At 36.4% G+C, this 144179-nt stretch overlaps 1 protein-coding gene and 2 non-coding genes across 3 annotated transcripts; all 3 read left to right on the forward strand.

Moving 5' to 3' along the window:
* Window positions 1-15701: 15701 nt before the first annotated feature.
* Window positions 15702-15773, forward strand: Trnad-guc. Its single transcript has one exon. It is a non-coding gene; the product is annotated as a tRNA-Asp (tRNA).
* A 16217-nt stretch (window positions 15774-31990) lies between these two features.
* Window positions 31991-109678, forward strand: LOC120633854 (homeobox protein Nkx-6.2). Its single transcript, XM_039904223.1, has 3 exons — window positions 31991-32297; window positions 59430-59623; window positions 109481-109678. The coding sequence occupies exons 1-3, from the start codon at window positions 31991-31993 to the stop codon at window positions 109676-109678; spliced, it is 699 nt and encodes a 232-aa protein (XP_039760157.1).
* On the forward strand, window positions 51636-51707 carry Trnaw-cca. Its single transcript has one exon. It is a non-coding gene; the product is annotated as a tRNA-Trp (tRNA).
* Window positions 109679-144179: the final 34501 nt, after the last annotated feature.

Below are 144179 nucleotides of genomic sequence, written 5' to 3' on the forward strand. Positions count from 1 at the left end.
GCCAATTAAAATGTAGAAAGTTATTGTATGTATGTAGTAAGTGTGATTTTCTTAGTAAGTTACTTAGTATTCCTTTTTATATAGTAGCAAGGAAAGTATGAATGAATGAATACACTTTTATTGTACACCAAAGAAAAAAAGAAGTTACAGAGATATAACAGAGATATAATTACATATCAATAAAGTACAATTTGGTGGCCTTATCGCTACATAGCGATTTCTTCCAGGCAACCAATGGCGCAAATAAATAAGATTTAAAATTATACAAATATATATATATATATATATATATATAATATATTACATATACATACAAATAAAATATAAACATACATGAAATTACCCATAATTAATGTAAACTACTAACAATCATATACAACATATATACATATTTAAATATATAACATAAATACCTTTATAAATATATAACACATAACATCCTCAATTTATATGAAATACATAATTAATTAAAATTACACACTTAAAATGATCCGCTTCAGCGATGTTCGGCTGATAGAGACAAATAATGGTCCTTCACTAGTTTCTTGAAGGTCCCATCTATTGTGCCTCACGGATATCAAACGGAAGGGTGTTCCATATTTTAATAGCCTGAACCGTAAATGATCCGTTTAAGAAGGAGGAATTGTGACCAGGCACCTTCAAGATTAACTTCCTCGTAGAACGTAGTTCGTCTGGGAGTCCTACAAATTGAAACCTCTCTTTCAGGTAAAGAGGAGTAGAAGGATGAAATAAAACACAGTACAAAATAGAAACAATGTACAAATTCCGGCGAAGTCTGATAGTTAACCACTTGAGACGAGACCGAAATTGAGAATAATGATCATATTTGCGCAACCCAAATATGAAACGAATGCTAGAATTCTGGAATCTCTCAAGTTTATTTAAGTGATCTTCAGTTAAGTTAACATAGCTTAGTCAAGCGTCAGCGTAGTCAAGAATGGGAAGGAGTAGGGTCTGTGCGAGCATAATTTGGGTAGGTATAGGAAGTAAATACCGAAGACGACGCAAAGAGCCTAGAGCTGCATATGTTTTTCTGATGATCACCAGTAATTATTTTTATTTACAGTGATAGTTGACGGACAAAGCAGATTGCCCACTTGATGGTTAGTGGAAAACCGTCGCCTATAAAACAAGGCGATACAAAAGTGTTGCCTTGTTTTCTACTTCTATTTTCAAGTTTCTGTTTTCTTGTATATATAGTTTACTTAATGTGCTGAGCCTGAGCCTGAGCCAGTTCTTGTCGCAAAAGCGAAGACGAAGGCAAAAGCGGGGAGGGGGCCATACCTTGGGCACAGTGTTGCCAAAGCCTGTCTCAAAGAAATGGATATGTGCTCATTTGAGACTGAAGCGGCCGCAGATAATGCATACGTCTCTACCCCCCTCAGACTAGGTCTAAAACTCGATCCCAGAGAGCGGAAAAGGAAGTCCGGGAGCGAAGCCCCATCATACTTGTTGTAGCAACCCCTGAAGCAGTAGATGAATACGCGCCGTCAAGAGATGAGCTCATCGATAGGGCCCGGAATGCAGTCTTCTCTATAACGAGTGTGGCCAAAAAGTCCAAAAACCTCAGAGGTGGCGTCAGGAGTGAAATAAGCCGAGCCACGACAGAGATCCAAAAGGCTATGGATACCCTGTAGGCCATGTCATCTGACGAAGAAGCTCGAAGGTTACATGCAGACAACAGGAGGATGCAAAAAGAGCTGGCGGGGGCGAGGCGAGGCGGCGAGGAGGGCTACGGTGGGCTTTTATTGCCCTGTCGTGAGTTAGTGATGGAAAAGCCACCATTTCGAGAGCCCATGTAATACCAGCACGTTATATACGTCAGAACGTGTACCTATCTATTTCGCACAAGTTCTCACGCACAAGTTTTTGTTACACGACAAGTGTAACACCCTCCACAATTCACTCCACTACTTATTTGAATAATATTGTGGTACAGTCGTCCACAACCTGGTAGGATATTCACTTTGCGTTTACAAACTGTGAAGGTTTGGCAACATCAAAATTAAGCTTAATTTGTTGGACTCCGCGAATAGCAGGAGAATCTGCATCATTTATAATATCTTCAATCTTTATATACCATACAAAACAGTTCTTCGGCAATATACTTACTGTCTAAGCACGTTTCGCTCCTTTAGCACGTTTCGCTCCGACACCGGAGCATCCTCAGGGATGTTGATTTTATAATGACAATAATTAATCATAGTAAAGTCAAGATTGAAGAAATTACAAGTTATACACCAACACACATTAAATAAATTATATTACCATATTTTATATATACCGTATGGTATATATAATTTCTTGCGTTCCCCATTGTGATTTGTTCCCTGACAACGTATTTTTTAAACATTGGCAAAAAGTGCGCCAGATTCCAAACAAGATATAATATAAAATAGTTGAATTTTAATTTTAATTACATTAATTCCAACTTTAATTTTAATTAAATTAATTCTAACTTTAATTTTTAATTTAAAGTTTGTTTTTAATTAATTATTGTTCTATTTTTTTTTAATCTGTGTCTTTTATATTTATCTCTCCGAGATATTTTATTTAAATATCCTTACTTCGTGATTTACAGAAAAGTCACTGAATAGAGCTGGCGTTGCGTCCACGACTGTACTCGGCTGAAACGGATGCCACTGATACAAGTTTGATGGCGCGATGGCCGACTTCAACCCGATCGTTTCACTCCCTCATTAAACCGCTACTTAAGTGTTACTTCAGTTTGTCAGCTTAAGTCGTCACTTAGTTTGGAATTAATAAGACCGTCTTTTGCTGTAGTTCCCAAATAGAGTTATAATGTATGAATTTGAATTTATTGCTCGCTCAAACGTTGGCTTTATTCGTCTAAAACTTTACAACGTGGCATGGCTTATACGTGACATGAAGTAGGTATGTTGATATGTACAAATGTGTAAAAGCCAATGCAAATATTATAAATATTATAAGCTAAGTAGATAATATTGTTAAAAAAACTAGATTGTGTGACCGGTTCCCATTCCCAGGGTTACCGAAATTATTAAATACAATTTCTACTGCAGCTAACACCGTTTTACAACCTTTATCGCCCGTTTACAGCCGTCACCCACCTCCACGTGAACCTAAACATCTATTACCCTGTTTGCACAACTATTAGGTTAAACTCAGATCAAACACGCGATAACATGGCGAAATGAATCGGAACACATTGTTCACCAACTTGTCTTCGCAACCCTTCATTTTCTCTCGGTTTATTAACTTTGGCACGTGGCTGGCACGCGGCACGCCCGCAAGTGGCACGCGGTCGGCACGCGGCGGAACCGCGGAGCGACGCCGTCGTCACAACAAACATAGTAATCACGTTACAAGAGGATTACAAGAGTGATCGATGTACACAAATTAACGTCTCGTTAAATGGTAATAGTGTGAAATGTTTGATGGCATAACAGCATGAGAACCATCTCCAATAGCCAAATGGGGTACTCAATATCTGGATTCTGCTTCCATGTTAAAGATGCATATAAATATTTTCGAGTTTCGAGTTCTAGGTAATATATCGAGCGCACGATAGACTTCAATTAAGTTTCCAATATTAGTGGCGCAAGTTTTACGAGCCATAACATGTACACGGGCGCGGGAGGAGAGTTAAAGGTAAATATTTTTGCGCGTTACAAACATTCGGGCCCGCTCGTATTATTCAAATGTGGCCCAATAACAGAGCATTTACGGCCACCCATAAAACTACAATCCAACCGAACGAATAAATATCCCGACCTCTGTAACTTATAACCTTTCATGCGATGATGCGTGGACGCTGGAAGAGGCTCCTCGATGCGAGCGTAACCCCGGCCCCGTAGCTCTTTGTAAGGCATGAGTGAATACCAGCTAACTTAGTCTGCGTAAATTTCTAACAGGACGCTAGATTTGTGGGCTTCATAATTTAATCTGTTTCTATCTAAGCTCACTGTGTTAGCATATAAAACATACAGTAGTGTTTGATGCCTGACCGTTCTCAGGTATATTAGGATAGGACACCAAGAGTTATCCTTTCGCCGTCTGAATCTAAATAAAAGATTGAAATGTATCGCAAATGTGTCCGTAATTAAACCAAAACACAACGTGTTTCATCAATCAAATATCATTTAAAAAGAATTATTAGCGTTTATTACGGTTTTTTGAAAATCCCGTGGGATTCGTTTGTTTTCCTGGGATAAAAAGTAGCCTATGTTACTTCACATCCTTTCATTTGACTACACAAAATTTGGTTGCTAAGTTAGGTCGTGAAGAAGGACCAACCAACTAACAAACTATCTGGCACATCAAGTTATAGTTAGCAAAAGTTTTATTGCATAATTGCATTGCAATTGACGGCCGATTGGCGCAGTGAGTAGCGACCCTGCTTTCTGTGTCCAAGGCCGTGGGTTCGGTTCCCAAGACTGGAAAATGTTTGTGTTAGTAAATGTTTTTCAGTGCTGGGTGTTATAAGTATTTATGAGTATTATATACATAAAAGTATTCATCAGCTATCTTAGTACCCATAACACAAGCTACGCTTACTTTAGGTCAAGATGGCGATGTGTGTATTGTCCTGGTATGTTTAATATTTAAAATTACTGCAAAGCTATGTAGGTATTTGACCTTGTTTAGTATTACACAATTTCGTAGACCCTAAGTGTCTACGAAATTGAATGAAGCCACTTCCCGGCTGCTGACATCCGTGTGCAGGTTATAATAATACAAGCTATAACGCCCGTGTTATTGGCGGGCCATAACCCGTAACCCGCCACTCCGAAACAACCGGACTGAGGTTAATTTTGCACCTGCACCGGTTCGCGCCGTTTTTATATCCACAACATATTCCAGCTCTCGATAGCAGCTACACCAGTCGCGCATTGCCATTACTCATTACCCAAGTAGTCGTAGACTTACGTCTACGAAGAGTCAACAACATGGTCTCTAACTAGTCAGTCAGATCTCCTTCTGAATTTTGTTTTATGAGTGGAAGTCCTGTGTTTAATCACCGGCAGAGTAAATTCGGGAATTTAAATTTTTGAAATTCCTCTGGTCTGGTCAGGTGGCTTTGGCCGTGTCTAGTCACCACATTACCGCTCGAAAAGAAACCTATTAGGTACATCTTCGTCGGTATGATCCTGGCGGGAAGTAGTTGCATGAAGCCTCCCACCAGATAAGAGAAACATGATAAGAAATTATAAATTAAAATATATCTGAAGATTGTATGAAAATGTACAAAACTATAGTTAAAGGGTTTTTGATGTATGCAAAATTGTCTGGATTAAATTCTTAAAAGTGTAGTTAGTCTATGTTATTGTAAGTTTTTTGAAATCCCAAGACCACATTATGGAGGATCGACATACCATAATCTGCATTTATTTGTCTTGGGTATTAGGGATCAACCCCCCTGTCCGCAGGTGCGATGCGTGTAAACTTTTATGATTTGATCTCGTTCACTTCAAATACTTTCATAGCTTTACCTTTCGCCTCCCATTACTTGGTTTCTAAACTATTTAAGGGTAGTTTCAAGCGTTATGATATGAACCAATATTTTATAAATAAGATTTTTTTTGTCGCGTTTTTTCCATTGCATAATTTTAAATTTACCTTGTGTATTTTTTATGAGATTCTTTGAGATAGAAGTTTGCATATTCGGCTGAGCATCCTAAGCTTGGATTCTGGGTTCAACTTCGGGCAATTGTTTATTTTTTTGATTGTTTACTTCCGCGTATCGTTGTTTTTTAATTTCTAAAATTAAATTTTCAATATTTATAACACCGGAAATTAATGATTAATCTAATCCAAAATCTTCAGATGTCAAATTGAATATTGTTATGTTATCCTTTTTTATAATTGTCCTTCTTGATAAGGATAGCACTAATAAATTTAATCTGAGATCTAAAGATTCTGGATTACTTTTATTATTTACTTTGAGCGTTATGCGATACAAAATCAATTTCATTAAGTGTTAATTTATAGTAAACGTATGACTTAAAAATAAAACGAGGTTTTGTGATTTTAAATGTACTTTTTTATTATTTGTAAAACATTATTAACATTAAAACAATGAAGAGTAGGTATATCCCTGTCTTCCGCAGTTTTTTAAGACTGTAAGTAGAGTAATTTAATTTAAGGCTCCGATTGACGGGTAGCGAGCGACCAGTAACGAGCAAACAGCCGGCCAAGAAGTAACAAAGAATAGTTGTTGGTCTAATAGTTACAAACATAGATCATTTGAAGAGGTAATCAGGCCCACCTCCGCCGCAGCAATATTATTTTTATTTGTTTTTATATTATTCCTTCTTTTTATAGCGCGCCGTGTTGCCATATTTAAATTTTATTGGCCTTAATGTTGCCACACACGCTACTCCTTGCAATCTCATAGCTGTAACGCTGCAAAATTGAGAAACAACCAATATCTCCTTAGCACAAGAGCATAGGGTACACTTTGGAAGGTCTTAGCGGCTTTTAAATTTGCTCGCTTTACAGATGTTAGGAAAATAGAAACGATTTGGAAGCTATGTTTTTATTTGGATCGAGGTCATTTTATTTTGCAAGGGGACGTTTGGTATTTTACCTGTGTTTTGATTCGATTGCTGCCATCGGCAAGTTTGAGCTTATTTTTGTAGGGTTCCCCGAATCAAAGGAAATGGTAGTTTTGTAAATAAAAGTGATTCCGAAGTTGCCTTTAGCTACAAACCTGAGTTTATTGGAATGGGTTTGATCCTCGATACATATTTATATTGTATTATTAAGACTTGATCTGCCCGCGGCTTCTATTCGCATAATTTTCCGTATCCCTATATATCTCATATGCAGTGGCGTGCACTTCATACAAGCACAAAAGCACTGCATACACTAAGATTTTTGTATGTCTCATAAAATAGAAGAGTTTTTCCATTTAATTACATCTTCCTTCTTTATGCATACCCTGGTCATAAACCCTGTGCACGCCACTGCTCACAAAGGGTTCCCTTATTTTGCATTATAATCTGTGGTAAGATTTTAAGATTGAAACGTGTCCTGTGTATTGTTTATTCTACGATCTTAAGATTGCCTGTTCAGCCATTTAAGCGTTATTAAAATTGCACTTTATATGTAAGATTTCATAGAAACCGTGCATTTCCGAGTAGGAAGAAGTAGGTGAGATAGATATGACACTCTCCCACACTGACACAACTATGCAAAAATCGCAATCCAATCCGTTGGGTGCACCCATATTTTGCAACTATAGTATTAAATTTTCACGACTTCGGTTTTTTTTAATGTTATTAATCTCGCAGAAACCGTCAGATTTCCCGGATAAAAAAGTATACTAGGTCCTTCCGCAGAATATTATCAGTGCTATACGCGTATCAGTTACTATAGGCTTCCCTGTTTAAGATGTGGCAGTAATATTAAACATATACCTCATATACAATCAGTTTATATGCGGCCACGTACCGTAACGTACAAAATAGGCCTACTTTATTTAGTTCCTAGAACAATTTTTAGAATGTACTTGTTAGATAGGTGTATATATTATATATATATATATATATATATATATATATATATATATATATATATATATATAATATGTACACCTATATATTTATAATCCATATTTATTTGTTTTCATTAGAGTAAAGATGCTACATTATAAATAGCAACAACAACATATTTTTAACCTAACCTCATTAACAAAATCATGAAACAGTTTATGAAAATTAAGCTTAATTTGCTATAGTCCACGAGAAGCAGGAGAATCTGCATGGTATTATTTATAATTTCTTAAATCCTAATACTCCGCACCATACAGGTTAAGTCAACAATTATTAATAACAATTAACAATTATTCATTAAACATCTGAGGATTTTTGAATTTAATTTGTGTAATTAGTGTTGAGTGGCATTTGAAGTCTACCAATCTGAAATGGCCAGTATGGTAGACACACTGAACCTGCACTGCCTGCCTGCCTGCATACTCACTCACTCTGAGTGGTTGTAACAGGTCAATACATTTCATTACATTTCAATAAGGATGATTATGATAAGACAATGGTGTCCTGTTCTAAATAACTTAGGCGATGCTGATGATGATGGTGACGTGGACTGTGTGAAAATAAATCTTTCTAAAAACGTTAGTTTAACGTTTAACGTAAACGTTAGTTAAACGTTTTCGAAAAAAGTTAACAAACTGGTAACACTGCCTCTCTAATTGTCCACGTCATTAAGATGACAGCGAGGTGTTAAGACGTGAATTTTTTTCACCCCTAATTAGGTGGGGGGGAGGGGAGTCGCCGCGTGCGGCTGGCGGGGTATAAATCATCCGCGCTTATTAAAACTACCCGACGAATCGAAAACCTTTAAGAAACCCACCTCTGAATACCGAACCCTATTAAAAAGAAACTCTAACAGCAAAAGATAAAGTTTATTTTACGCTGGACGGTGGAAAAAAAATTCATCTGTTTGCAATAAGATCACAGATATTGGAGAAAAACAGATAGAGTATCATTTTAACTTTCATAACAATTCAAAATCATTAAAGGGTCTGTACAACTGACTTCGGTCAACTGTCGAGGTTTACCTACTCGTCCAAGCTTTGTTTAAGTAATCTTACCATAAAGCCATGGCGGTTTGAAGTAACTACCATCGGTTTGCCGATGATTCAATGTCTGCATTGCATACCGATGGTAGTTATATTTGGTCTGCATTGCTGGTTTCTTGATTGGCTTTTGGAGCGATGGTTTTGTGGGCACTGTAACTAGATCTTCAAAGGTCGGTCTCTTATGGCGTCGCCAAAAATAATGCATGCGTTGAGATTAAAATGACGAGTCATAAATTCTGTATTGCATTATGTTTTGGTGTAAGTGAGTTGATTCTAGATCCTACCGAGGAACTCGATATCGAATTCATAAAAAACCCAGATATTTTAAAAACGACAACTTTTTTTTATTTATTCTTTTGACGACCATACGTCCATAGTGGAATTTATCAATTCCTAATTTCTAAATTTTCTCTGATCTGGTTTTGTGGGCTTCAGCCGTGGCTAGTTATCAATCTTTCAATAAGCGTTCCGGTACGATATAATAATTGATATTATAGGGAAGGGCTAACTTGTAGACTGTAGTGGAAAAAAAACTTCTGCCTTCGAGGGCTCTGTCTACCTTTTCCCCTAGTCAGTGCCCGCAATAAGATTGGAAAAGTAATTCTTTTTAATACAATCGGTAAGTGCTGTGAATGATTGTAGTTGGTGCGAATTTACGGCGCTTGGCTGCCGCGGCCAGATATTAACTTTCTTTGTAGTAGCTGGGTAATGAAAACCGGAGCTTGGGTTATGAAAATTGTGGAAGCAAAGACTAAATAACGATATTAGAACAGGTGCCATGATGTGAGGTGAGCCTCGTCCCACTGCTGAACACAGGCCTCCCCTCTCATAGGAGATGCGATTTTAGAGCAAAGACCCGTCAATAATATTAAATTAATAGAGCTCCGATGCGGGTTGATGGGCTGTAATGGCTTAATCAAGTTTATTAGATGACACGAACGTATTCGTGCTGCTGCCGCTTGGTCGTCTTTCGTGAGATTACATTTTTCTTGTGATAACCCACCGCAAACACGTGATACTTACCTATGTGTGAATTCTATAATCAACGTAAAATCATTTTAAAGGACAACCGCATAAATGGTAACTAACTATACCTACTTGCTTACTTGCAATTGTTGCAAATTAAATTAAATGTAATTTTTTTTTAATTCCTCTGTAAGTTAGTTCTTGCAATGGTAAGTGATAGTGCAGTCTAAGATAGTAGCGGGCTAACCTGTTAGGGAGTATGGTAGTCGTACACCTAATCGCTTTCTACGCGACATTGCACCGGAACACTAATTTATAAGGCAATTTTAAAGGTATTTTCATTTATATACCTAAATGCAATTATTATTGCTATTTTTTTAACGATAAATACGCCTTATTATTTTTGTTCGCGTATAACTAAACATTCACAGTCTGTGGCGCGATGTTTTGACGAATATCAGATTACCGTGTGTCAATTGTCAAATATCACTTATTTTGACCACTTACGGCATCTATCCTTACCCTGTTCATATCCCGCTACTTGGAAGAGGTTATATTTCTCAGAGCAGAGAGAATCTCAAAACAAAGCCCCTTTTAGAAACCCCCCTGTAGTTTGGGATCTTTGCTCCAATGTGCGTTTTTTATGACTTTAAGAATTACTATCATAAGTCTGTGAATACGATTGGAATTAAATCCGACTCAGAAATTATCAACAGAAAAATCCAATAATAATACAATTTTCGGGATATCGAAATATTGAATCGGGAATCGCCAACCACCATACCACCGATCATTTGTTTTTATATACTGCCCATCAAGTGAGTTCGTAGTAAAGGTTGCAGTCATTGCTTCTAATTGAAAAAAAAAGTATTTTAAGAATTACAAAAATGGAACGCGGAAAATACTAACACAAACAAAACAATAATTGTAGTAAATAACTGTAATTACAAGTCTTAAGCACTCGTAATGAGAGTGCCGGGGGCGGGGTACAACGGGGTCGCGGAAGGGGGCGGGGGTCACATTATTAGCCCCCGCTTGATCCCGTATAAATTACACCCACTGATCGGAAACGATTGCTGGACTCTACAGGGGGTTTCCATTTTTGGACATTAGCTAATTTGTAAATTTTTCTAAATCATAAATTTACGAAGGCTTGAGCATTAGCTTTTGTTAAGTGAATTACAGAATCTCCGGCATGGAATTCCCAAAAGTTACGCCCGCTTCTATGCAATATTTATTCAACATATGTTTTACCCTATGTTTATTCAATTCGATTTTAACAACACAGTTTCTCTTCTTATTTAAACTATAAGCGTTTATCTATAACATTACCTATTAATTTGTTTGTTGAAAAATAAAAAGAAACTTCTAATAACACCGCTCTTCCACACCGGAACACGGCAATACTGCTTGTCAGCAGAAATATGCATGACGGAGGTATTTACCCGGGCTTCGTCATCAAAAGCTCTACAACTACTAAATATAAACTAAAATATAATACCTCAGTCTTCGGATGGCGCATGTAGAATTTACTAATTATATCGCAAATAGTTAGTAGGTATAAGATTAGTCCTCTATGGGAAGAATACCAACTTAAAGTAGAACTGAAATTATTTTCCAATCGCCCTGTATAAGCCAATCGCCGGCCCCTTTCATTCGAGCATATTTTCATAAATGCAAACATTCAGAAAGAATTTCCTTCCAAAGCTCATAAATATTTCCCACTTTTACTGCTCCGGCTACGATTTACACAAATGAATTCAAACCTTATACTTTATGCGATAAAGTTGTAACTTTTTTTAAAAGTTGACTTATAAGCGCGTTTTAAAAAAGCGGCTCGGAAGGCGAATTAAAGATTAATCCGACTCTCCAATAAATATCCGAACGAATTCGTTCTGAAATTGGAATCGAAGAATTGAAACTTATTTGGGATCCATTTTGTAGATGAGGTGTTTTTTTCATTGTTGACTTATGGGAGGAGGGGGGTGATTTAGGGGCCACTTTCTGGCCGCTGTGTGTTGGATCTCGAAATATCAACTTTTTGGGAGTCGGGACTAATTGTCTAATTGCTAATGAATCTTTATTTTTTGTTTGTATGCGATGACGGAGAACCCTTTGGCGAAATTAGTTGGATTTTTCAATTATTTTTTAAGCAACTTAAAAGAAGTTTGAATTTATGTGTTATACTTAAGAGTTTATTTAATCATTATAAATAATAGCTGTAGTCGTGAATTTATCGTGTTATTTTTTGGTATTAAAAAATGCCGCGGGCATCGCGTGCCCGTCATCATAATACCTACTTGTAGAAAAAACTGAAAAGGCTTCTGTAGCGTTCTCCACATCGCTAAACTAGATGGCGCCACAAAGATCCTGCATCGCACTATCTAAGTGTAACGAACAAAAATTGACCACATATACAATTTCCAAAGATGAATGATCAGCCGCTCGGAGTAAGATCTTCCTATTGTTACGGTCGAGCGTATCCCGCTCCCGTACACTTTCTAAGACAGTTATTTAATTAGACGGATATAATATTTATCAAGTGAAGTTTTCCTATATCAATGCTGCAGATAATAAAACCTCTAACTAGAAACAAAAAAACGAGCGACGCGCGACAACGTGACGGAAAACACCATCTTCCTCGACCCGCATTTTACAAACAACTTCCACCGCACATGCATTTCGTTAATCAGGAAATATGCCTTTCAAAGAGCAATTTACAGTTTGCCAGCCACCGCAACCGGTAGTGCTGGCTGGCAACACTTAGCGCGTGCGGGATTGCGGATGGCGGCGGCGCCGTACAGACGTGCGGACCCATCGTAAATCGCAATTTGCAGCCTAGAAATTGACAACTACGCTCTGCTGCGTAGAGCTAACAATCCGAAGAATTCAATTAACATTAAACTGAAAACGGTGACATGACTATATTCGATTTCAGAAAAGTGCAAACTAAAACGCAATCTAAAATGTAGAGTTAAAGTCAAATATTTCTTTATTCAAATAGGCGCATAGATCGCGCACTTTTGATGCGTTCGTTACTTACAAATTGTATACATAGTAGTGAGTAGGGATAACAATAACTAAGTACATTTGTAAACTTAAAGCTTAAGCTACGAGGGTTCCAAACGCGGCCTGGTCTAAGAAGAACCCAGCAACAAACTTATTCTTTTTGTTAAAACCGAGATGGTTTTACATTGTCATCTGAAATTATTTAAGAAAATTTCATTCCACTTCATAATGCAATTTCTAGCTGCCTTAATCTATACTAATATTATAAATGTCAATGTAAGTTTGTTTGTTACGCTTTCACGCAAAAACTACTTAACCGATCCTCATGAAAATTTGTACACATATTCTTGGAAGTGTTAGAAGTAATATAAGATACTTTTTATCCCGACATTAAGCTCGGTTCCTTTTGTAGAGGGTGTTTGACGATTTTACATCATAACTCCGACAAATTATAACCGATTTAAATAATAATTTCTGTACTACAGAGGTTATTATATATGTTTAATTTTGCCCAATCGTTGTGTAGATCTGAACGTTTATGGAGATAGAGGACAGAACTCCTTAGCGGACAGCAGCAAACCCCTCATTTAAAATAGCGATACTGAATACTTAAATTTTTTTTAAAACTAGAACTAAATTGAATGCCACATCAAACGCAGACGAAGTCGCGGGCAACAGCTAGTATTATTATAAATGTTAGCTGCTTAAACGCAACCACATTCAGTTATCACTACATTCTATTCCAAAATTTAAAAAAATAACTAAAAAAGCCTTCGCCCATCCTGGGAATAAAAGTCGTTCGTTAGCATTTAAAAAAACTAAATAATTGCGGACAAAGTATTTAAAATGATTCCCGGTAGCTAGATTGTTAACTCTGTGGCATCGACGCTTACCACTTCCGTGCACTTAGGGTTGTCACGCTACAATATTGCTAATCGACGCGCCCCCTCTCACCACCCTGTTTCCAGAAGAACTGATTTTACCGTTAAAATGTGCTTTTAAAAAATCTCTAGCTCTTGAGTGTTTTTTGGCAATTTCGTATTTTAAAAAGTGTTGCCAAATTACCGTACTTACTTAACTATATTATTGGATATTTTGTAGCTCGCTAATGCAACTAAAACTATTAAGTTGGAAACATACTATGAAAACGCAACACAACTTTTTTATACTTAAAAAAATATGTATACATTTAGATGCACAAGTGATCGTAGATTTAAGATCTCGCCAAACTGGACAGCTAGTTTGATGACAAGACGCGCTCTTTTTTATTTTCATCGGGGGAAAATCTTAAAATATAACCGACCTCAGGGTAGACGTACGTTACGTACTAAACCCTCCTCGGTGGCCAACCTCGGCACATGTTTGGGAGGTTACGGGATCTTCTAAGAACGCAACGGTGCCTTCCTTGTGGGACGCATGTAGAGCTCGTCCCGGGAGGATCTCCGGGCGTTCCCATCCTATAACTAAACCTAATGCACCTAATTCATCATCATCACATAAGGCTACTGTTCACCACGCTGGCTCAGTGCGGATTGGTGGACACCACACACCTTTGAGAATATTATGTAGAACTCTCAGGCGCGATGGTTTCATTCACATACCTTAGAAAAGTTAGAGGTGCGTGTTGGGATTTGAACTGGCCTCCTCGAAAGTGAACCTCGTACCCAATCTATCACCGCTTGTTTATTACTAAAAAAAAAATATATTCAAACATTTTTACTAATATGAACCAAAAAAACGAAATGTGTGTAGAATGAAATTAAATTTTAATGCCATGTTGGTTGAATTGAACGGTGGTAGCATAGTGGTAACACTATTGCTTCTTTTCGGGAAAACTGAGTTCGATTCCCGTCACGCACCTTTATCGGAGTTATGTACGTTTTTGATTTAAGCAATTAAATATCACTTGCTTTACGATGAAGGAAGATATCGTGAGGATATTTGCATACCTGCACGGCTAGCTATTTTATATATAAAACGCAAGCTTACAAAATATCACAGTATAGTGCTAAAGGATTACTTAAACGATAAAAAAGCTTGGGTATGAATTGGTCTAACTTCGTAGTTTAATATTAATTGACTGTGATATGGTGATAACAAATAATTACTCGGCTAAGTTTGTTGTGGGCTCTTCAAGAACAGGGCGCGCTTGGAACATTGTTGGTAGCATTAGGATTAAGTAAGCGAACTTAGTTATCAACATACATATATTTACAATTATATAAACATATATGTATGAAAGCTTCATAAAGCTTCCGTACACGAATAAAGAATAAAGATTTTTTTAAATTTATTTATTAAAATATGTTGGTTATCATTGTTGATTTTCTGATGACTTAAAGATTAAATAATTTGTCTGTGAAATATTTGCGGATCCTAAGAACACAGTTGTCTACAGTACTGTGAGAAATGTAATAGCACCATGTTTTTGGCTTAACTATTTTTTGATGTTTTGATTTTTTGAGAAGATAGTATAATTACTAATAGGCAAAACTATTGTAAAGTTAATTGAATTGTTATAATTATGTTTTTGTTTCTGTTTTTAGTTTTTTTATTTACTTTTTCTTTTTTTTTTCTCGATTTAATCTGTATAATTAAACCTGCTATATATTTAATTAGTTTAATTGGTGTTAACCGTACTAATTGGATAAAGAATATATATATTATAACATCAAAAAAGGAATGTCAATCTAATGTATACATTTAAAATAGTATAACCCTGTGATTCCTGACTGAATACCTCACATTACACGATTCAGTTAAATTTACTGAAAAAAATTATAAAGATAACTTCAACGAAAATATTAAGTACGTCTTTCTTAGTTATTTATTAAAACTTTAGGATACAATAAAAACTATTAATATTACTGAGTGTTTTTTTTTTAATTTTATTTATTCAATCGGGTACTAATAAAATGTACACTATTACTTCTTCCAAATATATATACGAGTAGGTTAAAACGGATCGGTGTCCGTTTTACAGCTAAAGAAGTAAAACTATAGAATTTAATGAATGAAAAATCGACGTTTCTTAGTGATACATATTAAATCAATGTTGTATTGCTATTCATAATGACAATGCATCCAATATCGGTGCAGTTTTTGGCACTCGCTATCACAATCCTCGGTAGTATAGTGGTAAGTATCCCCGCCTGTCACGCGGGAGACCGGGGTTCGATTCCCCGCCGGGGAGACTTTTTACTATAAATATAATTTCTTTTATCGATAGTTTTTATTTTTTTGTTTTTTAGTGAGAAGTCGACGGAGCAAATGTTTTGAGCATTGCCCATACAAAAAATTGGATACTTTTAATTCTTTAAGTTAAATTGCAAAATTTCTAAATCGAGCAAAAAGAATAATTAACTAGTTAATAGCACTATTAAAGAATGCCATTCTCTTATCCAAATTGTGTCTGTTTGTTTGTACATTACATACACTCTGCTCAACTACAGCACTAATATTGATAAAAATTTGCACGGAGATATCTTGCCTTCTGGATACGGAAAAAGATTACTTTTTATTCACGGAAAACTCTCTCTCGGGATTACAAAAACGCAGACAAAGTCGCGAGAAATCGCTCGTTTGTAGGTAGTACTTAACAGTGTTAACTACTTATCTTGAACAACAAACAGTTGGCAATTGTCCGAAACAATTGAACAACATTTAGCAGTAACAGCGCGCAAACAAATAAACAGCGATAACTTGCGGCGGCGCGGCCGGTGGCGGTGACCACTGACCGTTGTTAATGATAATGACTTCTCTTCAGTTTGGAGCCACTGAATTACGAGGATAAACTCCTTATTTCTATGCTAATTGCTAAGAAATTGTAATTGGAACTGCTAATACGTAGACTTCAAAAACGCATAGACCATGTTCTCGTACGTAGGTAAATAATAGTAGATACTTATTTTAACTGTATCATAATTACCTCTGTATACTGTAAGATAGATTAAGAGACTCTTTCGTAAGATAGAGGGCTTAAGAGCATAGACCCACCCACCTAGCTCCTCCAACAAAGGTTGGTGGGTTTTAAGGATTATTGCCGCGTAACCGGATCAATGGCTTCAGGTGCTCGACGAGGCACAGCTTTTATTTTCCCATTCCGGGCACATTGTTATTAATTCTTGGCCCGATCCGGCAAACTAACCCGGGACTTCGCCATCCGTAGTTGAAAATGCTACTGAACGAGGTAGTTGAACAAGACAGGGTCTGAAAATAAAGCATCTTGTATAGGACTTTTGGCGACCGCCCTGGCGCAACGGTGAGAACTGTGAATTTAAGTAGGAGGTCACGGGTTTGATTCCCGGCAATTTGGGAATTTATTATTTGTGAGTTTTCTCCGGTCTGGTCTGGTGTTGGCCGGAGCTAGTTACCACCCGACAAAGACGTGCCGCTAAGTGACTAATCACGTCACGTCTTTGAAATAAATAAAATAAATAAATATGCTCTAGTTTTAAGTTTACGAATATGGTTATTGCCATCATCTCACTACCGTGTAATTCTCATGTAATGTACACACTAAAAGTGCCACCTATGGGCCTACTTGAATAAAGATATTTTAGTATTTCACTTTGAATAAATAATCGGAATGCAAGTATCCAATAAAGTATTGCCTATTTTTGCGATAGGAATAAAAATAATAATAACAACACATAAACTAATTTATTGAATGAAGTATTTATTATTCGTCAATAAATAATCGGGATTCGTAAAGTTTTTTAATCGCGCGCGTATTTTCCTGCCACCCCCGTACCCCGAACGGCGCGGAAATTTATTGTTTTTAATTTACCAATACCTGCTTATTGGGGCGATCATTCGCTTATGAAATGAAATGCTTAGCTCGAGCCGTGACGTGCGCTAGTGATGTGCACGGTACCGACAAAACAAACTTTAAAAAAAAAACGGTTGTCTGTAAAGTTGGTTTACTGATGATAGTTGAACGTGACAACAACGTTTCAAAAGAAAATTTGTTTTATAGAGATTTTTTTGTGGATATAGAGAAAGAGGTAAATGGAAATCACAATTTAATTGATCAAGTTACATTTATTTGTACGCATGAATACTATTATGTATTTTTTTTTTCTTTTTACTATGTATGAATATTCGATAATATATCACTGAACATATATTTTATATCGAAAGAATTAAAACCTTTATCGCCGCAATTATCGTTGCTATAAACAATTGACAGCAGTCACTTTTCACTGCACTTCTTACTTGTTGAAAACATGTAAATGTATTATTGGAGCAGTTGTCCACGCGGACGCATCGTTCACTCAAGTAGGAGAGAGACAGATGTCGAACGCTTCCGAACGCGAAGGCCGACCGTGCCTCTTTGTCGCTCGTTCCGTGCTCTCGCTTGCACTTCAAGCCTTAAATACAACGCCTCAGAGCGAGGTAACGCCGCATGAGTCAAGTTTTTTCGTGCGTGCAGCCGGCTCCATCGAATTATAAGACGTTGTCACGTCAAAAAACAATCCACTCGAATGAATCATGCGTTACACAGGGCAGTACATTGCATGATGTGTTCCTGGAAGTGCTGCTCTGTTAATAGGTAATTGATTTCTGAGTTAAAAGCCTGAAGTTATACTTCATTTGGCGCGTTAGGGAAAAATGATGAGAGTCAATTGTTACAATGCATGCGTACACAGTCACAAAAAACCGCCACCCTGTAGTTAGCTATAAGGTTTGAGTGTACACTTTCGATTGTCAAAGTCTGCGGGCTCATTCCGGTGATTTGATTGATTAAATTGTACAAAAATGTCAAATTTTAATGTTGAGTGAAACTTGGTTGTCCGATAATGAGTCTATTAGCATTCCAAATTTCATTATGTTTATTATGACCATTTCTTCAATTATGTAGAAATAGTTTTTTTGTCATATTTAAATACACTTTATTCAACTAGATAATGCGTTATAGTAAAACTTTCAATGAATTAAATACCTTTTTTCTATTGTTAGTGTCGACTTTTTTACAAACGATTCAATTTTTTAGAATAAGGCGAAAGATAAAATTATTAAAAAGAAAAGATTTTTATATGGTTACGCAGAAGAAGTATAATTTCTGACGCGTGTACATAAGTACACACACTTTTTTTTTTATAATAAGGAAAGTGGTAAGGAGCTTTATGCTAATTGGAAAACTATCACCTATAAACAGAGCAACACTTCGAAGGACCTGCAAGAAGACGTCCTACCACCCTGCGTCAGTCAACCTGAGGCGCAGGTTTTAAGCCTCATTTGCCTGTTAATTTAATTTGTGCTTCATTTTATGTTATTTTTAAAAACTGTTAAGTGCACACTATATGGGCTATGCCTGAAATAAAATTTTATTATTATTATTATTATTATTATTGCACCCGCTATAATGCCCTCTAGAATGGAACATAGCAATGCTGCTTTGCGGCAGAAATGGGCCTGGCTGTAGTACTTCCCCGGACGAGCTCTGTCACAGAAACTCTACTACTTCTAAACGTAGGTGGTCAGAATTGTATGACGAGTTGGCAAAGCGTGGTCAACTAGTCACCGACTTACTAAGGCTTTTTAAATGTATCTTCTATAAATTAGTGATATCTGCATATCGTCTGCGAAAGGTGCAGAACTCCTTTGTGGGGTTGAGTATACGCTTTTACAACATGATTCCTAAGGAAATTCTTGACCTACCAATGCATACATTTAAAAAATGTGTAAAAACGCATCTAGTACAGCGAGGTTACTATACATTTGATGAATTCCTCATTGACAAGGTAGATTAGAAGCAGCCAGCCTCGCTCTCATCTCCCGCAAGATAGCAAAATGATTGTAAATGTTGATGTTGGAAAAGAGCAACTACTGAGTTTCTTGCCGGCTCTTCTCGGTAGAGTCTGCTTTCCGAACCGGTGGTAGAGTCACTACAAACATACATACTTGACGTTTCAAAAGTGCTTATATTAGGCCTACTTGAAATAAATGAATTTTGAATTTTTAAGATAACTTACTTTTCCATAATAATTCGGTATTTTTCCATGTTTCATTGAGTAATATGAAATGCGAAGGCTTTAAATGCTATAGTTATAGGAATAATCTAGTATCGATAGTGGACCCGGCCGTGTCTAGTGGCCGGCAGTCCCCGAGGTCCGATTGTTAATTGCGCGAGTTGAAGTTCCGCAATCCGCACACCTGCTCCGCGCCATGTTTATTGTTTCCGCACCTTGCCTAGGCTTGCGTAATATGTCGCGGGAAATCAGCATAGCAATGTTTCTGTATCTAGCTATGTCAAAACCCTCGTAGCATCCATCCTTACTTTATGCGATTCGTCCGGTTCCGTCCGGCGTAATTTGGATATTATCGTCCAACAATGGCCGAAATCCACGGCTAGAAATATGCCTCTTTTAAGCTACGCCAACTCTTTCTACTCCCTTGCATTTTAGCCATATCATGAAATACGCGTAGTATCCATTACTCCATGCGATTCGTTCAGTTCCGTCCGGCGTATTTCGGATATAATCGTCAAGCGCTGGCCGCCATATTTGTTTATATAATCATCATCATCAGCCAATATTTTTGACAGCCGCGTGGCGCAGTGGGCTGCAATCCTGAGTCCAAGGCTTTGGGTTGGATTCCCACAGCAGCAAAATGGAAAAGCTCAGACCCGAGTGTGTTGTCTTTCAATTGGGTTCTTTTTTTTGCGTTATTGTTCATCATCATTGTTGTCAACCCATTACTGGCCCCCTCAGCACGGGCACGGGGCTCCTCTCAGAACGGGTTTAGGACGTAGTCCACTACGTTGGCCAATTGAGGATTGGAAGGGTTCACATGCCTTTTAGAACGTTATGGTAAAGCTCTTAGGCATGCAGGTTCAATAACGATGTTTCCTTCACCATTAAAGCAAGTGATATTTTAATTGCTCGAATTAAAAACGCACAAAACTCCGAAAAGCTGGAGGTGCGTGCCGGGATCGAACTCGGTGCCCCCGAAACGGAAGCAGAAGCCTTAATCACTAAGCTATCAATGCTTTATTGTAACTAATATAGCACTGGTTATAACTACACTTGTTAACTTAAAGCTGGTTAAATGGTAAGAGTGTTCCAAAACCATTTTTTTTTATAAATTACCTTCCGCGTGAAACGGGGCTGTGATATTCTGTAGGCACAAAGTCAGGAGAAACAGTTAGTATAATAAAATAACTCTCACTTAAATTCAAATGATAACTAAACGCATTAAAAAGTCACAACACGAAGCTTCCATCCAATTAAGTTTTAATCAAACTGCCGCTAGGTGGCGCTTCGCAGTTAATGCGAATAAACTAAACAAACTAAAATTAAATGGAGGGCCCTCGAGTCGGGGCCTTAATTGCATTAGCAGGGGCCCCGCGGTACAAAAAGGATAATGTCATTAAGTAATGTTGTCAAATGAAATCGTTTCGCTCGATTTAACTCTCGCCAACTGAGGGGGCATTGAGTTTTGATACTGATATTGAAAGAATTATATTACTTGCTTCATTCAATGTAAACCCGAATCGCAACAGCGTGGTTTATTTGCCTCTCCCATAACAGACGGGGAGCCGTTACTTCATCATTTTCCGCCCTTGTATCTTTTTTTCAAATTTTATATTCCACTACAAGTTAGCTCTTGACTGCAATCTCACCTGGTGGTAAGTGATGATGCAGTCTAAGATGGTAGCGGGCTAACCTGAAATGAAATGAAATGAAATTTTATTCGCTGAATATGAGCTTACATAGGGTCTTATTGTAATATAACATTCCTCCATATTCTACTATCAAGCAAGCGAAATGTAAACTGCACAACAAGAACAATCATTACACATGTCTGCATAATCTTGTTGAGCAAGCATTGAAAAGTTATTTATTAAATTATACAGGTAATATCAATGTTGTCATAATAATGTCAAAATAATATCATTTTTAATTCGAAGTCAGATACTCGGATATTGTATAGAAACATTTTGTACAAAGCCAATGCGCCAGATTTTTCTTAAAAAAACGCGTAGATTGATTTTTTAGACCTGCATCTAATTAAGGTGAAATGTAATTTATAAGATTGTTAATAAAGGCTATTATTATTATATTATAAAATGCGAAAATGTGTTTGTCTGTTTCATTGTCCTTCCTTCACGATCTAAACAATGAACTTGATTTTTGGAATAAAAATTTTGAAATTATTGAAGGTCGATTGGCGCAGTGGGCAGTGACCTTGCTTTCGGGTTCGATTCCCACAACTGGAAAATGTTTGTGTGACGAACATGAATGCTTGTCAGTGTCTGGGTGTTTATTTGTATATTATAAGTATTTATGTCTATTATTCATAAAAATATTCATCAGTCATCTTAGAACGTATAACATATATAAGCTACGCTTACTTTGGGGCAAGATGGCGATGTGTGTATTGTCGTAGTTATTTATTTATTTATATATTTGGAATAGAGTTAGTTGAAAGGACGATAAGTAGCAGAGGCTACTTTTTATTACAGAAAAACCAACGGTTTTAATGTGATTTGTAAATAGCGGACGTAGAACGCGGGCAATAGCTTTATTACTATGTATAAGATATAGATAGAAGATAGTTGTAATAAACCCATAGGTTTCTACGCGACTTGGTACCGGAATACTAAGTGTCTGTGTCTGTATGGTGGTCACTTACCATGGTCAACGGCTTTCACCAGACAGAAAATTATTAGTGGGTATTAATCGTACATAACGGCAAACCTAAAGAAAACAAAACGAATGTTGTCATTTCATAACTAACACAGTGTTAATTCTAGAGCTCTGTATCAAATAGTAAAAAAGTCTTATCATCAAATTCAAATTAATAATTTATTTATTCATGCAGGCCTATCACAGGCACTTATGAAGCGTTCATACATATATGTTTACATAATTGTGAGGGGATGGTGATAACTTCGTTCGCCAACTTAAACCTCAAGGGTACGAGGGTTCCAAACGCGCCCTGGTCTAAAAAGAGATCACAACCAACTTAGCCGGGTATTTTTTTTTGTTATCACCATCTTACAGTAAATTAATATTAACCTACGAAGTTAGTGCAGGTCATATCCAAGCTTTTTTATTGTTTGAATAATGTTTAACATTTTTTACATCCAATTTCATTAATAGCCTGTAACATGCCTGCAGTATTAGCACAGAGAATGATACTGCTCGTTGTATTCCCCTAGTCGCCTCGTACGACACCCGCGGTAAGAGGAGGTCTGGTGACAACTGATTCGATGGTCACCAGACGGCACTATTTATTCAGTATTGTGGTGTGGTAACGTAACCGTTAAGGAGACATATAGGTATGATAAAAAGTTCATTCAAATAAATATTCATTCATACATTCAGCATTAAGTCTACTCTCAGTATGTGAGAATCATCTGACAGACGATAAAAACATGTGGGCAACCCTATGAAAAAGGCGGGGATAATAAAAATTTCCACCAATCAAAAACCAGCTTTTTAAACCATCTTGCTCTCCCTTTGATATCTCCTTTTCTTATACGGAGATGTGACAGTCGGTTCATATCAGTTGCGAAGTTGTTTTTTCTTTATTGTACGAAACCAGTATCAAGTTTGGGAAATTCGCGAATATTGTATAGTTTAACTTAACATATTCCAAATTTTATTTTTGAATACGACAAAGTTTCTGATTGCGAGCATTCGGGAAATGTTTTAAAATTGGAAAATAAAATAGTGCATTTTATTGGTAGCTAGGTAGTGGTGGTCGTAATTTATTTTGTATATTCCCAACTGGTTGTAAAAGTGAAATTTGGACATGCCTTTTTTCGTATAAGATGACATGACAAGACATAGAACATAGACACACCAGACTGCTCCAATGCAGATTTTCGGCCCTTTTTTATACCACTACAAGTTAGCCCTTAACTGCAGTCTCAGATGGTAAGTGATGATGCAGTGGTATGGTAGTGGGCTAACATGTTTCCCTATTAACTCCTAATCGGTGTCTAGGCGACATCACACCGGGACGATAAATCGCTTGGCGGCACGTCTGTAAGTAGGATGGTAAATAGCCATGGCCTAAATGACTGACCAGACCGGAGAAAATTCAGAAACCCCTAAATTGCTCTTGCCGGGGTTCGAAACCTCATAAGACAGACAAGGGGATCATCAATAAAGTCAGTGTCTCTGATCTACAAAGGATAGGTAAAGTCTGAATTTGAACTTCGGAGATTTAGCTACTCAACTTGAGAACGATATGGGTAAGGTTTCTTAACCAGTAAAATCGATTACTTATTATGCGCTGTAGCTATTGGTTCCACCACCCGCTTTTCATTTATGCTTGCATTTTTGTAGGGCATTTATGGTACACTCTAAACGTCGATATAAATTTTTAGACTATCTCAAAAATGAGTATCTTTTGTAAATTTATAGAACGCCTTCTGCTTTTGTTACGAATATTTTCAGGTGTTAGTTAGCACAGCCAGCTTAACGTGTCTCTGGGAACAGGGGAAAGGTAAAGTCTAAATTTGGATTTCCGAGATTAGTTTCTTACCTTGTGAACGACATGGGTAACGTTGCTTAACCTCTTGCGCAATTAATTCTCTGATTTGCTTTCTTTACATTATAACATTTAGCTACGACCGAAGCCTCCAACCAAACCAGATCCGTTAAAATTCAGAAATTCTAAATTCCCAATTGCCATTGCCAGAAATCCAACCCATTAATTCTTGCCTAAGGGTTGGACAAATTCTCCAACAACAAGCGTTTTTGTTGTACAGGACCGAAGAGTAGTTTTAGAATTTTTGTATTCTAAAACTAATTATTATAATAAATAGTATATTGTGCAACAAGTGCGACATCGATTACCCACTCAAGCGAGTGACCGCACAAACAATCGACAACTTGTCGCACTGCACAATATACTATTATAGTTTTTACCTTCACATGAAAGCTAATGTTTATATCATCATCATCATCATCATGTCAACCGGTTGGCGCAGTGAGCAGCGGCCCTGCTTTCTGCGTCCAAGACTGTGGGTTCGATTCCCACAACTGGAGAAATGTTTGTGTGATGAACATAAATGTTTTTCAGTGTCTGGGTGTATCTGTGTATTATTAGTATTTATGTGTATTATATTCATAAAAATATTCATCAGCTATCTTGGTACCCATAGCACAAACTACGCTTACTTTCGGGCTAGATTGCGAGGTGTGTGTTGTCATAGTGTGTGTAGTACCTATTATATAATATGTTACTGCTGGACATAGGTCTTTTGTAGGGACCGATGCAAGGTCGCCATTCCAGCACCTTGGTATTCCAACGTCCATCGGTTCTCCGATCTATATGCCCCGCCCATTGCCACTTTAGCTTCGCGACTCTTTGAGCTACGAGTATCTAGGTAACTCTGGTTCTTCTACGGATCTCCTCATTCCTGATATGATCACGTAGCGATACTCCAAGCATAGCCCTCTGCATCGCCCGCTGAGTGACCCTGAGCCTTCTTATGAGGCTCATAGTTAGCGACCACGTTTCAGAGTCATAAGACATCAGTGACATCAAGCACTGTTCGAAGACATTGGTCTTCAGGCACTCAGGTGTTTCAGGCGAAAAGATGTCACAGAGTTTCCCGAAAGCTGCCCATCCGAGTTGGATTCGGCGAAAATTTTAATATGCAATTTAAAAATTTATAAACGTGGAGTAGGTTGCGAAGTTCTGACTTAGTAAGTTAATCTTTTACTCTGTGATGTGGGTATAAATATAAACCCATTTCACAAAGTGGATAATATAACTTCACATTCGCGATTTCTTTGTTAGAAATACGCGCCTATTCAATACGATGCTATAATTCAAGTGAACGTACGCGCTCACTATGTCTACCTAATTTGGGGGGCGAAGAGCTGTGTTAAGGTGTTGTCGGAATGGACACGGGATAAATGGGGTAGAAAGTTGGGGCGGCATATGTAGCGGGTTCATAAGCTGATTTATAAAGTTCCCTGATTGTATAAATGCGATTTATTCTAGTCAAGAGACGTAGGTAGATAATAGTTTTAAGAACGTAAAGCGCTTATAAGGTGGAGTAAGGGTAAGGGTTAAATTCAAACCTGCTCTTCCTCCTGGACAGTCACCCTTCCAGATAGTAGCTTGGACGCATTCTTCTAGAATATTTATCTATACTGAACTAAAAAAAATATGAAATCCGTATGGAAATAACAAAACTGGTAAATCGGTTGTAGGTACATGAATCTCTAAACTAAATTACTTATATCTGATATGCAAAAAGGAAAACATAATTTTTGCAAATTTTTTAAAGGGCAGGGAGGGAAATTTATTTCTAGCCATTTTCAGCTATTCTATCACAATAGTAATAAGACGAGAAACGATTAGTGATAATTTTCTCCTGGCCTACAGAGCGCGTTTGAAACGTACTTTTAAGTTTAGTTACCACCATAATCTCTCTTTAATGTAATGAATTGCAAGTGAAGTTTTGTTTTTCTCTGATATGATCGTAAGCTTTTTGTAAAGAAATAATTGAAGTTTTAAACAGATCTGAACCCCTCTACTGGTAAGTGGAATATCATCGCTCCTTGGCATAAATAATCATGGAGGTCGTAATTATACATCGAGCTGTGTCACAAAAAGCTCTACTACTACTAAAAATGCACTTTTACTAAAAACTACTAAGCATTTATACAAACATATATTAGTTCGCTTAGTAGTTTCTAGTTATAATAATAATAATAATAAAAGCTTTCGCTTGGTTGTTGGATCAAGGGTCGGATACAGAACGCAGTAATCCTTGAAACGGCGCGTATTGTGAGGAGGTCCTCACTCTGGAGCCCTGACCACCGGTTGCTTGGGCATTCAAAAGCCCCGCAAGCGGAGGGTGGATGTTTTTTTTTATAAATTTAAGTTAAGAATTAAAAAAATAATGAAAAAGAATAAATCATAGAAAATAAAATAATAATAATAATATTTATTTATTTGCCAAATTGTGGGTACATAACAAGAACACATTTCATTAAACATACCCTTCACAATCGATTGTCACATACAGTGGTTTATAGAAACAAAAAATAAAATATAATTATAGTGCATTTATGTAGTAGTAGAGCTTTTTGTGGCATAGCTGAGTCTCTAGCGTCGCTGGGCATTGCAATCGCTGTAACTGTGACCACACCTCTCGATTGGTTTCGGGTTTCACGCACAATGGCGCGTCCGGCCCGCGGACAATAGCGCGCCGCTCTTTGTGCGTATTGAGGCAATTAGCCCGAACGACGTGTTGCTCTTGACCGGTTGTTGTTCCGGATGAGACGGACACCGTCGACTCTGTTTCTTTATTTTGTTTTATTTTACTACAAATAAAGCCTTGTACTGAAATCTTCGTGGTAAGTTATGGTGCAGTCTAAGATGGAAGCAGGCAAACCTGTTAGGGAGTAGGTATGGCAGATATATTAAGCACATATTCGGTTTCTACGTGACGTCGTACCGGAACGCAAAATCGCTTAGCGGCACGTCTTTTTTGCCAAGGCGGTAACTAGGCACCGCGGAAGTCTCCCACCAAACCAGACTAGAGTAAATTCATAAATTATGAATTCAATCCAGCACCTTCAACTTTAAATCACAGCGAGGGATTTAACTTCTAATAATGAATTGTTGAGCCAAATATACCTTAAGGTTCCCTCTCGTATGCCGCGGTACCCTATTCCACTACAACTAATCTCGGCCACCACTCCTTAATACCTAGGCTAAGTAGATTTTGTAATGAATTTAGTGCTAAAAGTGAGTGTATTGATTTGTTAAACGATTCTTTAGGAAAATTTAAAACTAAAATTATTAAAATGTTTGGCACTTCGCTAGAAGGTGACTTACATTACCAATGTTAATATTCAAGGTTCTAAGTTCCTTAAATAATTAATATTATAATTTATAATTATTATTGTATTAACATTGGTAATGTAAGTTTCTATTTCTGTTTAAATTTTATTATTAAATATATACATATCTTTTAATAATGCTTGTATAAAATTGAGTTATCGTACATACCAACCAGTGCATGCTGTGACTACCTATAAGTGAAATTGTCCTTAGGAACCTAAGGCTAGCTTTATTCATAACTATAACACGTGTAATTTTATTGGTAGTCCTAATAAAAAAAAAAAAGGACCTACTACTGCACCGTTGGTATAGTGGTTAGCATGTGCAACTACGGACCATGAGTTCCTAGTTGTGAAAACCGGGACTCAAATATACCTACTATAGTATACCTACTATTACTTTAAACGTAAGCCATAAATCGTCTTAGATCTTTGCGTTAGGTACCTACTTAGGTTCCTACTTATTAGAAAGCGAGATTGAAATAACATTAGATTTATATACTTAGTAATTTATAGTTAATATAAACACATGCCGGATTTGATCTGCGTAAAGAGGTAGTTAGCTAGTCAGCACAATCCGTACTATTGAAGTATTCATAATTCTTAATGGTCGACGATGTAGCTTCATGTCCCATCGCGCCATTTTGTAAACTAATCTACTATAATAACAAACTGCGACGTCATCGTACGACATAACTATCGCCATTTTCGTCAATGCCTACAACTGTTATTATTTACTGATGATTAGCTAGTGCTGAATGTCTTAAAAAAACCCTTACTATTTGAAATATTTGATATTATTATTTGAAATGGCAAGTTTAGGTTAAACACTTAATTAATATATGACAGAAATGTAGACCTTTGATACTCAATTCTTTTATTTTGCAAATCTTTATTTACACAAATTCATTTATAATATACTAGCGTACCCAGCCCGCTTCGCCGGGCTAGATTTTGCTATCTAATCTTAGATCATTAAATTTTTAATTTAAGACTCATAATATATTAAATCATTTATTTCTCTCCATATTAATTTTTCTTCCTTTCTCTTCTCGAGCGGGTGAAGATCATTATCTACACCCATGTACACCCAGCAATAGAATATTATCATAGTAAATGAAAGCTGTATTTGACAATTTGACAGTTCAAAAATAGGAGTGCTCCGATCGTCACCAAACTTTACTCGCCAGGTCAATCCGGAGATTTTCTGAAAGTTTTATTGAAATCGGTCCAGCTGTTTCGGAGCCTATACGGAACATACCCACACACTTTCTCTTTTATATATAGGTATAGAAGATAGATAACTCGTCGTGGCGGAAATGCCGTCCCCAGTGGCGTGCACAAGGTTTTTGACTGGGGTAGGCACAAACTAGGTAGATGGCTTCAAATGGGTAAATCCTCCTATACGAGCTTTATAAATATTCCAGGGTAGGCAGTGCTTTTGTGTATGAAGTGCACGCCACTGGCCGTCCCATGGGACTATGAGAGTGAGGGAATATAGAATAAAACTTTTTTGTGTAACGCGTAGAGGAAAATCTAAAGATTCAAAATCGGCCAGGGAAACTGTTTTTTTTAATGTGAAAATTAATATTACTTATTACCATCTCCAAATTCTGTCACACCATATAAGTTAGAAAGTATTCACTAAACTGCCATTAAAGTATTATAATTTATAATTGCGCATTACATTTAATGGATACAATTACACGAAAGTATTTATTTATCCAATAAGGACGAGATTTCTGCTGTACAAAGCCCGACCGGTTTCCACATAATTTAATATTAAACATCCATTTTATAATCTACCTATTGTTGTTACCTTTATTTTTTGACGCCATTTTGTCATGGGGTTGTATATTATCATTTTAATATTGGTTAATGGCCGCCACCGGGGATTAAGAAGGGGTAAAAAATTGACTGCGTTTTTGTTGTCTGCATTTCTTTTGTCGCCCGCAGCCGGATGTGGATATAGTTTTTAATTGGGTAGGGGTACGTACACAATTATTAGTGGTATGTTTTTTACAAGAATATCAAAATCGCTATTTAATTATTATTTATTATTGACTTAACAAAGACTTTAGAAATGTATAAATATTATCACTAAAGTGAATTTGGTAAGTCTTGAATTTAAAAAAAGGTCGAGATTCAGATAGTTGGAACAACTCGTTGGTCTAGTGTAAAGCATATTTAAATAAGAATCACGAGGTTATAAGTTCTACGTAGGACTAAAAAAATATTTATTGTTACATTTTTGTATCAAGGTCTCAGTATTTACCAGCCCTAAAGTAAGGGAATCAGTTTGTGTAGGCCCGCGCCTGGGATAAAATGTCTATTGAGATTGCAACAATAATTATTGTTTAAAAACGACAAGTCGCGGTCTTTGCTATAATGCCCGTGAAAGAAAGTGAAATCTTTTCCAGAAATATTTTTTATCGGATTTTCATCCCATACATTTTCCTTATAATAGATCTGAAGAGTATGGTGGTCAACTGGGAAAGACAACCATTTTCACTCTATAACATTACGTTTAAAAACTCCTACATATTTATAGTCAACTTTACAATTTTTTCATTATGAAGTCATCTCCTGAGGGTTCTTCGCTATCGTCCATTACCTATTACATAAGCTAAAAATATCAAATATAAAATATACATTGTTAAAATTTTCTGGCTGTTGCGAATTATAGCAATCTAACTTTTTCCCCAGGAACGTAATACTTTGGCACTTTTACCGGGATATTAAGTTTCCGATGTCCATCTCGAGGACGCAAGCCATTTAAGTGTCAAATATCATCAAGGATGGTGCACTGGTTGAGAAAAACGGACGGACCCACTTTCGCACATATAATAATAAGAACGAAAAAAAATGAAAATAAATAAATGATAGAAAGTTGAAGGTAAAGATTATAAATATTAATGTTCATTGCGTATTGTGTTCTGTATTTTTTTTTTCCCATAGGGAAAAGGCAAAGGCATATAACCGTACAGCCATGTCTCCAGTTGTTGACGTTCATATTGAATTTGATTGTAAGGCATAAAAAGCCATGTCTTCACTATACGGGTAGGTATATGTGGACGGCCGATTAGCGCAGTGGGCAGCGACCCTACTTTCTGACTCCAAGGCCGTGTGTTCGAATTTTTCCGTGACTTTAGTATTTATAACACAAGCTACGCTTACTTTGGAGCTAGATGGCGATGTGTGTATTGTCGAAGTATATTTATTTATTTATACCTATTATGTTCTGTTAAATTACACCTACTTCTTGAAAGCGAAGTTGAGACAATTTCAGGCAAAGATTTCTTCACATTCATTCTACAATTTTAAAAGTATTATTCGTTATAATGATCTGCAGTGACTGCATCTTAAGCCCCAGCAGATGTCAGCTAATGGCCGGGGTGTTCCGCACCAATCGAGTGGCCGACGATTAATAGAATATTTGTCACATCAATAACATCCTTCCGGTGCTAGAATGAAGTCGGATGCTCTATTCAGCCGCGGAGTGTTCACCGCGAACAAAAGGGGGGTACGGAGATGATCAACGAATAAAGGCAATTTACTTAACAATATTAATAGTTTTATGCGTTTAATTTTTTTTTACTGCACTTCGGATAGAAGCAGGTGTTAAAATCAGCATGGATGTTTGTAAGAGTGTTCATCTGTAAATTATAAGTATTTATGTTTATTATAGCGGTGATAGCCCAGTGGGTAGGACGTCGACTTTCGGGGAGCCGAGTTCGAATCCCAGCACGCACCTCTAACTTTTCTGAGTTCTGTGCGTTTGAAGCAATTAAAATATGACTTGCTTCAACGGTGAAGGAAGTGATATTTTAATGATTACTTTAAAATTCATTGCCATACCCTTAACAGGTTAGCCCACCATACCATATTACTGCATCAATACTTACCACCAGATATAAGATTGCAGTCAAGGAAAAATAAATAGTAATTTTTTCCTCATTTGAAGATACGAGAGCAAATTATTGATCTTGCTTACAAACATAAATGGTTAAAATAATAACTCTTTCGCAGTTGGTTAAAATACATAACCCTCGGCAGTCTTGCCGTAGTCGAGTAATAAACCGCTCTATTCACTCCCGGACTATTCGGCGCACAATACTACAAAAGGGGGGCGGAGGGGGGACACGGCACCGCAAAAACTGCACCCGACTTAATTATAAAGAGACAAGAAGCGCCATTAAATAGCGATTCGTTAAATCTACGCTCTCGTGTTAACACTACCCATAGCCTTTCTCGCTCACGCATAAAAGGGTTAGAAGGAGAGAGCTATACATTTCGTGGTGGGTCTTCCAATGGGCGGCGACTCGGATATAAGGTTTAGATTGACTGGGCGTTCTCTATTCAACGTTTTTTTGTTTGCTACGGGTTCCGCCAGCTTTTCATTTGGTGTCGACCCGCGCGCGTGGATGCAAGCATTCCAAATTCAAATTCAAATTCGAATTCGAATTCGACTCGATCGTGATTATTATAGACTATAGTGCGTGATTATGTTCGATATTCAATTTTAAATATTTTAATAGACAATGTTGTAACTTTTTTTAAACGGCCAGTGTTGTGGACTTAAAAAATGTCGGAAATGCGTGGTTCTCCGCCTTTATCGAGAGCTTTGGAAGGTGGTTTTGGAGCGCCTTTGGCTGCGTTGAGTTCTTTGGCAGAGGCACCTCCTCCAGCGCCAAACCCACATGGAATCGACCATATCTTGTCAAGACCGACAATTGGTTCAAACGTTGGCGCTGGGCTACTAACGCCAAGGTTGTCTTTGGCGGCCGCGGCTGCAGGCATGGCGCATTATTTGCAACACAAACCGCTATATTGGCCTGGTTTCCAAGGGCTGGTTTCCAATCCTATGGCCTGGAGGGAGAGGTTACAGTCAAGTAAGTAAAATTAATTTATAATTTTGAAGGGTTTTATGTCATGTCGTTTTAAAATGTTATTGTTTTTGAAGTTCTTTAGTTTAACGCGAGAGGCTCTTTAGATGTAAGTTATTCAGTGACTAACGGAAATAAGTACATGCGAACTTAGATAGACTTTTAATTATAACCTAGTAGGTGTAGGTACTTAGATATTGACATTGATTGTATATATTGTCAATTAAATAGTATTCTTAGACAAGCACGTGTTTACTCTACGAGGTACTTCTACGTTTCTCGATACAAAAGACTTCAACGATAATCAATCTCAAATAACGATACATAAATGGATTAAAACGTTAGGAATTACATAGTCGAGTACAATTTTAACAAGTGGAATAAAGATTTGCCTTTACAATTGGTTGCTTAGGTTCATTGCGGGGAATTATGACATTTTGTTTTAAGCGACAATTTGTATGATGTAGGCTGGTACTATGACGACACGAACATAGTAACTTTAGTTTGTCATTTTATTAATAGTTTTTGACATCTTAATTGAAGTTATCAAAAACCATGAAGTTTATATTTTCTTCTTTTTTACATTTTAAACACTACTATTTCCGCTTTACCTACAGTTTTTTTATTAATTTCAATATTATATCTTAAATGTGTCTACATGTAAACAAAATATGGCTTTTTACCTAAGCTTCTTGAAAGCATTAAACTAAAATAAAATATATTTAATTATACAAAATTTATATATAAAATTAAATAAATTTAATTTATTATATATTATTTCTTATATATAAAATTAATTTATGAAGGCTTACCTTATAAACAGCTTTAAAACATTATTCTGTATGTTTGTAGGACAACTGCCTAAACAATAATATAAGTCAGTAAACGATTAAAAATATTGGGCGTAAATTGCTCTAGGTTTAGCTTTGAATTGGTTACAGGTGACTATTGTGAAATGGTGATAAGTGGTAATAAAACCCTCATAGCTCTAGTTTCAATTATACCAATATAACTTTCACAACTATTTTAAAACAATGAAAATTATATTTATGGACATGAAGAATAAATAATATAATTCCGATTTAAGAATCTCTTACTTATAATGTATGCATTATTTACATTATTGTTTACGGTAAAGTTTATTTTAAAAATAGAAAAAACCAAGCGTGTTGAAAGAATTAATATACATTTTTTTTTTAATTTAATTTGTAATCGTACCTAGTATGTTTTTTATTTTTTTTAAAAATGCTTTACATGAAAAAAAATAAGCAGAAGATCGTTTACCTAAGGTCCTTAGGACCTAGGTTAAAAGAATCACTATATTATATGTCTGAACGAACGAGTTTAGAGGAGATTACATAAATGTTAAAAAGGTACACAATAACAAAACGTTAGAATTACCATGGATTATTAATTTAAGTGTGTAGTGTGTATAGCGAAGTAATTTAACTCATTCAGTGCCAAAACTTAAATCCAAAGGCCCGAGTTGTTCTGTAATCATAATTAACTTATGTAAATTAATCTCGTTATGTACAATAAAATGTAAGCCGGTAATTATTATGCTAATCATTAATTGCAGAAATAAAACTTATAAGATGGTGTCAGTCGGAAGATTATAGATTATTGACTTCATTCATTATAATAGATCGTTAAGTTTTTGCGTAGGTTGACAGCATATTGCATTCCTTAAACTAAAGTACATTTCAGCCTGGGAACTTCCGGTTCATTAGCCAATCCTATAGCATATAAAGAATTGAATGAAATAAATTTTATGTACTAGGGCTGAGAACAAGAACTTCTTAAGGCACTCTACCATCAGTTCGGATGGCTGATTCTACCCAAAAGGAGCCGACAACAAACTAAGCTTTTTATCGATCTATTCTTACATAATTGTAGGGATGTATTATATATACCTACCAAATAAATAAATGAAAAATACATGCTTATAATTATACCTAATTACTATTTACGAAGCAAACATTTTAAAAAGCTCCACCCCATTTTTTGTAGTAAATCCATAAATCCATTGTTTATATGTTGTTTTTGTATATAAAGACTAATGTCATAGCAAAATGTTTATATTATAATATAGGAGCCTAAATTAGCTTTAAATTTTAGTCTAGTGTTTAGAACGTCCGTTTTTCTTTCGGGGGGCTGAGTTCGAATCCCAGCACGTACCTCTGACTTAACTAAGTTATGTGCGTTTTTTAAGCAATTAAAACATTAAATCACACATTGGTGAAGGAAAACATCGTGAAGAAACCTTCAAGTCCACCTATCCGCATTGGGTCAGCTTGGTGGCAGCCTGCGTCTTGTATTGGACCGGTAATGGGTTGATAAAATGTTGGTGATGATGAAATTAGCTTTACCTATAAGGAAAATAAAATTAAAAAGATACGGTGATTACGGTAAGATCGTATACGGTGTATCTAAGTACACAGATAATAAACCTACATATAGGTTTAAAAATTGGCCTTTTTTCAATGTCAACTATATGTCCATAAAAACCTTTAAATCGTAAACAAGTGAGAACAACTAACGAGAACATAAAGGTCGCAGAGGCTATAATTTGTCCGACGGACAGTCTCGTGTAACCGGAAGCGAGTTCGCTTACACACCTACTCACATGCCCGTCGGGTACGTTCGCACGTTTTAAGTTAAGTTAGTTAGATTATTAAGCCAGACTGTTAAATGTACCTTAAGGGTTATTTGCCAGAAAGCGCCCTGACTATGCAATTAATATTTTTGGCATAGAGTTAGTTCAAAGGACGGAGAGAAGCTATCTTTTATATCAGTAAAACAACAATAATGAATGTTGTGAAAACAATAAACGCGGACGAGGACCGCCGGCAACAGCTATTAAAATTGGCTTTATTCATATTAAGTTAATTTATATTTTTTTAACATGCAAAGATCCCCAAAATGTGTAGAAAACACATGCTCATTTATATCAGAGAGTATCATCAGGAGATTTTTGTTATTAAGTTGGATTTATATTACGAAATTTGTGGCATAAAATTAGTTTCATGACATTAATGTGATCAATTTCATAACGCATGTGAAATTGGAGGTTTACGCGTGAAAGTGTTTGAAATTTTCAAACTTTCCTTCTTGCAAAGAATTACTTTGTGGTAAACTGCTTCTTTGACGCCTGCTTTTATTCAATCAGGACCATGGGATTTATTTAATCTGACTGACTAACTCACTACTGAATAACTTACTGACGCGTTACATTCTTTCCAGGTTTTTTAATTAGGTACCTACCTATATATTGAGTTATAGTAACCAAATTTGAACTGTGGATGACCTTTTACAAGAATATTGCTTTTACCAAGGCAGGTTAGTTGTTAAGGAATTCTCCTGGTACTTCATCATTAGCTCGTTTGTTTGGATGGGCCTAAAATGCTTCGCCAGCAATCGAATCGAAATCCGTGCAATACTTATTAAAGCTCGTAGCTTTAGGTTTAAGTTGGCGAACGTAGTTATCACAATCCCCTTACAATTATGTAAACATATATGTATGAACGCTTTGTAAGTGCATGTGATAGGGCTACCTGAATGAAGAATTTTTGAATTTGAATTTAAAGTGACCTTTATCTTCCATTACAATTGATTGCATGGCAAAGAAAATGTGCATATTACTATATAAAAAACCCAAACCGCTATGAAGTTCCCATAATATTACAAAAGCTTGTCTTGTCTCGAAAACAATGGGACCAAAGAAGTATCATGATGATCAAGTCACAGAATGAGAAGGGCCGTAGTCAAGTCACATTGGTCCTCTGAAATGAAAGCCAAAGACTTCACCATTACTCTATCATCGTAAGAAGTGTCATTATCATCATCACATCAACCCATTACAGGCCCACCACAGAGCATCTCCTTCCACAGTGGGAAGGGGTTAAGGCCGTAGTCCATCATGCTGGCCCAGAGCGGATTGGTGGACTACACACACCTTTGAGAACATTATGTAGAACTCTCCGGCATGCACGTTCCTTAAAACGCACTTTGGAAAGTTAGAGGTGCGTGCTGGGATTCGAACGTTCGACGACGACGGAAGTAAACCGTTTCAATTTGACGGTCGAGTGGCGCAGTGGGCAGCGACCCTGCTTTCTGAGACCAAGGCCGTGGGTTCGATTCCCACAACTGGAGAGTGTTTGTGTGATGAACATGAATGTTTTTCAGTGTCTGGGTGTTTATCTGTATATTATAAGTATTTTTGTGTATTATATTCATAAAAAAATATTCATCAGCTATCTCAGTACCCATAACACAAGCTACGCTTACTTTGGAGCTAGATGGCGATGTGTGAATTGTCGTATTAAAAAAAAAAAACTAATACAAACCCTCTTTTGTTTGAAGTCGGTTAAACAGACGCTTGAAAAGGTAGGTGTGTTCAGAGCAATTTATTTTAACAGCTGTAATTAATATCGTTACAAGCGGTTGAGCATTCGAAGCGCACGCATTATCTGCGAACAAATAGATGTATCACGCTGTAAGACATCACGCAGCCTGTGTTACGCGATCTCTTCACCGATAACGTCGTTCTGTTCGCGTTAACACGTTCGTATTACCTACCAACATAATTATTAACCGTGCTTGTATTCATTTGCGTTTCACATCATTATTAAATTCTACGTTCATGTGTTTCAATTAGGCTTACGTTATAAGCTATTAGCTGTACACCATGAGAGTCTATTGGGTAAGGCCTCGGCTTCCGTTTCCAAGGTCCGAGTTCGATCCCACGCACCTCTAACTTTTCAGAGTTATTTGCGTTTTTAATTCGATGAAACCTGCATTATTATTATTATTTTTACTTTTAATTTTCACACCAGATCATTAATATATAAAAAAAAACCGAAACATGAAGAAAAAAGAAGAATATAAAATGGGGCCTTATCGCTTTATAGCGATCTCTGCCAGGCAACCTTAGTATTAGGAAAAAAGGAGAGAATAATAGACTAGTTATTCATAAACTAGTTTACAAAAATTTATCATACATTTTAATTTAATTAATATATATAAAAATAAACGTATAAATATAAAATAAGAACATCTTCATTTTAGGTACTATGCCTCCCTGCGGTGGTTTCGAGGACGTTTTAGATTTTTTTTAGTATTAAATAGTTTATTTTAGGTTATATTTATAAAACCATTATTTTAAAGAATAAATAATAATAAATATCACGTAGATTTTGAAATATTCTTATTTAACTTGCGATAATTTACAGTTTTAATAGATCACAAGTTTTTATAAAAACATATAAATATTTAAATACTTTAACATACAATTGATATTTAGGTACATTAAGAAACAGTTTTCAAAGGCGTGTGACGTCACCGGATCAGCACTTGTCCAGCGTGGTGGACTTAGGCCTACCTACCTTTCTCATTACGAGTGTTAAGTAACCTGTGTTCTATAAAAATTGTGGCCTGATAAAGGGTTGATAATGATGGTTATATCTTTAAAAACATTGATTTAATATTGATACTCTCCTATAAAAACATTTGAATGCTCTGAAATTAACTCTAAGGCTTCAGTCTGCCAAGTACCAGACTGAAGCCTTAGACTCGGGGGATCGCCGCACCAGAAGAATCATCGGCAACGAATCCCTTACTCAGGCGAAACTAGACAGCTTGCAGCACTGCCTAATAGTATTAATTAATTTGGTAGTGACTCTACCACCGGTTCGGAAGGCAGAGAGGTTCAGCCAGCAAAAACGGAAGTTACTAGTTTCGAAAAAAACATTTTACAATTTAACATTCATTGTTCTACGTTTGTCACAAAGAAATTCATCAATAGCATAATGGCCTCACTGTAATAAATGTATTTTAACGTATGTTGATAGAACCAAAATTACTTTAAGAATTATAACATAATTAATGTTAAAAAAATAAAAATTTACATGTATATCAATATTGCGATCAACGGCCAATATAATTTCATTATGCTGGGGATGATGATTTTAGACCATTGACGATTTTAGACCATTGACGATTTTAGACCATAGACGATTTTAGACCATTGACGATTTTAGACCATTGACGATTTTAGACCATTGACGATTTTAGACCATTGGCGATTTTAGACCATTGGCGATTTTAGACCATTGGCGATTTTAGACCATTGACGATTTTAGACCATTGACGATTTTAGACCATTGTCGATTTTAGACCATAGACGATTTTAGACCATTGACGATTTTAGACCATTGACGATTTTAGACCATAGACGATTTTAGACCATTGACGATTTTAGACCATTGACGATTTTAGACCATTGACGATTTTAGACCATTGGCGATTTTAGACCATTGGCGATTTTAGACCATTGGCGATTTTAGACCATTGACGATTTTAGACCATTGACGATTTTAGACCATTGTCGATTTTAGACCATTGACGATTTTAGACCCTTGACGATTTTAGACCATTGACGATTTTAGACCATTGACGATTTTAGACCATTGACGATTTTAGACCCTTGACGATTTTAGACCATTGATGATTTTAGAATAGAATTAGAATCAACAGTGGTTGACTTGCTGTGCCAGTTTAAGCGTTGTTTCTTAATATTCATTCTTTCCCCTTATTTCCTTTAAAAAATGGTTAGGCACCCAACCACTATTTCTTATCTTAAAACTTGCACAGGAGACTTTCTCTATTATTCTACAACGCTGATACATCCTAGACACTAATATTTTTTTAATTTTTAAGTGAACCAGTTGGTTCCTATTTAGAAAAATGAAATCGGGAAACTGGTGAGAACAGGCCATCGGGCGGAAACAGGTTCTATCCACCCTCTGTAGCTGCTAGAATACGCGTTTTCAAAAGACCTTATAAATTCCATTTAGTCATTTGTCTATGTTCATAACTGAATCAAATATAAAGGATCAGAAATAAACGGCATCTATAAAATGTCTGTGAAGCTAGTTTGGCCGAACTACAGAAAAACATAAAAACAATAGCTAAATATGTTTTTGATACACAAAATGCCCGGATAAAAACGATCGAGAGTCCCACTGGACGGACGCCAACATAAAATAACAATAATTTCGTTATTAATATCGTAAATGTATATCGCGTGATGCTATCCTACAAAATTCTAGACATTGGGAAGAAAATAACCAGATTTTTTGTTGCAGTGTATTTTATAATCTATTTTATTTAAACTATTTTTTTTTTTAATTAGTACATCATCATCACGTCAATCATTACTGGCCCACTACAGGGCACGGGTCTCCTCCCACAATGAGAAGGAAATAAGGCCGTAGTGCACCACGCTGGCCCAGTGCGGATTGGTGGACTCACACCTTTTAGAACATTGCGTAGAACTCTGAGGCGTGCAGGTTTCCTCACGATGTTTTCCTTCGCCGATGAAGCAAGTGATATTTTAATTACTTAAAACGCACATAACTTGGAAAAGTTAGATTTGCGTTATGGGATTCGAACTCGTACAATAAAACCCATAAGTTTCAATGCTTATTTTTAGGAATTTACCGACAATTAAAGATTTTAAAGTAAGATTTTCGTGGTAAATCAACATTTCTTAAATATAGTTCAACGGGTTCGTACCATGATAATATTTTTGGATTAGTCGATATTCCGACCGAGTTGCATGGATCGTGCTCCAAGTCGCTACGTCGTAAAATATTATCGTGGTATGTACCCGTTGAACTATATTTAAGAAATTTACCGATAATCGCCTACTGATGATACAGTTAATATAATCCCCCTAAACAAATTAGGATAGCAGCAGCCCACACTACGTACAATAATCTCCATTGCTGATATCACGTAATTGTGATGCCGGCGTCGTATCACCTTATCATATCGATATGTCGCGATACTGCCGTGTAATAAAACTAATTAAAAGCGCTGAACCGCGATCGCTCCTCATTTGCCGTTTGGGTATTGCTGACGTACCTAATTCTGCCATCTCGAAGTCCTAGGTCGGATGCCAAGGTCGGGTCAAAAAAAGTTACATTATTGCTTTGAAGGAGCATTAATGTATAATAAATTACCTAACCTGCCATCATCCAGACTTTGAAATAGAAAAAAAATTCAATATTTTTAAGAAAATACTTAAAACCTTTGTAATTGACAAATCCGAGTGCGGTCCTATGTATGACAGTATGAAGTATTTGTAAATTTACCCTCAAGTTTATTTATAAAATTTCTGATTGTTTTGTCCGTACCGTTGCTTGTAGTTTTAATATTACCTACATAAAAATAAGTTGTAAATATTCTCATTGAGTGAAATTGTAATTTCTTATGAGAAAATAAACTTCTTTAACCATGAGGTCACCAATAATTTTTTATGACCTTCCTGGCGTAGCGGTGATCGCTGAGGTTTTAAATGGGACGTCCCGGATTCGACAACTGTCAATTTGGGAATTTGTAATTTCAGAATTTTCTCTGGTTTGGTCTGGTGGGAGTATTCGGCCGTGGCTACCGTACCGTTGTTACCGAAAAGATGTTCAACTAAGCGATTTAGCGTTCTGGTACGATGTTGCGAGGACACCGATTAGGGAAATGGAGATAACTGCCAAGCCCTTAACAGGTTACCCCACTACCATCCAAAGTGAGATTACTGACACAGGCTAACTTGTAGTGGAACACAAAAAAACTATTAAACTGCAAAATAAATTAATATGCGTCGACTGAAACACATGTTGTAATGTACAAACAACTGTTATACTGACATCTGGTCTTGCATAGCTGATACTGATCGTCAATCAGAAGCGGTATCAATCAAAACATCGCCGCGATATTGTTGTGTCAGGTTGTCGGTATCGCAGAACAAACAGACAAACATAACACCTGTGCTCAAACGCGCGGGGTCGAATTGATAATCATTATTTATCTACTGCGACTTCGTCCGCATATAATTTCTAACACGTTAAACTTTCTTACACAACATTTATTATGACTCTACATCTAGAGTTATTTTATTCAAAACTATGAACATCAATTTACAAACAATCTTCTAAACCAGTTTTATCTATTTAGGAGTAGATTATTGAGATTTTTTTTGCAGATAACAACACTCTTATAGGCCTAGTTTCTGAATTGAACTCCTTTACATTACAATTTAAATTCAAATTTCATTAATTTCAATTAGGCTTAATATAAGGTGATAGCCTAGTGGCTAGAACTTTGTTTTCTCTTTCAGGGAGACAGACTTCAATCCCCAGCTCGCACCTTAAGGACCTTTATTCGTTTTAAATTTAAGGAAAATATCACTTGCTTTAAGCGGTAATACATAATGAGAAAACCTGTATGCCTGAGGGTTCCCCATAATGTTCTCAAAGATATTTGAAGTCTACCAATTCGCATGATGCGATGTAACATCAGCTCAGATACGACCGGAAAGACAATACTTTGTTACATTTGCCCGACCCGGGGATCGAACCCAGGACCTCGTGACGTGCCATCGAATATGCTAACCACTAGACTAGGTAGTTACACTTACTACAGTTAACCATATACAATATATTAGTGTATATATGCGCGTACATGTACACAGGCCGCTGTACTACGCATCGCTGTCACGTTACGCAAAGCCAGGCCTACCAAGAATTGCTCAGCGCAGCTAAATAAGTTTTGACAATTAAAAAAGGTACCCTTAAATTGGGGTCAAGTACTTGCACCTTTCGAGAAGCAATTATGACATGGTAAATGCTAGCAGCATAATTGCAAAGCTGTGTTCCGTCTGAAAGGCGTGATTACCGGTGTAATTAGATACTGGATAGAAGCAGGCGTTACTTTGCGGAATTCCATGATATGTATGTACGTATGAAAATTAAGCTTAATTTGCTATACTGTTAAGATTAAAAAAAAAAAAAATTTTATTGTAAAATCAACATCTCCTAAGGATGCCGAGGATCTGTTTGGTGTGGAGTATAAAGATTGAAGAAATGACACCATACAGACTCTCCTGCTTTTGATGGAGTATAGAAAATTAAGCTTAATTTTCATAATATGGTGCAATTAAAATTGCCTATTATATACTGTAACAATAAAATTACATACATACATATACATATACTACGACAATACACACATCGCCATCTAGCCTCAAAGTAAGCGTTGCTTGTGTTATGGGTACTGAGATGCCTGATGAATATTTTTATGAATTATATACTTAGAAAATACATACCCAGACACTTAAAAACATTCATGCTCATCACACAAACATTTTCCAGTAGTGGGAATCGAACCCACGGCCTTGGGCTCAGAAAGCAGGGTCGCTGCAAACTGCGCCAATCAGCCGTCATTTTAATAATTCAATTAAAGTAACTTCTATATTATACCGCGGGAATAACTGGGCACCCACTTTTTATCATTATCATTTTATTAAGCAGCGCCGTAATTAGCGTGAAGGGTTATCGAAGTGGGAGATTACGTAGATTACAGCGTATTACGGCTGTAATATTGTGATATTGACGATGGCCTCTATCGATATGGGTATCAATAGACTTTCATTACTGAAATGATTATAATATATAGGTATTTTAATATGTACTGAGATAATGGGATATAGTAGACGCAAAATTAATAAATTACCTAGTAAACTGCTGTGGGTTTGTCGTTCGAGAAACTACAAAAGCATCGTCTTGTTCATTTTATTAGCATACCTTTTAATTTCTTACTAAAAATCATTCAAATTGAAATTCATTTATTTGCTTAAAACATGACAAAATATCATACATGTTTAGTCGCAGTCTACGACCAGCAAATCTTAAAGTATCCAAATAGGTATATCAATTTATTATAACATCATAAAAAATCATTAAAAATAAAATTAAATATAATCGCAAAAAATATAAACAAGTTTTTGGTCAAACACACGTATTCAAATTACATTCGAATAAAGTACTGCGTTCCGGACTGGAGGGTGTAGGAGCCGGTGTAATTACAGGCACATTTGGATTAACACCTACGCCACAAGTCGATGGACACAACGGTGAAGGTGGAGCCCTTTATGCAGATGATATAAAATGAAGAAAATCTCCAATACGAGTTATAAAAACTTAATTGGCACTGTAAGAGTTTTAAAAAGCTTACACTCTATATCATACATTTTATATCATATGCATACCCTGTGCATACCCCCTATACACGCCACTGACAATTATCCTTCTTATATTTTCCGAGGGAAAATTGAAAGTTGTTTTCTAGCTAAGACAGCTTTAAAATTGCAAATATTCTATGCAAAAGGATATGTCCTTTCGATACCGATGTCTCAAATAGTTCCTGTGGTAGAATTAAAAATTGATAACGAGGGAAGTTTTAGACCCAATTCTGAAGTCCACGAAGAAAAAGTCGTGGGCAGAAGCTGTTATTCCTATATACATAACTCATCACCTTAAATATTCACAGTATCAGCCACCGCTCAGCGGAGCGTGTGTCAAAGACAGCAAAAACAAATAATCCGCGCGGCTCTGCGCAATGGATGCAACACTTGATGTTTATTAAAATCGCAAAACCTTCGCAGACCGTTTCATTTGTACCGACCGTTTGGTGCTTAACGCCGCCGTACACCAACCAATACTATGCTATAGATATACTTTACATGTGTAAACCGAATGCTTTTTTTTATTGATAAGTTCACTAATAATTATGTAACTATAATTCTATTAAACAAGGTGAATTTTGTTAAACAATTAATATAAAAACAAAATCATTTTAGATTTCATCTCAAGGAATATAACAGAGAGCGGGCAGCAGCGTCCTGTGTCCACTGCGATCACCAACCCTTCTACCCAGCTTGGTTATTTTGTGTAAAGCCTCCCGTTTGGTGAGGCCTTTACTCAGTATTGGATATATAAGATTCTATAAAGACAGCCAAAAAGGGTAGGAATCCCAAGAAATTTTATACGAGTTATTGGAAAGTGTAAAATCTTTGTACATCTAGGCAATGATGAGGGTGCAATTAGATTTAGGTGTGACATAAGTTCTCCTGAATTACTGATGCAGCTAAATTAATATTTTAATGCTTGACAAAAAACATGTTATATATATATATATAAGTAAACCTAAACAGCTTCTACAATATAATCACACAGAGTGCAAGATTTGATAGGTACTTAGATAAGTAAGTACTTAGTTTTTATACACCTGTTTATTCGCGTATTAAGACAGTAAAATAAAACTGACTCTGCCTTTTATCGACTATTTGAAAACCGCAATTTAATTAACAAACTGCATCTTCGGGACGATAACACGAGTTCATGCACTTTTTCATATTGCGATCTTTAGAATACCACAAGAAACAATGGTGTCGATATGCTATTTGTTCTCTAATCCCATTCAATGAACCTTAATATCATCTTATTAACCCATTACCGGTCACGGTTCTCCTCTTTTTTTAATTCAAATTCAAAATTCATTTAAGTTCAAAATTTCAAATTCAAAATTTCTTTTTTCATGTAGGCCTATCACAGGCACTTATGAAGCGTTCATACATATTTGTTTACATAATTGTAACGGGATGGTGATAACTTCGTTCGCCAACTTAAATCTAAAGCTACGAGGGTTCCAAACGCGCCCTGGTCTAAGAAGAGCCCACAACAAACTTAGCCGGGTAAATTTATTTTTTTGTTATCACCATCTTCCGGTAAATTTAAATTAAGCTATGAAGCTAGAGCAATTCACACCCAAGCTTTTTTATCGTTTAAATAATCCTTAATATTATAATAGGATTTTTCTGTAAGCTTACGTTTTATATAAACTTTGAACTTATTGAGAGACATCTCAAAGATTTCATTTGGTAATTTGTTATAAAATATTATTATATTAATTAAAATATTTATTTCAAGTAGGTAGTAGGTAATATAAGCACTTTTGAAACGTAAAGTCTGTCTGTTTGCAGTGACTCTACCACCGGTTCGGAAGGCATATTCTATCGAGAAGAATCCGGCATGAAACGGCTATTACCGCTTTCTATAGCGCAGCACAAACTGCGCGATGCCCTTAGGTCAAACTCGGATATTATTAATTAGTGGAGGGCGGGGGTTGCGGTCTCACTGGGCGCGCTATGAAGTGGGACACATTTTTTTAATTACCCAAATACCCTCCCCCGGGGTGAGGGGGGGCGGGGAGTGCGCGGCATATGTCGGCGGATTAAAATTGAAGTCTCCTCGAATGCAGTTTGAATTCGTATGCTCTTTTGGTGAAGCGTATTTTTTTATTGTACTTTTTTCTGTGGCGGTTTCATATTTGACTTTACTGAGGCAAGTTTTTGTACGACCCAATCAATTTTGATGCAATTAATATAGCCAGCTTCATTCAAGTAAATAATGAAATTAACTGCATATTTAGTATTGTTCACCCAATTAGTGGAATTAAAGGTTTTATTTAAGGTACTGCTTTCTTTTTTGCCTTTTCTACAGTTTTTGTACAATAAAAAAATGCAATTATAAAAGCCTTGAAGCGTTCTCTTGATTTTATGACATAAATTTTGCATTACCTACTTATAAAAAATTTAGGTACTTATAATATACTTTATAATAAATAAGTTATATGTTTCATTGTAAAAAATATAAGATTATTTAAAAACAAAACTATAATGCGACATTACAAATTTTTTTCTTTTTGAGATGTTTGTATGTATATGTATTTTTCCAGTGTCTTATTAACACAGTAACTGCATATGCTGTTTAGCGTAGAAGTGAAATTATATGTTGTGTGTAGAATATAGAATCTACCGTGAAATTTTGTACAAAAGCGCCGTACGATCTCTATCTTTGGACATTCTCTAATGGGCTCTAAAACGTTTATCACGAATTCATTCATGTATCCCGAAATTTTTAATTTCTACAGTGCTATAACTAGCCACATTTAATAACAAAAAATATCTTATCTCGTCTTAATTCTATAGTCAAACTAGTAAAACCGAGACTGTGCGAACGGAGGCACTGTGAGAATATAAAGTAATGATTTGGAGGGTTAGTTTATTAGCACTATTAGGATATTACAAGCTTGCTTACAGTCTGTATAAACCCTTAACTACAATCTCGGCGGTCCAATAAAGTGAGCGGAATAACATAATTCGGTACAAAGCCGCATTCCCACCCCCCACCCTTACCCTCCGAGCCCTTAATGTTACGTGCTAATAGTCGTTTGTATTTAAAAGCGGCGTCCCATAATTTGTTGTGACTGAATAAATTTTTAAATTCGGTATAGCGTTGTCTAAATTGTATTATATTTCATCATATCGTTATTATCATTATCATCAAAGCTGTTTTTTTAAAAAGATTAATTGATGAGTTCTTTTACAATAACACAAAATTAAATTAAAAATACACAAAAAAAAACAGAAATTAAAAAAAATTGGTGACCATTTTGTGATGTCGCCTATCTTGGATTTGTTGTAGTGTATCGTATTCTACTAGTCGAGCCCTTTTTTAATACCTATACATATTTAGGGAGTTTTGTAAAAATATGCTATCTGCAATTTTGATGCGACGGCCATCTTGGACAGATTTTCTTCATAAATCGACAAATTACCCTTTAGAACAAAAAAAAGGAAAATGGTTATCGGTCCATCCATTCGGGAAATACGATGCACACACACAAACACACACAGACACGTTAACATACGCTCAAACTTACAGCACAGCACACAAATGTACCGAACACTCAGACCACAGCTTTGAAGGTCTACCGAAATAGATGGAAAGGAGTAGCAAACATATAGACGGTATATATAACCGCTCGCGCCCCATCGAACACCGGCGACAGTAGCCTTCTCGTTATGTTCCGCGCAATGGGGTGTCTGATTGCGATAAATATTTTAATGAAATCAACCCTCCACCTCTCCCCGCCGCCGCCGCAAGCCTTATCCCGAGGGGTAGCTCTATAGCTCACTTATAGCCGTACCTACCGATAGGTAAGTTCATTACTGTGAGTTACCTAGTTCTAATCCATTTTTTCTTACTTTAGTAATAGTGTTAACATTGTGTCAAATAATAAAAAGTACACTATGAAAACCGTTTTAGTAGAAAGTGTTTTATTTGTTGCGAAATCTTTCGACCTTTTAGATATACGCGTGGTGACGCGTGCGCGTATTACCTCAGGTATATTATAATTAATATGTTTATCATATGTACATCAAAAACATACGTATCTAGCCAGACCAAGCGATATTGTTTATAATCTTGTAACTCTGTTATCGCGTTTAATATTGACGTGATATGATGGCCGACATAGTCCGCCGTCATTAATTAAATGCACCGCATGGCGGTGACGTAAGGGCACCGCTCAGACGGACGGCAAAAAACTTAGGGTCAAGGCATACTAGCGCAAACTACAATGTCAAATGCTCATATCCTTCTTCAAAATATTGCTTAAAGATTTTAAATTAAGATTTTCGTGGTTAATCAACATTTCTTGAATATTGTTCAACGGGTATATATCACGATAATATTTTTGGATTTGTCGATATTTCGACCCAGTTGCATGGACCTACGCAGTCGTGACCACGATCCATGCTACTGGGTCGAAATACCGACAAATCCAAAAATATTATCGTTGTATTTACCTACCCTTTGAACTATATTTAAGAAAAAATATTGCTGTTCCCGAAGCCGCGGCGTTAATGCTTCAGGAATTCTCCCTAAACTTCATCATCAGCTCTTTTATTGTAACGAGCATAAATTGCTTAGGTACCAACTATATACCATAATCGAAGCGCAACCAGTGTAACACTTATTATTGTGTAGTTCCGGTGGTCAGCCGTAGTCTTCATCATCAGTTTCACTTGACCAAATGGAGCTTTTCGATAGCAGTTACTTTTAAAAAAGACTAATCGTACCTATATGTGTGCCTATAATATTTGAAGTTTTCCCTCAATTTCCCCAGAATCCCTTCAATAGATCTTGACCTGATGAAAAGGGACGACATGGGAAGCATACCGTCTCAAAAAAAAATGACGATGGACAAATCGATAAATGACAGAGTTTTGAGCTAACAAACAAAAAAAAAATACAATCGAATTGAGAGCCTCCTCCATTTTGCAAAGCCGGCTAATAATCTAAAGATATAATCTCTATGAGTGTATGTTTTCATTTTTCACTATAAAGACACTACACAATAAAGAAAATTAGGAAAAATAGATTGGAATATTGTAATTTTAGAGACTTATTATAATCTGAACGACGATCGTCGCCGGTCCACGAGTCGCTTTATATTTGATGTCGCAGGTGTCGCTGCGAACACCGCGTCATTACAAGATCGACACGGTGTTCCTAAGGCTGTTATTACTGGGTACATTAACTAGCTAATCTTTAACTTATTGGACAGAGTAACAATCTTCATCATGACCTCGGCTTTTATTCAGTAGATGAGCTTTTCGTGATACATCGTGACGAAACCTGCGTACCTGAGAGTTCTCCATAATGTTCTTAAAGGCGTGTTGTGTCCACCTACCCGCACTATGCCAGCGAGGTGGACTTTGGCCAAAACTCTTCTAATTGTGGGAGGAACCCCGTGCCCTGTAGTGGGCTGCTAATGTGTTAATATGATGAAGATGATGATAATAACAAGCAATAACTAACAGAACGTATGTTATCTTATACTAATCAACCTCAAGAGCTTGTTTGTTAGTTTACTTGAACGCGATGATCTCAGGAAGTGCTGGTACTGGTCCAATTAAAAAAAAAAACAGTGTTGGATAGCCCATTTATCGAGGTAGGTTAAACGCTATATATAATCACGCTAAGATAAATAAGAGCATAGAACCAATTAAGAATGTTTCAAAATCAGGGATTTTTTCCTTTTGAGAGCTTCCTCTGCGTGCGCTGCGTAAACGTTTTAACCGTTCGTTTCGGTAAAATCATGTAAGACAAAGTTGTTCTGTAAAAGTCTAAAAAAACGTACGCGACAGCATATGACTTATATAACTTAGATCCCGCGAATCTCTCCGTGAAAAATTAAAAAAAATATGTATACTTACAGTAGCTTCGCGATATAATTGTAACTATTTAATCTTTTTAAGAAAAAACATTAATCTACATCAAAAAGGGATATAAACAATCTACTTACTAGAAAGGGTCATAAATTTGTGATATCAGCATATCGTCTTAGGAAAGTACAGAAAACCTGAGAAGGATATGTATCTGTAACATGATACCGATAGTAATATTAGATTTGCCATTACATAAGTTTAAAGAATGTATAAAAACAAATTTAATACAGCGAGATTACTATTGATGAATTTCTTAATGCCAAGGTTGCCTGGAAGCAAACCGCTCTGCTTTCATCTCACACAAGATAGAACAAAAATTGTTAAATTGTAAACGATGTTGAAAAAGAGCAACTGTTGAGTTTCTTGCCGGCTTCTTCTTTGTAGAATCTGCCTTCTGCGTAGAGTCACTACAAACAGACATACTTGACGTTTCAAAAGTGCTTATATAGGCCTTGAAATAAATTGATTTTAAATTGGAATTTGAGTTTATGTCTATCGTTTAAGGTTACAAGCTGACAAAGTGGCGTAACGACTGCTGATAACAATATATAATAAGTCATAACAATTATTAACAATGAGCTATATAAAGCCACACAAGCGAACAGTTGGCATGCGGAAATCAACAAGCAGACTCCCATTGTCGACAAGGAAACACGCGTTCCGCACCAAATCTGCGCTCCATCATGTATAAATAAATCCTCCCCTTCCCGTTGTCCGCCGCCCACTCCCGGCACCTCCTCGCCCCCTCCGGAGTCGCTCCCTCCGCGGTCTCAAGAATTCCAACTTGTTCCAAATAATCGTAAAGGGTTGTTCCACAAAGTAAGTACAAACAATTTTAATTGTGCCACGCTTCTGGCGGTTGGGTTTAGTACTGCGCCGCTGGTTTGGTATTGTCACAAGTTTATTGTGTTGATAATAAAATAAACTTTGCCCGTTTGTGCCGTACTTCATTTATATTGATATGGGGATGTGTATACTACGCCTGTATATATAGATAGCTTTTATCCCTGACTTCATCCACGTGGATCATTTTCAACCGACTTAGGTAAAAAGGACGTTCTCTGTTCGACTGTACCTCTGTTTTTTTGAACTCCTCAACCCTTAAATCAGTTGACTTTTGACTATCATAACTAAGATAATTTCAAATGTACTAACAAAAATAAAAAAAACCGTCTTTTTTAAACAATTAAAAAGGTTAAAGTTTAATTTATAAGTGCATTTTCTACATTTTACTTGCCACCAACTTAAAATATTTGTAGATAATATTTATTTCTTGCTTTTTACTTGTTTAACAAAGTCGCTTTTTTTTATTGGTGGACACCACACTATGTGAACTCTCAGGCATGTTGGTGTTTTCCTTCAACGTTGAAGCAAAAGATATTTTAATTCCTTAAAACGCACATAACTTAGAAAAGTTAGAGGTGCGTGCTGGGATTCGAACTCGACCCCCTGAAAGTAAAGTCGAGCTTCTCTCTCGTCCGAACTTTATTAGATTTGATAGATTCAAGGAGTCGCTGATGCAAGACTATATAAATATCAGCTGCATTTGTATGTTGGTATTAGTTAAAAAACTCTCCATGAACAACTCAACAGCGCACGCAAAAAAAAATAAACCTCATACGTTATTACAATACACCACACATTTCATAGAGCCCACGTACCACGCCTCCCCTACGCGTTAACGTCTGAGCCTTCCCGTTGTCTCCTCGTTAGCTACAAATTGCCCCAGCCTCCCCCGGGCACGCACAGATTCGGGATAATCGTCCGGGGCATAATGTCCCGGGCACGATCGGGCCGGGTATAATTGTCCCGGTTATAATTGTTATTGGCCACTTCGGGACGTTGGGAGCTCGTCAAGATTTGCCTTCTTTGATTATCTGAAGGGTTAAGTATTGTGTGTAAACGGTTTGTACGACCTCGATGGTGTAGTGGTGTGTGCTGGTACCTTAAATATGATATGTAGGTCGATTCCCCTTTTAATTTTGAACTACACATTTAGGAATTAGTTTTTTTTAACTCAGCGATCTTTGTAACCCTGCGCAGCTGAAACCTGGGAGGTTTTGGGCGCTTTTTCTTAACAAACCTAAGTTTTTTTTTTAATAGTAACCTTGCTGTTAATAAAATGTGTTTTAACAAATTCTTTAAACTTATGCATTGATAGGTCCATAATAACGTTAAGTTCATGTTATAAAAACGTATAGTTAAATCCCACAAATGACTTCTGTACCTTTCGCAGACGATATGCGATGTCACTAATTTAATATGTAAAAAATATGTACTTATGCGCAATGTTAAACATATATTTTAATGTATGCTATGTGTTACGTCATTCAATGCAGCTACCGTATATTAATTTGGGCATTTAAGATATCGACTCCGTGGCGCAACGGTAGCGCGTCTGACTCCAGATCAGAAGGTTGCGTGTTCAAATCACGTCGGGGTCAAACAGATTTTTTATTTTTATATTTGAAACACATTTTTAATCGACATCAAAAAAGGGTCACTTCAATTTGTCGCGTTTTTATTTTTTAAGTAAAACTTATTTTAGTAGTTTATGAAAATCAAATGGAAGTGAATTTCGCTTTATGAAACGCGAATAGCTAACATTATTAATTATTTATAAAAGATTATTTTAATTAAATAAGTAATGCTAAAACGGCCCGGTTGGTTATTATGCTCAGCTCTACGGATTAAGAGATCCTGGATTCGATTACCGAGTCGGGGCAAGAATTGTCGTTTCTCTATTAAACATCTTAGTAGGTATACGCCCGGAGTTTGGAAAAATAGTGATGCATATCTCCGTGCTTTGAAGAGCACGTTAAGTCGTCGGCCCCTTTCTCTCTCTAAGATTTAATATAAGTCGTTAAAGCCCACTAATCTGCATTGATGATGGTAATGAAAGGTGTGTTCATCAGAAGGAAACGTACTAAACCTTGATTCAGTTTAATAATACATCACTGCTGGCGCTGTGGTTTTATAAGTGAGAGGTTCTAGGTTCGATTCCTGACAGATACGGGAATTAATAATTTTGTGATTTGTCAGATGGAAGACGAGGTATAGCTTATTGTCACTCTACTGACAGACTTACCGCTAGGCAATTCAGCGTTCCTATGCGATGTCGCGTTAAGACCGAATATGGTAGGGTAGGTACCTTACCTATGGTATAATATAACTGCCAGACTTTTTACAGGTTAGCCAGACTTCAGTTTCGGGGGGACGAGTTCAAATCCCAGCGCGCACTTTTTACTTTTCTAAGTTATGTACGTTTTAGCGTATGTGAGGAACCCTGCACGCCAGAGAGTACCTACTTCATAATGTTCTCAAAGGTGGGTGGAACCCATCAATACGCACTGGGCCAACTTGGTGGACTAATGCCTTTAACTTTTCTCATTGTGGGAGGTGTCCCGTGCCCTGTAGTGGGCCGGTCATAAGTATGCAGTCAAGCGCTAACTTGTAGATATATAAAAAAAATATAATTATTAATATTATATCACCGAATCACACAATAGCATGCAGTCGAGAATCCCAATATGGCTGCGGAAAAAGCGCAAAAATGCAACGGGGCGTCGCGCCGCGTGCAAACATTTCGCAGTTTAGTATTCAGGCAGGCACGAGGGAGTTTGACTGGGGTCTGGGAGGAATACATCTCAGTGGATTCCATAGAGACAAAAAGGCATTGTCCACACAATGGTATAACATAACTTTCTTTAAAAAATACCTTCAAATTAAAACTAGGTACCTACTTGCTACACTGAGATCGTTAGAAATCAAGTTTTTTTAAACAAAAAAAAGTTCTTTATTTTTGAATAAGTAAGCATAGTTTTAATTACTTCTAAAAGACTGCCCCGTAACAAAATAAGTTTATCATTATCAATCGCCTATCAGCTCACTAAGGGGCACTGGTCTTCACCCAGAATGGGAAGGGTTTAAAGTCATCGTACAACAATCAACCCATTATCGCTAATCGGTTCACTAAGGGGCACTGGTCTTCTCTCAGAATGAGAAGCGTTAAGGCTGTATTCCACCACGCTGGCCAAGTGCTAGATTTTACACGCCATTGCAAACTTTATCGATAACTCTCAGGTATTCTAGTTTTCTGACGATATTGTATAACCTACATACCAAACTTTGTCTATGTAACAAATGCAACACAGACCAACCTTTGTGAGTTCAGTCAGAGTACAACAAAACAGATCCGCTCTCTCAGCTATGTCGTTGATGATGCCTCGAACACCACGTTTTACGACGACGGGACGAGGCAAGCATTTGATGACGTTTCATACATTTTGCATACAGCAATGCATTTTAAACAGTGCTTGATCTTTGCCCAGTCCGATCCCGTGTGACGCTCAGCTATCCCACCTTTGTTGCACGGTTTTGTTACGTTTCTTTTAAACATTAATAATTTATGGACCAGGCATATAGGAAGTGGAAAAACAACGCCTATGAACAGAGCAACTCTTCACCGGGCATGCAAGGAGCAAGTCCCGCAACATGCCGCCCTGTGTCTATCAATTTCAGGGGTAGGTATATCCTCTTGTTCTTGTAATTATAGTGGCTACTACGCTCTTCAGACTGGACCACAGCATAACAACAATGCAGTGTAGTGACAGAAATGAGCATGGCGATAATACTTCCCCGGGCGAGCTCTGTCACTAAAAGCTCTACTACAATTACTACTACTACATCATACTATGAACACTCTTCTACTGTGTCTGGGTACTTTGCTACGCTTACGACATGAGTAGCACTCTGTTTAATATGATCATACAACCTAGCTCTGATACATCCTGGAAACGAATGACATCCCTCCTCCCCTACGCAAACAAGTAACGTCTACAGACAGAGTTAAAAAATTCTTTAAATTATTGTACAAAAAATCTCAATAACCACTATTAAATAAAAAAAAAAAAAAGTAAATTATTACTTTTCACACCTTTTAGTACTTTTATATAATTTTTTACTTTCTTTTACATTAAAGACAATACATTTAATTTTTGATTTTAGATTTTTAGATTTTTTTTTTTTTAGTTTTTCATGTTTATGAATTTTATAATTTTTGATTTTGTGTATTATTTACCTCTGATGATTTTGTATTTCTCGATGCAAATAAGCTTGTTTTAATGAAAAAATATCTTTTGTTTGTTTATATATTATATTCTATGTTATTGTCCTTTTTTATGATTATTTTGTTATTGTTTAGTCGCGAGGATTCAGTGACGACGAAGGTAATGGGGCTGGCTGAAAACCAGTGCTGTGCATTTTAGTTTGCAGCTATACTGAGCCAGTACCTTTGTCACACATTTTTTTTTTTTTATACTTTAACATTTATTTTATTACACAAATGTAACATTTTACACAAATGTGTGACAATAAATACGATTTTTCTTTCTTTCTTTCAAAAAACGTCTCGGTCTATTAATCAGTACTCAATCACAATCTGTTACGTAAAAATTTATAGCACATACGTTCCAAAAATTGCGTTACAAAAAGCATGACGTGTTATACGTTATCAATGCTCAGAATAGGGGGCCTCTTCTGAGAAGAAGCATACACGCATAGTTTGACTTTTTCTCTTTAAAACAAACACAGTGCAGTGTGCAAACGTCCTACGCCATCATGTACGATATTTACTGAACGAAACCAACTCACACCAAAAGTCACTGCACAATTAACTCGGACGATATCAAACCTTATCTGTCAACAATACAGTTCAAAGTTACTTGCCCATTGGAGCCCCACACTCGTTGGCTGTCAAATTAATTACAACCATAAGTTTTGCGGGACAGAGTTGATATTTGGTTGTGAATTGAACAGAGCTTTGGGTAAATCGATGGCGTTCGTGTATATAGAGCAAATGAAACAGGGAAATGGGTGTATTCCCGTTTCTGAACTTTTATATACCTACCTAGGCGTCCAGAGCGTTATGTGACGTAGCTATACACATTGTTTCTACGCTTATGGTAATACTTCCTCGGACGAGCTCTGTCACAAAAAGCTCTCATAATACTATCTATCTATCTTGTAATGAGGCCCGCTTCAGCGGATGCACTTCGAGCCTCCAGGATCTTTTGTGCTCTATCATAACACTGTACAATTATTCCTACAAAATAAAAGCCGCCAGGACCTTAAATATTTACGGTATCGGCATCTTATACTAATATATAAATATACAAAGCTGAAAAGTTTGTTTGTTTACTTGAACGCGATGATCACAGAAACTACCGGTCCGATTTGAAAAACTCTGACCTTAAGTTTTGGATAGCCCGTTTGACGAGCGAGGCTATAAGCTATACATAGCACCAATGAAGAATGTTTCAAAATTGGGTTTTTTTCTTTTTGAAAGCTTCCGCTGCGTGCGCTGCGTAAACGGTTAAAGTTTCGAAAAAATTATTTACGACAAGGTTGTTACCCTAAAAAGTTATAAAAAAAAATCTTTTAAGGTAGACTTGTACGCTGACGTAGTCGCGAGGGACTGACGATAAAAAAATAATTTCATTTTCAATTTTGGTTCGATACATACTGCGTAGAGGCAATAAAGTTGTAACCGTCTATCAGCATGACCTTAAACTAGACCAAAGCAATTCAGATACACCATTGAGCATAAACCATAACATAAATCAGCCCATAACTCACAAGGCGATACATAAACAACGCCTACGTTGTGTGGTCCAGTACTCCGCATAATCAAACTACCTCCGCTTCAGAGTTACATTAATATTAATGCAGCGTCCATTACGATGTTGCGAATTAATATTTATTTATTTTCATTTTATTTCTTCGCTGCTACGAAAGAGTTGAACAAAGGGGAGAAGGTAAAAAATGCGGATAATGGATTACTTTGGATTTATTTATGCGATGGTGGTTCAGTAGTAGTAGATTTTTTGTAACAAACAAGTCGGGGGAAGTCAAGCCATGCTTACTGCCGCCAAGCAGCATTACAGTGTTCCGGTCTGAAGGATGTGGTTGCCGGTGCTGTTACAGGCAAAAGAGTTTATGGGAACAGTAAGAGATTATGTTTTTAAGTATTATAATAGCACCCTACATCCAAAGCTACGTACGCTAAGTAACTAAAACCTAAGTAAGCTAAGCGAAAATCTATGTAAGCTAAGCACCTAAAAGTAAGTAAGCTTAAAACTATGTAGCAATGGTGTTTGATAAAGTAATCACGTTTTATTTAATATATTATTAAATATTCATTTAAATCAAATTTCCCAATATAAACTTTCATTACGTACATAGTCGGTCTCCATAATTAATCTGTCCAACTTTATTCTAAATATAGAAGTAGGTACAATCTGTCAACCCTCAATTCAACTTCTGATCTCATGATACCTGAATAAAAGTAGCCCACGATATAGGCTATACAATCCTTCCACTCCCAAAAATTTGACGTTTATTTTAAAAACGTAAACTTAATGGTTTATGCTATAGTTCAAAGATTAGTATGACTGTTACACAGAATTCAGCTGAAGTCTGTGGACTGTTATATTGAAGCGAAAATATTCCTAAAACGTATCCATTCCTTTAATATCTTGACATTTAATTCATCGTCCGTTTGTTATACTCGTATCATCGGGACGTGTCATAAAAAGACAGTAAAAACCTCCGGAGGGCGAAACAAAAAGCGCATAACATTCAATTGTGATATTTTTTCATTCGTATAAATGTTTTGATGAAGCGACCGCCCAGGAGGGCTCCCCTGGGAGGTTATAGGGGTTGGGAGGGAGAGAAAAATGAAAACAATGATAAAAACGTCCTCACCACTGAGGGAGGTCACACTCTTCACTCCATAGTCTACGCTCTACATTGGTATAATAAACGGGTACTTAGAATTGTTTATTTCTAAATTCAAATTTTAAGATTCTAATTGTTTTTTAAGGAACATGTCACTTAACAATAAAATACTGGTGTATTGCTCCATTCTTAAAAACCCATCTGGGTCTATGGTATTCAGGTATGGAGTACTACCTGCAAATCCAACATTATGTCCATCCAAAGAGCCCAGAATAGAATCCTCAGAACGATTGCTAATGTTCCATGGTTTACACACAACACTGAGATATATCATTGCTTAGTGTGCCAACAGTAATCGATGAAATTAATTAATAGATAACACCCCAATACACTGGCACACAGTTTACTGACTGTGGAAAGAATCAAGCGTCTGAAGCGGACAGAAGTGTTTGTTTCTGTACAGACTTGAGAAAACTGGCCTTCATACCTGCAAAGTCAATACGAACTAAAAAAAAAATACTTATAGTCTATCGACCGATTGTAGATGTCAATAATGAAAAAAAAGGAATATTTCGTTTAATTGTGACCTTGCAAATCAATCAACGTTGACCCAAGTCGATGAAATGAGAATACGACCTGGCGTGATTAGGAAAACTTTCAGACGTGCAGTTCGCTTCACCATTGAAGCAAGTAATATTTTAATTACTTAAAAAACGCACATGGCTTAGAGAATTGGCTAACCACTGGGCTATCACTGTTCGGACATACCTTATTAGTAGTTAAACAGCAGTTTACCTCTCGTCTGGGGTAATTAGCGCTAGTGGCAGTAATTACTGTTTGATCAATAACGGCGATGATTCGCTCACCGCTGATATATCGCGCGTAATTATTATTGCACTACGTAATGTCGCTTTATTTGCTCCGCGATTGGCTTCGCCGAACAGTTTACAATAAATACCGGGCCCCGGATTCTCAGTGACACAGAATTCTCGTGCTCTTTACGACGTTTTTTTACGGTATTTTTATTTGTTAAGTTCATTGACAATAAACATATTTGAAACGAAATGTTGCCTGTGTCCATGTTTTTTTCCGAATCAGAATCTGCTCAAATGCTTAAGCGCCGTAAATACTCCATTATTTGTAATGAATACGTTTGTGTCTATGTTGATTTAATAAGAAGTGTCCTGTTTAGTCTTTAAAAAAGACTAAACAGGACACTTCTTATTAAAAGATCAATATAAATAAAAAAATGCAAAAATACCATAACCTCGGTCAGTTTTTTTTTAATATCAAATTCAATTTTTTTATAGTCACGTTCTCAGGCACTTTGTTTGCGCATACATAAACAATAGATTGTAGTGAGTTCATAGTGATTATTTTCCCTATTTATTAGCTTATGCCTAAAGCTAAGAGGGTTTCAAATGCGGCCTATCTATGAAGCCTACTACAAAAACTTAAAATGTCTTAGTTTATTTAGTTTATTTTATTTATTCTATATATGTATTGTTTTCGATATTATTTATGAAAATACATAAAATTGATATAATGATAGGAATATATATTCTTAGTACACGGTTTTTTTTTTTTTAGCACACCGCTGTTTCAATTTATAAGTGCGGCCGTTTTGTAAAATGGTTGCCTGGAAAAATCACTATAATTATTATATTTCACCTTTATTATTTTATCTTTTAATAGTTGACTCGAACTCCGTACCGCGCTAGGATGGTGATAGATTGACTTATAAACTTTTTTATGGAAAAATGAATTTGTCGTTTTCAGTATTTTTCCCGCAATTTTTTCATATTTTCTTATCGTTTAAACCTTCCCCGAAATTCCACGAATATTTCAAGACTTAATCAGCCATATCTTTTCAGCCGGTTTCGTTTATATACAACGTGTAAATGAAAACCGAAATAATATTTCAGAGGCTTTAGAGGTTAATTATTTACTGTCTCTGAAACTTATCTGTGAAACCGAAACGCTAACAGTTATTGAGTAAGCCATTGCCATTTGAGTAAACCATTTTTACTGAAGAAATCAGATACAGCCCTAACCTCACATGCAAAAGTAAAATCAAGTGACTCCTGTCTCTTTATTAAGTACGCGTCGCGTAGCGTAGGTACTATGCACTTGTCAGTCTTTTATCTTCAATAGGGTTGTCATAAGTAAACACTTAGAATGTTACTAATGTTTTTTTGATTTAATATTTTTACACATTATGAAATAAACTTATGCACCCTTTAACAGTATTTCGTAATTCCGTTACACTTTGTATATAGAATTCTATTTGGTTTTTGTGTGCTTTAAAGTATTTTTTATTTGATTTGATGAACTTGTGGTGGAATGGAATTAACTATATGTTTAAATTTATGTTTGCCTAGCCGTGTGTGCTATGCCAGAGCTGATGTCCAACGTGGCCATGCTTGCAGTGAGCAACGGCGGGTTCAGCGCGTGCGCGGGCGGCGCCATGGACAAAGACGGCAAGAAGAAGCACACGCGGCCCACGTTCAGCGGGCAACAGATCTTCGCGCTGGAGAAGACCTTCGAGCAAACCAAGTACCTGGCGGGGCCCGAGCGCGCAAAGCTGGCCTACGCGCTCGGCATGACTGAGTCGCAAGTCAAGGTATGTGATCTCACCTTTATTTTTGCATCAAATTTAAAACGGCTTGCGGTAGGAGTTAACTAATTCAATCGTCACGTAAGGAAATTGCGTTATCCTTTATCCATGCGAGTCGTTCGGTAGTAGGTATACAGCGTAGATCGGATGTAAACATAAAGCGCGAGCCACATAACTTGTTTAAATACAGTTTGTTTTCCAACTTCTTAAAAAAAAAAGAGGAGGTTATCAAATCGGACTTTTATTTTATGTATGTTCGGGCAAAACTTGTCATTTTTATATTCGAACAAATAAATAATTTTCAAAATTATTTCACTCTAGACCCCTGTTTAAAAATTCATAAAATCAAAATTCATTTATTTAGAGTAGGCCTTCTTAAAAAGCACTTTTGAAACGTGAAGTCAGGCTATTTGTAGTGACTTTACCACGGGCTATCTCTCTCTATCTATATCGATCAGAAATAGAGATAGTTGCTCTTTTCCAACATCAACATTAGTAACATTTCTATCTTGCGGGAGATGGAGCGGTGCTGGCTGCTTCCAAGATACTTTTTTCATTAAGAAATTCATCAATAATATAGTAAGTAACCTTGTCGTAAAAATAAATGCGTTTTAAAACACTGTTTACTCATTTTTATATTTACACACTAGACTATGCAAGTCTCAGATTAACGTAAACGACTGACTTACTACAAAAGATAAGTTTGTACGCAGGCTCGTTTATCGCTAAGTCGGTCAGTATTTAGCATCTTAGACTACGGATCACGAAGTTCACAAAGTTTTAGGACATTGGTTTTGATTGTAAAAAAACATACAAATGAATATTCCATCGAGGTACTCGTAAGTACGAATTTACCTCATTAGTTATAACAGAACACAGGTTCCAACTTCGTCTTAACTTGGATGTGTCCCCAATTATTTAAACTATCGTTTTAAACGATCGCCAAACACAGAGAGCATTAAACACAATAAACTTTAAAGATTAACTAATGTCCACTCTAATAGGGTAACGCCGCCTGTTTACGGCCTTCACCCCAGCACTTAACTGAACAACTTTTACGCCATATGTCAAAAGCATTCATACCATTACCCACCGAAGGTGAAAGTGATAAGGTTGGAAATCGCTTGGGGTATTTTGTGCTACAATTAGCTGTATTGTAGTCCGTTCGTAATCGGATTAGGGAGATTGAAAAGTCAATCACTTAGTCGCGGCGCAATCAAACGATTCGCTCTATTACTCGGATTAGAAGTCAGAACATCGACATGTGCAGTTAGTGAGCTCTTTGTTTCGTGGGCATACATTATATGCCATTTGATTTATATTCAATCTAAATAATACTATGAAACATAACTTTATATATTTTAAATAAATAATAACTCTAATAATCACTCTTTATTGACAGACTTAATATACTAAAAATTATAATAGTTATAAATTGCATTAGTGTTATAGCTACTGTTAGTAGTGTTAGTAACAATAGGGTAACTTATAAGCTATGTTAATAAATTATTTGGCATACCTTTCATGTACAGAGCACTGAAAATACACTTGCATGCATTTTCTTGCTTTTCTGAAAGCTGCAGCTTACGCGCAAATACTATAGATAACCTTAACGTATCTATCGTATTTTCGTATATTAGATCTATGATGTATATATATAACATATTTGGTTCTTAGTAGGAACTTAACTAGACCACTGGTACTAAAACATACAAAGAAATCATATTATTTAGTTCATAGTCTATCTACTAGATAGGCCACCACTGGCAAACGATCGATTGATTGGCAAAAACTATATTTAAAACTAACGCATATGCCGTCACGCATTTCGCATTTTCACTTATTTTTATACTCTGTAATTAAAGATAAAAAAAGGTGCAGGTTAGGTCATCATCATACAGCAATAAGTATACAGTTACTATCGCTGTCAACTCATGTGATTTGTATTAATGCCAGTTAGCAACTTGTTTAAAAAGTTACTGAATCGGGCACCAATTTCATGTCGCAAAATATGTGAATACCTTTAGTGGTGGGGCAATAACAGTAGGTTGCCAAGTGGAGCGTGCGCGCCACAGAACTGTGGTTGAACGCGGCGGTGGGGTGCTAATGAAACGTCACTGTTGTTTCTGAATCGTTTTTATTCTATGTGCCGCTATAACCGGGAAATTTTCCACAAGAGACTTAACATATTTTCTAAAGCATTAGTGTTAGTAACATAATAAATAAATAGGAGAGTGCCAGTTTTCTGATTCTAAACAATCTAATACCTCGAACTTCACTTCTCGTGATCGATATTCTAACTTCCTCGCCACTACCAACGAAGCCGCCGAGTTTTCTTTTATATAGTTACTAGCGGTCTCTCGCGATTTCGTCCGCGTAAAAGTCAATCTTAATAGGTTGCGGATTTTTTTAAAGTATTTTTAAAGGGCAACGTTGTTACACATGAGATTTGCGAAACTTTAAGAGTATACGCAGCGCACGCAGCGGTAGCTCTCAAAAGGAATAAAACCCGATTTTAAAACATTCTTCATTGTTGCTATGTTCTTATTGATCTTAACGTATATAGATTTTAGCCTTTTTCGTTAAATGGGCTATCCAATACTGAAATAATTTTTCAAATCGGATCAGTAGTTCCTGAGATCATCGCGTTCAAAGTCAAGTAAACAAAGAAACTCTTCATGTTTACTTGTGAGTATAAGATTTAATGTCAAGTGAAGCGATGAAAAGCTTCGGATCATCTAGCTTCTCCAACATTTATTTACTAGCGAATCTTATTTTATTATTATTCCTGTGCCTATACTACTCGATAAAAACAATCATTTTTTATGTTTGCATATTCGTTTAAGAAGTTTCGCGTCATAAATAACATCCAGAGTATTGATGACAATCCCCATTCCCCTATTTACCCCCGCGTCTAAACTCAAGCGTATCATCGCAGTTAGCGTTTAATTCCGAGGGGTAACGGGGGTAACTCGTGTTATACTAAGTGGAACGATCCATTTAGGGGTACTAAAGACTACTGAGATATTATATTATTATTGAATACAGTTTGTCTTTTAGTTGATTTTTGTTGACTTCATAATATTATGTGCTGTTTTTCGTTCAAAATGAAAAGTATTAATAATATACGTAAACGATGAAATAAACCCTTTTATAGTAAATTAGACACATATAAAATTATTTATCAAAACAAAATCAAAAGACGTTCAACTTTCTGCTTGTAACCTAAAAATAGATCGAAGAACTTTTGAGGTCACACGCATCCTAGTCATCCAAGTAATTATTTACGAAAACGTTAACATAAAACAGATACAATTGCAGCATCCCGCTGCGATCTATAAACGCTATTAATATCTAATAACCTGTATAACACTGAAGCAATGCAAGAAAACTGCATTAAAATCCGGAAAGTTTTTAGGGATAGCAGTAACAAGCCCAGAAACTCCAATCGCAAATTGTAATAACGTCTTCGATCGGTAGTGGTTATAATATTTATGATATTTAATCACACATCCAGTACCAGTGAGAGTGAGGCAGCGTAGTGAAATGAACCGAAAGTAACAAGATTAATGTATCGAATACGGACGGCTGTGCTCACTGCTCGCTATTTGCGATTCTGTTGCGTCATATTCAATTATTTGCTTTCGTGAATGCGATATGAGCTTATATTTTTTGGTACAAGAAATAAATTTGGTTGTTATCTATCAAATAATAAAGTGTAGCAAAATTATTATATTTATTCATAATCTTCAGCCTATTAACGTCCTACGGCTGGGCACAGGCCTCGTCTCTTACAGGACAGGCGGTTTTAGAGCATAGACCCTCCATTCTGTTTCTGTGCTGGTTGGTGGGCATATTTATTTACTGGTAATTTCATGACTACATTGTGATTAGGGAACACCGTGTAGTGACTGTGAATCCGAATACATTTGTCACCTCTCTTTTTCGGCAGCAGCGTCCTCTATGCTACTACTATTATATACTGCGATCATCCAGTCACCAAGCCTTCTGCCCAACGTGGTGATTATTGGCAAACCGTCCTGTTGGGATAGGCCTTTTGTCCAGCAGTGGACTGTTTTAGGCTTTTGATGATGATTACTTTACTCATATATAAATCTAGTGTTTACAGTTGACATACATATAACTTGGTATCATAGAGATATGATGACGATGATGGTAAACATTTTTGAACTAAACTACGATGTCAGCTAATAAGTCATGCTTCAACACTACTCACAAGTCACAATGTTCTTCTTGGCTAAGTATACTTTTAGATACGTCATTTTATTCTTCCAGCGCCTTTTTTTTTAAATTACTAACCAAAATTGCTGCTAAAATGAAACTGTTCAGTTTTAAAGTTCTTTAAACTAGTGAGTCAAGGACTAGAAAAGATTCTTGAGAAATCCATCTTTTGGATGTGAAAGCTATTATTTACGTATCAGTAACAATAACTTATTAATTTAAAGTAGTAGTAGTTATTCTTTTCTCCGTCACCGATCTTCATCAGATTTTCCCCAAATTTAATTGGGAGTAATTAACAGAACGCCCCAACAAATGAAAATAAGAATTATTATTTTCACACATTACATTTAGATTCGATGGACATATGAACTATCAATGCAAATTTTCCAATTGTAACTCCCTTCTTGTAAGTCAGTTGTAAGTAGCTCATATAAAGAAAAAACCCATTCGATCCAACAAAGAACGGCCCATAATTCTCTGTTACACTAAATACGTGCAATACGATCTCTCACTCGCAAATTGCGCTCAAAAGCCAATCCACCATTAGGTGCATTTACCCTACCAAAAAGGTATACTGCTGTATTAATTAAAAATAAACTTTATTCCTTTGTGAAACGGTCGAGTGTAAGTGAATTAAAAGTTTGGTTTATTTGTTTCCCCTAAACGATTGTCACCAGGGCCGCAACTAGGGTCGTTTAGGGCACTTACCCTTAGGCATAGATTCGACGCGCGATAATAGTTTGAAGAGATTTTAGTATTGCACGTTTTATAATCAACATTTCATCATTTCATCAATCAACATTCCTTTCGCTTTTGATTTTTCGTAGTACATTCTACATATACAATAGGTACCTAAATTTAACTTTTGGCAATTCGAACCTACACAAAAAATCGTTGCAGTGAGATGATGATAAATAAGTAGTCGTACATTTGGTAATTTTAAAACTGAAGCTCTAAGACAAAACCCACAATAACAAAAATATAGGCGTGCTTAAAACATTTCAAGTACCTACCGCAGCCGCTCGCTAGTTTCACTTTATTGAGCTATGCACCCATCACATACGTGAATCCTGCCCTGGTAGCCCACGACCCCCAACGACACTGAGTGTCACAGCTCATTTGGCATTCCATGAAATTAATCCGAAGGGCAGCAGGGAGCGGGCGGGGCGCGGGCGGGCAGGGGGCGAGGGCGATCCGCGTGTTTACACATGTGACACCGCGCGTCGGTGCATAATGCAATTAATTGTTTCACTTCGCAGTTTGTTTGATATTAGAATGTTTGGGGCGATCCGGGCGGAGTGGGGTATGAGTATTGATTACAGTTATTGGAGTTAAGCACCGCGTGTGGACTTTCTTTTTGGCACAATTGGACGTTATTAATGAGTAAACCCTATCAAATTTAGTTTAGATTTACAATGCACATTAAGCTTAGTTTGCAATAAGCCGCGTAAACCAGGAAAATTATAGTTTCTTTAATCTGTTTAGGGTAGCTGGTTACCACGCTCCCGACAAAGACGTTTCGTTAAGCGTTCCGGTACGATGTCGCGTAGAAACCGATAAGGGTTAATATAACCGCACATGATGTTTTTAAATTTATTCTATGTGTTAATTACAATCAATGGCTTGTAATATGTGCAAGCCGGCGGCTAATGGCAATACACTGTGACTTTCTAATTGATATATAAATGACATCTATGTATTATGCAAATAAATATCTATCTATCTATCTATCAATCTAATTCCTCCTACACAGTGCCCATGATCCTCAGGCGCGGGTGTTTTGCCTCATCGCATTTTTTGTGTTTGAGATAAGAGCTGGCCAAATTAATCAAAAGACATTTAATACTTCCTATAAGTATACGTGAAAATTATACTATTGTGTAGAAAATCATAAAACACGTGTCCTAAAGCGCCGCGCACACTGGCGTGGGAATTCCTCATTACCGTGTCAGAGATGACCCACGACTAATTCTCGGCGGATTTACGAGTACAGCCGCAATAAAAGGAGCGACGATGCACTGCGATTTGCATTTTGAGTGAAGGAGTTATATGACCATTATGCCGGTAAATCAGTCCGTTGTAAAGTTTTAGGGCTAGTTGTGCGACTGAAATGAGCTTGTTGAGGCTAGGGTTGGCAATTGGCAAAATTAAAAAAAAAAAAGTGTTGAGCTACGACCTTGAGTAATTTTGTTTATTTTGTCATTAGTAGTTGGTCTGGTGGGAGGCTAAGGCCGTGGCTAGTGACCTTCCTACCGACAAATAAGTGCCGCCATGCGATTTAGCATGCCACGTAGAAACTGATGAGGACAAAAACTTTACCAGATCTAATATAATTGCCATCTTGGACTGCATCATCACCTATCACTAGGTGAGATTGTGAGGCTAACTTGTAGTAAACTAATAAAAAGTTACAGTACACAAACTAATTTGGAACCTGAAATCTCTAGAATTTTCCCGATAAACTGCATTGGAGTGGAGAGCGCCGAGGTGGCTCTAAGCTGTTTTTGTCTAGGCCCTACGAGAAAAGAGATGATGATGATGATGAGTGTAGAATCCAATTTTTTTTAACGTTGGGTGAATCCAACTTTTTATTAGTTGCCTCTCAATAAAGGGATTTCTACAATAGCTAATTTCTCAGTTCAATACATTTTATATTATTAAAATACAGCATTTTGAAACAATTTAAATAACTACTTCACTATTATTTTTCATTTTTGAAGCTATAATCGCATAGTATTAAAGCAAAATCACCATTGGCGTGCACAGGATCTTGGACCAGGGTAAGCATAAAGAAGTAAAATCGCTTAAAATGGGATAATCCTCCTCCGATGCCGGTTTCATTAAAATTTTAAAGTAGGCAGTGCTTTTGAGCATATATGAAGTGCACGCCACTGAGAATTACAGATTTCAATAAAAAATACGCAGTGGAAGTTTTTTATGTTAATTTTAATTTATGACAACCCTAGTGTAACAATGCACTACACGAAATGACTGTAGTTTACGAAATTGATATTAACAATTTGAATGGGTGTATTTCGTTTCCGTACAATGCAAGGCGAAATATTATAATCTAGTTTCAGAAGATATAACTTTATTTAACTCATAATTTGTTTTATGCAATATTGATCAATAACATGCTTTTAACAGGATCTTTAAGAGTAATATAAGGATGTGTTTAGGATTACCTTTATACATTAGGCATAGAGCATTATTCAAAATGCATTTATTTCAAGTGGGCCTAATATAAGCACTATTAAAACGTCAACTCTGTCTGTTTGTTGTTATTCTACCACCGGTTCGGAAGGCAGATTCTACCGAGAAGAAGCCGGCAAAAAACTCTAAAGACTAAACCTGACAATTTAAGCAGGGTTTAATTTTGTTACCAACATGCCATACAATATTCCCATCATTTTACTTAGTTTAACAAGTAAAACGGTGAGAAATGTAACTATCTCAATTGCAAATCAACAATTGGTTAAACACGCAATATTTAACGACCATTTCGATGGATAAAATTTAAATAATCATTTTCATCACAAAAGAATTGCACGCGGAGAGACGCTCCAGTTTCGCCACACCATAATATTTTAAACTGCACGCATCCCTTAATGATAGGAGATAAGATAAACGACACTTTAAACCCGTGTAGATCACTATTGATAGCGGCGAGGGGAGGCATATTAAATTATACTGATGGATCGCACTATAATTCAATTCTAATGTGTTTTCATAAAATAACACTTTATGAATAATATCGTAACGGTTTAATGGCGTCTATTTTTTTCTTTATTATTTTTAATCTTAATCGAGATTTAATTTGGCGTTGCGATGCGTTTTTTTTTGTAATCAGTATTTAATTTAATTTGATCGCACATTACGATTTGATTGATCGAACGATTGAGTTTAATTTAATCATTTTAAATATGGATGGTCGAATTTTATTAATAGTTTTTATTATGTTTTGTAAGTCGTAATGTAATCTCTTAAACTTTTAATGACAACCCTCTCAAAATGAATCAATTTTAGAACGAAATTGTAATAGTGGCAAATAAATTTTAGTCAACCAGAATTTGACAGGTGGAAAGTTTATTTATTATACGAACAACAGCTGATGAAGCTGGAAGTGTTTGAGGCTCACCGTTAATATCATATATGTATGTAGAGCAAATAAAATTTTGCGTTACTAGTCGATATTAATTATTTAGTTTTTCAATTTTGCTTGCTTTATTATTTTTGGTTGGTTGTTTTCAGCACCAAATACCTTAGTAGTTATAAAAATGCCAAAAAAGTTAATTTGCCTCGTTCCAAATAATATTATAAATACAATAGTGTGTCTGTTTGTGTTTTTGTTAGTTTGTTATACTTTGTTCGTGCACAACTAGTTACTGGACTAATCTTGACAAAATAGAGCACATAATATCTCCTAGACGGACATGGGATCCGGGAATTATAACGGTTCCCGCGAGATTTTAGAAAAACCAATAATATTGGAATTCTGGGACAACAGCTAGTTTGCTATAATCTGCGGCGACCCGGAAAGTTTGTGCGGTGTAATTTATATTTATATATGTATGTACAAGTAATTAAATTCACATGTTCCTTGTATCATGGACTGTCGCAAAGTAACGAATGCTTCCACCAAATATACACACAGTTGGATTACAAGCTGTATGAAATCAACAAAAACTTGAAATTAGTATCTGTAGTCAATACATACGAGTATGATATCACATATGGAGTCAGAACTACCGATTGTTTTCCCAGGCACCAGCGCTCATTAGTAAACCCTATCTCAATCATCCGCTCCCATACATTCAGCGTCATTCACATAATACTGCCTGACGTGTCTAAATTCACGCCTAAATCTATCCGACAGATTATACACCCTGTATTATAAACCCCAATAACAAAATAAAATTACACCTTTATTCTTAGGGTATAGAGTTGATTTTCACTTGGTAACATTTGGCAATCAATCCATGTTATTTAACCGGTGAACACAATTAAATATGAACATTATACTTAAGGCATAGAGTTGGTTTTTGGTTGGTAGCATTTAGCAATCAATCGATTGCTTCGATGACAGGCGAGAGCGTACGTTAATTGACGGTCATTAATCGAATGCGAGAGTGAATGGATCGGTCGCGAATGTAATTCTACTGATGATGAGTGGTAAATGAATCAATGTAGGAATGGAAATAAATCAGTGGCAACCCTAATTTGTTAAAAAATGCTCGCGGTAATTAGTGATGTAAAGGCATGTGGAGATTAAATTAGGAACGAGTAGCAGGTTTTTTTTTTGTTTTAACATTTGTTACGTAGTTATCCAACATGTCAGTTTGCCATACTCGCAGCCCTCCTTCACCTCACTTAGTAGGGAACTGTCACCATTTCTACCATCTTTCCTACAATGGAAAGATGAATCTTTAAATGGAAACCAATATTGAATATATAGACATATACATGCAACAAAAGGAGATCATTATATTATAATGCCTCGCTTTGGAACAACACAAAATATAACTCATCTTTATTGGCAAAAATACGCTGCATACAATTAAATATACAACATACAAAAGGCGACCTTATCAACAAAAATAATCTCGTCAAGGCTACAGGCCTTTTCTTACAAGATTACAACACTTTTTAAACGTCTAATTTCATAAGATTACTTAAATATTAATATGGTAACGTTTTATGTGTTAAGTGCGTATAGGTGGATTACTCAAATTCTATTGAATAAAGAACAATAATTGATGGGTTAATGGAAACTATAAAGAAACAAATCACAAATGGTAATGCAATAAAGGTTCGACTGATTTCCTTAATCACCCAGAGGTTATTCCCATAAATCAGGTATTTAAGTCATCTAAGCCATTTTTACCAATTCCCTGGCACCTGAGGGGTTCAACATCTGCCACAGCTTTCGCGCTCTAGCTACCGCTAGGTTACATGTGGCAAATTCTCTGGAAAACAGATAAATATCGAAGAAACTAACCGCTAATATCTTAGGCTGAGAGATTACATTCAAATGCTACAGAAATCTTCAGTAACTCTCTATTAAGCAACGAGTGTGCACCTGTCTTAATAGTGTTTTGAGCATTCTGTTTCGATTGATCGCTGTAATTAAATTTTTCTCCTTGTGCATGGTTAAACGGTCTCGTTAACGACGGAGATGCAGCGAGATTTGTCGGAGTGAAAGCATCATAATTTAACTTGTCGACACGTACGAAATATTTAAACGATGAATTCTCATCAAAACCGCCAACGTCCACTTCTGGATTTAGGTGTATTAAAAGGAATTCTAAATTCCATGGTCTTGCGCCGCTTGCGTCCAGCGACTGTCTGCGACTCTTTGCGATTCGTTTGCCCTAGAAGGCTTCAGTCGGGAATTTACCAACGCTGTGTTTACCGATGCACGTTGGGACCCAAACTTCCATCGGCTCTGAGCTATGGCCGGCCGTTACCAGTCGCTTCTGCTTCACTACTCGTTGATCTTTGTCGGTAGATCACACAGAGATACTCCGAATTTAGCTCACTCCATTGCCCGCTGAGATAATCTGAGCCTTTTTATGAGACCCATAGTTGTAATCCATTTTTAGGAGCTAAATTACGTTTTCTAAATAACTTCAGCTTATCAATGTTTCGCTGCGTTATGCATACTTCTCTCTCATAGGAAAGAGAGGTTTGCAAGTTTTACCCGCCAGTTGCTTTTTAATTGCGAAATTCTTTGCAATCTCAACATATTTTGCCGCGCACAAAACCAGCGTAAATCGAACCCTAGCCGTCATGATTCGTAATCAAACATAGTTAATATTAAAAAAAATATATGTTATAAATATGCCGTGTCAATAAATCGGTTCCAATGGATTAAAGTCTCGCAAAAAAATGCCGCCAGAAGGCCTGGAAAGCATATAATTATGATATTGACATTGCTTTCGTCGTAAACCCTTTTTTTGAATTAATTGACGGTAGGTATAGAGAAGAAGAAGAAGAAGCCAAGATATAAGTCAAATCGCAAAAATTGCAGTCATCCCAAAGTTTATTACAGTCAAAGTTCCTAAATAAAACCTAAACCTCTTAAATGCAAGTCACTTTAAATTTAATATTTTACTTTTAAATGTTTATACATGAGGATATCGCTGGTAATGGTTTTATAAAATATTGGTGGTATATAATAAGCCCATGTTCATCAGATGTAGAAACAAAAAATTGGGAAAAGTTTTGCTGAAGCCTAAAAAATCCAATCCGTCGCCGGTTTAAAAGATAGATTAGCAATAGTGAACACACAATGACAACAGCGATGAAGCGATTACCACACAATACACAAACTAAACATTTTTGACACGTTATTAATAAAGTGGCCATGTGCGGAGGCGTGTCGAACGCACCGTCGCTACCACCGCGGCGATATTAACTACAACTGTGGTCACATTACCATCACAATGCCCGCGTGTGCACGCGGCAGATGGTGCCCCAAGAATATGTTGCTAATCACTGTTTTATTGGTGATCGATTGGTTTTGTAAATAAACGAAAAAAATAATTGCAGCTTAATAAAGCGGGGATGAAGTCTAGTAATGTTTCAACCTCCATTTCAAACTCGGTCCGAGTTTGATCCCCGGCACGCGCCTGGAACTTTTCGGAGCTATGTGCGTTTTTAATTCAAGCAATAAAATATCCTTTGCTGTAACGATGAAGGAAAGCATCGTTAGGAAATCTGTATGCCTGAGAGTTTTCCATAATGTTCTCAAGGGCGTGTGAAGTCCACCAATCTGCACTTGGCCAGCGTGGTGGGCTACGGCCTAAACCCTACTCAGGAAGACCCGTGTCCTGTAGTATGCCGGTATTGGGTTAATGATGATATATAAAATGTACCACATTGGTCAAGAAGTCAGTATGTTCGACTACGGATCGGTACCGGGTTAGAGTCTCTTCACACGGAATCTCGTTTTTCCCGATAATATTTTGGTGTCTTGCTAGTGTTAGTTCCTATTTTTTTGTCAAGAAATTAAAGTTACTCATCAGCCTCATCATCATATAAACCATTTACTATAAACCACTAAAGGTGACGGGTTTCCTCCCACAGTGAGAAGGGTCGTAGTCCAACACGCTGGCCTAGTGCGGATTGGTGGACTCCACCTTTGAGAGCATTATGTAGAACTCTCCTGCATGCGGGTTTTCTCACGATGTTTTGCTTCACCGTTGAAGCAAATTATATTTTAATTACTCAAAAACACATAACTTAAAGAAAGAAGAAAAAGAAAAGTTAGAGTTGCGTGCTAGGATTCGAGCATGGCCCCCCGAAAGCAAAGTCGAGCTTCTACCCATTTTTCTTCTTTCTTTAAGTTATGTGCTATCACCGCTTAAGGATACGCATTTTACGACTTTAATAAAAAGTCTTTTACATATAAGTATTTTATAAGTCGTACCGGAGATTTTTTTTCTACTTTATATCATCTGCCCGCTTTGTGCGTACCGAGTATAACCGCTCCTGATTCCAAAAACAGGCTACAGTGTTACATAGTGGTTCCGTGTAGTTAAAAGTCTACGAATCTTTAAATAAGTAAAATCTTATATTATTTATATATAATATTTAACCACGTTATTCAATTCATTCGTTCTTCAATTGAACGTAGCGTCTGAGAAGCTTTGTGGTTTTTAGGGTTGCCATTCTTTACGTAATATCCATTCCAATTACTATTGTTGTATTTTTCGTCTTTATCTAATCGTTTGCCCCCGTTCTTCGTCCGCCTTAAAAATTTGCCTATTTTACTCTCCGTGAGCGGTGATAGCGCATCGGGTAGGAGATTGACTTCACATTTGGATGGCTGAGTTCGAATCCCTGCTCACGCTTTACGCTTTCGAAACTCTAGCTTTTCTAACCTATGTGCCAATTAAAATATAACTTGCTCCAACGGTGAAGAAAAACATCGCGAAGAAACCTGCATGTCTGAGAGCTTTCCATAATTTTCTCAAAGGCGTGTCAAGTCCACGAATCCACAAGTCCACCAATCCGCACTGTGCCAGCGTGGTGGACAACAGAATTAACCGTTTTTCATTGTGGAAAGAGATCCGTGCTTTGTAGTTGGCCGGTAATGAGTCGGTTCGATTCTGACTCTCCGTGATTTCAACTAACTCTAAGCCAATAATCAAGTGTCGGTTGGTTGCTTAGTTAAGGCGTAAAGTAAGGACAAATAAACACACACTTTCGCATTTATAATATAAGTATGGATTACCCCCCACGAATTGATAGATTACATTGTATGAATGGATGTTCTATTCTATTTATATCATAAAATATGTATTTTAATCAAATGTATACAAAAACGTTAATAAATGTATGATCGTTGAAAGCTGATTTTAAGTTATGTTAACGCTTGTTTCAGTGCTATTGTAAAATAAATTATACCCTAAATGCTTTCGTTTGACATAGGTTTTTACACTATCCAGGTCAGCATTGGAAAATGGTTGATACATTAATTTTGCTCTTACCTTTCACCCGGTAAGTCATAAGAACTACAAAGCCTTGCAACTCCATAATTTATTGGATAGAAACAAACGTTAATTGTCTATAGTAAATATCATAGTTCCCCTTGGTACAGCGGTGCGCTGCGGTTTTAAATGGGAGGTCCCAGGTTCTATCATTGGCAGGGGCAATTTGGGTATTTAAAGTTTCTGAATTTTATCAGGTGTGGTCTGGAGGGAGGCTTTGGCCCTACCGATAATGACGTGCCGACAAGCGATTTAGCGTTCCGGTACGATGGCGCATAGCAAACGATTAGGTGAATGGGTTTATAATAACTGCCACACCGCAACACGTTAGCCCGTTGTCAAATTAGACTGCATCATTACTAAGTCGAGATTTCAGTCAAATACTGACTTGTAGAGAATTTAAAAGAAAAAATTTCTCTCGCATACTGAAGCTTGCTGACTTTATAACGTAGAATTGTAAACAAATCAAAAATATCACACAGATTTTTCTGGCTGTCGCGGTGCATAGAAAGAAGGATGTCAAAGTCCTCGCGACAGCCCTGTGTTTACCAAGGCTGGGGCGGGCGGGAAGGCGTCGCCATAAAAATGCAAATGGCGGTGTCGACGAGGGATTCCTCTCTTGTATCAATCACGCGCCTCTCCTCTGCTTATTATTGCGGGATTTGTTGCCGGATTCCTCGTTTATTGTTTTTGAGTGGGATCTCCTTGGACTTATGTGGATTTGGCTTTATTTTTTTGCGAGTGGCAACTTATGTTTTGTTGTTGGAGTATGGTATACCTAAGTATAAGTTGCATTACTTGGTATAAATGACTGAATACACAAATAAGTTAATGAATTAGTCAATGAGCGAGTAATTGAATAAGAGAATAGATAAGTAAATAATTGAGCGACTGCACGAGTGAATGAATAAATGAATAATAAATAGGTTGTAATTTTTATAAACAACTAACTTTCCGGATAACATTTCTATCCTTTTGTATATCTTGTTTTGTTTGTATATTCCCTTTATTATAATTTATTTAGTTAATTTAATTTAAGTAAAAAGTAAAAAGTAAAAGTAAGTATTTAAATTTAAATGGAAGAGCTGAGTCTTCTGACACAGAACTTTTTCTTAAAAGAAGACTTATAGATACCACTTTGTTTCCTACCGAAATAAACTTTTTTTTTTTTAATTATTTGATGAATGAATATACTTTTATTGTACATCACAAAAAGTGCATAAAACAGAAAAGCAAGAACCAGAGCATATAATTTGGCGGCCTTATGGTACGTGGGATATATAATGCATTACTATTCTGTACGAGCTTATCGTTATAATGTAGTGGTACAGTGGTTTGAAGCTAATAATTTTGTTCTTAACGGAAAAAAAACCAAGTGTATAAAATTCACTTTACCTAATGTTAAACACGTGAAAACCACTGTACTACTTAATAATGAGGAACTGAAACTGGAGCATACGACAGTTTTTCTAGGAATAACGTTAGATTCTAAACTTCAATGGGGCCCTCATGTAAATAATTTATCGAACAGGCTTAGTTCTGCTGCCTATGCGGTAAAGAAGATACGCCATATGTCCGACGTAGAAACTGCTAGACTGGTATATTTTAGTTACTTTCACAGCATTATGTCATATGGAATTTTACTTTGGGGTAATGCTGCTGATATTAGCACTATTTTCGTGCTGCAGAAGAGGGCTGTTCGTTCTATCTACAAAATGGGTCCGAGAGAGTAATTGAGAGATAAATTTAAAGATTTTAAAATAATGACAGTGTATAGTCAGTACATATTTGAAAATTTAATGTACGTCCATAAAAACATTTCTAAATTTAAGAAAAAATGTGACTGCAATAATTTAAACATTAGAAGTAAGAATAAACTTACAGTGCAATATACTAGGTTACATAAAATTCATAATTCGTTTAAAGGAAATTGCATACAATTTTACAATAAACTACCAATTGACATCTTGGAGATGTCTCTTAAAAAGTTCATCGTTTGTATTAAACGTAAGCTTATAGAAAAGTCCTATTATAGTATAAAGGACTACGTTAACGATAAAAAAGCTTGGGTGTAAATTATTGCTCTAACCAGGTTGCTCTTCTAATAATTTAAAATGACATTGTGAGATGGCGATAACAAAAAAAAAAAAAAAAAACACCCGGCTAAGTTTGTTGTGGGCTTCTTCTTAGACCGGGACGCGTTTGGAACCCTCGTAGCTTTAGTTTTAAGTTTACGAATGTGGTTATCGCCATCATCTCACTACCGTGTAATTCTTATGTACGCATCAAAAGTGCCACCTGTGGGCCTACTTGAATAAAGATATTTTTGACTTTGACTTAACAAAGTCGAAGTCAAAACATTCATTATTCCAATAAAACTATAGAAGTAACTTTTGATGCGTAGATAAATATAATAAGTCTTTCTTTTGTAGTGAGATGTTAAAGATAACTTAAAACTAAATAAAATAAAATAAAACTTAAAACTACTTAAGTAAAAAAATAGTTTTGAGTGTTAATTAAATTGCTCCAAATCAATCCAATCCAATCCAAAGGCCACAACAAACTAAAACCAAAAAGAATCTAAGTGACTAAAGTCTTCTAGAAAGCGTTATCTTATTATTTTGTTAAATGCCTTTTCTTAGTGCCAAACAGCACAATATATTTGCCAGAGTTGGATACGCCTTTAGCCTCTGTTTTGAGTAACTTGTCATCTTCATATAAAAATTTCGGTACCTATTTATCTTCTAAAAATTAAGCTTTTATTATGATGACGCCTGATTGGCAACCAGTGGCATTAATCTATTCTAAGATTACTTAAAAAAAATTAAAATAACTTTTTTGATTACCCATTAACTAAAAATGCGTTATAAAAATTTAAATCGATAAAAATAAGCTTAAATATAATGTCCCACGCGCATCACAATCGTCGGACACTGGGACAATTTAACGGTAGATTTAATAAGCGGCCCGACTCGACTCAACTCGATACAATCGAATGCTAAGTCGATTAAAGATCGATTTAATAAAGCGAAGCAGGAAATGTCACTCGGTCGCTGACAGAGTTAATTAAATTATGTCTTTTGATATGTATTGATGTCTCTCTGTGAGGATTATGGAGATTCGGTACAGTAGTGGGTTTGGTGTTCGGCCATAGAAATCTTAAAAACAGTGTCTCCATACTTCTATAGATTCTGTACTCCAAACCGAAATAAAACCGGTACACACGTAGTTTGTGAACCTCTTAATGTCCTTGTTTCTGTTTGTTTAAAAAAATACCGAAATCGTATGTTTCTTAAAACTAAAATCTATCATACAGAACACCGAAATTTTTCAGAAATATTTTTTTATTTTTCATTATTTAAAAAATATTGTTCAATTGTAAAAATGCGTAATCATAGAAGATATTTTTCAATAGGTATATACGAGTATGTTACCGACTTCTTCTCGGCTACATCTGCCTTTCTGACCGGTGGTATTAAACTGACACTGTGAAACTGTGTGGCAGAATGTCTAATAGGGCAGTTCCGGTCTGAATGGCGTGGTTTCCGGTTTCATTACAAGTAAATGAGGCTTAACGGGTACGCCTCAGGTTGATGGACGCACGTCAGTAGGGGTTTTTTGCATGTCCTATGAAGTGTTGTTCTGTTTATAGCCGACTGTATTCACTTATCGTCTAACGTTGGTCCATCAATTATTACTATAAAAAGGTTCTCACCAAATAAGGGTATGTTGAGGGAATCCCATGGAAACTCTTATGTGTCCTTGGCCTCTATCAAATAAAATCAAATTTGTTAAAAGAAATTATGCACGCTTAGATACGTACAATAATACGACGCTGATCTTCAACAGAGACCCGCACTTCTATCTAAATAAAAGATTTAAGATGAGAAAGTACATAAAATCATGTAGATTGTGCAAAATACGCAGCTTTCTGGCTATCAAGTTTTCGACCAATTGAACTAACCAGCCAAGAAAAATTTTAAACCATTGTATTAAAAATTTCTTTAAATATGTATCTTCATTAATATAGCTTTTCATAATATATATTAGTTTATTATTTTTATATTTATTTTATATATATATATATATATATATACATATTTTATTTTATGTTTTTATTTGTGTATATTTTGATTATGTATTCGTATGTAGTTATTTGAATGTAGGTTTATAATAATTTTACACCACCTATTTGTTCTCTCTTGTTGTCTCTTAAACCTAAAGTTGCCTGGCAGAGATCGCTTTTAAGCGATAAGGCCGCCTTTTGTATTCTACTCCAGTTTTTGTGTTTCTCTCTATTCGTCCTTTATTTTCCTAACTGTGTAGTGGAGTACAAATAAAGAGTTTAAATAAAAAAATAAACAAATCTTCTGCCCAAAGCCTAGAAGTCATCATCATCATCATCATATAAACACGGGCACGGGCCTCCCACGATGAGAAGGGGTTAAGGCCGTAGTCCAACACGCTGGCCCAGTGCGGCTTGGTGGACTTCACACCTTTGAGAACATTATGGAGAACTCTCAGGTATGCAGGTTTCCTCACGATGTTTTTCCTACACCGTTAAGCATATACATATATAAACTTTGAAGTTAGTCACTATAACGTCGTGTTTGTAGGATGCCGCTTATCCTAAACGACGCTTGTTATCCGAGATTACCTCGTACAAATAAAGCCATTGTTCCAAAGATGACGGCAGCGAAACGACGACACTCTAGTTTTACGCAAACAATTATTTATTGCACCGAAAACAACCGAACACCCTATACATATCCCGACCAAGACAAGGACAACCAACTCTATTTATTTAATAATAGAGTTGTGAATCGTTTGACACAAGAAAACGTTTGCCCGAGCAAGATTAATAGGGCATAAAACGTAAGATAATACAATATACAAGAAGACACGTTGTTAACCGTCCTATTTGACGTCCACACTGAGACGAAGCACCCATCTCGCTCGCTCTCTAGAATGGTGTATCCATCTATCTTGCCCGCACAGTTTCAATTATCTGCCTAATCCCTCAATTACGCCGACAGATGTCGCCTGCGTCTTCGAGCTTATGTGCGACTTTAAAGTACCGTCCGCAAAAGCAATTACCGCTGATCGATGAGAACTGTTTGAGATGCCGAGCGAATAAATTGAAAACGATATGATTTTATATCGAGCATTACTTCTCGATATGGATTGCTCGATAAATCTCGATGTTCTCGATATGAAAACGGGATACCTTTTACTTTAATTTATTGCAGTTAGTAGGTCCGATTGGCGCGTCTCGGTGATTTTAAGTTCCGTTTGCTAAGTTATGGACAAACTTATTTCTAGTTACGATTCGGGAAAGGCGCTTTCATTTGACAAATCATTTTGAAGTTTTAAGTTTTGACTTTCGACAATCATTTCTAGATGAATAGTCAATTTAAACATACTAGTGTGACTGTAAGCCAAAACATTGAGATATCTATGTATTTGCAAAACATACATGAGCTTTTTATTGAGCCATTTATGCTCGAAAATAATAATCAAATCCAAAATCCTTAGATGGCGGATTGAGTTTATCCTTTTTCTACACTTCCCTGTAGATAAGGACAGCATTTCTGCCATCTGAAGATTTCGCATTAGATTGATTAATTATTATTAACATCGAAAGCTAAATAATCTATATTGTTGTTAATTAGACCTACTTCCAAACATAATTAAGATTATACAACCAATGCTTATTTTTTTATCCAGTGCTTGCTTCAGGAGGAATAATAATTGGTAGTGTTAGAGAAAGTTTGGCGGATTTTCTTTATCTGCTGGGCACAGGCTATTCTCTCATAGGAGACGCGATTTTAGAGCACTGCCTAAATAGGCTTTACAAGTTACAAGTTAGTGATAATAACCGGGACCGACTGCTGAACGTGTTATTACTTTGGTAGCACACGAATGATAATGTAGTACGTACCAATTAAAAATAAATAAATAAATATTTTCAAATAGGTTCTAAGTAAAATAAAATATTAATTTATTGCTTTTCAGTAAGCATTGCAATTATATAGGAAGTAAAATTTTCTATCTTAATTTTTTTGAAATTGTAATAAATATTCGATCATTCAATCACTCATTCGCCACTTAAATTATTTGTGCTGAAACAATTTGTTTGCTGCCACTCCCAACCCTTAAGGGCCCGGCGGGGTTGAGTTAGCTAATAATTAATATTATAATGAATGTTGTAATAACGCCACCGCACCGCTCCATTTTGTCGCGTCGTAGCCTTTGAACAACCTTCTAATAATGTCTTATTTTAATTAATATTACTTGATTTGAGTTTTATTGTTTGCTTTATCTGCTATGAATTTTGAATAGAAGTATTAGCTTAAAATAGAAATGTAGTAAAGTGATTTAAAAATATGATAAAACGACTTCACACCTTCTGTTGCTCAATACCATGAAGTCATGTCATGTTACTACATTTTGTATTTGAATATCCACTTCCGGTCCGCTTTGTCAAATCTTTATTGCATTCAATAGCTCTTGAAGATGACTATTTACCACACACTACGACTCGAACGAATAGCTCAGGCGGGGCTGTCACGTGAGTCGGGGTATATTCTATAGAATAGTGAAAGTTTGTGCGGGAAAATTTGCACACAAACGCTAGAGCTATTACTAAAACCGGCTCATTTTCTTAAACCAATAAAAAAATACTCGACAACACAAAATACACGTTTAGAAAGCAATTAAATCAAGACATCGGCTTACCACCGCTCCGACACCGACAGCGCTCTCACGAGCCTCGAAGCCTTCAAAACGTCATTAGCCGCTAATGTCATTAATGCAATCGTCGGCCGCTACCGTGCCGTAATACGCCTATTATGACATTCATCGACGGGCGCAATGTGCACGCGCCTTAAGCAATTTAACTAAACTTAACACCAATGCAATTTCAACCTTAAGTGTTACTATTTATAGTCTATTTTAATTTAAAACAGGTTGGGATTTGGGTGGTTTTGATGTGGGCCACTACGAAATTATTTGTCGGCGCTAAGAGAAGGCGTTATATAAAAATATTAAGTTGATAATCAATTTTCAAAGTAATTTCAACTTTACAATAAGTTTGGTTAAGATTTAATGTCGGTGTGTTTGATAAAATGCTGCTTAAGGTGAATTGTAACAATAACCAAAAATTTTAAATTTTATTACCTAATGTTAAAAAATATAGATACTAAAAAGTCCTATTTGGTATGAAATGAAACAATGTTTTACACAATTTTAAGAAATAAGTATGTATAATTACGCGCCATAAATTAAAAAAAATACAATATTCTATTCTGAAAATAAAATATAATAAAACAAAAACAAACCTTCTTGATCTTGACCTTTATATTATCTAACTCGACAAATGGCAATAACATAAATATTTTTCATCATACTTGCTCGTAACGTGGTCCTTATTGCAGCGATGTAATAATCCAAGATATTAGACCCACGTGTTTTATTTAAAATTTCCGTTCTTGTGCTTTATATATGATGACTAGATTCAGTTTAGTTTCTACCTCCCTGCAAGTTATATGTATGGAGATGGAGTATTTTTTATTTATCCGGGTCAAACAGATATGCAATTAAACTCCACGATTATAGAGATTATCTCTCTTACTAATTATAAGACTCGTTATCTTTTTTTTTTATTACTAGAAAAATACAAAAATAAAAGGTATAAAACTCTTAAGAGTTTTACCGTTACACCCTGCGCGGTCGACAATCATTGGTCGTGAATGCAACACGCTAAGTTCTAAAATTACATTTAGAAGAAGAAGAACAAAAAGTCTTTATTGCACATACAATTAGAGTACATTTAGGTTTGCTAAACTAAACTCACTAATGATATATAAAATAATAGATTTCACCACCGTGAGATTGCAAGGTCAAAAGATAAGTAGTAGTGGAATACAAAAGAATATTTAACCTCACAAGTTGAGAGCGTTCGCCTTAACCGCAGATAATTATCAGCCGTATTTAATATCTCAAACGGCCGGAGTGCTTCATTAGCCGCGGCTCCAGAGGACAGCTTACCGATGTTGTGCCTGCGCGAGTGATGTATTGAACCTAGATGATATTAAGATAAAGAAGCTGCCAAGTGCGGGGCGGACAACGCCGCTGATAGGGTTCTGTGGCTTTTTAACCACTAACTTTTAGTGATAGTTTTTTCAAGAGTATGCAAATCGCAAAATCGCATACTACATGCAAATTTAATCCCTAAAAACTATGTCTTTACAATGCTCATTCAATTAAATTCTTATCAAGTATTTAAATCAAATAATAATTACAATAAACAACAAATCCAGTCATAAATATATATCAAAGTTCTATAAAATGTCACATTAATATTCTTTAATAGCATAATACCGCTTTTTAAGTAAGAACTTCTTTAATTTTATGCTTTTAAATGATATAACATTTAGGTTTTTGTCCGCCACAACAAGAGAACTGGGTCTTTCAGGATCTTATATTTCTTATGTTTTCACTAACGAGAAACAATGCCTAAGTAAGTAACTCTTAATCATAAAAGATTCTTAGGCATAAATTTACCTTTCACCAATCGATTTTCACTAGGCAACTAATATAACCTAACTTTTCTATGGTTCTTGCTACAAGCACAGAAAACCACACTATTTTGTGATTGTATTATTATGTTTTTCATAATTTTAAAAAACCCACGATCCACGGAATCAGTCTCGTAACATGGCGCCTAAACATCGTTAGTTAAGAGTAAGACAACATAAGAGTTCGTGAAACGTTTTTTTTTTGAGGAACCACCGAAATCCCTAGGCGTCTGATTAAAACTTTGCCTAGATTAGAAGTATAAGCAACATAAAGATAGTTACTAGTTATTTTATCATATCATCCTAACCTAACATATTTCTATAACAATTTCTCTAAACAAAAAATGCCCAAGTTTCGTGTAAGTAAGTTTTACTTAGCTTTTTTTAGAATTTATGAAATATGGATGAAATAAAAAAAAAACACTTTGTATGTAACTGATGTTTGTTATGTTCAATTTTATAAAGACAAAAAAAAATCAAGAAAATGAATGAAATGAAAATGAAAATTTTCACGGAGCGTCACATTTGTAACATTCTGGAATCGATGGCGGCCCTGTAAGGATCTTAAAAAACGGTAAAAAAAAAATATGTTTTCAAAGCGCGAGTTATACTTGTGTAGAGAAGCAGAGTTCAGATTTAATTAGAATATATTTATGCAGATAAACTATATATAGATTTCATAATATTGTTTTCATTATATTTAACAAGCTGTCAGTCGTACTTACTTTAAAAGTTTAAGTCCCGGTGTTCAGTTATAAAAACTACGTAGGTACTGAAACGCATTTGTACACATGAGATCACATTAAGATGAAAAAAAGCTTGTCGATTTGGAGATTGGAATAAGGATACATTTTTATTGCATTTTTTTTAATTACTTATATACTTTCATATTTATTTCTGGATTAAATTTAACTTTCTGCGTTGCAGGTAAAGCTAGTTCTATCACCCGTTTTAATAACAATAATCACATAACAATTAGTTAACTTACTCAGAACCCTCCTTTGTTACACAAATTTAAATTACTTGTACCTTTGTTCTTCTTTATTTCTGTTTTGTTCTTGTATGCAATAAAGTATTTTTGATTGATTGGTAAGAAGTATGTCAACGGAACCCTAAAAGGCGTGTATTGTAGGCTCGTAGGGCAGTTAATTTAACCGTGTGCTCGCTTACGGAGTTGTCGCATTAATTGATTTTTCGAGTAACGTGCCGGTTCTTGATTGATGCTGTAATTGGAATTCTTCCGATTGATATCTCACATCTTATACAGCATCTATACAACTGATCGTATGTTCGACGGATTAAAATGTTCTAATGTGGCCAGTGTGAGTCACTGAGTATTTCTAAATTAGTTATCTCATATTAAGTTTAACTTTTTTTAAATATATATTTTTTAAAGTTATCAAGCAGATGACCCACCTGATGGTAAGTGGAAACCCATCGCCTATAAACAGAGCAACACTTGCAGGATACGAGAGAGACACGTTCTGCAATATAATATAATAATAATTAATATACAGGTGCCTATAATTACCACCAACCTATAAATATAACCTAACTGTAGTGTAAATAATATGTAGTTCATAGTGTCAAATTCAAAATTCAAAATTAATTTATTTCAAGTAGGCCTAATATAAGCACTTTTGAAACGTCAAGTCTGTCTGTGTGTAGTGACTCTACCACCGGTTCGGAAGGCAGATTCTGCCGAGAAGAAGCCGGCAAGAAACTCAGCAGTTGCTCTTTTCCAATATCAACAATTTACATTTTAGATTTTAAAATTCATTCTTCAATCTTGATACTCCATACCAAACAGTTCTCCCGCAACGTAGGTACTCTCTACGCTCCGACACCGCAACCTCAGGAAATGATGAATTTACATCCTCATTTCTTAAATATACTCCAGCGGGTAAATGCCACGATAATATTTTGGATTTGTCGATATTTCGACCCAGTTGCATGGATCGTGGTCACGACGGGACTGAGTGAGTGTGAGTCCCGTCGTGACCACGATCCCGTTCACGTGTACCCGGTTGCACTATATTTAAGAAATGTTGATTAACCACGAAAATCTTAGTTTAAAATCTTTAATTACATCCTCATCTCCTGCTTTGCGCGGAGTATACTAACTGAATCTTAATATTCCTTGAAACATTGTAATAAACGTAACGTAATGGAAGTTCAATGCGTACGAAGTCTGGAGGAATACTTAGCTATAATAAACGTAAAGACAAAGTTCCAACACACCTACTTAAGTGATGTTAAACTCAAATCGCATGTAAACTTGTATCCAGTACCCGGCGACAGGCCTCGGCACACGACGAGCCAATCCTAAACGCATTATCCTATCGATTTCGACCGCTACATGTGTCTAGCGCGACTACATCTTCCCCCAACTGCCCCCCATAGCCCCCTTCCAGTGGGAGGAACCCCCTAAACATCCAGATAGACAACGCAAAGTCAATATGTGGAAATAATAATAAAGGTTTGCGCGCATTGCATACGAAGCGGCGCATTATCGCAGTATTATTGTTGTAACATGGGCAACGACTGGCTAGAGTCGCTAGTGTTTGGTTATTGCTTACTCGGGCCGGATTTATTGGGTAGCGGTACGATCGAATTGTGTTTTGTTGGCTTATGGCCACTTTGGGACAGTTATCATTACGTTCAGTTAGTAGATTAACTCCGTATTCTCACTGTTAAGACTTGAATGAATGAATGAATGAATACACTTTTATTGTACACCAAAGAAACAAAAAGTAGTAACAAATATATAAATACAAATCAAGAGAGTACAATTTGGTGGCCTTATCGCTACATAGCGATTTCTTCCAGGCAACGAATGGCGTAAAAGGAAAAAACATGGAAAAGAGGTAGGTGGTGCAATAAATAAGATTTAAAAATTATACAAATATATAAATATAAATAAAATATATATATGTATATAAATATAACTATAATATATATATATATATATATATATATAAATATATTATATATAAATACACAACTTGAAAAACTTGCAATGTTTCCTGTACACAGAAATCAGCAAATAAATATAACCTCATACTTTTTACCTAAAGGTAGGCGTAGGCACCTGTAAAGAGACTTATATCTCATAAGACAATCCTAATCCTTATTTCCTAACTTATATTGTAAATGGGAAAGAGTGTTAGTTTGTTTTTTTGTTTGCCATTCCTCGCCAACGCCCTATCTATGCAACAAATCGACTTGATTTTTGGCATAGAGTTATTTGGAAGGACAGAGAATAATATAATAATAATAATAAAGTTTTTATTTAAAGGCATATAAACCCATATATCAGCTTTTATATACAAAGAAATCTATAATTAAATGTATACTTTAAAACTTACATCTAACTGAAATAGTTAATAAACTTATTTCAGATGTCATAGGTTCTTATTTTATATATATATACCTAGATTACTTTTGATTTTGGAAAAAAATCCAATTCCCAATGGTGATTAACATAAGTTACTCGCTTACTTAATTTACAACATTAATATTTAATGATATAATTTTTTACTAACACACTAACAACGTATGACTAATGTAATAAATTTGATTATAAAAAAAAAAATTGGTTGCCTGTAAAGTCGGTATACGGGCGAAAGTTTTACGTGACAACGACTTTGAGTGGTAAAATAATTTTAATGTGAATATTCATTCGTATAGTAGGAAGCAGGATGAAATAATAGTAACAATTTAAAACATTTTTTTATACAAAGAATTATATTTAAAACATTAATTTATACAAAGAATCTCGCACTGAATTTCATATTAACAAAATTTTATTTTTACCTTTACACATACATACGTATTTATATACAAATATACATACAATAACTTGCAATACATTTGCGTACAATGAAACAGCGTTTACTACAAAGGGACGCGTGCCTTTCACTTTTTATGTCTGTCTCTCTCGCTCTTAGGCGGGCTAACCATGCCCGAGTGGAAGGGACGCGTGCCTCTCACTCGCTCTCATTGTGAGCGCATAACGTGAGCGGAGCGTAACGCAGTTTCTTGAAGTGTCACCCGGCAAACCAATTTATAAGACGTTGTCACGTCAAAAGGTTTTTATTTTATTTTATATTTATTTGAGTTTTGCTTTCAAAGCGTATGCAGTTGTACCTATGTATTTATTTTATGTCAACGTGTTCCTCTTTTTTCTCAATTCTCGTGATTCCAAAGCTAAAACGCACGACATGTTATTCATCAGAAATATATCTTTAATTTTAACGGTTATTGAATTTTTAGTGGCTAGTGTCTAGCTTTTTTGTGACGTCACCAATTGTTATTTTTTCTGGGGTTCATAGTTGTAATAATAGACTACATACACACCATAAAATATAATTTTTACCGTCTTAATTTATAATGAGTTAACGAAAACATTACTAGCTTTTTTGAGAACTTGTGCGTTTATGAAATCAGAAACTTATTAGATCCGTAAATGTAAGCGGGCTGTGAAACTGGAAGCAAGTAGCTCAGAGAACAGATCCAAAATATGATTTATAAATTGTGGACCACGCGACTACTACTTGACAGACATTATATTCAAACGAGAATAATAAGGATGTAATTTTGTTTATTAGAAATACCAATGAAATTATTATTTACATTAAGTATAAGAATGATTGTTATTTTCACTAAAAGTTATTCCTTGTCTGCAATCTTACCTGATAGCTATAAGGGGCTAGGGGCATGACAGTTATAAGGCATATGCCTGATCGGTTTCTATGCGAAATCGTACCGGAACGCTGAATCGCTTGCCGGCACGTTTTTGGCGGTGGGATGGTACCTACTCGTAACTAGTTAAACGAAGCTTTGCACTTTTCAAATTTTTATTAATTTATTTCCAAACTTTTAATTATAATTAAGTTCATTGCCATGCTCTATTATTTTGTTAGATATAGTAACAAAAAAAAGTAATACCTACAGTATTAGGTAACATAACGTTTGGCCGCAAACTCATAACGTTATGCTGTACATTGGCAACAATGCTCAGCACAAATTTTCAGTTTGCTCCAACTGAACTGACTACCGCGCCGCCCGCTACGCTTTTCAGTGCTAATTGCATAAGTTGTATCATACAATAAGATATGGTCTAAAAAAAAGATTAGGCTAGCCTCTCCCCAGACAAACACGATCGATTGTGACGTTTTACGGCTTCTAGCATTCTGACCCACATCTACAAGACAGAATAAATAATCGTACATACAATGATATGAATCCATTAACAAAACAATAAGAGAGAATCGGATATCGAAAAAACAATCATGATGTAATCGATTATTCGCAATATATATTCATGGGTCGAGGCGTATCCCGCGCTCGTTACTACCGAATAATAGCGCATCAAATTTCATGTTCATATCATAGCGACTGTTCTACATGTGATATGCTTTCTTGTTAGAGGATAGACTGATGTGCGACTGTTTAGTTTTAGCATCGCCATCACCTCATTCGAAGGATGCTCACTGATGGACACAGGTTATTTAAAGGTATTTCGCCACGTTACGGTTTTGTGCTGCTTGTATCCAGTAACTCCTCATGGAACTTAGGGTTTTAGAAGCTTGATTTGTACTACAACGTTGATTGGTTCAGAGCTATGTGCTTCATTCTTATTATCAGCTTTCGCATCTTATTGAGCTAGACCTTTAAATCTAGTTCTTTTACAGACCAGAAAAATTAGGACACCCGGGTAATTTTATTATGGGCTGCCTAAAAAATTTTGACGGCCGATCGGCGCAGTTTGCAACGACCCTGCTTTCTGAGTCCAAGGCCGTCGGTTCAATTCCCTCTACTCGAAAAACATAAAAACATTTCTGTGATGAACATGAATGTTTTTCAATGTCTGGGTGTTTATATATTCTAAGTATTTATGTATATTATTCATAAAAACTTTTTTACATTTATGTACTTATATTTCAGGGTAGTCTATATATATATATAAATGGCAAAGGTAACTGACTAACTTATCTTTTAACGCACAACTCTAACCGATGGTTATTACAACGTAGGCATCCGCTAATAAAGGATTTTTGAAGATTCCAACCCTAAGAGGGTTAAATGGGGAATGAAAGTTTGTATAAAACATTTTATTTTTCAAGTTATATCCAAACTTTGATTTGATTTTCGATTAAAAATAGAGACATACGTGTTTCACAAATTTCAAATTTAAAAAAAAAAGAAATTACATGTTTTTTTACATTCTAAATATAAAATTGTTATCTAACGTACTCGTATCTACGTTATTGCAATGAATCCATTGTGACATCGATATTTGTTGGTAATATCATAAGAAAGAGAAGTCTCCCACTACGGAATGTCGGTAAAAAGAGGGTATATAATAGCCTCACTATTCACATAGAGGATACCAATAACTTGTAAATGTCCGCGCTCACTGCAGGCGGGAATACACTGCAGGACAAAAATATGGCTCATTTTATTTATCAATTTCTTTTGAGTTAAGAAACCAGTCAATCATTGAACATTATTTAAATTTATACTGAAATATATCTGTAATTTATTTATTCCTAAATATACAATTTTTTTATGGTTTAATTAATTGGTTTTTTGCTGTAAGAACGCCTTAAAAGCTATGTAAAAATATGAAAATTATCCTGAAAAACAAAACTTTGCCTCCAAATATACCTCTTTGTTTCTAAAAGTATAGTTTAGCTATTTTCATTGTAATAATAAATCAATTTAATCATTGTCTCACAAAAATAATTATATTTTGTCATTACTGGATACCAGCTGTACTTACGAAAATAAAGACGCATTTAAATGTTATATTTGCCTCTTTTAGTATTAAATAATCTTAGATTCATTGTACAGCAATAAATGGAACAAAATTGAGTGTGGGTAAAATATAACATACTCTTTTTCTACTAGAGAACAGTTTACCAAATACTATTGCTAAATGTGCAAATAGGAAAAACTGAATACATTTAATAACTTTAAAGTTCGTCTGTGTAAATGGCCGGCGGTGTAGAGGCGTGTCGTGTTCGGCGTGACGGCTTGTTATTGGCAAAGTTTTCGCTCGCCGTGTACCGCATCCCTCTCCTTTAATACTACCTTATTTTGCACTCTTTTACTCCCCCATACTACTCGTATGATGTAATAAAACTAACAGAATGTGGGTATAGGTTTTGATTAGATTGCTTGAAAGCTTGTTTAAGTGTACCTAGATCTACAACAGAGTTGTTATGTAGGTACAATTGTTATGGAAATTGCTAGATTATATCGTATGGGACTCCATAATAGAATATAATAGAAAAAACTTTATTGCAACAAAACACTGAAAGGAAAGACACATTGAGAACAGTAATAGTACTTAGTGCTAGAGTGCAAAGGCGGCCTTATGCTTATCACTAATAGTGATATTTTAAAGCCAACCCGAGCATACGAAGCCGATATAAAAGTGATAAGTGGTGTATTATAGTGTTTTTTTCAACTAGTTGGCTCTTAACTATAATCTGAACTGGAGGGAACCGATGATGCAGTCTGAGATGGTAGGCGGGCTAACGTATTAGGTTTGTTGTTGCTCATACACAATGGCAATTCCTGGCCGGACCAATTTGAGCCCTGACCTAATAATTCAGTTAAAATTCTAAAATTCTCCTGCCGGGGATTGAACCTGGGTCCTCCCACTTAAATCCAAAGCGTTCAACACTGCGCAAGAGATCGTCAAAACCTTTCTGTGTTAAACAAACAACAAACACCTTGCCAATGGCTTCCAATTCACAACAATACACGAGTCAGCTGCCAGGTTTATGATAGCACGCCTTACTTATCCCTTACCCCCTCACCCCCTCTCCCTCCACATACCCTTATCTAGGGTTGCCGCCAACACTTTTTAATAAAGTATCGTATTTTGGTTAAATCTACTTGTCTTCAACTGACGCAATTTCTTCCGAAAGTAGTTTTTAAACTATAATGTACAAAAGTATTCTTTTGTTCTTATATATTCTAAGTAGGTTTATTTTGACGCTTACTTGTTTCAAATGTAGTTTTTGAACTATGATATACATTTAATAGTACAATAATTGATTCTACGAGTAAGTATGTAAGTATTTTGGAAAACGTTGGTGGAGTTACTCTTTTTGCTTGGAAATTTAAACAAATAAAAAGCCATTTATTCTACTACCAATAAATAAAGAAATACATATTACATTCATTCACATAATTAAACTACATAACATAATTAAATTTATACATATTTTAACAAATTACATATTTTATTTCATTAAATTTATTTAATAGCTAGTCCTAAATTCTTATTTGTTGTTACTTGTGGTAGAAGTCTCCTCTCTGGCGTAGGCCTCCCCCAGCTCTCTCCATTCCCTTCTTTTCTTAGCGTTTCTCATCCACAAAGGTCCACTTACTCGAGTAAAAACGTCCGCCCAGCGTTTCCTTGGTCTTCCTCTTTTCCTTCCGTGGCAGCCACTCTGTCAATATTTTCGTCCATGAAATGGTATTTGCTCTGCAAACATGACCTGCCCATTTCCATTTTAGCAATATAACTTGCCTCAGGGCGTCGCTAGCACCCGTTCTTTTCCTGAGTTTTTGGTTATTTAGCTTGTCTGACAACTTTGGAAATTTGAACAAGGTATCTATAATTGCAGTTTTTTTTATTGTCTGCATATAACTTTGTTAAGATTGGCCAGAATATTTTCTATTTCAGTTACGTAAATTAGAAATGAAATTCTTTTGTTCTGATACCACCTTTATTATCATTATCTTAAGGTCGCCATAAGCGTTTTCTCTTGGAGAGAGAGAGAGATGCATTATGTAATGATAAAATCCACCACGCTGCTCCAATATTCGCTGCATGATTCATTCTAGCAGAGAAAGGCTATTGAATCTCGAATATTTTTATTATGGTTCAATTTTACTACTTTGTTCTATGTTAAAAAAGTGGCAACCCTAGCTCTGAACTGTGCCCCCCCCCCCTCCCCGACTTCTACTGACGTGCTTACTACGCGATTCCGATATTATTGTGTTTTATAGACTTGTTTTAGGACAGATATCTTTTATATTCGCCCGTAATGCTTGTATCGTACCTTTACAAAGGTGCCGAGTAGAGAAACAAAATGTGCAAACGTGTGCATTATTTCTTAAAAGGTCTTATCTTACCTTACGACGATGACGTGCCACGACTTAAGTACCTACATACTACTTCCTATCTGTCACACTTCTGAAATTAAAATCTTTTGGAAATAATAGTTTTGTTTTAAAATTTGTTTTAAAAATTTGTAACTTATGATGTTACGTAAGAAATAATAACATTTCACAATCCCAGTTCGTGGCAATTTGTGGAGCTTTAGGAAGCTGTAATGAGGTAGCATAAACATGCAATGACTAATAAAGCGCTTAAGAAACCTGTTAAAACAACGAAAAAAAGCTTGCTTATAAAAAAAAAAAGTAAGGTTCACAAACAAAAATAATATGTGACCTTAATATTCAAGAGGATGGACTAAGGAGGATACAGAAGATATATATTTTTCACAAAAATTACAACCCATTCAATATAAAAAGTAACTATGCGAGTGTGAGTGTGTCTGTGTGTGTGTTTTTGTGTGTTCCTGTGTGAGTGTGTGTGTTTATGTGTGTGTGGGTGTGTCTATAAGGGATAAAAAGGATACTAAAAAGGCGACTTATGCTAGAGAATGACATTGTTGCAATTGTGTTGACACCATATGTACCTATATATGTAAACGTGGTCACTTTTATGGCAAATGGGCACGCTAAAGCTATGTGACCTATATTAGAGTTCCTTAATATGCCTTATCTATTAAACTAGTGTTATCATCTGTGTCTGTGGATTGTCGTTGACAACTCACTCATAAAAACCACCCAAGTACGGGCCGTATTAATTCAGACTATTAAATATACAACCCTTTTCTAGCTTCACTGTAGTCGGCAAGAAAACACATCGATACCTTAAGATAAAGCCGCCCAGTAAACCCCGCAGAACGGATCGCACCCCACACGGGAGCCGATAACGCAATCGCGCAACAAATTGAAAACCGCCATAAAACCACAGATACGCACTGTTTTATTATTTATCAAGCCCATAATCCCGCCGCCATAAATCTGTGGCGACAGGGCAGCCAACATGGCGGAGTTTTTTGGCGCGAAAAAGAATCGGCCGTGGAAAGCGGGAATGAGCGGCAGATTAGGCCGGGAATCGGGATAAACCCAGGTTATTAATGGAGCACAGATACAAAATGGATAACAAATGGGTGTTTTTTGCGAATTTGTTTATGGTCCCCGGTTTAGGATTTTCGAATCGGGTTTATCAAATTTTATGGTCAGTTTATTTAAATTCAATATACTTATCTATTAAATAAAACATAAGACGCTTTTGTAATCATTAAAGCTCATGATCATATTTTAAGTGATTTCTTTTGACTTCAATTAAATGATTCATGAGCACTGAAATATGGTATACCTGGGATAGTTTTATTTTTCACATGTCACTTGAATTTAGATTAAGATTGTGTTTTGCATAATAAACTTATTATATTAGGTACACGCTGCTCCATTGCAGGTTGGTGCGTTACAAACACCCATAGCAAGTGCTATAAAAAAAATTGCAACGAGAAAATAAAACAAAATCTCAATGGTAGTAGACATTAAAAGTATAATACATTGGTGTGATTATATTCAATGTTTTTTTACAGTCTTCAGTCAGTTCAATATTCATTTCGTGCCTCTCAATAACTGAAGGTTAGTTTCAGCTTAGCGAACTAGGACATTATGCAACCAGGATTTCTTTATTTGTCCAACGCGTCATTTGCCGTATATTTTGTTTATCATTGTGAGTTAGAAAAACTAAGGACATGGCCCAGATATTCGACTTTTCTCTTTTTGAACTCCCGGCTTCCGGTGAAGCGCTGGACTACACTTACGTACAAAAATCTCTGTGTCCAGCTAGAGCGGTGAATTCTGGAGTAGAACCACATCTAACTATCCGAAGGGATATCTAATTTATTCGATAATGTTATAATCTTATAAATATCGCACACGAACAACGCGGAAACCAGCTAGTTATTAAAATTTACAATATCAATTCGCTTATATCGACGGTAAGACTTCGTTACTATTTTTACGATAAGTAAGATTGGTTATTCAACAGTAACAGCGGGTTTCCCTAAAGCATAGGCGGGTGTCGCGGCTTAGTGGACATTTAAATTTAAATTGCGTCATTAGGTTGTTTTGACTGCAGTGAGTAGTCGCCGCGCCGGGTCGTCTTATCGCGGTGGGCTGAGGGTGCCGCGCGAGGGTACGCTTGCAGTGTTGCGTGGAAACAAAGGATCATCATGACGCATGAAGCATTAGGGATTGTGTAAGTAATAAGAATTTTGTTTCGTGGCTGCAATGGATTCTAAGATGGTAACCGGCTAACCTGGGATTCGGCAGTTATAATATTTAACTTCCATCTAGAATACGATAGTAATATATTAAATCCACGGCCAGAAGTGCCTCATAGTTATTTAAACTGGATTCTTATTATTTTCGGACCCAGCACGTTCGCGCCTAAGTTAAAAATATACATTAATTTTCAGTGTAGTCATAGTAGGTATATACCTATATCATATTGGCTTTCTGAATAATTTATTTTTATAAAAAAATTGATAAAAGCGACTAAGGTAGACTAAGATAAAGTTAACTACATAAAATTGGAAATAATGTGGAAAACATGCGATTTATAAAGAAGTACATTATTTTTACAACAAAAGTGTCCCTAATATCATTGAAACTGGATAGAAAGGCATGGCATGGTGGCATAAAAGGTCTATGTATTGCATTATAGTAATAAACTAGTCCCTCTAATCGAGGCGTTCAAGTACGATATCGATACGCGATATCGTACTTGAACGCCGTCTTTGTCAAAAGCCACTGCCGAGTCCCACCAGTCCAGACCAGAGATAATTCAGAAATTATAAATCCCCGAATCGCTCCTGCCTCGAATCGAACGCGAGACTTCCGCTTTTAAGACTACAGCGCTTATTACTGCACCAATGAGGTGGTCAAAAAGAAAAATGATGACACGAAACTTAAAAAATAGCTTAAGACTATCTTGTAGTTTCTTATTTATTTTATTTTATTAATTTAACGTTATTGTTTTAAAATAACCATTATCATATTATCAAACCATTACCGACAGGGCACGGGTCCCTTTCGACAGTGACTAGGATTGAGCCGTAGTCCACCACGCTGTCCCAGTGCGGATTGATGGACTCCACATCTCTTTGAGAATTTTGTGGAGAACCGTGAGGAAACCGTGATGCCTGAGACATGACGGTTTCCTCACGATGTTTTCCTTCACCGTTGAAACAAGAGATATTTTATTACTTAAAACGCACACAGCTTCGAAAGGTTAGAGGTAGTGCCGGGACTCGACCTCAGTCCCCTGACAGTGAAGCTTCAAACTAGTACTTACACATAGTTTCTCGCCTTATTAATGAAGTACCCACTGATAAGACAATATTAATCATCGTAATATTAGGAAAAACTAAAATCCTTCTTTTTAAGTCACTTATGATCATTTTTTTACACAACATGGTAAACTGGCAATAATGTTCTGTAGTTAACGTACCTAGACTTAATTCTCCTGGGTGGTTTTCTGATGCTAGCTATATGTATTTTTTTGTAAACTTTATGTAAATAAATAAATAAAAATAAATAACATTGCCGGTTTTTTTCTGGACCTGGTGGTCCAGAAAAAAACTGGCAATACAATGGTACACTATCCGGACCCCAAGTTAAACTACTTGCCAACCCTAGTTATCATCTCTCAACGTAACTGAGCTTAATGTAAAGCAACACGCCCACGGGCGAGCGAATGTGTAAGTGCGCGTCTAAACAAGTTGCTTAATCCCTAATTTAAATTTAAATGACAGCTAAGCCCCGGCGGTCGCCGCGACTTACTTGTGGAAATGTGGCGTCATTGTTGTCGGTAATTACACGTTCTTTTATACTTTCCTATTAAAATAAAGCTTAGCGAATGTAAATTTTAATTAAAGTAACAGTTATATTTTGTTATCGCTCGTTTATGTAGTATTTTTCTGAGCCAAATTAAAGACAAGCGTGCCAACATTTTTTCAAGAATTAAGATGGGTTTATATTCACCTATTTAAAAGTCTAGTATTTCTTTGTAAGTTGTAGTTTGTAATCATCGTCATCATCATTTCAATTGACGTCTACTGCTGGACATAGATCTTTTGTAGGGAGTTCCACGGTCCTGGGCCTGGCTTTGCGTCCAGCGGCTCCCAGCGACTCGCCTGATGTCATATCTTTGTATGGATGGAGAAAAGAAAGTTTGTAATAGTCAAGTCAGTTGCAATTTTGAAGTGCATAGTCAGTACATATATGAAAATTTAATTTATGTCCATAAAAATATATCAAAATTTAAAAAGAAAATGGACTGTAATATTATAAATATTAGAACCAAAAATAAACTCGTTGTGCAGTTTACTAGGCTACACAAAATTGCAAATTCATTCAAGGGCAATTGTATATTATTTTATAACAAATTACCAAATGAAATCTTTGAGATGTCTCTCAATAATTTTAAAGTTTATATAAAACGTAAGCTTACAGAAAAATCCGATTATATTATAATCGGATTTTTCTGTAAGCTTACGTTTTATATAATTCTTAAGGATTACTTAAACGATAAAAAAGCTTGGGTGTGAATTGCTCATAGCTTAATATAAATTTACTGGAAGATGGTGATAACAAAAAAAAATTTACCCGGCTAAGTTTGTTGTGGGCTCTTCTTAGACCAGGCCGCGTTTGGAACCCTCGTAGCTTTAGATTTAAGTTGGCGAACGAAGTTATCTTACAATTATGTAAACATGTATGTATGAACGCTTCATAAGTGCCTGTGATAGGCCTATATGAATAAAGAAATTTTGAATTTGAATTTGAAGTGCTGATAGTAGTAGTAGTGAAGCGGTGATAAGGTCGTTGCGTCGGGGGTTAAAAAATTGTATGAATGCATCAAAATCGCTGCCAGTCTATAATCGGAGTGTTTTTTTTTGGAAACTATTTTATTAACTTTATTTCTACCATAGATCCACGCCGGCCGTCAATGATAGACAGTGAAAAAGTCGTATAATATATTTACAAAAAGTCGAACATGATACCAATTCCAAATACACAAATCTCTGAAATAAACTAAATTAGCATGTCTTACACTTAACGTGAGTTTTTTCACAAAGCATATAATTGAAAGAACGGCACTTGTAGTTTAGTTTCGTGCAACAGAATTGACACCAGTAACTAGCAGAAATCAAGTGACGAAATCTACAACTTAATTGTCTCTCGAGCTCTCGGACTACGAAAAAGTCTGTTTTAAATCGTTCAAAAACTGCCCATCGTGATGAGAGCTTTAACAAGATAAGGGCGGGATTACACGCGCCTGCGGAACCCTCGTATTAAAATTCCCGATCTAATAGATAGCAAGATTACGGGCTGTTCGTGGATCGGTATCGCTTTGCATTACAATGTAATCGCATCGCGTGTACGCACGCCTTATTAGTCGTACTATGCTTTTAAAATTAAAATAATGGAGTCACTTTTTTTTAATGGCGTAGTAAGATGTATTTTTATTGCAGCTTTTTAAATGCTATTTTTCATAACAGAAACATCGTTTAAAATCTTCTACCAACTTAATGGTTTAATTTTTTTTGTTATAAAAATCTACAAGTTACATTCATCTTCAATGGGATGTTTGACATTATTTTACAATAAAAAAGGCAAAGTACGTGATAAGGTATAGAAAGGTGATAGTTTGAAATTTGAACGTGATAAGGTGCATAATTTGTTTCTTTCTGTATAATTTTAGTCGCAGTAAAGCTTTTTGTTATAGACCACCACGTAGCACTGGCAGCATTGTATGTCACACGAAATGTCACCGGTGATTTGCGTCACCTGTCTTTGAATCCCTTGCCACGCTTAGGATTTTATTAGTGGATTCTTAATAGTAAACTATACATATTCAAAATTAACTTTTCATTAGTTTCACCGATCAATCTCCTTCGAGCCTTCTTCATCTACAAGACATTGGCGAAGTACCTTGTGCCCAGTTGGCACAGACAAAAGCCATAAACAAGAATTGAATTGATTGAATAGTAAACTAGCTGCTAACTGCAATCTCAGTTTAACCCTGAAACTATGTACTGCTTTTCTGCTACTGTAATTAGAAAAGAATCAAATATTCCAAATTCAAATTAATAAAGAAAAGTAAAACGTAAATTAATCAAAAGTTTTGAAGTAAAACAAAAAAAAATTAAAAATGGCAGGCTGCGCTATCAAAAATCTCTGCCGTTTCATTAACTCTTGGGAAAGAAAAAAATAATGTCAACGCAAAAAAAGAAGCGCACAGATTAAATTTTAGAGGTACTTTTTTAAATTAATTAATAAGGGAAGGTGACGGCGGGGAAAAAATGAAATGTCAAAATTACAACAAGATTTGCTTTAATTATGTCCGTGGGGGTTGTCCGGGGCGGAAGGGAGGGGGTGTTACTAATTACATTTTCTTAATTTGCAAAGTTTCGCTGTTTTTCCCGCTGTCCGGTTTTGTACGTGGCCATGATTTGTATTGGAGAGATGTTTTAGCTAATTTTGTGTTGGGAATCAACTTTGGTTATAATGAAATTGTGAATACTGTGCGATTTGAAATTGTATAATAAGTCACGACCGACGACGAGCACAGACCTGGTCTCTATCCCTAACATGTGACGATAAATGTTAAAACCCGCCAAACCATATTAAAGCAGCGTGACGGTAAGCATTTTGTTAACTAGGTGCCTACCTCTGTCTTTGTTTTTTAAGTCATAACATCGTTAAGTATTTCTCATCAACATTTTTATAACGACATTAAAAAAATGCAAAGAAAGGGGTGTCCTACCCCCCTCGGAGGGGCAAATTGAAGATAATTAAGTTTATCGCTTTAATATCTTCTTGTCTTTCCAAATTTGCAAATGAGTTTTTTTAATAACGGCGAATTTGTACGCGCCGCCTAATCCTTTTATGATTTATGAGGTTTAAATGCAGATGCTGAGTTTTCTGGTTGTTTCTGTTATCCTACTTTTAAAAGGGATATTGTGTTACGAGTGTAAGTGTATTATGTTTATTAATTAGAGATTTAATTTCATAAAAAAACCTCACACACATTTTTTTAAATATTTATTTGTAAACCTAAATTGTACGCACTTAATTAAGAATATACAGAATCCGCATTCAGCTATTATTGTACGCAGTGACTTGTGTCTAAATACAGTGAAAAGCTCTGCGCACGGCTCAATTTACACCCGCGGAATGTTGCCAGGTCACAATTGTTTTCCTATTTTCCCATTTTACGGTGAACGCTTAGAAAATTTGAGGTAAAATAATTACTGCCAACTGCTCAATAGCATGAAGTGACCATCCAACGTGGAAACCAATCTAAAGTGGAGTGGTTTTTGATGCTTCAATTAACAGTGGCGTGCAGAGCTATGCACAGGATAAACAGATGGTATAAAATGATGAAAATCTCCAGGACGAGTTATAAAAACTTAAGGATAAGCATTGGAAGAGTTATTAAAATTCTACTCTTAAGTATTTATAACTCGTACTGGAGATTTTATTAATTTTATATCATCTGCCACTGCTTCAATATTAGACGTGCACTCGGTTTCTGTATGTTGTTAATTCTGTGATAGAACCATTATTATATTTCCATTTCCCATTTCGTCCTCTTAGGTTTGGATTTTAGACAAAAAATTAAGAACTACTGATATTTCATTATTTAAAAAAATATTACGCTTTCGGTTGGAGTTCAAACTAATTAATGGCACGAATCGTCCGATCTATTCGTTATTAAATTATCAAAGTTAACTGAGAAGCGCGTGCTAAAAAAAATATAGAAATGAGAGGCCAAGATATTCACTTCAATACCCACAATGTTCAGGATGGCACTTAAATCTTTCATTAATTAACAGTATTATTGAAGCAACTGTAAAATACCTAGTTTCTTAGCAGTAATTATTTATTCTCATGACTATTATTCTTCCTTCCTATTAAAGTATTCATTTTATAAAAGACATCATTAAAGCCCACCAACCTGCTTTATAGCAGTGTTGTGGGTCTGTACTCTATAAACCTAACTTCCCAAGGAGTGAAATAAAACAACTGGACTGACTCTAATACTGTATATTAAGCTTCTCTATAATTCATATTACTTGTTACCTTCAAATGACTCTACTACCAGTTCGGAATGCTGTCTTCGGCAGAGAAGACCACTGGCAAGAAACTCTACCGTTGCTCTTTTATTCAATCAATTAAAACAACTTATATACACGATTACAACATTGTCATATGTAATAACGCTAGGCCCTTTGATACAAGACATATTTTAAGACAGGTCAAACATAACTACTATTATCACTTATAACATCAGGACTTTTGGAACAAATTGTTTTTATATAGCAACCTCTGCCACATAAGCTATCTGTATAAAATAATGCTAGGGCTCCATTTGTGATACCTAAATAACCCAAAGGATATAAGAGATATACTTATCTGATGCAACATCAGGTACAACCATAGTACCAACAACTTTTAACAACTTATCTCAACTCCATCACCAGTATATACGACTCTTGTTCCGCCACAACAATATTTCGTTACGTTTATCGTTTCCATTATAAATCACCTATTCACAATTTGTAACGTTCTATCCACAATACTTTACTTAATCTGCTTTTCTCATTTCATTACTTTAAATCCGTGCTAACTTTCAATTCCCGCCAATCTATCTTGTCAAACTCGCGTCTCCCGCCATAGATCCTATATTTTACTTTGACAGTCTACTAAAGTCCATTATTCTATTTTCAATACGCTATCAATGAGTATACAAACTATGATTTGTTGATATATTTAATATAATCATCGGGTTTATCATAGATAAAGTGCTATAATTCCCTATTTCCTAACACGCGTATGGAACCCTCGTAGCTTTAGATTTAAGTTTACGAATGTAGTTACCGCCATCACTACTCACTGCTATGTACACATTTTGTATGTCATCAACGCATCAAAATCTTTGTGCCTATTTGAATAAAGAAATATTGACTTTGACTTCTTTGAGAAAAATCTGGTTATTTAGTTCTTACGAATTAGAATAGTTCAGGAATAGATGATTTATAATATTTGCCTTTTGTGAACAACCGCTACGAGATTATGACCGCTACATTTGCCTTCTTCGTAGCTGGTTCGTAACACAACGGTCGGCTCGAAGTATGCATGGTCGTAAGGCCAGGACAAAGAGTCGCAACAAACAGACAGGCTTGACTTTTATTTCTTAACTTACGAAAAGTGCTTAAAGGTAAGCCTACTTGAATGAATTTAAATGAATAATTTTGAAGTTATGTGAAAAAAGTGGAAATACAAAAGTTTAAGATCTTTTTATTACCTACAACGTTGCCATTTGGCTTTTTTCGATAGGACTTTTAGTTTTGCCGGAAATTGAGAAAAACCGTTTTTTACCCTTAAAAACTCACCCCACCCCTTCCCGACCTCAGTTCGGTCCTGCAATTACTACCATAAAAAAATATAAAACAAATCTGCATTTTTTTAAATAGTTCCTTTTAGGTATCATACACGTAATATTATGAGTCATAGTAACCTTATACGGTTATACTTACTTATTTAATAATATTATTGTACTCCCGACTGTAGGTATACTGTTTTAAATGCTTTTCTAGGCCTTGTAAACTGTGAGCAATCAAATTCTATGCTGTTCTATTTTATTTTATTATGTAAAAAGCTCATACAATTGTTCCCTATAACTAAGACCACTGGCACCATGATAATAAAACCACCAGACAATAAAACGAAATCTATATTAAAATCTCAATTTTACTGCACATTCGTTAAAAAAAACCGATCGCATCGAATTGAATATCAACACGGTAAATAATACAGATTAAAAAAGTATAAAAAAGACAAAAAAAAAAGTAGCGACACGACACGCGCCGCGCAATTTATTTTTTCCTCCGTATCAGCAGTCGGGCAGTCGTTTTGAAGAATTTGTGGCCGATAGGTAAATTGGAATTGTGTTTTTGATCGATGGCGTGCACTAATGGACGCTGGTGAAAAAAAAATGGAACACCGAACGTGTACGATGCATTTTATTCGCTGTGCATGCATGGATGCATGGATGCATGCACGCGAAGGATGCGAAATGGCGCTTTTGATTGATGACACGATCTATTGTTTGGACGTGGATAGCGGATGGAGTGTACTCGGATAATGGATGCACTTTGTACGGTTTATTCCGATGCAACTCGATTGATATTAATTTTTGTCATCTGTGGAATGGATTAGTAGGTTTGCTGCACAATCGCGGGTGGTCGTAGTGAAATTAAATGGCATAATCTATTAATTAATAGTGTTTTAGTAGTTATATTCATATTTATTTAGTTGCCAAATTTTGGGTACTTAACAAATAAACATTTAACAAAACAGTTCACCTTCACAATCGACTGTCACAAAAATAAAAATAAAAATTTCTCTTAAAGATTTAAAAAATAAAAATGCAATAATAAGAAATAAGTAAAAATGTCATTTTAAATTAATTAGGCAAATAATACAATAACAAATGTTTGTCATATTAGTATTAAATAACAAAAATGAAACTATAAATAACGTGCACCGCCAAACTGACGTTAGGTTGGTAATATATACATCAGATTTTTGTTTTATTAGAGACAGAAAATGTTTAATTTGCGTAATCGGAAACGCCGGATATTATCATAGCAATTTTACTAATAAGTAGAGATCGTACACTCGGATGCATACTGTTGATAATTAGTTCAAAGTCAAAGTCAAATATTTCTCAAAGTTAAGTAAGGATTATTCATAAGTGAACCAACAGTGACAACGTATAATGGTTAACCTCGGCTGTTCCTACCTATGTATCTCGCGGTCTATATATTGCCGTCGGGCCAAAAATGATAATGATAATGTTACCTTTTCTGGGTTAAGAAGTAGCCTTTGTTACGTTTCGCTCTTTCACCTAACTCTACGCCAAAAATGAAGTTTAAGCTAGCTAAGCAATCAGCTTAGCTAGCTTACAGGAAGAACAGAAAACAAATACACTTTTGCTTTTATCACATTAGTAAGTATTTGATGTTAATAATTCTCAGTAGGTACAAGGATGAAGTTAATAATTTGGTGCTGTCCGACCCGTGTCGGAGATAATAACCGTTTGGAAGTAGCGTGGTGGATCCATGCTCTAAACGCTTCACTTCTCTCTTATTCGACTTCACTAACATATAGTCAGGGTTTCCTTTGTCCTATTACTTACGTAACAATATTTTCATTACTTTTTATTGTAAATATGTTTTAAAAATATTAAAAAGAATATATATATTCTTTCATAAAGTAATTGTCTTTTAATTTTATTGATTATAAATTTCATGCTATTTTATATTTTTATTGTATGTACATACCTTCCAATACAAAGGGAATAAAAATGAAGGAAAACATCGTGACGAAACCTGCATGCCTGAGAGTTCTCCATAATGTCTTCAAAGGTGTGTGGAGTCCACCAATCCACACTGGGCCAGCGTGTTGGACTGCGGTCTTAACACCTTCTCATTGTGGGAGGAGACCCGTGCTCTGTAGTGGGCCGGTTAGAGGTTAATATGAGATGGTAATTAATGAGAATCTGTTGAGTAAGTCCAAAACCTAACAAACTTTGGCCTGACCAGTGCAGACTTTCGAGGCAATTTGAGTGCAGCTAGTTCGGATTGAGCCCGTCCGTCTGTCACACAGCTCGGCGTCCGGAGCCAGCTGTAAAGCCGAACATCATTAGGCGGGTCGTTTGTCACGCCTTATCGCGACAGTCGCCAGTCGCGATTTGCCCGCCCGCGCTAATGTTGTGTGCTCACTAAAGCTTAGCATTCACTCTACTAACAATTCACTATTTAAGAATGTAATATAACGACCCCCCTGGCGCAGTTAGCGCTGTGAAATTAAGTAGGAGGTCCCTGGTTCGATTCCAGGCAGGGATTTTTCGGTGGTCTAGTCTGCTTGTGACAAGTTACCACCCTACCGACAAAGACGTGCCGTTAAGCGATTAAGTGTTCCGGTGCGATGTCGCGTAAAAACCGATTTGGAGTATGCCTACCATACTCTTAACAGGTTAACCCACTACCATCTTAGACTGCATGATCTCTTACCACCAGGTGAGATTGTGTCAAGGGTTAACTTGTAGCGGAATAAAAAAAAGTTTTCTTTTTTCACTACAAGTAATGACCCTAGATAGCAATCTCACCATTTGATAAACGATGATGCAGTTTAACATGGTAGCGGGCTTACTTGTAGGGTTAAACCAGTTATATAGTAAGAATAAACTTACAGTGCAATATACTAGGTTACATAAAATTCATAATTCGTTTAAAGGAAATTGCATACAATTCTACAATAAACTACCAATTGTCATCTTGGAGATGTCTCTTAAAAAGTTCAAAGTTTGTATTAAACGTTAGCTTATAGAAAAGTCCTATTATAGTATAAAGGACTACGTAAACGATAAAAAAGCTTGGGTGTAAATTATTGCTCTAACCAGGTTGCTCTTCTAATAATTTAAAATGACATTGTGAGATGGTGATAACAAAAAAAAAACACCCGGCTAAGTTTGTTGTGGGCTTTTTAGACCAGGACGCGTTTGGAACCCTCGTAGCTTTAGTTTTAAGTTTACGAATGTGGTTATCGCCATCATCTCACTACCGTGTGGTTCTTATGTACGCATCAAAAGTGCCACCTGTGGGCCGGGCCTACTTGAATAAAGATATTTTTGACTTTCACTTTGACTTTGACTTTATATTAAACGCATATTCACCCACACTTTTTCGGTAGGGTGGTAATTAACTAAGGCCAAAGCCTTTAGCGGACCAGACAGAACAGAAAAATCTGAAATTTCAAATTACCCCTGCCACTGGCAACCGAATCTAGGATTTCCAACAGAAGACTCAACGCTGCGCTAAGGAGGTCAACAGTTAACTGTTAAATAGAGTTTGCCATTGTGCCAGCGTAGTGTGACCTCTGCCAGGGATTTAGCATATCGGAAGAATATAAACCTCAGGGCACCTCCTCCAACCCTCATTTCGTACATCCACGAGACCACAAGTCACAGAATGGGAGAGACGATGTGAGATATCAAGAGTATCAAGTGGCGTTCGACCAAGCCTTCATCTTCCAGATCTGTCTAGAACTTAATTATCAATAGAATACAACTGTATAAAGAAGTACATAATTGTTGTGGTACAAGAAATAGTTGTGAAAAGTACTTTCATAGATTAGAATACAAAACAAAATAGAAGCGTCGAAAATAATGTTTGGAATGTACCGATAATTTTCTATAATTTACAGTCATCAAAACTAGTTTAGCGAACTTACCATATCAAAAAATATAAGTAGGTATAGAATTAAATAGTACTATGAACTTTTACCCAGACAAATTTCATAAATACGTCTTAAGCTCCTTTGATATCTAATTGTGAAATGATACGCAATAATTATATTAAGGCAACATAATTCGATTATACATCTTCCATATAATACTATATTAACATACTAAAATCGAATCGCCTCAATGCAACAGTTATAAAGGCCCGAGGCATTCAACGTCTCATTCGAAATAATTACACGACTAAGATATGGATTTAGGTATAGGTGAGGCAGAGCGGATAATGGTAGCGCTTAAGTATCGATTCAAGTCAATGGCGGATTAAGTCCGTCAGAGACTGGGGGTGGTAAAACTAAACGAATTTAATGTATTATCGCACTAATAATTATTTTTCAAAACAATATCGAATTCAAAAGTAAAAAAAAAACTAATTATTCTTGCCTGTATTATGAAGTTGGATGGACATTTAACACCATAGAATGGATTATGGCCATTGAAATCTATGTAATTGAGTACCTGCCTTTATCGGTGCTTTACAAGCAACCGACTTCCGTCTATACACACGAACAAATACGACAAACGACACAGGTGTTCCATATTATTTTATTAACATGGGTAGGTGTGACGTCTTATATGAAGCAACATCGAGAAAAAAACCTTTTTTTGAAGACGGTTTCTAGAAAATCCACTGTTATGTACCTTCGTGGTATTATGAGTAAAAGTTGCTATGTGGTTTCTTCTTGAGCAATTGAATTTCACATTTCTGTCCTATCTGTCAGTAAAACTAATTTATACATCCCTGTAACAAACGGAAAAACATGGCGGACTGTAAGCTAAGACGTTTTTACCTCTATAGAGCCATTACCGCTGTTAAAAAATAATAGATATTCACATAATTATCCTTCTACCGCGACCCACCCCGCGAGAACGAGCGCGCATTATTTTAATCGCCGCGTAAGAGCGAGTTAGCTATATTTCCCGCGGTTCGTCGTTTAGCACTTAAGTAATTGAATACAGGGGGTGAGCCGGGAATGAAAGGAACAGTGGGATATAATAATAAATGTAATAACACTCTTGTGCGAACTTGTTTAGTTCGCTCGTAAATATAATAATAAACATACGTCAGCGAGTTTGATGGCGCACGGGAAGTTTGCTGTTTTGTGACAGCAACGATCACAATATCAAAACAGTGTCGCTTATGTTTCCCTACTTTCCGCTTGCGACTTCGTCCGCGTAGAGTTTCCATTTACCCGAGGAACCAAATTCCTGTGATAAAACTATTTTATCTGTTATTTATTTCTAGATTATCAAAACTAGGTCATTATTATCTTTTTAGTCAGATATATCAACGTTATCAGCCCATAGCCTGCCTACTACGGGGCTCGGGTCTCCTCAGCATGAGAAGGGTTTAGGCCGGAGTCCACCACGCTTGCCAAGAGTGGTGTGGTCACACGCCTTTGAGTAAATTTAAGAGAACTCTCAGGCATGCAGGCTGCAGCTTTATACAGGTTGTTTTTCTTCTAATAAAACAAATGATATTTTCATTTCATTTGAATCCAAAAAGTTAGTGTTGCGTGCCGGGAATTAAACTCGATCCCCAAAAAGAGGCCGTAGCCGCAACCACTAGACCATCACCTCAAACTAGATTATATACCAAAACTAAATGTCGCCCACGATTTTGTTTGCGCATTTAAAAACCCTTTTTTTTATCACTTCTTAAAATATTACAATCAGCGTTGCGTTTCGTCATAAAACTGCAGGTTTCGCTAAAAGTGATTACCAAAATAATAAGACCGCTTAATTATATTTCAAAATATGCTAATGCTGTAGATATTTTTATAGCGCTTAAGTGAAAGAGGAAACGCGTCTGTTTCATTAAACGGCTATTAAGTCTTTGAAATTTAAAGTTTCTTTATTCAGAAAAATATGATCAAGATAGAGTTAGAGTTAGTCACGGTTCTCTGGGCTTGTCTCCGTACTTGGTCGGCCGGAACCTTCCGTTGTACGTAGTGTCACTGGTACGTCTCCCCGCTGGGTCACTCCAGCCAGCCGAGCTCACTCCAGAAGCTGAGCAGGCCGCCCAGGTCACCAAGTGCTTCAGGGAGTGATGCTGGGGAGCCAAGGTCCGTGAGAACTTAAGATGTGCCAAATAAATAATATTGTCTTCTTCAAACGCTATGTATAAACTCTAGTGATAACGGTTATGAACTATTGCAAGAAATTTAGAAGTTGGGCTTTCTGAAAAGTACTGTCAGCCCAGACCACTATACCAGAGAAAATTCACTTTCATTCAATTCTTAACAATTATTCATTGTAAAGTCAACAACTTCTGAGGATGCTCGCGTTTCGGAACGAAACGTGCGTAGAGGGTACATTGCCGAAGATCTGTTTGGTGTGGTCTGTGAAGTATAACGATTGAAGAAATTATAAATTACTCCATACAGATTCTCCTGCTTTTCGCGGACTATAGCAAATTAAGCTTAATTTTCATAATATATCATGTAGCGCCTGCTTCTACCGAATATCTATCCAACAGAGAAAATTCAATTTCAAACTGTTTCGGTTGTTAGTTTTGATGGCTAAAGACCAAGGTCGCACAGTGCGTGCTGGCGAGTGATAATTTGCGGCTCTGAAACGTGGTCGCTTACTTTGGGCCTCAAAATAAGGCTCAGAGTCACTCAGCGGGCGATGGAAAGAGCTATCCTGAGAATATCTCTACGTGATCAAATCAGAGGGTTACCGACATAGTTGAAAAAGTCGCGAAGCTAATTTGGCAATGGGCACGTAGCTCAGAGTTGACGGACGTTGGGATCCCAAGGTGCTGGAATTGGAACCCCACACCGGTAAACTTGCGTTCGAATCGAAGTACTAATAGTAGGAATCACTAAAAACTTGTAACTACGCCAGAAACGCACTTCCTGCCAAAAAAAATAACATCAATTAATCTTTACAGGGCTATTAAACCGAACGCTGGAGTCGAACATTTAATAGATATTGTAGGAGCCATTGAAAATGAGTCGTTTTTAATACTCCTCGAGATTACGACGCGAATAAAAACAAAGTGCCGAATAACAAAGAACATAAACGGTAACGACCTCACTGAATGCAGATTGCTTCAAGGAGCTTCGCGTTCATACAAGATGAGAGATGGTGACTGTCAGTGTCGCTGTCACACAGCGACTGGCGTATAAAAAAAAACGTGTGTGTACTTATGTACGCGAGTTACAAGTTATACCTAATTCTGTGGCGTAACAAGATAAAAATCTTTTTAAAATTTTTATCGTACGCCTTATTCTACGTTTGTAGAGAAAACGACACTAACAATAGAAAAAGGTATTTAATACATTGAAAGTTTTATTATAATGCATTATCCAGTTACCTAATTACCGGACCACCAAGTATCACTGAACATTAAAAGTTGAGATTTTTGTACAATTGAATCGATTAAATCACCGGAATGAGCCCGTAGACTTTGACAATTGAAAGTGTACATAGTCAAACATTTTTTTGAAAAATTTTAATGTCGACTATAGCTAGCTACAGTAAGCTGGCGGACGATGTATTCTCCTCTCACTCGGTTTAGCAACTACCTTCATCTTGTCAAAATCGTTTAATCATGTAGCGCGCATTTCGTTACATCGTATAATTTCACTCCCATTATTTTTTCCTAACGCCGCTAAAGAATTATAACTTCAAAAGTTAATGATATAAATGATAGAAAAGTATAAAGATACCTGAAGGGTCTAGCTCGATTCTGTCTAAAGTCAATACGGTTTGGTTCTGTGTGAGTAGACCTTTAGTGAACGTACCGGTACGCGACCGAAGCCCGAACCAAGGATCGACGCGAGCTCTAATCATGAAAATGTATTTATGACCTAATTAAACTCCTGTCTGCCGCTCGGAGCCCGTGCGATAAGGACACCCGATACACAATAGCTAGCGAGGGAGTGGGACAGAAAACTCCCCGGCCCAGTGATTAATGAGTGTTATATGGCTGGTTAAGTACCGTGTAATTTGCAAAACGACCCTTAATTACCGTAGAACATGGCTACTACCGTTGTCTTTATCGTCCCCGACAAGATTTTATGCGAAAGAAAGAGACGCAACAACTCCCCGTTGCGACTTAAAAGGCGGTATTTAATGAGGCATTATGATGTCGGCCGTACAGATTAGGTTCACATGGCGCGGGAATGTTGACCCGCTCTTTATATTTGGCTTTCAGGAAAACAAACATGGAGTTTAGTGGCTCGTTTCCAAATGTAAAATGTCGCCCGCCGCTGCGCTGCGAGCACATTTTGTTTGAGTTTAGGCCAAATTATGGCTAGATAATTCTGAAATTTCCGCCAGCGACCTCATTTTAAACTTGGTACAGCAAATAATCTGAAAGTTGCGAGCTCGGATTATGTTGCGTAATGACTGCAACTTAGAACTTGACAATTACGAGTACAGCCAAGTTGATAATGTAACTTTGATGGTTAACAGAAAAATTTAGTTTACTTAGCAAATACAAAAATAATATATCTATATGTACCTAATGATGTTAAAAATAAAGATTTTTCTTAGCAGTATTGATAGGTTAATTACCTATTTGATTTTTGCTTAATGTTCTCGTAGTAAGAGAGTGTTTTTTTCTCTTGACTTTTAGCTTACCTATGTGTCAAACCCACCGTTACACACTATATTAATCCTAAATACAAATAAATCTAAACAATTTGGGAGAATCACACAATCACCAACATATCTTTCACTGCCGAAACGCTCAAAGGTTCGCTAATAAAAGAGTTTAAAAATACCATTATTTATAAAATTTATAGTCAAGTCTTTAAGTGTGTCCTGAAAACTTTGGTTGTTTCACTTACGCTGTGTTGTTAGCTGAGCGACGTTATGTTATTATAAAGAACATAAGAAACATTCTTGTTTTAAAAAAGCCAAGTGTCAAGTTTCTGATTGCAAAATCCGTTCCACCATTACCTATAATGCAATCGAGTAACAAACATCCAACATATAAAAATGTCCGAGATATAATAAAATTTAATAAACTCTCTGTCTTCTCCAGGTATGGTTCCAAAACAGAAGAACAAAATGGCGGAAAAAGCACGCCGCAGAAATGGCGACCGCTAAACGCAAACAAGAGGAACTAGGCGAAGAATGCGATGAACAAGAAACACACGACGCTGATGGCTGCAGCGACGAGGAGGAAGCCAAACGGCCCCGTCTAGACTTACACCTACACATGCCGCACCATCGACAGTGATCCGATCACGGCGTGGATCCGTCTGCGCCCGATCCGATGGAGCGGACCCGACTGGACCGTTCCGATCCGTTCCAAACCGAAACAGACGGTCCCGTCTACGCGAGTGCCAAAAACAGTGACCGCTACGAAGACTTTTATTACAATTACGATTACAAAAAAGATAATTACAATAATTATAGGGAAACTAATGACACGCCATTCGACCTGTCCAACTGGCAGGTTAGGGACGAGACGGGTCGCGAAACTAAAACCAGTGAGTCAGTTGACAGTGATGACGTGAATGTGAACGAAACTGGTGATGACAATCAGCCTATTAACTTTGCGTATTACCACTTTTAAACTTTAAACTAATCCAAATACAAAACACTATTTAAAATACATAAATCATATAAATGCGTTACTTTAAAATACATTGGAAGCTGCCAAAAGTTTAGCCGGCTTTTCGGAATAAAATTTATATTTGTTTGGTTACTTTTTAGCATGAAATCTGATCACTTTCGGATTTGGGAAAGGTCAATATAATGTTTGGAATGATAAACATCCCCGTTGATAGACTTTTGATTCAGTATACAGATTAAGAAAATAACTACAATGACAATGTTGACACTTAGATAATATCTCAAGCAGCCATGTAAAGAACCGATATATTAAAAGATATGCATAAGATTCAAAGTATTCCAATATTTTCAATTAAAAATAATAGTTGCTTCAGCGTCGTCTATCAAAAAATGAATCGAACGCTTTGTATAAAATGTAGTAAAAAATTAAGTATAGGAGTTGTAAATAAATTATGCTATGTGATACCTAAGTAATTTATTGTAAGCTGTAACTAGATTTTACAAAAAGCATTTTGTGACGTAGATACCTATGTACCTAGAGTTAAGTGATTCTGTAAATTTCGGTTTAAATATTCTTGGTGCCAACTCTTATTAAATTAGTCGACTCAATAGATTTCTCGCTACACTTTTGGTTAATCGAAAAAGATAAGTTAGTCAACAAAAAATTAAAAGATAATATGGATTTTTTATCAGACTAAAAAGTTTTAAATCATAGGGTGGTTCCATTTTTTTGCAAGAAATAAAATAATATTCATGTTTGTAAAAAAAAACCATTAAATTATTTTTGAACCAAGTACAATCTTGCTTAGTATTTTAAGTTAAGAAGGGATAGGCGAAATGCACCAACGATAAAAAAGAAACAGCATTTTTGGGGTGTAGTTCAAGTAATCGATGTTACCAGTATTAAAAAAATAAAAGTAAAATCTTTATTAATAGGCAAAAAACGAGTTTTTACTTCGTGTAAGATATTATAACTTAAAATAGCGCATCACCTATTTTCCATACTTTTTTAAATGGATACCCTTTTAATTTGTAATAACTAATAACTTTGTAAATATACTCTAAAAGTTAAGCAAAGTCTGTAAGTTTAAGACGCTTTACACACGGGAACATTCTCACGAGCGGTTTAAGACCGTGCGTCAATCGAATTTCATCAATTTCTAAAGTAGTTGTCAGTTGATATCCCCCATCCGGTTTATGTAACTTTTCTAAGGTGCTGAATAAATAGCAGAATTGCAAATTTTATAGGAATAAAAGATATCTGTTCTGAATTCCTAATTATTATAGTTTTAAAGGTTTTATTTATTTATTTAAACTCTTTATTTATACTAGTGGTGTACACACAGTTAGGAAAATAAAGGACGAATAGAGAGAAACTCAAAAAAGGTAATTTTTTTCACCATTAAAGATTAAAATTTGTCGTTAAATTATTTTAAACGGCTCTGGATCAGTATTTTAACGAAATAATAAGGCATACGAGCATTTTCAAATAAAATTAAAGATAATGCCTCGTGCGTGTAAAGAACTAAAATGGCGCGTTTCAGTTGTGATTAACCCGCTTCAACTGCGCGTGAAAATATCGCCGTGTGTAAAGACTAAGAGAACATTGCAATATGTACCATATACTGTATAATATAAGAAATACTATTGTATATAGATAATATTTAAACGAATTTAACTATTGTAATGTAACTGTAGTGAAAACCACGCGAGAGGATTTATAGCGCGTACAGTCGGCAGCAAAACTAAATGAGGAGTATGAAAAAAGCAATACTTTTAATGTTTTTGTGTACTTACCCGAAGCATACTACACACATTACGAAGCATTTTTTTAATGACGTTTATTTTTTCTGCTGACGGTACGTATTCAGCACAGCTGTAAATACTGCCATACCTAATTCTATCTGCTAATTTAATGTAAAACAGGTTAAATAAAAGTGTTAACTAAAACAATTTTATTTCTGTGTTTTAATCGCAAACTATTTCGAGTCCTATTATTTCTAGTCCTAGTCCTTCTTAATAGAACCTACGAGACAGTGAGTGTTGCCATATTTATTTTATTAAATAATCAAAAAAGTATTTTCAGTTCCTCTACAAAAATATAAATTCATAATTCATTTATTTATTGCTTTCATATATAGCACACAATACTATACATATTATTGAGTAGATGGGCATATAAACATAAAGCATGAAGATCAGGGCATTGCAATATAGTTAAAATAATTTAAAACTGTTTTTCTTTTTATTAAAGTTTTTTTTTGCGAATCAGAATAAAAAATCCAGTTAAATTTGTAATTATGTTAAATATAAGCTTAATTAAAAAAAAAAATTACAATTTTGAATTTGTCAATAATGTTATAATATAGTAATTGGCGATGAATTAAATGTAAGCGTTTTTAATCATAAAATGTCAGAGCGTTATAGCCTTTGCTTTCATTTTAGTGTTTAAATTACAGAGTTATAGAAAAGATCGCGACAAACGAAAACTTTAAAAAAAGAATTGGAATTTAAAAGAGTTTTACTAAAGGTGGTAGAGTCACTACGAAGAGACAGACTTGACGTTTCAAAAGTGGGTAGGCCTATTAGAAATGAATTAATTTCCATTTTTACTTTAAACACTGTCCGACTGTTTATAGTTTATATGTGTATTCTATTTATCTGTCAATACTCTCTATCTATACTACTTATTTATCTATACTCTATACTATCTATACTCTAATGAGAGTAGGCAATGGCGTACACATCATACATGCACAAAAGCTCAATATGCGAACGATTTTTCCATTTTATGGCACCTTCCATCTTCATGCATACCCTGCTCAAAAACCCTGTGCACTGTTTACTAATAGATGCACAAATTGCTAGCAATTTCACTGTCCGAGTAGTTCTTCATCATCAGATCTTCGTAATATTTAAATAGAACAAACAAAGTTGTTATTTACTATCATCATCATCATCATCATCATCATCATCACATCAACCGACATACGTCCACTGCTGGACATAGGTCTTTTGTAGGGAGTTCCAAATTCCACGGTTCTGTGCTGCTTGGAACCAGCGGCTACCTGCGACGCGCCTAATGTCGTCTGCCCACCTAGTTGGGGATCGACCGACGCTGTGCTTACCAGTTCGGGGCTGCCATTCCAGCACCTTGGGACCCCAACGTCGTTCCTTTCTCCGAACTATGTGCCCGGCCCATTGTCACTTCAGCTTCGCGACTCGTTGAGCTATGTCGGTAACTCTGGTTCTTCTACGGATCTCCACATTTCTGATTTTATCACGTAGAGATACTCCGAGCAGAGCTCTCTCCATCGCCCGCTGAGTGACTCTGAGCCTTCTTATGAGGCCCATCGTTAGCCACCATGTATCGGAGCCATAGGTTCATAAATATATGCTTACATAATTGTAAGGGGATGGTGATAACTACGTTCGCCAACTCGAACCTAAAGCTAGGAGGGTTCCAAACACGTCCTGATCTAAGAAGAGCCCACAAAAAACTAAGCCGGGTAATTTTTTTGCTATCACCATCTCATAGTAGATTAATATTAAGCTTTGAAGTTTAATTTTTCAACTGTCTTGCTGTTTTACTGGTCATTTGGGGTTTCAATACCAGACCTAACAATCTTGTTTTACGACCTCCTGGCGTAACGGTGAGCGTTGTGAATTTAAGTAGGAAGCCCCGGGTTCGATTCCCGACAGGGGCAATTTGGGAATTAGGAGGCGGCTTTGGCCGTGGTTAGTTAACACCCTACCGACAAGGACGGGCCGCTAAACGATTTAGTGTTCCTGTGCGATGTCGTGCAGAAACCGATTAGGGGGTATGACATACTCCATAACAGGTTAGCCCGCTATTACTTACACTGCATCATCACTTACCATCTTGTGAGATTGCAGTCAAGGGCTAAAATATAGTGAAATAAAATAAAAAAGCACTTTTGAAACGTCACGAGTCTGTTTGTTTGTAGTGACTTTACCATCGGTTCGCAGGGCAGACTCTACCGAGACGAAATCGGCCAGAAACTCAGCAGTTGCTATAAAACTACGTTCAAACAAAGGTGACCTGTCATCAGCAAAGCTTTAAATAAATAGGTTCATTTCTACCCGTAGCTATATAAGCCTTACTTCCCCAATCCCAGTTCGGCAAGAAATCACATTCCGCCGAATTGCCTTACACACTTGCCCCCAGTTTAAAATGGAGTCATAAATAAAACGTAGACGCCTTATCGCGCCGACGGAGCCGCAACAAATGAAAGAATACCTACCCCCTACGAGGGGGTGGCGCGCGGACGAATGATCAAAACGAACTAGGCATTCACCATAATTCGTTTACCGGCTTAACAAACAGTTGGTATACTGCTCACCTACACACTACTTTAGAGAAAGTTACATAATTTTTTCATATTCAAAATAACTTAAGTACCTACGCCTAGTTTATGAGCAGTTTTGAAGAGTGAAATCTGCTTTTTTGTAGTGACTTAAACACAGTCATGCTGCACAGTGGCGTGCATAGAGGGTATGCACAGGGTATGCAGATGATATAGAATGAAGAAAATCACCAGTACGAGTTATAAAAAACTTAAGGATAGGCATTGTAAGAGTTCTATAAAACGCCACCCATAAGTATTTGTAACTCGTACTGGATATTTTCATCATTTTGTATCATCTGCATACCCTGTGCATACCCTCTATGCACGCCACTGATGCTGCATATAATGGTCCTATAAAAATTTTATAGAAAATAATTCTCTGCTTTTTAAAAAATTCAAATCGACACATAAAAATATTAGTTGATTTTTCGGTTCTTGATTCTTCCTTATTATTTTTAGCTTTAAACTATCGCATTATTATGAATTCGACTTTAAATGTTTTTAAATCCTTTTCTAATCAAAATACTAATAGTTATTCAATTCTATAGAACAAAGGATTGAATGGAACGTCTTTAAACAAACTGAATGAACAATTGCATCCGTAATATGTGGTTATCGGTGGAAAGCTTAAATTTACATGACTTATTATGTAATGTACCTAACATTAAAACTTTTTGTCAAAACGAAGGTAAACATAAATAGACAACATTTTGACTATTGTAAAGAGTGTTTGAATTGTGTGCTCTGTTTTCTATCACACGCATATACCGAAAAATAAAAAAAATATGTCTTCTGTGCGCTTAAATTATAAAATTAGCTCCCATCTACGATGTGTACAATTTACACTTATTGAAAGAGTGGATAAACGAAAACTTTAAAAGAAATCAAAATCAAGCTCTCAACTGAACTAGTGAACAAAATAAGTGATACATGTCTTAGCCTTAGGATATCTACGTATTTTCCTTTGGCACATCACTAGCCAAAACAATTGAAAGAGAATTCCCCACCCTCACACCAGATTCTCACCCCTTCCTTTTCTTACCTTTGAGAAAAATTGCCCATCTCTTTTTAACATGAAACAGTAAAACTCTGCTTTACATTTAAAAGTACACGCCACATCGCGTCTTAGGCTGAGTGCAAAACAGCGACTTGTCCCTCGACAAAACAGTCGCAGTAGGTCTCAAGGGTGCAAGAATATCTACTCCCATGATAGGTGGACATGACAATATATATACAACGTGTAACCGAATTACGAAATAATGTTCAAGGATTCATAAGTAATCTTCATAAGGAATCACGCTGTAAAATTATAAAATCAAAACAAGCATATTTATTTGTCCATACAAAAGAATTCAAAACATTCTAAATGTTTACTTATGACAAAACCATTGAAGATAAAAGAACGACATGCGCCTATATACCTAAGCTCCGCGACGCGTACCTAAGGAAGTGACAGGAGTCACACGATTTTAATTTTGCATGTGCTGCTAGGGGCTGTATATGATTTATTTTAGTAAAAACTATGGCAGTGGTTTACTCAAAAACTAGAAGGTTTTCTGTTACACGGATAAGACAGTAGATAATGTACCTCTGTGGCCTGTGAAGTATTATTCGGTTTTCATTTACACATTGTATAGGAAAATAGCAAATGAGTCAGGGAATCGCTAGTGTCAAGTGGGTTTCAATCTGTTGAACTGAGAAACAAATGCCTACGATATAAACATTATTAACATCACGTCACGTAACATTAAGTTTGTCTGTTTATTTGTCCGTGTGTCTGACGTAGGACCAGTAGGTACATAAATGTGCTTAGCAAATATTTATATAGCGATTTTAGTAAGTTTTGCCGAATATTTGGTGTAAGTATTCACAGTATCTATATCTATACTTATTATTATATAGAGGAAAGATGTATATTTTGTTTGTTTGTTTGTACCCAAGAGGCTAAGAAAGTACGAGACTGATTTTAACCACTTTGTCGCCAAAAGAAAGCTAAACTGTCACGAAGTAACAGAGGCTATAATTTATTTTCAAAAAAATTTAGATAACGAATTAAAAAAAAAAGATGCTTAAGAAAATTGCAATAATAGCCTCTCCTAACGCAAATTTACCCATTATTAACACGCTATGTAGACGGGTTGGTGATCGCAGTAGATGGTAGTAGAAGTACGGAGAAAGCTGCTGGCCGTTCTCGGCTATATTCTCTCAGTCGCCTCGTATGACACCTGTGGGTAGAGAAGGGGTAGACGTAATAACCGTATTCTGATCTGCCGTCAACACACAGCATATTGCAATGTAGTAAATAGTAATACTTAGAAATCCCTTAAAATGACTATTTTCTATTCTCTGTGATTGATCTGCCTTATCTTGTAGCGTAAGAAACGAACGACAAAAAGTTCGGCAACGAAAAATCGCTAATGTATCCAAACGCGTTCTGTGAAACTTGAAAATCGTCAAAGTTGCATTGGAATATTAGCCCAATTTTCATGATGTTAAAGTAAGTTTTGCATTGTTTGAGAGACGCGTACAGTGCCGGTTGCTATGACAACGGGGGGCAGCGTCGCGATTTTTGCTCGACGCCTCCTTCGATTGCTTCAAAGGTCTTTCTGATCACTTGCAGTGGAAAGTAGCTGTGTTATATACTTTTAGGGTTGGCACATTGATGTTTTTATCAAGTGTTTTGCTAATTCTGTATCCCGTGCCTCGGAGAGCATGTTAAGCCGTCGGTCCCGGTAATCGTTTTGACAGCCGGTTGGCGAAGTGGGCAGTGGCCCTGCTTTCCGTGTCCAAGGCTGTGGGTTCGATTCCCACAACTGGAAAAATGTTTGTGTGATGAACATGAATGTCTTTCAGAGTCTGGGTGTTTATCTGTATATTATAAGTATTTATGTGTATTATATTCATAAATTATTCATCAGCTATCTTAGTACCCATAACACAAGCAACGCTTCCTTTGGGGCTAGAAAGCGATGTGTGTGTTGTCGTAGTATTCTTATTTATTTATTTATTTATTACTAACTTGTGGCAATAGTCGTTAAAGACCACCAACCCGCATTGAAGCAGCGTGATGGGTCTATGCTCTAAAACTGTCTCTCCCTTGAGTGTCGATGCCTGTGCCCAGCAGTGGGACGTTATAACTTCTGACGTGATGAATTCTGTATCATAAGTATGTTCCTACGATCATACTTTGTATGTGAGGTATTTTGTAATATGTGTAGTCTGTGTACCTAGTGCATGGCTGTAAAAAAAGCATATTCAATTGGTGTATATATTCATTATTTGTAGTAATTATTAATTATATTAACACTGAAAGTGAGGCCACGGTAATATGCTACCGTCATAAAGTTTCCTTGACAAATGAGGTCAAACCAACGGCTAGTCTGAAAAGGTATGGTATATAATGTGAAGGAGTATCTTATTTTAAATAAGAATCCACATCATATAATCGTCATCATCATCAATACATTACGGACCAGTACAGTGCAGGTTTTTCCTCCCAAAATGGGAAGTGTTTAGGACATAGTCCACGACCTAGCCAAGTGAAAGTTGGTAGACTTCACACGCCTTTGAGAACACCATGGCGAACTTAGATATTGGATAGAAGGAGGCGTTACTTTGCGGAAATCCAGAATATTTTATGAAAATTAAGCTTAATTTACTCAGCGAACACCACGAGAATCTGTATGGTTTAATTTATAATTTCTTCAATCCGTATACTCCACACGAAACAGATCCTCGGCAATATACCCTTTACGCACGTTTCGCTCCTCCGGAGCCTCCTCAGGAGATATCGACTTTACAATGAATAATTGTTAAGACAAGCATAAGCTTGATTTTCATGAACTCTCTTAGTTTTCGTTCACCGTTGAAGCAAGTGATATTTAATAACTATTAAAAAACGATAATAATATTTTCTAGTATAGAAAAATAAAATAATATTTATTATTTGTCATTGGCAGCCCTGGAGCAGCGCAGCTTCGATAAACGGCGCTCGTGAGAACAAATGGCAATGTTCGGTGGGACAGTTGGCGAGATAGCGCCGCCGTCACACCAACAAACACACCGACTGCAGGTAGTGGAGGAGGGTACTCCTCCACTACCTGCAGCTCACTAGCGATGTACTATAAACCTCCAAGTGAAGTTTATAGTACCTGCATCTGTTTTCAGCATTATGTCGAGTGGTTGAGTTCCTATAGCTGGCTTTTTAACGAGATGGGATGGAAGACAATTTGCACGTCGAGCTAAAAACAGTCTCTATTTCTTTCATTACATGTAAAGCAGACGGTTTTTATTCGTTGGGGAAATCGATTTGGATACCCACGCACTTGTAGTTACAGTAGTTATATCAGACTACGATAGACTGAAACCCCAATTTGTTCCTGCTCCAATTATCATGGACCCATCTTCTCAAAAATTACTAAAGAATAAAAAATAAATATATATATTACGACAATACACACATCGCCATCTAACCCCAAAGTTAGCGTAGCTTTTGTTACGAATACTATGATGACTGATGAATATTTGTACGAATAATATATCTACTCCAATATTTATATTATACAGATATATCAGGACAGACACTCTAAAATATTCATGTTCTTCACACAAACATTTTCCAGTTATGGGAATCGAACCCACAGCCTTGCACTCAGAAAGTAGGATCGCTGCAAACTGTCGACCGACCAAATTCACACCAACCTCCAATTGGTTCTTTTGTCTTTTTTTAAGGAACTTCAATGGGTTACCTACATTTTAGCTCTATCGTTTATTAAACCTCTCTGTGTCATTAAATCTGTATAACATATCAATTAATTTATGTGTACACTTTCACTTGTCATATTTTTTTTTATTCATATTGATACTGCAGTCTAAAATGGAATGGACAATCAAGACTGTAGAAGTCTGAAATCCCTCGACATATATACTGCGCTCAAAGGCAATCCTCATAAAATTAATATTTTGTTTATACATTTCGAACAGTTGCAATTAATTTAAAATCGATGTTAACATTTTTTATTTCAAATCGAAATCGTTTTTACCATAAATACTTTATAGCTTCAAACGGATCAAATTACATTTATGAGGTAGGTCAAGACATTCAATGTAATATTTTTGATGTTGATCGTTAAAGAGATGAGACAATCAACTCGGGGGATACATTCAAATAAGGAGACATTAAATTATAAAATGAAGAAAGAATGTGTTCTAATCGTTATGGTGTCAAAGTATAATCCCATAGAACAAAACGCGTCGAAAAAAATAGCTTTTCTAAATGCCTCCAAATGGGAGCACTTAACCATAATTAGTTACCACGCTGGGTAGATGGGTTAATTATAGCAGTATATAGTAGTAGTAGCATAGAGGACACTGCTGCCCGTTCCTCTGTATATTCCCATAGTCACCAAATACGGTATCCGCGAAAAGAGTACAGCTGGGGACCACTGTACTCTAATCACAAAGAATTACATAACTTTTGTGTACTTGTCAATTTAGAGGTGTTCTGTCATTTCTGTATTTACAAGTAACTAGCTCTCGCGTTAAAAAGCAATATCAGTCAAGTTACTATCGCTAGGTGGATTAATTTAGTTATTAAAAGGGATGTTTGATGGAGACAACAAAAAAAACCTGGCTAAGTTTGTTGTGGTCTCTTCTTAGACCAGGGCGCGTTTGGAGCCCTCCTAGCTAGCTCCTAATATATCTTCCTCCTAGCTAGTTTTAAGTTAAAGAATGCAGTTATCATTGTCACCTTCGACAGCCGAGTGGCGCAGTGGGCAGCGACCCTGCTTTCTGAGTCCAAGGCCGTGGGTTCGATTCCCACAACTGGAAAATGCTTGTGTGATGAACATGAATGTTTTTCAGTGTCTGGGTGTTTATCTGTATATTATAAGTATTTATGTGTATTATGTTCATAAAAAAATATTCATCAGCTATCTCAGTACCCATAACACAAGCTACGCTTACTTTGGGGCTAGATGGCGATGTGTGTATTGTCGTAGTATATTTATTTATTTATTTATTTATTACCTTCCCCAGTGGCGTGCATAGAGTGTATGCACAGTGTATGCAGATTACATAAAATGATAAAACTCTTCAGTACGAGTTATATAAAACTTAAGGGTAGGCATTGTAAGAGTTATGAAAAGCCTACCCTTAAGTTTTTACAACTCGTACTGGATAAGTATAACTCATTTTATATCATCTGCATACCCTGTGCATACCCTCTATGCACGCCACTGCCTAACCTTGAACCCTTGTTAAATGTATTAACACTTCATAACTGCCTGTGATAAGGTCGACACGAATAAAACGTCTTTGAATTTGAATTTGGATAAGTGCAACTTATGATAATATCGGACAAGGGATAAAATTAACTTGTCCACTTGCCAAAGCATGGCAACAGAACATTAACTCCCGTTTAATATTACTCGTATATTTTTAATTACCCGTGCGCCCAAGTTCGGAGAGTGGAAAAAGATTTCTTCGCATGCGTCGTACAAGGTGACTAACGGACTATAACGGAGAGCTGGCAGCAGCATGCCCTGTGCTACTACTACCATCTACTGCGATCACCAAACCCAAACCCAATTGCCCAGCGTGGTGACCTTTCCAGAGAGGAGAGGCCTTTAGTCCAGATGTGGCTCTTGATGATGAATTCAGAGTTTGCCGCGGATTAAACCACAGGGAAGTCTATAACAGTGGCGTGCCCTTCATACATGCACAAAAGCGCTGCCTACCCTAACGTTTTCATATAACTGGCAATGGAGGAGGGTTTTGCAATTTAATGTCATCCAAAATTCAAAATTAATTCATTTCAAGTAGGCCTAATATAAGTTCTTTTGAAACATCAAGTCTGTCTGTGTGTAGTGACTCTACCAACGGTCGGAAGGCAGATTCTAGCGAGAAGAAGCCGGCAAGAAACTCAGCAGTTGCTCATTTCCAATATCAACAATTTACATTTTACATTTTAAGATTCCCTTTTCTATCTTGTCAGAGATGAAAGCGGAACCGGATGCTTCCAAGCAACCTTGAAATTAAGAACTTCATCAATTGTATAGTAACCTCGCTGTAATAAATGTGTTTTAACACATTCTTTAAACTTATGCATGTTATAAATTTACATTTTAGTTCTTTATGCTTAGCCTGGTACAAATTCCTGTTCATGCCACTGGTCTATGGTATAAATGAATAATCTCTGAATGTAAGCGCAAATCTCGAGGGCAGCGGAACCGATTTCGCTAATTCCTTTATTTAGAATATTCCTTGAAGTACGAAGTTGGTTCTTGCGGAGAGAAAAATTTGAAAAATTGGCTAAAAAAGTTTAAAAACAAAACAAAGTCAATTTGAACTTTAATACCTTACCGTTAAGTTTAAGTGGAGAGGTTCCGGAAAGAAATATAATTTAGTTTGGAAATAAAACTGGACCCGGTAGGTGGCGCTGAAATTAGATTCTAGGTTTTTTTAAGATATTAAAACCGATAGTAACCGATTTGATGCAGACGAAGTTGCGTAGGCCAGCTAGTATCTAATAAACACAGACGTTTGAACAGTACGTCGATCAATCTGATTAGTATTTACGGCCCTTTGTTTCAGGCCGTCACTTTTACGGCGCGTCTTATTTATAGCGCATTAATAAAACTATTTGATCTCTTGACCGGGGTTATTGGTTTTTTTTTATTATGTTACAAACAAATCTTTGGACAGTTAAAAATGTTGCCTTCTTGTTAGGGCAGTTTATAATTAACCGACTTGAAAAGAGCAGTAGGTTATGTAAAGATGATTGTTTTATGTGTTGTTCTATGTAACGCGAAATGAATAAGGAGTTTTAAATTTTAAATGATGTTGTATGGGTGGCACCCTGGATGGTTTAGATTCACAAATCAGCCCGACAGATGGCGCTGTAGTCGGTATCTAAGTTATTTATCTATACCTGCTGCAACTAAACGGTTTTATTGAGATACGAGTCTAATTTGAAAAATTATTTCAGTGTTGGATAGCCCATCTATCGACACTAAGACTAATAGAAGCATAGCACGACTGATTTCAAAATCTGGGGTTTATTTCGAAAGGTTAAAGTTTCGATAAATTCACGTTTATAAAATTGATCCCCTATAAAAGTTCTAAAAAAAGCCTTGGTCAGCATATGTCTATCTTTAAAGGTTGACTTTTACGCGGACGAAGTCGCGAGGGACCTCTTGTAGTTTATAAGTTCCCACTTATAAGACTGCTGCGAAAGGTTTTCATTTATAATTTACAAATTTTGAATTGTATCTAGTATAGTGTAGAGCAAGTTACTAACATACTGACAAACACGTGTTGCCAAGCAATTGAGGTGTTGCCCTACAATGTCGCGTAGAAACCATTCAGTGCTCATCATCACCATCCGCAGCCTATTAACTCCCACTGCTGGGAACGGGCCTTCTCACTAATTGGAGAGACGGGTTTAGTTCGTAGACCCACCACGCTGCTCCAACGCGGGTCGCTTTAACGACTATTGACATAAGTTAGGCATAATAAACGTTTCCGACGGTACCCTGCTCTCCAAGGCACGGGGGTTGTCACCGGCAATTTCCAAATTCAAAATTCGGGGCTGGTACTGAAAATTCTGTAACAGAAAATTACAATACGTAACAATTTTTGGCCCGAATTGGGATATTATGAAAATTCAGCTTAAGCAGGAGAATCTGTACGGTGTTATTTATAATTTCTTCAATCCTTATACTCCACAACAAATAGATCTTCGGCAATGTACCCTCTGCGCACGTTTCGCTGCGAAACCGGAGCATCCTCAGGAGATGTTGACTTTACAATGAATAATTATTGGGAGTCAAACCCAGGACCGAATTTAAACATGCTAACAACTTGACCAACGAAGCATGGATATGGGCTTTATATAATTTACGTTCCCTCACTACTCGCTGCTATCTTAAATTTCACGATTACTTAAACCATATAAGTATAGTGAAATAGTTTTACAACAGTAGGTACCTTCTTATCCGACACGAAACATCTTGACAGTTCGCAATCCATAGACTATATACAAATGCTATATTATGTTATTGTGGTACCTAAACATCTTAGTCCTACCTGACAACGAACTTTCAAAACGAATAGCAAAACAACACTTCATTCTACAATCCTGTGGTTTTGGAGGAATTATCAATTTTTATAAATTTAAAATGCATATAAAAATTATCGGAATCGACAGGATATGAACCTGCGACTCTCTGGCAATCGCGGCCTGAGTGCTTCCTTCAATTAAGCTACGCCTCTCCTACCGTCGATGCCGAAATTAGTATATGCCTTTCACATGAGTCTTATAGCGACTGTAGCGTCATCTAGTAGGAAACGTTGCAGTTTTCGATCTTCTTTTTCAAAGGTCCATATTACATCATTGACGGTAGGAGAGCCGTAGCTTAATTGAAACATAAATAATAATAAATATTCTTTTATATGATATGTAAATCGTTTTTTTTTGTAGTAAAATATCCTAGAAGTTAGTCCCGTCACATATATTGGCTGCGTCTAAATACGCATGTGGTGGAGAGTGGCTAGTTTTATTTTTATTGGTGTTAAATTAAAAAAAAAGACAAATCGATCATCAAACCTGTAATATATCTTTAAAATACAAACATTGTTTTAATATAACTGATTTATTGCACTAAAACGTCAATATTACGACAAACGTGGAACCCACAACCCAATTCTATGAGGTTAAGCACAACAATAAAGAATCTGGTTTTAATTAGCCACAACGGCCGAGTGGGTGCGCGCATAAATCACGCGGACGGACGGACGGACGGACGCAGTAAATCCGTTCCGACGGGGATCACTCACCGGTAGGTATGCTGAGTAAGTGATGTGGGTTATTCAGTGATTAACTGGAATTTATTTTTAAATTTTTTGATTTATTTAATTAGAAGAATTCTTTAATCTTATATTCTTGCATGAGCTAGTTAAAAGGAAGTTAGTTTGTGGAAACGGTAGAGAAAAACATTTGAACAAAAACAGCCTTTCTATGAACACATATACATTCAAGTCTGTTTGTTTGTCCACTACCGATTCGGAAGGCAGATTTTACCGAGAATTAGCCGGCAGATGTTTTTTTCTAACATCGAAAATTGACAATTTACCTTTATTAATCTCTTGTAATAGCGGTGACAGCGTAGGGGGTAGGGCTTTGGCTTCCTTTACATAACTTTTGGAGTTAAATATTACATGCTTTAACGGTGAAGGCAAACATTGTTAGGAAACCTGCATGCCTGAGAGTTCTCCATGACGTTCTCAAAGGCGTGTTGAGTCCGCCTATCCGCACTGGGCCAGCGTGGTGTACTACGGCCTTAAACTTTCTCATTCTGAAAGACTGATGATGATTATAACCTTTCTGTAATAAATGGTTTTTAACTCATTGTTAAAAATTGTGCACTTAAAATTATATTTGAGTACCTAATTATGAATGAAAATGAAATTAGATAAAATAAATGCAGTTTAATTGTTCTTTAAAAGAAATTCTAAACCTCTCTCGGGATCAACCTTTCACTTGTCAACGGACCAAATTCAATTTGAAGTACACACGAGCTAAGTATATTAGAGCAAATATAAATTCTTATCGTAGAACGAACCTTTTAACCGCAGTGTGTGGCCGAATAGTCAGTAGGACACTAAACACATATTTTTATTCGTTAGGCTTTATTATGTGCTCATTTTTATATCTCAATTTATTGGGATCGCAGCGACTCGCGCGAGTGACTCGCCTGCCATGTTTATTGCAATATTTCGCTTACTAACAGATGTCAGCCAATTCCGTGTGCTACGATGGGAAGATCATTTATTGATAGCTCTTTTACTGCCTGCAATTAAAGTTATTTTATTTATATAGATCGCGTTATTGTGACGTGCGGTGAGAAGCGTCCTCCGTGATACTACTATCAACTTGAGACAACGTGAGCATTCTGATGTGATATTCCATCAACACGCACGAAACGTTTTTTATCCACGTTTCTGATACGTACCGCTAGGATGTGGAACGCCCTCCCGGCAACTGTGTTTCCTGCCACGTATAACTTGAGGTATCAAGGCAAGAGTGAATAGGCTTTTTCTACGCAAGCGTGCTCCAACCTAGACCTCATCATTGCTTTCTAACGGGAATGATTGTCGTCAAGCGCTGGCCTATCGTTATTAAAAAAAAAATCTACGCTCACTAACCTATAGCGGTCTCCACATTACAGAACCAGATGGCGCTACAAAAATCCTGCATCGCGCTAGCGAAGTGTTCACGAAGAATGCCTATATATACATTTTCCAAAAATGAATGTTCGGACCTCGGTCCCCGAGCACGATCACCCGCTCGGAAGAAGATCTTCCTATTGTTACGGTCGAGCGTATAGCTCCCGTACACACGACGAAGACGGCCGATTGGCGCAGTTTGCAGCGACCCTGCTTTCTGAGTCCAAAGCCGTAGGTTCGATTCCCACAACTGGAAAATGTTTGTGTGATGAGCATGAATGTTTTTCAGTGCCTGGGTGTTTATATGTACATTCTAAGTATTAATGTATCTTATTCATAAAAATATTGATCAGTCATCTTAGTACCCATAACGCCACATACCCAAAAAGCTACGCTTATTTTGGGGCTAGGTGGCGATGTGTGTATTGTCGTAGTATATTTATTTATTTAAACCCATCTGCCCAATGTAGTAATTATGGGCAAACCATCCCATTGGTAGAAGCAATTATGGCATCGTGTTCTGCAACAGCCTTGTTTGTATATTAGCTGATAGGTTCGCCTACGCTCAAGAGGCCCTGGATTTGATTTTACGTGTCGGACTATCAAATGTTATATTTTACTATGATCTTCAGCCTAGTAACGTCCCACTGAGCAGCGGCTTCTTTGTTACAGAAAGGAGAGTTTGAGACCCACCACGTCGCTCAAAAGCGAGCTGGTGGGCTTTAACGGTAAGTATTATTATCATGTTAGTGACAATATGCCTCAGTGGGTTTAGTAGTATAGTAGTAGGTGATAGCCAAGTGGGTAGGACTTCGACTTTCCTTTCCGGGGGCCCAAGTTCGAATCCCAGCCAGCACCTCTATCTTTTCAAGTTATGTGCGTTTGTCAAGCAATAACACAAAAATATTACTTGCGCCAACCGTGAAGCAAAAGCAAAACATCGTGAGGAAACCTGCATGCCTGAGAGTTCTCCATAATGTACTCAAAGGTTAGCGACCATACCATAGTCGCTAACCTCATAAGAAGGCTCAGAGTCACTCAGCGGGCGATGGAGAGAGCTATGCTCGGAGTATCTCTACGTGATAAAATCAGAAATGTGGAGATCCGTAGCAGAACCAGAGTTACCGACATAGCTCAACGAGTCGCGAAGCTGAAGTGGCAATGGGGGATTGAGGGATGGACGTTGGGGTCCCAAGGTGCTGGAATGGCACCCCGCACTGGTAAACGCAGCGTTGGTCGACCCCCGACCTTGGACGGACGACATTAGGCGCGTCGCAGGTAGCCGCTGGATTCAAGCGGCACAAAACCGTGGAATTAGGAACTCCCTACAAGAGACCTATGTCCAGCAGTGGACTTCATCGGTTGATTTGATGATGATGATGACTCAAAGGTGCGTGGAGTCCACCAATCTGCACTGGACCAGCGAGGTGGACAAAGGCCTTAATTACTTATCATCGTGTAGTAGAGCTTTTTGTGACAGAGATTGTCCGGAGAAGTAATATCACCATGCTTATCAATGCAGCCAAGCAGCATTGTTGTAATTCCCGTGTGAAGGGCGAAGGGCGTGGTTGCCGGTGTAATTTCAGGTACATGAGGCTTATCACCTACGCTTCAGGGTGATGGACACTGGACGGCATTTCGTAGGATGTGTTCTTTGTATGAATCCCTCCGTGAGAAGTTTAAAGAAATAGTTATACTTACTGTAGCTTCAAAATATATTTATAATAATATAGTATTTGTAAGACAACATATTACATACAACATACATATAACATATTGATAACAAATTAGACTTTTTAAACAAAAAGTGGATATAAACAGTCGACTTACAAGAAATGGTCATTAAATAGTGACATCTGCATATCGTCTGCGAAAGGTACAGAAGTCATTTGTGAGATTGAGTATACGCTTTTATAATATGATTCCTAAGGTAATTTTGGACCTACCAATGCATAATTTTAAAGAATATGTGAAAACACATTTATTACAGCGAGGTTATTGTTTCTATACAATTGATGAATTTCTTAATGACATGGTTGCTTGGAGCATCCGGCTCCGCCTTCATCTCTCACAAGATGGAAAAATGAATGTTCAAATGTAAATTGTTGATGTTGGAAAAGAGCAACTGCTGAGTTTCTTGCCGGCTTCTTCTCGCTAGAATCTGCCTTCCGAACCGGTGGTAGAGGAGGTGGTCTCTACAAACAGACAGACTTGACGTTTCAAAAGTGCTTATATTAGGCCTACTTGAAATAAATGAATTTGTGAATTTTGAATTATGTTCTGCGAGGTCTTGCTCTGTTTATATGTGATGGTTTTCCACCTACCAACTGGACCTTCTGCTTGGCCCATCCATTATTACTGTAATAAAGATACTAAAAATATTATCCACGCACACAAACGTGAAATACCAGCTGTAAACAACAGTCGTTGTGTGATATGTCAATCAATCAATCGAAAGATAAAGCGGTGCATTTTTACAATCGCAATCAAAATCATTACAGGCGGACGAATTTATTGAAATTGATGCATTTGGTTGTAAACCGATATCGCAATAAACACTCAGTACTCGCGGCTTTACTACTGGAGATGTGTTACGTGTCCGTCCGTACGCTTCGTTGTCTGATGATTACTTTTAATGTGATAGTATTTTGATGACGGCGTTCTTTTTTTTATTTGTTAGGCAATAAGGTCCATAAAACACATGAATATATTACACACTAAACAAAACGAAAACATTATTAAATAATGAAAACAATATAATTATACACTACATGACAGCCGGTTGGCGCAGTGGGCAGCGACCCTGATTTCTGAGTCCAAGGCCGTGGGTTCAATTCCTACAACTGGACAATATTTGTATGATGAACATGAATGTTTTTCAGTGTCTGGGTGTTTATATATTATATTATAAGTATTTATGTATGTTATTTATAAAAATTATTCATCAGTTATCTTAGTACCCATAACACACGCTTACTTTGGGACTAGATGGCAAAGTGTGTATTGTCGTAGTTTATTTATTATTATTTATTCAACTTGTACTTTAATTAGTAAGTAACATTAAGTAGTACATAATTCACTGTAGTTGTATGAGTTAAGTATAGGAAAGTTATAAGGCTTAAATAAAGTTCTGTTATTATTTAAATAATCGTTTAAATAATAACAGAAATTAGTTCTTAAACTTTAAAGGGTTAAGTTTAAGCAAAGGTAACAAGTAACATCAAACGTTATGCTTGTATGGTGAATATTGATTGGCAGTAAAGCGAGGCAGGGCGCGACTGTCGAGGTGCAATAATCAGCATAATTGACAATTAGCACGCACTCGCGAGGCGGACGGGCTGGCGGACGGCAGCTACATAATTACCGCACTATATTATGAACTGAACAGCCACCTATAATATATCTATAAAATGCTGTTTTTATCTGTTTCGCACAAACGAAGAATTTAACCGACATAAGTCAACTGTCAGGTTAACTGCTTCGTTGTTTAACTAGTGGTTACATGAACAACTATACGAATAATTAGATCCTAGATTCAATTCCTGGATCAGCACAGTTCTGTTAAAAACCTGTACCAGACCGGGAGGGTGATTACGTGTCTCGTGATAGCAATGCGACAGGCGTAAATCTTGCAATCACTGCTGTTAAACGTCACTTTTGTTTATTTATTGTATGGAAAAGTGACGTTTGACAGCAGTGATTGCAAGATTTACGCCTGTCGCATTGCTATCGCGAGGTACGTAATCACCCTGCGGGGTAGGGAAACTGGTGATATCCAACTCAGCACAGATAGAGTAAAAGAAAATAAAATATTAATTTTCATCCACCGAGATACTGAATAGTTCTCCAGTGTCTCGAATAGGACGTTAATAAAGCCAATTACAATCAAACCGGACTACTTATTTTGCGTATACTCTGTACAAAAGTACCCAACCAGTTCGTTGATTTATTGGGAAAACTTCGTAGTTTCCTAACCTCGTTAATTATAAAACTTTATTTGATCTACTTATATCAATTAGATACTATTGTAAATATTGCCAGTTACGATTTAAACGTGTAATAAATTAGATTTATTACTAAAAGTTTAGATTATAAGTTATTTGTTTATTTACATAACCGCGTCACCTGCCTCTCAATCAAAATGTTAAACTTAATTAATTGTCTCATTAACGAGTTGTCATACGTTATGGTGTAAGATGTAAACGTTCAGCTACTACTGTACAGCTTGTAGTACAGGCTGGAGCGATTATTTAGCTCTAATAGCACTTTTAGTTGTTTGGCTAAGTACTGCCGTCATGCTTATTTATTGCTGTATTCCGGCCTTGCCCTGCAATGCGTTGCTCTGTTTATAGGGGACAGGCTTCACTTAACATCAGGTGGACCATCTGCTTAGTAATTTTTTTATTTTTTTTTTAATATAAATAAATATACTACGACAATACACACATCGTCATCTAGCCCCAAAGTAAGTGTAGCTTGTGTTATGGGTACTGAGATAGCTGATGAATATTTTTTTATGAATAAATACTTATAATATACAGATAAGCACCCAGACACTGAAAAACATTTATGTTCATCACACAAACATTTTCCAGTTGTGGGAATCGAACCCACGGCCTTGGACTCAGAAAGCAGGGTCGCTGCCCACTGCCACGCCACTCGGCCGTCTTGTAATTATAGCGGGATAGCTCCAACATGGTTCTGAAGATGATCGCGGCTAGACTGGACTGTCATTACCTCCGGAATTGCTGTGATAGAAACGTCCAAACCAACGCCGCAGAGACAGGATTATTCTTATTTATTTTATTTTTTTAGATTCTGTTATTTAATTAAAATTTTGATTTGGTTTATTTAATTCAATTTAATTTAATTTCTAAATTTATTTATTTATTTGAATTATATTTCATTTAATTTGTAAATTGTTTAATTGATTTACAATGTTTATGGGCAAAGCCTGAAATAAATGATTATTGTCATTAATACTGTATAAAAAACAAAACAAAATAGTTTTAACTGTATGCTGCATTTATTAATTTAATAGTACATCCAAGTGTAGAAACAACGTAACGGCCATATAGGTATAACATTTATCCATTTTGGCGGCTAAGAGGCAAAGATTTTTTTATTTCTTTTTATTGTAAGGACGCTTCGGTCTAAAAGATTAAGATACTTTTTATAGCGGAAAAGCATCAGGATAACGTTTCACGGGGATTTAAAAATATAGTTTTTGTTAACTATGTGAGATTTCACAGCTATGCAGATCTTGGTGAAATTATAACTTGCATCCTGTAGGATAGGATTCTTTGTATCCTAGGAATATAGGACCAGAAAAACCAGATACCTGACTTCTTAGGGGAGTAATCAGTTTCGTGATTTCTACCCACTGAAAGACCTTAGTGGCCCTCAGCACATATTATGTGGTTTCGTTATCTTAAATATGATACCCCTTATAAGAGGTAGATATATGAGCTTAACACAGAATTAAGAAAATAGAGAATTCATTTATTTCAAGTAGGCCTAGTTCATAAAAAATTTTGAGACGTCAAGTCGTCTGTTTGTAGTGACTCTACTAACGATTGGGAAGACGGATTCTACCGGGAAGAGTCGGTTAGATTCTGAGCAGATTGATCTGTTTTACAGTTTACAATCTTTAGAATATTTCTATTTTGTTAGAAATGAGAGCGGGGCGGCCTGTTTCCAAACAGCCTTGTCGTTAAGTGACTCTAACAGACAAGCCCGCTTCCATCTTACACTGCATCATCACATGCCACCAGGCAAGATTGCTCGAGGGCTAACTTGTAGACAAGTAAATAAACTTTCGCTCTTCAAAGTTTATTGCCCGCGCAATCTACAAATGTGCTATTTTGGGCACATTTGCGCACCGCTGCGATTAAAGGTGGTGTCGTATGATAACAAGTTTAATGACCGACGTAGATTAATGGTTTGATTAAGAAGGTATACCTAACTATTAAAAAAATGCGACATTCGTCATAAAAAACACCATTAAAAGTGAAATAGTCGAACCGAGACCACCTTGCAGGTCGTGATAATGTTATACTGACATTTCGTTTATTGTTCAAAAAATTGGTTACCTGTTAGCTCCTAAGTTCGATTCCCACTATCAGCATATTAACGACATGTTACTGGTCACAGCGGTGATAGCCCAGTGGGTAGGAACTCGACTACACTTTCGGGGGGCCGAGTTCGAATCCCAGCACGCACCTCCAACTTTCCAAAGTTATGTGCGTTTTAAGTAATATATATATATATACTACTACCACAATACACACAACGCCATCTAGCCCCAAAGTAAGCGTAGCTTGTGTTATGGGTACTAAGATAGCTGATGAATATTTTTTTTTTTTATGAATGAAATACACATAAATACTTATAATATACAGATAAACACCCAGACACTGAAAAACATTCATGTTCATCACACAAACATTTTCCAGTTGTGGGAATCGAACCCACGACCTTGGACTCAGAAAGCAGGGTCGCTGCGCACTGCGCCACTAGGCCGTAATATAAATATCACTTGCTTCAACAATATAGATGAGATGGATAGTTGCATGCCTAAGAGTTCTTGATAATGTTCTCAAATGTGATTGGTGTCTTCCAATCCGCACTAGGCCAGCGTGGTGCACTACGGCCTTAACCCCTTTTCATTCTGGGAGGAGACCCGTGCGCTTTAGGGGGGTAATGGGTTGATATGATGATGATGACTGGTCACAGGCTTTCTCAATCTTAGAGGAGTGTGTTCACTGCGTTGTGGTTGGAGCTCGCGGCATAAGACAACATACAAAAACCGTTAACAGCTTAGAGCTTATATGAGAAATGAGTGCATCCGTAGAGGAACCAGAGCTACGGATATAGCTCAACCAGTTGTGAAGCTGAAGTGGTATAAGGTTCATAGAGGGGTCATCAATGAATGAGCGATTATCACAAGCACACCCTCAGCGTAATGCAAGCCTCCTCTATCATTCAAAATTCACAATTCATTTGTTTCAAGTAGGCTTAGTTTATAACCGGACTCTACCACCGGTTCAGAAGGCAGATTCCACTGAGAAGAGCCGGCAAGAAACTAAGCAGATTGCTCTTATCCAACATCATTTTATAGTTTAACAATCCTCAGATTTTTTCTGTTTTGTGAGAGATGAGAGCGGAGTGGCCTGCCTCTAAGCAGCCTTGACGTTTAGGAATTTATCAATCGTGTATTGACGGTGTATTTGGTTAAATGTGTTTTAATAAATTGTTTAAACTGAGGTAAAGGTAGATCAAATCAGAAATGAGGAGATCCGTAGAAGAACTAGAGTTACCGACATAGCTCAGCGAGTCGCGAAGCTGAAGTGGCAATGGGCGGGCACATAGCTCGGAGAACCGATGGACGTTGGGGTTTGAAGGTGCTGGAATGGCGACCCCGCACCGGTAAGCGCAGCGTAGGTTGGCCCCCAACGAGGTGGATAGATGACATCAGGCGAGTAGCTGGGAGCCGCTTTCTCACTCCTGGTTGTTACTGAGCTATTATTAATAGAAAACCCATTATCTAACACGTTTTACCCTGGACCTCGTGACTTCTAGTTAAACATGCTTGTCACTAGACCAACGAGGCAACTTCATTAACATGCTCACCCAACCACATTGGAGCAGCGTGGTGGGTACAAACGCTAAATACATTCCTCCAATGAGAAATAAACCCTGTTCCCAGCAGTGGGACAGTAATATACTGAAGATCGTTATCAATATTCAGCACTCTTAAAATGTAGTAGTGAGCCGCTGTATAAACAGTTAAGTATACAAGTTAAGTTAATTATCAAATATGTATAATGAGTCTTTTTATAGTTCGCGATTTAGTATCGTACGATTATTTAACGATTTATTTTTAAAATAAAAACTATTTTAATGTGTGTTTTAAATTATTTTTTTCTTGTTATGTCACTTTAATTGTAATAATTAAGGATATATAGACTACTACAAAAATAGTTACAAAAAAATAAATCTACTTATAGAACTCAATCCGCCACACTTTTTAGCAGTATAGAGCTTTTTTTATTAGTAGAACTCGTACGGGGAAGTCGGTCTTTTCCGGTCTAAAGGACATAGGCTTGGTTTTTCTGTCCATCTATTATAACTGCAAAAAATGTTGCTCTCAGGCAAATGTTTTAATTTAAGTGTAGTAGAGTAAGAATTAAAGTTATCTCAACTGCGTTAAGTCATTTTAAGGCAAAAACGAACGTATCACTTAGTTAGACGTTAAAAGTTAACGAATTCAGTTATCACCACCACTTAAATTAGTGTAACATGTTAAATGTATGAACGCTTCATAAGGGCCTGTGATAAGGTCTACATGAATAGAACAATTTTGAATTTTATGAATTTTCAAAAAACTACACATATGGCAAGCTGATAGTGTGTAAGATTTCTTGTACGTAAAGGTACGCGCACACCGCTCATTTACATGTAATAAAAAGTAGCATTAAAGTGAGGTCGTGATTAATAGCGGATCATGTCTCAGCCGTTAAGGGCGTTATTTATAACATTTTAAAATGTTTTAATGCCTGCCTCGCCTCTCTGCCTCGCTGCCTCACTGGCGAGGCTTTATCGTCTCGTCTCGTAGCTCTAAAACGGAATTATTATCAATGTTTTTATTGGTGTCGATGCGTTCGGAATGTGAGGGCAGACTATTGTTATTTTAGGAGAGTATACTTTAATTACGTTGAAAACACATAAAACTATCAACTGAAACGAACTATCAGATATTTGTAAATTTATGCACAAATGTCTGAAATTTTGTATATGGGAATACCTTACACTTGACCAATTCGTCTTTACAAAGCCAAAATAGAAATTAGAGAATTACACCAAAAAAAAATACTTAGTATATAAAATTAAAAAGTATATAAAACTAAACTAGATAATTAATAACTCAAGTGACAATAACGAAAATAAACTTTATTTAATTAATTATATCACAGATTACGTACTCTCTCTAATTAAAATGCAAAATGTAAATTGTTGATGTTGGAAAAGAGCAACTGCTGAGTTTCTTGCCGGCTTCTTCTCGGTAGAATCCGAACCGGTGGTAGAATCACTACAAACAGACAGACTTGAGGTTTCAAAAGTGCTTATATTAGGCCTACTTGAAATAAATGAATTTTGAATTTTGTTTTTTGAATTTTGAATAACGTTTTATTTAGACGGCCGATTGGCGCAGTGGGCAGCGATCCTGCTTTCTGAGCCTGCTTCAAGGCTGTGTGTTCGATTCCCACATCTGCAAAATGCTTATGTGATGAAAATTAATGTTTTTCAGTGTCTGGGTGTTTATTTGTATATTATAAGTATTTATGAATATTATACATACAAATATACATCAGTTATCTTAGTTCCCATAACACAAGCTACGCTTACTTTGGGGCTAGATGGCGATGTGTGTATTGTCATAGTATATTTATTTACTTATTATAACTGCCACTGTGTACTGAGTTATTAATGTTTCAACCCAGTACTTAAGAAGTCTCCCGTTCGGAAAGGCCTAGTTTGATCCCTGGTAAGCACGCGTCTAACTTTCAGGAGTATCATCAGCTTTAGCGGTAAGGAATCGTGACGCAACTTGCATGCCTGAGAGTTTTTTATAAAGTTGTCAAAGGCGTGAGAAGTCCACAATCCGCATTTGGCTAGCGTGGTGGATTTCAGCAAAAACCCTTCGCATTCTGAGGGGAGACACATGCTCTTTAAAGGGCTGGTAATGACATCAGCTTACCAAATATTTGTATGAAATAATGTGTGAAAGTTAGAGAAATATGGAATTTGACTGTTTGAATAAAAAAGGAGAGATATGTTGTACTGGTTAGAATCACAAACACTTAATTATTATCGTCAAATCCCACCAACGCGCATTAAAACGGCATGACGGGTTTGTGCTCTAAAATCCTTTTGAACATGATAATGACGATAAATTAAAATGTTTTGCATTTGACTTTTGATTTACCTGAATCATAGCTTTCTATAAGGTCTAAAAAGGTTATCTATAATCGAATCAACCAAATTACAATAATTAAAATAACCTCCCGAAACCGTATCTTAGCTCCATCTCAACAGAATAGACCCAAGAAAATAAAATTAGACAATAAAAAAATTAAAACGACTAATTTTTACAAGCGTAATTAAGATTCCGCACGCGACTTTCCACTCTACAGCCTTACCGCAGAGTCTAAAATCGTGTTTTGGTTAATAAACACCTCCGCTTAGTGAAATACGGTCGGATGGTATGTTTTATTACTAATATCCAAAAGGCTGTGCGGCATCACACATCGAGGAGGAGATGCTTTAAGCAAGTTTTCCTCGCTGCAGAAGTATATGACCACTGGGTCTAAAATAAAAGTACTTATATCATTACTACGCTATTTTGCAACTTGAGTAGTGTCCTGTCCTGTACCTGTAGTGTCGACAATATTCCTGATCTCCGTCAGTAACAATTTGGAAATTTATAGTTTCCGTTATTTCTCTGGTAGCTTCGGTCACGGCTAGTAGATGCCGTACTGACAAATCGTTTCGGTACGATGCCGTGTAGATACCATATGGGTATGAGTGTTTCTGCCATACCTCTAAAAGGTTAGCCCGCTGCATTCTTATCCTGCGTCATCACCTACCACCAGATGAAATTGCAGTCAAGGGTTAACTGGTGGTATAAAAGATAATGTTTTTTGAGATGTAGAGACGAAATGGATGAATTCAATACAGAGATTTTTTTTTATTCGGGACTTTTCCTTCTACGAAAATTAATACCTTCTAGAGCCACTCTTGCTTTCATATATGTATGGATAGATTACCTAAGGTTCTGGCTTGCTTGCTCCACTATCTTTAATTTTATGACTTTATGAAATTTAAGCTTAATATTCTATACTCCGCGAAAAGCAGGACAATCTGTATGGTGTAATTTATAATTTCTTCAATCTGTATACGTCCTACGCAGGTTTCGCTCCGAAACCGGAGCATCCTCAGGAGATGTGACTTTACTATGAATAATTGTTAAGATTCTCCTGCTTTTCGCGCAAATTAGGCTTAATTTTCATAATATATCATGGATTTCCGCAAAGTAACGCCTGCTTCTATACAATATTTTATTACCTAATTAAATAATAAATCTATTCCGGATAGATCGATTGAGAGCTCTGTCTTCTCGCAGGCGTGTCGTGGTGCTCGTCGATGCATTTTATTACTAATATCACTGACAATAATCCGTCCGCCTGTCTGTCGAGGCGTCATTAAATCGCCATCGCACGCCACAATGACATAAATAACGAGGGATTTATTCCTATATTTATTTATTTATATGTTCCACTTATTTATTGCTCGGCCGTCCGCGGTCGGCTTTATCCGTTTTTATTCGGCGCGTCACTTTTAGTTATCGATGACTAAATCTTATACTACACAAAGTTTATTTGGTTATCTAGCTAACCTTACAGGCTAACTAATTTTATGCCTACCTACATTCTTAAATGTGTTATCAATTCAAGGTTACAGTCTTCCTAGTCTACCCCAAAGTAAGCTTAGCTAATAGCTTGTGTTATGAGTACTAAGATAACTGATAAATTATATATGAATAATAGATATAAATAATTATAAACACCCAGATACTAAGACGTATACTAACGTGCATCACACAAACATTTTCCAGTTGTGGGAATCGAACCCACGGCTGGACTCAGAAAGCAAGGTTACTGTCCACTGCGCCAATCGGCCGTTAATTATAGGCAAGGCCTCCCGTTGGGTGAGGCCTTCATTCTTGGACTGTTTAGGCTGAGGCTGATGATTGTTGTATAGGGAGGTGGAACAATAATTTTAATTCCGGCACTGCAAGATTTTTTTGCAAAGACAACGACAATTAGTGCACACGAAAATCTAACTCATCAGCTTTGTTTAATAAGATAATTATTTTTTGACTAGCTGACTCGCGCAACTTCGCCTGCACCTAGAAAAAAACCTAGAAAATAATTGCAGCGCTGCCTACCAGGTGGACCTGTTTTATTTCCAAACTATGTTATTCGAGGCCGTACGTGTTATTCTATATCCGTCGCAACTTCTAAGCGATAGGTTCAATTTGAATATTTTAAAACTGAATTTGCAGGTATATAATCAAACTTAATATTTATATTATTTTATTTCTTTCGCATTTATAATATTAGTATTTAGTAGGATTATACGCAAGCATTTCCATTTGCCTCGCGACTTGTTGTTATCGGTGAAGAGTTATGTCCTTTATCTCCGATAATATTTATCAGATCTTCATTAAAATTAGACAGAACATGCTTGATAGTATACACTTTCAAATAAAAAAAGAATTATAAAAATTGGTCGAAATTTAACGGAGCTATGAAGTAAAATTGATAAAAAATTTCATTCCATTTCCCGGAGGAAACTTATTGTTTATCGGGATAAAAAGTAGCCTATTTGTTGACCCGGTATATCAGCTACCACTATACCAAATTTTATTTAAATCTGTTCAGTAGTTTTCACGTGATGCCCGGACAGACAGACAGACAGACATACAAACAGACAGACAGACAGACAAAAATTAAATAACAATCTGTTTTGGACTCAGTACCGATTATAAAGTATCCCCCGGTCAAAATTTTCTAAATATATTAAATGTACAGAAATCTTCCAGTTACAGTTTTATTATAAGAATAGATTTCACCAGCGACTATTTATGTAAATCAGTGATAGTTTGCGATATATTCAGTGCAGATTGATATCGATTCAACTACAGTTTAAAAGCTGTTTAAAGAGGATGGACTGTTTTTAGTAGGTACTGCCTAGCTTCGCAAGTGTTGCGTTGGAAGCTTTATCCGCTTTTTTCTCTCACTAGATAGAAACATGAAAGCTGAATTTTGAATTATTGATGCTTCAAATCAGTAACTGCTGAATTCCTGCCTGACTTCTTCTCGGTACAATCTGCCTTCCAAAGCGGTCGTAGAAACGAACCAATAAAACCCGTTGACGTTCCAATGAAATACTGTTCCAAACTACTTGGAATAAATTAATTTTTAATGTTCATATTTCCCTTCTAGAATAATTGATTCATTTGGAGAAGTAGTTATAAAAACAACAATTTTGGTTATGCGACTAAAAACCTTTCTATACAATAGATATATCTATATATATGGTTATTTCGAAAAAAAAATGTTATTTAAGGTATTAAGTAATATTATAAACTTATTTCACGTACACCCATCACATTTTTGTAAGTAACCTGCATAGACATGTTGTAAATTTAACATCCAAAAAGCTGCCAAACAAAAAAGAGCGTGTTTTGGATACAAAAACATATAGAAGGTGTTTTTTGGTGACGCGTCGACGACATGTTGGTTTTAGTTCAAATATCCGTTTCCTGCTACGAAAAACGATACCGTAGAAAAACAATTCACTCTTGACATCTTGATGATGGTTACACTTACGGGAAATATAATAGGATACTTACGTTTAACAGCACATTAAATGCGAGTCACATCTACATGGAAATGTTTTCGTATTGTTTTTTCTATTTCCCGTGAAAATTTAAAGATTTAGGGCTTTAAAAATGACAAATAAATATTAATCAGTATTTTATCGCGTATTCCGTATGATGACGGCAGATAAGAATACAGTTGTCACCACCCCTTTTCTACCCGTGGGTGTCATGTGAGGCAAGTAAGAGAACATAACAGAGATCGGACAGCAGCGTCCGCCTCGTGCTTACCAATTGTTTAAAGTAGAGTCAACATCTGAGGACCGGATGCGGTGTCGAAGCAAGACGTGCATAGACAGTAAGTTGCCAAAGTTTGGTATGGACTATAAAAATTTTAGAATTAATTTCACCGTACCGATTCTCCAGCATTTCACGGAGTACATACTTATAGAAAATTAAGTTTTATGTTCATTGGCTATACTACCATCTACTGAGGTTTGTGACTGGGCAGACGCACAGCGTGGTGACTAAGGCCAAACCCTCCATCGCGAGAGGCCTAAATAAGAGTCCAACAGTGGACTGTTATGGCGTATTGATGATGTTGTTTTGTCACGCTCAGGCATTTGAAAGGTGCTGTTAGTTGAAAGATACTCCGATTTTATAAGGTCTTTAGTTCTATAAGTAAAGACTTAAGGCTAAAGAGAGACTTTTAGGTCTGTGGCCTTCCATGTTAGACTGCATTTCTTTTAGGTCAAAGTCAAAATTATCTTTATTCAAGTAGGCCCATAGGTGGCATTTTTGATGCGTACATAAGAATTACACGGTAGTGAGATGATGGCGATAACCACATTCGTAAACTTAAAACTAAAGCTACGAGGGTTCCAAACGCGTCCTGGTCTAAGAAGAAGCCCAAACACAACAAACTTAGCCGGGTGTTTTTTTTTTGTTATAACCATCTCACAATGTCATTTTAAATTATTAGAAGAGCAACCTGGTTAGAGCAATAATTTGTAGGTATCATGTTCAGTTGGTGAAGCGCTATCATCAAGAAGATATTAGAAGAGCTTTTTGTGTCAGAGCTCGCCCGGGAAGTGCTACTGCTGTGCTTATTTCTGCTGCCAAGCAGCATTGCTGTGTTCCGGTCTGCAGGGCGTGGAACTTGAGACTTACACCTCTGCCTTAGGTTGATGGGCACAGGGCGGCAATGTATAAGGCGTATTTCTTGAATATCTTGCGAAGTGTCGATCTATTTATAGGCAATAGTTTTGTACTTACCATATATCTAATTGTTCCATCAATTATTGCTATATAAACAAATATTGAAATCGCGCAAGTAGTTAAGGAGACTGACGAACGCAAGCATACCGGTGTTAGATCCAGGAAAGGGTATCGTAAGGGTAACCAAAGTGCACCTCATTAACCTGGCCAGGTATCCCACCGCACATCCGGCAGCTCTGTATTCCACAGACACAAAGGGCACATAATTTAAATCTCTCGAAAAGACCAATAAATCGACTATTAATAACATCATCCCAAGAAACTCACTGTTAAATTCAACTAAATACAATTAAGGCCCGGAATACGTGACCGACAAAGTAAGACCGATAATGTACAAAAAAAATATTCCATCCGATAGCAATATTATTAGTGACGTATAACCTTTTTGTTTTGGAATAATATTAATAATTATTGTGCGACAATACTCACAGGTGCCGGTAAAATACATAAATACTTATAACATATAAATAAAGACGCAGACTCTGAATACCATTCAGCGAACCTATAGCCTTGGAGTAAGAAAGCAGGGTCGCTGCCCACTGCACCAACCAGCCGTCCAATATGTGATTTTTATATTTTTTATATTATAGTGTTTTTTGTATTCCACTAAAATTAGTCCTTGGCAATCTCACCTCATAGTATATCATGATTTGGGTGGGCTAACCTGTTAAGGGCATAGAAGTAATACTGAAAGCGTACCCTAATTGGTTTCTGACATCGCACCGAAACGCTTAATCGCTTGACGGCACGACTTTGCTGAAAAGTAGCCACGGTCGAAGCCCACCAGATAAATTTAGAAATAATTCCACTGGAACTGTTAATCCACGGCTAAAACTTTGTCTATTTGGATGCAAGCTCTTTCTATCCAAAATTACATCGGGTTACAAAAAACGTCGTCACATATAGGTAACAAATGAATAAACAAACACGCTTTTGCATTTATATCACTTTACTGGATGGAATGAAGATTCTGCAGTTACTTCTTCGCCAGAGAGTAAGGAACGGATGGGCTTACATCAGAAGAAATGTGGAGGCCGACAATCACTGCCGAAAGATTACCATGGTATTACTTAAATCGTTAGTCTGTGACAGGCCTTAAATTCAACTAAAATCCCATACGGCCATAATATCCCATATTACTATAATGTTAAGAGTCATAAAGGTGGTAAAAATGGATGATTACAGCGCTCTTATAATCCTCTAATAAAAAATGCGGTCAACATAACCGGTAGCCGAAAAGGATTAACTTTAGGTTTTGATTCAATAGCGCTGATGTATTTGATAGTGATGTGGATATCTTAAACTTATTACATCGATAAAACTCAAAAAACTTCCTATAATAGGCAAAAGTCAAAACAGCTAAAAAAAGGTATTTAAACATAAAATATTTTGTGACCAAATTTTAGTTTTGGAACAAAAATAGTAGGTTAGAATTATTTTATTCCCTTTTCTATTCTGCGAGTACACCATCGGTTGAAATTTTGTGGAAAAAGTCACTAAGTTATACTTTACTTTACCTTGCTTTTCTGTCTTTCAAATGTTGATATTTTACTTTGTGACGAAAGAAGTAAGAAAGATTTATCAATTAATATAACACAAAGCGGCTCAAGTTATATAGATACTTATATATGCCCTTAATATGTTGGTATTATATTTGTAATCAACGTCTAACAATTTCACTTACATTACTACTTTACGTAAATTGCCTTAGGCTTTCTATTATTATGAGGATATGTCCTTTATGTTTAACAATAAACAAAAACAAACATTGTAAGAGCAAACTCACATTTTAATATCTTTTTATACAGAAATTTCGCATCACTAGAGGCTACTAAAAAAATAATTATAAATGATTGTAACATCATTAGCGCGCGGTCATAGCCAGTCGTTTCTCTCTCTCTAAGCTCTCTTTTTTCTCTTTCATAGACGTCACGTCAAAGTGAAATGTGAGACCGTGTTGTTATAAGCAGAGAGCGATGCAGGAATTTTTTGTTATTTAGGTAATTTAGTACTGATTATACAGTATGCTCCTATTAGCTAATAACCTTGTCTTTGACTCATTTTGGACAACCTCGCTGGCGCAGCGGTGAGAGCTGTAGTTTTTAGTGGGGGGTCCCGAGTTCAAACTCGTTCGAGCAATTCGGGAATTTATAATTTCTGATATTTTATCTGTTCTAATTTGGTGGGAGGCTTTGGCCATCGCGGGCTATCATAACGAAGCGCCAAGCGTTCCGGTACGATGTCGTGGTAAACCCGATAAGGGGTATGGAGTTAACCCAACTGCCATACGGCATACCCCCCTTACAGTTGTCAGCCAGTTAATATTTTTGACTGTATCATAGTGACAACGCTTACTCACAATCGAACTTGTTTCTTTTCCGAGATCGGATAGGAGTCCACTGTTGCGCTGCGTGTGTTGGACTCGCAACTCCCATTATTTCAATAAGAGATAATTGTACCCTGAAAGACTTCTTCCTCAACTAGAAGGAAGGAGTGAAACATAGTGAATCCCCTATGCCGTTTAACGGAAATATGAATGCCTGAAGTAGGGACATGAAGTTGAATATGCTATGATGAGGTGAGGGAGACATGGTGTTGGTAATAGGATCTAGTGGTTATCTAGATTCTATTTTGAAATAATTTAAGGAAAATCTGGTCTTGTGAATTCGTCTTCTTCGTTCGAATTTTAGAGACTAAAAGTCTTCAGTTATTATGGGACAACAAGGTTGGGGTCATAGCATCTAGAGGATCCAGCCAGATGAGCCAATATTATTATTTAAGAAATTATGAAACCTTACGGATAGTTTTTTTGATAGGGATCAGTTGGGTCAGTTACAATGCCTGAGAGTTCTCCATAATGTTCTCACAGGTGTGTGGAGTCCACCAATCCGCACTGAGCCAGCGTGAGTACATATTAGTTAGAATTTTACACATATTAGTCTTTATAAACAAAAAGTGGATATAAACAGTCGACTTACAAGAAATGGTCATAAATTAGTGACATCTGCATATCGTCTGCGAAAGGTGCAGAAGTCATTTGTGGGATTGAGTATACGCTTTTATAATATGATTCCTAAGGTAATTTTGGACCTACCAATCCATAAGTTTAAAGAATGTGTTAAAACACATTTATTACAGCGAGGTTATTATACAATTGATGAGTTTCTTAATGACAAGGTTGCTTGGAAGCATCCGGCTCCGCTTTCATCTCTCACAAGATAGAAAAATGAATGTTAAAATATAAAATGTAAATTTTTGATGTTGGAAAAGAGCAACTGCTGAGTTTCTTGCCGGCTTCTTCTCGGTAGAATCTGCCTTCCGAACCGGTGGTAGAGTCACTACACACGGACAGACTCGACGTTTCAAAAGTGCTTGTATTAGGCCTACTTGAAATAAATGAATTTTGAATTTTGAATTTTTTTTTGAATTTTGATGGACTACGGCATCACCCTACTCATTATGGTAGGAGACCCGTTCCCTAATGTGTTGATGATGATAATGACGAAAGTATCTAATTTGTCAGAGAGTTTGATTAATAGGTATTAATTTATTGGTTACGGTTCTTTTACAATCCCGCGGGAAAAGCTGGATTGCCCAGGCTAAAAAGTCTGGATGTGTTAAATTTTGTCAAGATCGGCATACCTGCTCGAGCCGAAAATAGGCAACGAACAGGAATCAAACAAACAACTGAACCAAATAGTGGTTTTGGCTGATGGGAGGCTTCGGCTATGGCTAGATACAACCATACGGACTAAGAAATGTCGCCAAACGATTAGGTTAGGCTAAGGATATGCGTTTAATATATTTGCCATACCTCTAACAAGTTAGCCCACTAACATCTG

This window comes from Pararge aegeria, chromosome 22 (genome assembly GCF_905163445.1).
Source record: "Pararge aegeria chromosome 22, ilParAegt1.1, whole genome shotgun sequence".
Taxonomy (NCBI): Eukaryota; Metazoa; Arthropoda; class Insecta; order Lepidoptera; family Nymphalidae; genus Pararge; species Pararge aegeria.

Coding starts and splice junctions, on each gene's coding strand:
- LOC120633854 (XM_039904223.1), top strand. CDS start 31,991: ATGTCGGAAATGCGTGGTTCTCCGCCTTTATCGAGAGCTTTGGAAGGT. Junction 32,298..59,429: donor GAGGGAGAGGTTACAGTCAA/GTAAGTAAAATT, acceptor CCATGCTTGCAG/TGAGCAACGGCGGGTTCAGC. Junction 59,624..109,480: donor TGACTGAGTCGCAAGTCAAG/GTATGTGATCTC, acceptor TGTCTTCTCCAG/GTATGGTTCCAAAACAGAAG.